Below are 121,896 nucleotides of genomic sequence, written 5' to 3'. Positions count from 1 at the left end.
AGAAGGCTCGGCCTCAGACTCCGACTCGCTTGTTAAGCTTGGCACATCTAGCCACTGGGATTTTTGCACAGTCTAACAAGGCAAAACTGCTCCAGCTCCTTCAAGTTGGATGGGTTCCGCTGGTGTACAGCAATCTTTAAGTCATACTACAGATTCTCAATTGGATTGAGGTCTGGGATTCCAAGAGATGTAAATGTTTCCCCTTAAACCACTCGAGTGTTGCTTCAGCGGTATCCTTAGGGTCATTGTCCTGCTGGAAGGTGAACCTCTGTCCCAGTCTCAAATCTCCGGAAGACTGAAACAGGTTTCCCTCAAAAATCTCCCTGCATTTAACGCCATCCATCACTCCTTCAATTCTAACCAGTTTCCCAGTCCCTGCCGATGTCGGCCAGCGAGACATAATCTCAATTTAATCAATGTTAAATTCAGTCTGTAACAACAAAATGTGGAAAAAGTAAAGGGGTGTGAATACTCTCTGAAAGCATTGTAAGTATGATTATGAAATATGAAGCACTACAGAGTCATCTAACCACAGACGACAGTCAACTAACTGGTGTGTGAGTGTTTATTGATGCGGGCAGACTACAGTACAATGATATGTAAATTCAAATCCTGATTAACAAGCCAATCAAACCTACTTTTTGAGTTCTGACATGCCATGGCAGGTTCTAATGATTCAATGTCAACTTGCTGACAAATATCAATATAGCATAAATAGGAGGGGGGAGAAAAATAACCTGAATTGACTGTCTAACTGTAATGACAATATAGACACAAATACATTATCAATGTTTTAAGGGGTATTCCAGCATTGAAACATTCTTACAACATGCTGTGTTGTTATAATTACAAATATAGATTTGCACTCATTGAACAATTTCCTGGATGGGCGGTTTTACAGTGCCTTCGGAAAGTATTCAGACCCCTTGACTTTTTCACATTTTGTTGGTACGTTTTTTTAAATACAAAGCATTCTACACACAATAACCGAAAATGACAATACGAAATACAGATTATTTGAATTCTTGCCAAATGCATAACAAATAAAAAACAGAAATACCTTATTTACATTAGTATTTTTTGCTGGGAGGCTCGAAATTGAGCTGAGGTCACCCTTGAAATTGATCACCATTCCATTGATCACCCTTGAAATGTTCCTACAACTTGATTGGAGTCCACCTGTGGGAAATTCAATTGATTGGACATGATTTGGGGCTGCAGGTAGCCTAGTGCTTAGAGCGTTGGGCCAGTAACCGAAAGTTAGCTGGATCGAATCCCTGAGCTGACAAGGTAAAAATCTGTCAGCTCAGAACAAGGCAGCTAACCCACTGTTCCACAGTAGGCCGTTATTGTAAATAAGAATTTGTTCTTAAATGACTTGCCTAGTTAAATAAAGGTAAAACATGTGGAAAGGCTCACACCTGTCTATATAAGGTTCCACAGTTGACAATGCATGTCAGAACAAAAACCAAGCCTTGAGGTTGAAGGAAATGTCCGTACAGCCCTGTGACAAGATTGTGTCGAGGCACAGATCTGGGGAAGGGTACCAAAAAATTGTCTGCAGCATTGAAGGTCCCCAAGAACAGTGACCAAGAACCCGATGGTCACTCTGACAGATCTCTACAGTTTCTCTGTGGAGATGGGAGAACCTTCCAGAAGGACAACCATCTCCACCAATCAGGCCATTATGGTAGAGTGGCCAGAAGAAGCCACTCCTCAGTAAAAGGAACATGATAGCCCGCTTGGAGTTTGCCCAAAGGCACCTAAAGACTCAAGATTCTTGAGAAACAAAATTCTTTGGTTTGATGAAACCAATATTGAACACTTTGGCCTAAATGCCAAGCGTCACATCTGGAGGACACCTGGCACCATCCCTACGGTGAAGTATGGTGGTGGCAGTATCATGCTGTGGGGATGTTTTTCTGCGGCAGGGACTGGGAGACTACTCCGGATCGAGGGAAGATGAACATAGCAAAGTATATAGAACCTTGGTGAAAACATGCACCAGAGCGCTCAGAACATCAGACTGGGGCGAAGGTTCACCTTCCAACAGGACAACGACCCTAAGCACAAGAAAACACAGGAGTGTCTTCAGGACAAGTCTCTGAATGTCCTTGAGCCAGAGCCCAGAATTAACATCAAATAAAAAAACGAATACAGTGAAATGCTTACTTACAATGCAGTTTTAAGAAGAGAAAAATAAGTGTTAAAGTATTTACTTAAATAAATTGAAGTAAAATAAATAAATATATATATAAATAAATAAATAAGAAAAATAACAAATAATTTAGGAGCAACATAAAAATTGTGGTGCCCTGCGGTCAAAGGCTGAGCAGTTGCCATAACAGGAGGTGATGCAACCAGTCAGGATGCTCTTGATGGTGCAGCTGTAGAACGTCTTGAGGATCTGAGGACCCATGACAAATCTTTTCAGTCTCCTGAGGGGGAAAAGGCATTATCGTACTCTCTTCACAAGTCTTGGTGTGTTTGGACCATGATAGTTTGTTGGTGATGTGGACACCAAGGAACTTGAAGCTTTCAACCTGCTCCAATAAAGCCCTGTCGATGAGAATGATGGCGTGCTCGGTCCTCCTTTCCCTGTAGTCCACAATCATCTCCTTTATCTTGATCATGTTGAGGGAGAGGTTGTTATCCTGGCACCACACTGCCAGGTCTCTGAACTCCTCCCTATAGGCTTTCTCATCCTTGTCGGTGATCAGGCCTACCACTGTTGTGTCGTCAACAAACTTAATGATGGTGTTGGAGTCGTGCTTGGCCATGCAGTCATGGGTGAACAGTGAGTACCGGATGGGACTGAGAACGCACCCCTGAGGGGACCCTGTGTTGAGGATCAACGTGGCAGGTGTTTTGTTACCTACCCTTACCACCTGTGGAGCGGCCCGTCAGGAAGTCCAAGATCCAGTTGCAGCGGGAGGTGTTTAGTCCCAGGGTCCTTAGCTTAGTGATGAGTTTTGAGGACACTATGTTGTTGAACGCTGAGCTGTAGTCAATGAATCACATTCTCACATAGGTGATCCTTTTGTCCAGGTGTGAAAGGGCAGTGTGGAGTGCAATAGAGATTGCATCATCTGTGATCTGTTGGGGCGGGATGCAAATTAGAGTGGGTCTAGGGTTTCTGGGAAAATGGTGTTGATGTGATACATGACCAGCCTTCCGAAGCACTTCATGGCTAAAGATATGAGTGCTATGGGTCGGTAGTCATTTATGCGGGTTACATTGGTGTTCTTAGGCACAGGGACTATGGTGGTCTGCTTGAAACATGTTGGTATTACAGACTCGGTCAGGGACAGGTTGAAAATGTCAGTGAAGACACTTGCCAGTTGGTCAGTACATGCTCAGAGTACAAGTCCTGGTAATTAGTCTGGCCCTGCGGCCTTGTGAATGTTGACCTGTTTAAAGGTCTTACTCACATCGGCTGCGGAGAGATTGATCACACAGTCGTCCGGAACAGCTGATGCTCTCATGCATGCTTCAGTTTTGCATGCCTCGAAGCGAGCATAGAAGTTATTTAGCTCGTCTCATAGGCTTGTGTCACTGGGCAGCTCGTGGCTTTGTTTTCCTTGGTAGTCTGTAACAGTTAGCAATCAACGCCACATCCAACGAGCTTCGGAGCTGGTTTAGTATGATTCTATATTAGTCCTGTATTGATGCTTTGCCTGTTTGATGGTTCGTAGGAGGGCATTGCAGGATTTCTTATAAGCATCCAGGTTAGAGTTGAGCTCCTTGAATGCCGTAGCTCTTCCCTTTAGCTCAGTGCGGATGTTGCCTGTAATCCATAGCTTCTGGTTGGGGTATGTACGTACGGTTACTGTAGGGACGACATCATCGATGCACTTATTGATAATGCCAGTGACTGATGTGGTGTAGTCCTCAATGCCATCGGAAGGATCCCAGAACATTTTCCAGTCTGTGCTAGCAAAACAGTCCTGTAGTTTTGCATCTGCGTCATCTGACCACTTCCTTATTGAGCGAGTCACTGGTACTCCTTGCTTTAGTTTTTGCTTGTAAGCAGGAATCAGGAGCATAGAGTTATAGTCAGATTTGCCAAATGGAGGACGAAGGGAGAGCTTTGTATGCATCTTTGTGTGTGGAGTAAAGGTGGTCTAGAGTTGTTTCCTCTGGTTGCACATTTAACATGCTGGTAGAAATTAGGTAAAACAGATTTAAGTTTCCCTGCATTAAAGTCGCCGGCCACTAGGAGCGCCTTCTCTGGATGAGCATTTTCCAGTGCCAGCATTGGTTTGTGGTGGTAAATAGACAGCTACGAAAAATATAGATGAAAACTCTCTTGGTAAATAGTGTGGTCTACAGCTTATCATGAGATACTCTACCTCAGATGAGCAAAACCTTAACACTTCCTTAATATTAGATTTAGTGCACCAGCTGTTATTTACAATTAGACACAGACCGCCACCCCTTGTCTTACCGGAGGCAGGTATTCTATCTTGCCGATGGACTGAAAACCCAGCCAGCTGTATGTTATCCATGTCGTCGTGCAGCCATGACTCTGTGAAGCTTGAGATATTACAGTTTTTATTGTCCCATTAGTAGAATAGTCTTGATTGGAGCTCATCCATTTTGTTATCCAATGATTACACATTGGCTAATAGGACTGATGGTAGAGAGGGATTCCTCACTCGCCGTCAGATCCTATACGGGGCACCCCAACCTACCTCTCCGATATCTTCGTCTCTTCTTCATGCGAATGACGGGGATTTGGGCCTTGACTGTTCTGCCTTATTATTATTCGACCATGCTGGTCATTTATGAACATTTGAACATCTTGGCCATGTTCTGTTATAATCTCCACCCGGCACAGCCAGAAGAGGACTGGCCATCCCACATATGCTCTCTCTAATTCTCTCTTTCTTTCTCTCTCTTGGAGGACCTGAGCCCTAGGACCATGCCCCAGGAATACCTGACATGATGACTCCTTGCTGTCCCCAGTCCACCTGACTGTGCTGCTGCTCCAGTTTCAACTGTTTTGCCTTATTATTATTCGACCATGCTGGTCATTTATGAACATTTGAACATCTTGACCATGTTCTGTTATAATCTCCACCCGGCACAGCCAGAAGAGGACTGGCCACCCCACATAGCCTGGTTCCTCTCTAGGTTTCTTCCTAGGTTTTGGCCTTTCTAGGGAGTTTTTCCTAGCCACCGTGCTTCTACACCTGCATTGCTTGCTGTTTGGGGTTTTAGGCTGGGTTTCTGTACAGCACTTTGAGATATCAGCTGATGTACGAAGGGCTCTATAAATCAATTTGATTTGATTTGACGGGTGTCTGACGTAAATCCTCCGTGTCAGACTTGTTAAAGAAGAAATCTTCGTCCAGTATGAGGTGAGTAATCGCTGTCCTCATATCCAGAAGCTCTTTTCAGTCATAAGTGACGGTGGCAGAAACATTATGTACAAATTAAGTTACAAATAAAATAAAAGAAACAAACAAAATAACAACATTTGGTTAGGAGCCCATAAAACGTCAGCCATGTCCTCTGGCCATCTCCTCTGGCGCCATTATGTCTAGAGATTTGAAAATAGCTGTGCAGCAACGCTCCCCATCCAACCTGACAGGAGCTTGAGAGGATCTGCAGAGAAGAATGAGAGAAAATCCCCAAATACAGGTGTGCCAAGAAGACTCGATGCTGTAATGGCTGCCAAAGGTGCTTCAACAAAGTATAAGTAAAGGGTCTGGATACTTTTGTAAATGTGATATTTCCCTTTTTATTTATTTTTTAAATTAACTAGCAAAAATTTCAGTATGGGGTATTGTGTTTAGATTGATGAGGATTTTTTTTGTGTGTGTAATCAATTTTAGAATAAACCTGTGACGTAACAAAATGTGAAGGAAGTCAAGGGGTCTGAATACTTTCCAAAGGCAATGTATGTAGTACTCTTGTATAATAACTACACTTGAAGAGTAAACTGATATAATAGGCTACTGTAAACAATAGGTTGTCTGTCATTGGGTGGAAGGTTTTGGCCTATTATTTATTACATTCCCAACCCAACACCATTTGATTAAAATCAGTATAGTATGTTTTGGTGTATTTTGTTACAATACTTTAATCATGGACATGTGACTGTTACAGCTTCAACATATCACCATCAAAGTGAAATTGCACAACACAATGCTCCTTGTTAGAAGATAGATAGACTTTAACGAAGACATATGCATGCCTAATGTGAAATGTGGCCAGTTAAATTATCCAAATAATGTTTTATTGGTGTTTCTTCCAAACAACAAATGGTTGTAAGAAAACAAATGCAAATTAACCACAAAACGGACAACCGGACATCCTGCTAGTTATTGCTTTCCAAGACTGGAAAACTTTTGCGACTTTTCTACATTTTCGCTTCAGTGCACTATAAGATGAACGATCATGATTGAAAATTAAATCAATGTGGACGATAAAAGCATGCAGTGCTTCCCTGAAGCAGATCAACATCATTAACTTTTAATCACCTGCTTTCAGACCACAAATGGTTTATTACCGTTCAGTCAATGATGATGTGGCTTATATAATTAACATGACTAGAGTTGATTTGATATCAAAGGAAATAGAAAGTCAAATGGTTATCAAGTGCCCAGTAAAACATTGAGCGTTTGAGTGATGGGACCCACCACATTTGGGGTCGAAACCACTAAAAAGCCCTTAGATAAGTAGCCTAAGTCATTCACTACCTTTTTCTTAGCCTCCCTTTGCTATTTCATTTATCCTTTTCTCTATCGCTCTCTCACTCTCTATCCCTCTCTCTCACTCTTTCTCTCTCTCTCGCTCTTGCTCTCTCTCGCTCTCTTTCCGTAGCTTTTACTTTAATCAGACCATATGGCACAGGAGGACAGAGGAATGGAGGGAAGAGAGGGGGAGAGAAAGAAAGGAAGGGAATCAGAGAGACAGAAAGAGAAGGGTTTTTTACTACGGATGTAAATGAGAGAGCGAGAAGCAGACAGCCAGAGATAGCTTCTCCAAAAGGGAGGAAGAGAGGAGGGAGGGACAGATAGACAGACATGGAGGGAGGGAGGGAGTGGAGGAGAGAGGTGACAAATGGCCTTATTATCGGGCCTAATAGAATTTCCCCTGATCCCAGAGGGAAGTAGAATGGACTCTCCCCTCCTCCTCCTCCCTCCATCTGTTAGGGTTGGAGATATAATTTCATCACTCTGCAGATAATTGTGTGCATCACTCCCAGAGCCTCTGTCTGTCTGCCTCTCTGCCACAGAACAACAGCAGCAAAGCATGATGGGGGCGGCAGCAGGTGGCGGTATGGATGTAGAGCAGGAGTAGAGCTGTTCCTGACAACCACATAATTTCATTGACCTTAAGTGACAGCTTTCAAAAACCTTCCCAGCCCGAGGTCAAACATTATGGTAATTGTGTGTAAGAAGGAGTTCATGAAAATGGTTTGAATTAACAGTACTATTATCCTGCTAATTCAAATCTCACATTGAAGGTTACCATGAACAGGATAATTGATAAGCAAATACATCAACGTTAATTCATCAATATCCATTTAGTAGTTGTATATAATATATCACTAGAGATCCAATCAATCAAATGTATTTATTAAACCCTTTCAACATCAACAGTTGTCACAAACTGAAACCAGAGAAACAGAAACACAATAGTCTTGGTATCATAAACCTTCATTTCAACATGCAACCAGATTCCCACCAGCGGAGAGTGTAAAAGGTGAACAAACACTTTTCTCTGTGTGCGCTTGTGTGTGTGCCTGTGTGTGTGTGTGTGTGTGAGAGGAGGACAGAAAGACCAGAGGAGCACATTTTAAATGATGGGGTTTTCCAACATCTACTTTGATTTGACCAATACATAATCTAAGTTATGCTATCATAATGAGTATGATATCATCATTGTTATATTAAAGCAATAGAAATGGTCATTTCTATAAAAAATACCTTCTCCTTTCCCCTTTCTTCCTTTCCCCCCCTCACACTAATAACTCCTTTTCTTCTTCCCAAAGCTGCTGTTGCCGTTTGATCTGTTGTTACAGTCAACCATGACAAAGCAGAATACGTGTGGAATTATCTGGCAAGGTACACACAGGGTGCGTCCCAACTGGGGCTCCGGTCAAAAGTAACACATTATATAGGGAATAGGATGCCTTTTGGGATACAGACACAATGTCATACATCATCATAAGAGTCAGGTCTGTTCTGTTTCATAGAGGGATGTCATCTCGTTGCAGTAAATCTGGATCGACTTTTGACCTCTGACTCATTTGGAATCTATATTCTGTTGGATGGGGCACTCACTGTTGTAACATTTACAGTATGTGGTACAGTCAATATTTATAGTACCAGTCAAAAGTTTGGACACACCTAAAGGGTTTTTCTTTATTTTTTTTACAATTTTTGACGTTGTAGAATAATAATAATAATAAGTAATAATAGACATCAAAAATATTAGATAACACATATGGAATCATGTAGTAACCAAAAATAGTGTTAAACAAATCCAAATATATTTTATATTTGAGATTCTTCAAAGTTTGCCTTGATGACAGCTTTGCACACTCTTGGTATTCTCTAAACCAGCTTCATGGAACGCATTTAAATTAACAGGTGTGCCTTGTCAAAAGTTCATTTGTGGAATTCGTTACTTCTTAATGCATTTGAGCCAATCAGTTGTGTTGTGACAAGGCAGGGATGGTATACAGAAGATAGCCATATTTGGTAAAAAACCAAGTCCATATTATGGCAAGAAAAGCTTGTGATAGAAAAAGTATGTATTTACCTGATCTATTTAATATTAATGGTTAACAATTAATATTGAACTAATAGTAAGACATTTCTGTCCTACCAGTGTCTGTGTTTTTTATCATCTCCACTCTAGTTCCTTGCAGCTAATCTGAGTTTAAAAAATGCATTACATACACAAGTTTTACTAGCTTAGAAGTAGAACAATCCCTCATTGTCTCAAAATCATCCTTGGAACTGGGAAACTCATTTTTAGTGTCAGCTATATGTAGTACTCTGCATTTGTGTAAAGGTTAGGTTATTCGGTCCAACATTCAAGGGTGTGGTGTCGACCAGCCTCATTATTGCAATAATTAATCAATATTAAATAAAGATGATTGTTTGAATAAATGACAAAGTCTCTCTCAGTATGAATTTCCACGACAAGCTCAAATAACCAAAGAGAAATGACAGTCCATCATTACTTGAAGACATGAAAGTCAATCAATCTGGAAAATGTCAAGAACTTTGAAGGTTTCTTCAAGTGCAGTTGCAAAAACCATCAAGCGCTTTGATGAAACTGGCTCTCATGAAGACCGTGTCGTAGAAATGCTAATTCATTAATGAGGAGAGACAAGGGCAGCAATTAAGTTGTTTCTTTATTCAAAACATATTAGTAAGGGAGCAGGTCACACACACACACACACACACACACACACACACACACACACACACACACACACACACACACACACACACACACACACACACACACACAGGTGAAAAGAGTGAGAACTCAGCGATTCTGTGTCACGTTCTGACCTTTATTCCTTTGTCTTGTCTTTATTTAGTATGGTCAAGGCGGGAGTTGGGGTGGGCAGTCTATGTTAGTTTTTCTATATTTTCAGTCTTTGTGTGTCTGCACCAGATAGAACTGTTTCGGTTGTCAATTTGTTGTTTTGTATTTTTGAAGTGTTCAGTTTCTTATTAAAAAGATGAACACTAATCACGCTGCGCTTTGGTCCTCTCATTCTTCCACCGACGACAACCCTTACATTCTGAGTTGGGGCTTGCCTTATACAGCCCAACCTTGTTACATTTCCTTAATCCACCACAACTGTCTCAATGTGTCAAACTAACTGATATCTACTGGATGAGGGGGCCAAATATTCTGAGTCCTCTGTGTTCTCCTGCGAGTACTAAGAACTTCGTTCGGAACAGAGATACCTCATTCTGAACGCGCAAGTTTCAGAGTACAGAGGGTGGGGGTAAGAACACGAGATGTGCACAGCCGTTGTAGATTAGGTACAGCCGTTGTAGTTAGGTGGAAACAGCAACTTACACAACCAGAGTAACAGGATTGTACATACCTATCATTTAAAACCTGTTTGGGAAAGGCATGCCACTAGCGGGACACCTCGACAACATCCGGTGAAATTGCAGGGCGCGAAATTCAAAATACAGGAAGATAAATACTTAACATTCATAAAATAACAAGTGGTATACAACAAAATAAAGCTTATTTCTTGTTAATCCAGCCTCCGTGTCAGATTTCAAAAAGGCTTTACGGCGAATGCATACCATGCGTTTATCTGAGGACAGCGCCCCACATAGAAAAGCATAATACAAATTTTCCATCCAAGAACAGGAGTCACGAAAGTCAGAAATAGCAATAAAATAATCACTTACTTTTGAAGATCTTCTTTTGGTAATACAAAAGGTCCAATCTAGCCTAATACGAAACATTTTGTAAACGGCTTATGTCATGAATTTCGTCTCCTTCAACTTTCGACGAAACATTCGATGTCATTACTCACACTAAACTTATGTTTTTCCACTCATGGTTGGTTTCATTGTAATCCTCTGTTTGTTAGTAACACCCACCAGACTTCATGGTTATTCTCGCAGGACGTATTGACGGAAAGGAACTGATTTGAACACAACAAACAATAACCTCATTGCGCACCAATGATATGACCATTGCTTCGTTGATTGACTGTATTTCGGCCCAATGACCACTGATCGCCATGGTAGATAGCCAATGAGCTGAGGTAAACGGCAATGTGTAACGGTTATATTCGGAAAGACTAGCCCTCGCTTGAAACTCGAGCGTAAAGACACTAATTTGCCATTGAAAATTTTACCTGAAGCAGCCACGCTGGTTACGCATAGCAGTATTGTTTCGAGAGCATTTTCCCCAGTTTTATCTGAAGAATTATGTAGACTAAATCTGGAAAATCAAAGGCAAACTCTAGGTATACAGATTTACATGATATTATCGATGAAATTGATAGGGAAAGTGAGACGGAGTTACTACAAGATGAGTCAGATAGTGAACAGTTTTGACTCGCAAACCGAGGAGATGTTTTTGTACGGAGAAGATGCGGTGTTGGACTGGTAAGTACTTCTGATGCCGTTTTTGAAACGAGAGGAAGAGGGTCGTTGGCACTCTGTGCTGGAGGAGGATGTCGAACTTCCTCCAACATTCAGACAGAAAAGGCCACCAGGACCTCATCTGGACATGACCTCGAAGTACAGCCCCATTCAACTTTGTCAGCTGTTGATTCCCTGGTGTTGAACACTAATAAGTATGGTGCTAAGAAGAAGGCAGGCAAGAAAGAGGCATGGAATTCCATTTCCATGTCAGATCATTTTTGTTACCTGTCAATGGTAATTTACATGGGTCATGTGAAGCTAAAGACTACTGGAAAACTGCTCCCCTCTATCAACTGCCTTTCCTCTCCACTGTCATGTCATGCAAAAGGTTTCTGACAATCTCATGGGCGCTTCATATCAGTGTCCCAGAAGTTGATGAGGACAACGAAAAGAAGCGAGGCACAGCAAGGTTTGATAGGCTCTGCAAAATCAAACCTCTCTACCAGTGTGGTTGAGGCCTGCAAGACCTATTTTCATCCCGCCCAGAACTTTTCCATCGATGAGAGGATGGTGGCCTCATAGGCCAGAACTGGCCTAAAACAATACATGCGTAACAAACCAACTAAATGGGGTTACAAACTGTTTGTTTTGGTTGATTCTGCGTGTGCATACACGTGCAATTGTTTTGTTTATGAGGGGACGAGCAGTTGTGCGACCGGTGAGGGACTTAGCTATGATTCCGTCATGGAGTCATTCGATTTTCAACGAATTGGGAAGGGCAACAAACTTCTACACAAGCCCTACCCTGTTCACAGACCTGAGGAAGCAGGATGTGTGGGCTTGTGGCACCATTCGGACCAACAGTGGGCTTTCCGAAAACCAAGGTGAATGACATGCCTAAGCGGGCTGATCGGAGTACCATGAGATGGATTTGCCAAGATAGCCTGCTCTTTGTGAAGTGGATGGATACAAGAGAGGTGGTCATGTGCACCACTATCCACAAGTCCTTCAGTGGCGATCACGTCATCAGGCGTGTGAAGGACGCTACTGGGGCATGGACCACCAAAAATTTCCCCATTCCTGCAGCTATAAAGGATTACAACAAGGGCATGGGAGGTGTGGACCTGTCAGACACGCTGATAGGTCACTACAATGTTCTCCACAAGACAATGAAATGGTACAGGACATTGTTTTATCATTTCATCGACAATGCTGTGGTGAATGCCTTCATCCTCCAGAAGGAAATGGCTAAGAGCTGTGGACAGCCCCCCATCTCACAGCTAGCCTTCAGGGAGCTGCTCATCCAGGAGCTTGCTAGCTACAGCAAGTCCGCTGCACCTCTGTCCCCTCTGTCCCCTTCTGCTGCTTCAACCAGTGGTGCTCACATGCCAAAGTTCATCTCTGCAGACATGAATATGCCTCAGGGCAAAAAGGGCACAGTAGGGAGGCGTCGTTGTGCTCTTTGCCACATGAAATTTCCCGTCACCTGCACCACTTGTTCGGTGACCCTCTGTTTTACACCAGAAAGAGACTGCTATGGGCTATGGCATCAGCAGTCTTCACAATATTGTACATTATAATATTATACATTGAATGTGTGTAAATTGTTACCCTTGTAATTTTCATTTTTTTCAAATTTTCAATAATTAATTTTTATTTTTAAAAAAATGGGGGGGGGGGGTGTTATTTCGCAGATAGTTATTTGCATCAAAATGTATCACTGTACCAATTTGGCCACTTGGGTACATTTGGGCAACTTGTGTGGGACACCTGGGTGACTACATGCTCAATGTCATGTAGCTTGCTCATTCATGAAGATATCTGTCTGAAACTTTGCTCAAATACTGTCGCCCTGTTATGTTCTGCATCAAAATTATCCCCAGCATCCTATCTGAATGTTTGGCTGTTCTTGTTCAGTTGAAAGATGATGCAACAACAATAAAAACAGAAAATGTATATTTATTTCCTTGTATTGTCTTCTACCAGATCTATTGTGTTAAATTCTCCTACATTCAATTCACAGAGTGTTTCCTTTCAAATGATATCAAGAATATGCATATCCTTGCTTCTGGGCCTGAGCTACAGGCAATTCGATTAGGGTATGTCTTCAGGCAGAAATTGAGTCCCAAACAGCTTTCCACCAGCACCGTACCATTCTCCAGTCCAACCAGCTGTGGGATGTTGACCCCTGTCACAGTGCTGTCCATCACAACACCAGCAATCTTAGACAAAGTGTTCACTCTGGTCTTTCTGAAGTGCTGCCTGATGAGGCTGAAGCACTAGTCAGGGGCAAACTTGGTGTGGACTGTGACCAGGAAGTCCAAGGTCCAGACTGTGGTGGAGCTTGTGCATGGTCTGCCAGGCACAATACCAGAGCACAAACTTGTTCTTGGTTGGCCACTGCAATTTTCAGAATTCAGGTATACACGTGTTTCCCCAACTCCGTAGTTGGTGAATAAATGATGCATGTCGTTGATGACTGTGCTGCTGCCTTTGCCGGATGACATGCCTTCATCAATTAAGTGATGACATGCCTTCACCAATCAAGTAATTGACTTGTTGTGGTATTCCTTCACAGCAGACACCAAACAAGCCCCACTTGCGAGGAGTTAAAAAGTAGATGGGACCTGGCTGCATAGGGTCAGAATGATAGTGCACCTGCAAACAACAAAATGTAAATTAATTACACAGCTCAGTGAAATGCTCTCTCTCTCTCACTCTCTGTTTCTCTCTGTCCTTAATCAGTATAAAGGAGGAAATGTTGCTTACTTGTTGAGAAAAAATCAAAGCTGTAATGCATCCCGATGTCTTTGCTTGCTGGTTCAGTAGGGGCCCCCAGAGACAACTGCATGTCTTGACAGGTGGTCTTGCAGTCAGCAAATATCTTCCGGTAGACAGACCGCACACTCTGAACAAGCAGGAGATGCAGATCTTAATTCTTCAGCTTGGCTGACTTAACAAATTCTGGCAGATCTGAAGACCTGATAGTTGCTCCTCTGGCACTGCCAGCACAGGTCTGTCCTGGGCTTAGTGCTTGAGATGTGGGGCAACAATTTTCTCTACAGATTCCTGAAGGAAGACAGCCCTCTGGAAAATACAAAAATAATGTGAGAGTAATAAAGGTAGTGCCAATCATGTTGGTCAATTAAATAATCAAAACGTGTTGCTTATGCTTTATATACCGAGTGCTGTCATCGATTCCTTGTAGAGACGCCACACTGCTGCTTTTGTCACATGGAATGGCAGCAGCTTTCCCCCAAAGTGTTTGTGTCCTGGGTGGTCCTGGTAATACTATTGCATTATCCTCTGCGTCATTGTTGATGAAGTTCACCACTCGCTGCAAGTCCTTATGCTTCAGGTGTAACCTGTGCTTGCTTGTACCAGCTCTCTTTTGGATGTGGGGCGTTAGATTAGACCATTCTCGTTGTATGACTGGTGGAGGAGAGTCATGCTTGTTCTACTGATGCTGAAAGACAAATTCCAATAGATAGCCATAATCACCCTCAGACATGCCTGGCTAACTTGATGGGTCATCAGCTAGCTAGCTAACAGTCAGCTTTCACTTGGGTTCTTTAGTTTAGATTGTAGCTAGCTAGCTAAACAATGAAGCATAATCTAAAGTGTTTTAGTACTATATCTCTTGACACAATGATGAAAATAATCATGGCCTCTAAACCTTCAAGCTGCATACTGGACCCTATTCCAACTAAACTACTGAAAGAGCTGCTTCCTGTGCTTGGCCCTCCTATGTTGAACATAATAAACGGCTCTCTATCCACCGGATGTGTACCAAACTCACTAAAAGTGGCAGTAATAAAGCCTCTCTTGAAATAGCCAAACCTTGACCCAGAAAATATAAAAAACTATTGGCCTAAATTGAATCTTCCATTCCTCTCAAACATTTTTAGGAAAGGCTGTTGCGCAGCAACTCACTGCCTTCCTGAAGACAAACAATGTATACGAAATGCTTCAGTCTGGTTTTAGACCCCATCATAGCACTGAGACTGCACTTGTGAAGGTGGTAAATTACATTTAATGGCATCAGACCGAGGCTCTGCATTTGTCCTCGTGCTCCTAGACCTTAGTGCTGCTTTTGATACCATCGATCACCACATTCTTTTGGAGAGATTGGAAACCCAAATTGGTCTACACGGACAAGTTCTGGCCTGGTTTAGATCTTATCTGTCAGAAAGATATCAGTTTGTCTCTGTGAATGGTTTGTCCTCTGACAAATCAACTGTAAATTTCGGTGTTCCTCAAGGTTCCATTTTAGGACCACTATTGTTTTCACTATATATTTTACCTCTTGGGGATGTCATTCGAAAACATAATGTTAACTTTCACTGCTATGCGGATGACACACAGCTGTACATTTCAATGAAACATCAATGAAAATTGCCCTCGCTAGAAGCATGTGTTTCAGACATAAGGAAGTGGATGGCTGCAAACGTTCTACTTTTAAACTCGGACAAAATAGAGATGCTTGTTTTAGGTCCCAAGAAACAAAGAGATCTTCTGTTGAATCTGACAATTAATCTTAATGGTTGTACAGTCGTCTCAAATAAAACTGTGAAGGACCTCGGCGTTACTCTGGACCCTGATCTCTCTTTTGAAGAACATATCAAGACCATTTCAAGTGCAGCTTTTTTCCATCTACGTAACATTGCAAAAGCAGAAACTTTCTGTCCAAAAATGATGCAGAAAAATGTATCCATGCTTTTGTCACTTCTAGGTTAGACTACTGCAATGCTCTACTTTCCGGCTACCCGGATAAAGCACTAAATAAACTTCAGTTAGTGCTAAATACGGCTGCTAGACTCCTGACTAGAACCAAATAATTTGATCATATTACTCCAGTGCTAGCCTCTCTACACTGGCTTCCTGTCAAAGCAATGGCTGATTTCAAGGTTTTACTGCTAACCTACAAAGCATTACATGGGCTTGCTCCTACCTATCGCTCTTATTTGGTCCTGCCGTACATACCTACACGTACGCTACGGTCACAAGACGCAGGCCTCCTAATTGTCCCTAGAATTTCTAAGCAAACAGCTGGAGGCAGGGCTTTCTCCTATAGAGCTCCATTTTTATGGAACGGTCTGCCTACCCATGTCAGAGACGCAAACTCGGTCTCAACCTTTAAGTCTTTACTGAAGACTCATCTCTTCAGTGGGTCATATGATTGAGTGTAGTCTGGCCCAGGAGTGGGAAGGTGAACGGAAAGGCTCTGGAGCAACGAACCGCCCTTGCTGTCTCTGCTTGGCCGGTTCCCCTCTTTCCACTGGGATTCTCTGCCTCTAACCCTATTACAGTGGCTGAGTCACTGGCTTACTGGGGCTCTCTCATACCGTCCCTGGAAGTGGTCGTCCTTTCTGGGTTGGCGCCCCCTGGTCATTTATGAACATTTGAACATCTTAGCCATGTTCTGTTATAATCTCCACCCGGCACAGCCAGAAGATTACTGGCCACCCCACATAGCCTGGTTCCTCTCTAGGTTTCTTCCTAGGTTTTGGCCTTTCTAGGGAGTTTTTCCTAGCCACCGTGCTTCTACACCTGCATTGCTTGCTGTTTGGGGTTTTAGGCTGGGTTTCTGTACAGCACTTTGAGATATCAGCTGATGTATGAAGGGCTATATAAATACATTTGATTTGATTAGAGTACCAGCAATACAAAATGATTGTCATAGCTATCTAAAGTTAATCAAACCTGGTTAACGTTAGCTAGTTAGCTAGTTAACATTAGGCTATAACTAGCAATGCGAAATGGCATTCTGAGATCTCACCACACACAGATCATAAACGTAATGTTAGCTATCAAGTCAGCCATTTAACGTCAGCTAACTAGCGAACAGTAAGCTTTAACTTGGGGTCTTTTGTTTAGACATGTAGCTAGCTAAACAATTAACCATAATCCCAATCCATAGAGTACTAGCAATACAAACCAATTGTCATAGCTAGCTAAAGTTAACCAAATAGGTTCGATGTTAGCTAGTTAACATTAAGCAATAACTAGCCATGTGAAATGGCATTCTGAGATAACATTACTACACATAGATCATACAGGTAATGTTAGCTAGAGAGCAAGTCATCTAACATCAGCTAGCTAGCTAACAGTAAGCTTTAACTTGCAATGAAATCAACTTTCTGAAAAAAATCGAAACATATAATATCTGAAACTGTAGCTAGATTCTTACCCGTACACATGGTTGAACGCTTCACGGCAGACTGCAACCCCAAGACGTCCTGTGTCGTTTCCGTTTTGTTTGTACAGCGTGCTTGGCCCGTTGCATCAAGTCACTCTGGTTCACACTACTGACCGTGTGCAATACCACAAGAATCATCGTAAACTTCAGCCCCCACCCAAACTCTGACAATTTTTCTCAACAGAGCTGGTTAGGCTGTTTTCATGTTATCCAGAGTGTTGGTGACTTTAACTGTGACCCTGGCAACAATTTAATAACAATTTTTTTGCTGACGTTTACTAACACTGGCCATATTCAACAGGTGTTGAGCGTTCGTAAATTCAACATTTACTCTGTGCTCTGAAACAGTTGTTGCAGTGTCATTCTATTGAAATGGATACTTGGGAGTCAATTCCAAAATTCTGAATTGAGCCAAACCCTGGTTTGAGCAGGTCCCTGAACAGAGCAACATCAGGAGACCCAACCTCGGTCACCTCGAAAAATACCTTTTCACATGGTCCCAAAATAGCCCATAACATTGGGACAGAGCAACATCAGTCACCCCTTTGAAGAATAAAATACCTTTCCTCAGGTTCCAGAACAGTGAAATAGAAAGGGATTTCCTTCAATAATAATAAAATAAAAAACTTGAAAGTGAAAAAAAATACATATGGTTTTCAAACACACATATGAGCACACGTTTCAAAACTTCATGTGAAAGAATAGAAGAAAAATGTCATACAAATTCCAAATTCCACGAGTCAGACACGTGGTTTTCAGACGTGTAAAGTTTCACATGGATTTTCACATGTTGATTTTTCACACACCTCAATATCAATTTATTTTGACATCACATTTTGTTCGTATAGATTATGTATTTGGACTTTTTTCAGTGTATTTTGAACGCTTTCAGACAACTAAATAAAAAAAAGTTTGGCCTAAAATGACTTACCCAAATCTAACTGTCTGTAGCTCATGACATGAAGCAAGGATATGCATATTCTTGGTACCATTTGAAAGGAAACACTTTGAAGTTTGTGGAAATGTGAAAGGAATATAGGAGAATAAAACACATTCGATTTGGTAAAAGATAATACAAAGAAAAAACCAAACGTTTTTTGTATTTTTTTGTACCATCATTTTTTAAATGCAAGAGAAAGGCCATGATGTATTATTCCAGCACAGGCACAATTTAGATTTTGTCCACTAGCAGTGTATGTGCACATTTTTAGACTGATCCAATGAATCATTGCATTTCTGTTCAAAATTTTGTGTCAAGACTTCCCAAATGTGCCTTAATGGTTTATTAATAAATTTTCAAGTTCAAAACTGTGCACTCTCCTCAAACAATAGCATGGTATTATTTCACTCTAATAGCTACTGTAAATTGGACAGTGCAGTTAGATTACCAATAATATAAGCTTTCTGCCAATATCAAATATGTCTATGTCCTGGAAAATGTTCTTGTTACTTACAACCTCATGCTAATCACATTAGCGGACCGATCCCGTAGAGGTTAAGTAGTGATTTCTTTGCAGCAATTCGACCATGAAGTCCTGATTCTCGTCTGAACAGTTGATGTTGAGATGTGTCTGTTAATTGATCTCTGTGAAGCATTTATTTGGGCTGAAATTTCTGAGGCTGGTAACTCTAATGAACTTATCCTTTGCAGCAGAGGTACCGACTGCACTTGAAGAAACTTTCAAAGTTCTTTAAAGTTTCTAAATTTTCTTGTCAATCAAAACAGAATACCACATAATGAAAATGCAAATACAGGTTTTTAGAAATGTTTGCTAGTTTAATAAAAAAAAATAAAAAATGAAATATCTCATTTACATAAACCCTTTTACTCAGTACTTTGTACCTTTGGAAGTGATTACAGCCTTGATTCTTCTTGGGTATGACGCTACAAGCTTGGCACACCTGTATTTGGGGAGTTTGTCCCATTCTTCTCTACAGATCCTCTCAAGCTCTGTCAAATTGGATGGGAGTATCGCAGGACAGCTATTTTCAGGTCTCTCCAGAGATGTTAGATCGGGTTCAAGTCCATACTCCGCCTGGGCCACTCAAGGACTTTCAGAGACTTGTCCCAAAACCACTCTGTGTCGTCTTGGCTGTTTGCTTAGGGCCGTTGTCCTGTTGGAAGGGGAACCTTCACCCCAGTCTGAGGTCCTGTGTGCTCTGGAGCAGGTTTTCATAAAGGATCTCTGTGTATTTTTTTCTGTTCAACTTTCCCTCAAGCCTAACTAGTCTCCCAGTCCCTGCCGCAGAAAAACATCCCCACAGCATGATACTGCCACCACCATGCTTCAACGTAGGGATGGTGCAAGGTTTCCTCCAGATGTGACGCTTGGCATTCAGGCAAATGAGTTCAATCCCTATTCTTGGAATCTTGTTTCTCATGGTCTGAGAGTCTTAGGTGCCCTTTGGCAAGCTCCAAGCGGGCTGTCATGTGCCTTTTACTGAAGAGTGGCTTCCATCTGGCCACTCTACCATATAGGCCTGAGTGGTGGAGTGCTGCAGAGATGGTTGTCCTTCTGAATGGTTCTCCAATCTCCACAAAGGAACTCTGGAGCTCTGTCAGAGTGACCATTGGGTTCTTGGTCTCCTTAATGACCAAGGCCCTTTTACCTCGATTGCTCAGTCTGGCCGGGCGGCCAGCTCTAGGAATAGTCTTGGTGGTTCCAGTTTTTCGTACCCTTCCCCAGATATGTGCCTTGACACAAACCTGTCTCGGAGCTCTACGGATAATTCCTTTGACCTCATGGCATGGTTTTTGTTCTGACATACACTCTCAACTGTGAGACCTTTTATAGAAAGGTGTGTGACTTTCCATATCATGTCTAATCAATTGAATTTACCAAAGATGGACTCCAATCAGGTTGTAGAAACATCTTAAGGATTATCAACTACTTCATGACTGTTGGAAAAGCATTCCAGGTGAAGCTGGTTGAGAGAATGCCAAAAGTATGCAAAGCTTTCGTCAAGGCAAAGGGTGGCTACTTTGAAGAATCTCAAATATAAATATATTTGGATTTGTTTATCACTTTTTTGGTTACTACATGTGTTATTTCATAGTTTTAATGTCTTCACTATTATTCTACAGTGTAGAAAATAGTACAAATAAAGAAAAACCCTGGAATGAGTAGGTGTGTCCAAACTTTTGACTGGTACTGTATATATATATAAATATATATATATATATATATATATTTTAACAAAATAAATATATTGGGTATCGGAAATGATGCAGACAATTACATTGATGGAAGCCACAGTCTATCTGCAATATTAAAGCTGATCTACCCCCTAAAAGTTCTGGTTTCACTTTTAAAATAAATGTATTGACTGCCAAAGCAAATGCATTAATTGCTCCTCTACCCCATAGTCAGTCTTCTATAATGATAAAACATCATTGACAGTTTAACAGAAGAATTACAGTTCTGGTAGTTAAGCGTGTACAGTATGTGACAGAAAATTGTCAGATAGTTCGTCGAATTGAATTGTTATACATATGCTGATGAAAAACGTAATTTATTCCATTAACAATGCTTACATTATTAGTAACTGCTATAAGAACTATATAACACTTGGGATAATAGTTCCTGACCGAATGTCAACAGTCATGATATCTACTACATCTAATATTAAGTGGCACAACTGTTGCGAAAGTGAAACAGCGAAATGTTCAAGCACGTGTCATTTTCCGCTTCATTACCGAGCTGTGTCACTCGCCAACTTGAGGTTAGTTGTTTTGACAAGCTATATGCCATTGTTATGATAGCATTATGTTACCCTCATGACAGCAACCCCCATGTCAAAGGCCAACAATAACTCATACAGCCATACAGCAGCCATACCACTCTGTCTGCATGCATCCCACTGATGGTTTGCCTCTGAAGCTATGCATGGCTTGGTCGACCTTTGGACAGGAGACCAGATGCTGCTGGAAGTGGTGTTTGAGGGCTAATAGGGGACACTCATCCCTCTAGTCTAAGGTGACCCTATGCCCCAGGGCAGTAGTGATTGGAGCCACTGCCCTATGTAGGGGTTGCTGTGGTTCAAATTGGACATTAAACGGTTGTGAACATATTTACGGTCATGTTATGGTCAATTGACACAGGCCTCAACATCATGTGGGTCTCACAGTAGCATGAGTTGCAATGCATGTTTTTTTTCACACAGCAAATGACCTACGGTTGCCGCTTCCCCAGCATGTTGATGTGAATGCGCTCTCAACCAACTTAGCTGGTGTTAAGGATTTCAGTATTTTACAACTTGATGCTTCTTCACCCTAAAAGTTGTCAGAAACTGTAATCCACAGTTGAGTTTTTTTAATAAACATCCACTAAAAACTTCAGCTAACTAAACAACCATGCAATGTTTTTTTTTTTAAATGGTCAAATGATTTTTAACTAAGGTCAAACTCATTTCAGTTGATTTGGCCATAACATTTAGAAAATTACACCATGTTTCCTTTACACTCATTGTAAAGCAGCCAATAAGGAGGGACAAGTAGTACACAACTCTTCCTCACCTCCTTCCTCCTCCTCTCTGTGTGTTCTTTATGTTTGAAGCCCCCGGTAATCAATCTGTCTCATTTGCCTCGAGTTACATGTCAGAAGGACGTTGAAGTGGCTTTGCGGGAAAATGCCCAGAGTCCTGCAGCCTAAGGAGATAATGTGTGAATCCATGGAAGTTACACAAGCTAGCCACATTGTTAATGGGGGTAGTGTGTGTGCATGAGTTTGTGTGTGAATGTTTGTGTGTGTGTGTGTGTGTGTGTGTGTGTGCGTGCGTGTGTGCGTGCGTGCGTGCGTGTGTGTGTGTGTGTGTGTGAATGACAGCGATAGAGACACAATAATTACTTTTATAACCATATTTGAAATCATTGCTTTTTGACAAGATGTTGATTGAAGGACTTTATTAGTTTGTGGATTGTACTGTTTATATAGCAAATTCACATTTGTATAATACAGTGTACATATTAGTAAATACAAGGAACATTCAGTATTTCTCACTTCTGTACATCTTGGCGCATTAAGAATCCGTCTTGTTTCACTATGGACCACATCATCAGGGCTTGGTGACACATCTCCATCAATTTATTTTCATATATTTTCAACAATCCCTTCACTGTCAAACTCCCACCTCTTCCTCTGACCGAACAGTATGCAGCCAAGTGCGAGGTTAAGTTGAATATAAGCCTTCATTGGTATTTTATTGTACTTACTAGGTGTGCTGCTTCACAACTATACAAAACGTATGGCCTGCAACTGTCCTCTAATAAAAATAAAGAAATTAAGTGAATACTGTTTGGGGGGGAAACAATTCTGTCCTCAGTTCAGTTTTCATATCATATTAGCACATTCCTCGTCAGTGTCTGTAGGGGAAACCAACTTTGTTGTTACAGTCATGGCTATACACTGGGTGTACAAAACATTAGACGCCTGACTCAACCTTGTCTGACACATGTTCTCCCCACACAAACTGGCCCGTCTCCTGAGAACCACTGCAGTGAGAGAGAGCGAGAGTAAAAATATGTCAGGAAATGACATAGACAGAGTTTAATTGGAGTTGAATAGCTTTTACATCGTAGTGTTGCATTCAAGGTAACAGTCCATTTAAAGACTGCTGCTGTATCAAAAGAGGCAACTATGGATAATAATTTAGCCAAATAAGTGATAACGTGGGACTGAGCCGAGCTGTACCAATCCACGCCACCCGTCAGTCAGTATGGCTCAGTATTGAACAGCCTGCTGTCATTTCATGCCCAACCCTCGTAGTGGAGAGCTATCATCCTATAGGTTTTCCTTTCATCCCTTACCTAACCTACTTATAACACATTCAGTACATACACTGAGAATACAAAACATAAAAAATACCTGCTCTTTCCATGACATAGACTGACCAGGTGAATCCAGGTGAAAGCTATGATCCCTTATTGATGTCACTTGTTATAGCCACTTCAATCAGTATAGATGAAGGGGAGGAGACAGGTTAAATCATTATTTTTAAGCCTTGAGACAACTGAGACATGGATTGTGTATGTGTGCCATTCAGAGGGTGAATGGGCAAGACAAAATATTTAAGTGTCTTTGAACGGGGTATGGTAGTAGGTGCCAGGCGGACCAGTTTGAGTGTGTCAAGAACTGCAAAGCTGCTGGGTTTTTCACGTTCAACAGTTTCCCGTGTGTATCAAGAATGGTCCACCACCCAAAGGACATCCAGCCAACTTGACAACTGTGGGAATCATTGAGAGTCAACATTGGCCAGCATCCCTGTGGAACGCTTTCGACACCTTGTAGAGTCCATACCCTCATGAATTGTGGCTGTTCTGAGGTCAAAAGGTGGTGCAACTCAATATTAGGAGGGTGTTCTTAATGTTCTGTTCCCTCAGTATATATATATATATATATATATATATATATATATATATACACACACACACACACACACACACACACACATACATACACTATACAGGGATATACCACATTTAGTCCCAGCAGTGTTTACCATGCAATACCGTTGATCCAGACATCTGGGGTTGGTTTCCTAGACAAAAAATGTATTATAGTCCTGGACTAAAAAGCATCAACAGAGGATCTTCTTTGAAATAGCTTTTTAGTTCAGGACTATGCTTAATTTGTGTCCTACTGACTGTGGCTAAGGCATACAGTGAAACCATTTGGGCCAAATATTCTATTTCTTTAGAGTCAGGTCATTGAGGTAAAGTGGGATTGAGTCACTGTCGATCGACTCTAGAGACTGCATCTGAGTCAGAAGTCCTGTCGGACCATGATATTTTACGATAAGCCTTGAGGGCTCAAAAACACAAACTTCAAATGAACACTTATCAAAATCAAATAAAAATACATACAAAACAAACACAACATCATCATCAGGGACCTGAAACATTTCCCAGGTCACTTGTGATGTCGAATACATACGGTGCTCTACAATCTAACCTATAATACCGTTTATTACTGCTAGTAACACATGAAAACCCTTGAGAATACCTTTGTTCGTAATTTAGCCACTGAACTAAGATCAGTAAACTATCGGTGAAACGTGCTGTACAGTACTTACAATAGGCACGTGTGCCTATAGACTCAGGCCAGACTCTTGCAGTAGCAAGCTAAACCAGGCGTGGATCAATTCTGTGACATAGACTGGTTCAAGTCCAGCAAAGCATGAATATTGTCTTCACTCTCTTTGAACCTACCTATATGTCAGTAATGCCAGAATTTAACACGACAGCCCTAACAGATCTCTTTGCATTAAATGATGGACAGAAAGCAAGCGACCACTGTTACTTCCTCCGGACTCCTGTCATTCAACCCCTGTCCCCCCCCCCCAAAAAAATTCCCAATGTGAAATTGAAAAAAAAAAATATATATAAAAAAAATCAAGTTGACAATGAGAATAAATGGGGATACGCTTCACTTTAGGCTGTATTATGCTGCAATTACATTTGTTATAAGCATGCATTGGCATTTTAACCCTCAAATAAGCTAAGAAATATATGACCCCACAAAGCACAACAAAAATAAGGGAACACCCCCCTCAGTTCTTAATTCATAGCTGCCTGTAATGGTTATGCATGCCTACGACACATTTTGAAGCATTTACGAAGGCTTTATGAATGCACCGATGTGCTAACATTTTGACTTTGAGCTAACACGTATAGTGCTTTATTACTTGTTATAAGCATACAATGAGGCTTATGAGGCTTATAATATGTAGGTACCATGGCATGACAATAAGACATTATAAGTGGGACATAAATGCCTATAGCAATTTTTACAATGCATTATAACCACATCTTAATGCATTATACCCGTCAGCTTTAAGTAACCTGTTACCAAAAGGTCTAATTGGCATGCTTCTTTTCATCTTTTCAACTCTCAGTGGTTGGAAGTCCTCCCGTATTGCTCGTCTCCGATCTCTAAGGACTAGCCTTTCATTCGAAGGTTGTTGTCGTGAACAATGGGGAAACTAGACACCCCTGTTTTTCCTCTGATCTGCATCCATCCCTATTCTTTTGTCTGAAGGATTGTCAGTCACAATGGCCACCGGGTCGTCTTTTTGGCAGTCCCCTACTAGATATCATATGAATATGGTCCCTGCTACCTTAAACATTTAAACACTTTTCCAGGCAATGTGAGATCTGATCCTCCGAGCAGCGCGACTGCATAGAAAGACAACCTGAAACGCCACTGATATCATTGCCTGAGTAAGTTCTACAAAGGGCCTTTCCTGAAACACTAGCTAGTGTTGGATCCCTCCACAAGGCCTCCCTCACCTTCCTCAACCTATACACAACTAATTCAGGTTGTCTGAGCGTTGATTAGGAAAAGGAAACAACATTAGACAAACATCCAGCTAATCACTAAAGACCCTGAGAAACTAAACAGAAATAGATAACCCTGGATTTGTATATCTTAGCCTGAAATAATGGCTAGTTGTTCAGTCGTAAGTTATTTTATGTACAGTACTTGTATGTGCATTTTGAATATGATGTGTATCGGTTATATGACTCGCTAGTGTGTACATGCTGTTCCTCTTGCTAACACAGCAGTGGATGACCTCACGGGAAAGGATTACATGATTTATACAGATTCCAGTTGTGGTGTGAATGACTGCAATATTTTTGACTGCAAGTTGGCCGACGTCCATCATGTCCGATAAGGTGTCCTGCATGTGGTCCCTGAAAGGGTGTATGTTCATGTCCAATGACCTTGGTCCTGTGGTCCCTTATCATTGACACAACACTTGATTGACACAGCACAGGCTTTTTTGTTTGTTTGTTCTCTTGTACAGTATGTGTATGCATACATGTGTGTGGATACTGGCATGCATGCATGCATCTGTGTGTTTGTGTACGTGTGTATGTAAGTGTGTGTAGATTTGTGTGTGTGCGTGTGCGTGTGTGTGTGTGTGTGTGTGTGTGCGTGCATTCATGGATGTTTGTGTGTGTAGATAGGCCTATATGTGTGAGTGAGTTTTAAATTCCTAGTCCTTTTCTATCTAGGTCAGAGTATAGGCCTAGTGTGAGAGCCCCAGTGTTATGCAGATGGGCCTGGCCAGATAGAAGCTGGAGTCAGGTTGCCTGCTCCACAGACTACCATGTTAGCCAGCCCAGGTCAGCCAGTCCACTACTCTGACTTTGTTCCAGTAGATATATACATACTGGGAACTGTTCCTATGTCAGGTCTAAAGAAATAATAATAATGCATACGATAACTTAAGTTTGAAAGGGGATATTTCTCCTTAATATTTCATTTCACAAAATATTATGGAGGAAACGGCTCAAATAATTGAGCTTCTCCATATCAATGTGTTGAAAATAATAGAGGCGACGATGCAGGTTGATATGTCATTAGCTTTTTTCACATAAGAATTGGTTTGGATTTAGTGCTAACCTTTTGTAGTCTAGCTCGTTATATCTTTCCAGTCCTTGATCTCTGCTGAAAATGACCACCATTCAGCTTTGACCGACAGTCATTGATTGACTAGCAAATGGTCACAAATAATGGAATATTTTGCCAATAAATTACAAACAATTTAATGTTCAGATATTATAATAGGTATAGGTATGGTTGATAAGCTAGGCTTTGGTAGTACAGAACAACAAAAATGAAATGAAAGAATAGTAGTACCTTGCTGTACGTGTTGAATGCCAAGGGATGTTCATCAAGGCACCACAAGCCAGAGTTCTGTGTTGCAAGTGAGGAATGGATGAAAACAATTAGTTCAGTCATAAGAGAAGCACAGCAAATGAAAATTAACCTCAATCCCCAGAGTCTTGTAGCCTTTTGCTACTTCCGGGTTAGTGAGAGGGCAGAGCAAAATGGTGCCTGACTGTTTTGGGCACACTGAAGACACAGTGGAACATCCAGTAGTATGGTTACAAGGCCACAGTTGACCATCATGGGTTTGTGTATCTTGAAAGTGCACCAGCCACAGAGTTTGACATAGGTTCACAAGTGGAATTGGAAGCGATAGGTTTCACACGATGCGGCACGCTTAGGAAGGACCATAAAGGCGGTAAGGGATGCAGTGGCTGCCGAAGTCTCGCAGAAATGTTTGATTTAGGTCTGGGCCGAGTCTTGGTGGATCGATAGCAGTAGTTTTGGCATCAGGTGTGGATGATCAGACTTTGGTTTGCCGATCTGCATGGTTTGGCATTGGTGTAATTGCTCAGATGGTTGGTGTAGTCGGTTAAATAGTCACAGTATGGATGGACTGTGGTGGGGGGGGGGGGGGGGGGGGGGGGGGGTTTGGCTGTGATGTTTTCGTAGCATTGGCGGTAATGGTCAAATGGTCACACTGCAGATGTGGCAGTGGGTTTGACGGTGTTGGGGCTGAGCACGAGGCTCTGTGCGATGTCTTCGCGGTTGATCTTGCACAGCGCCGTGCAGAGCGTGTCCAGGCTGGCGCAATCCTGGCTCGCCCAATCAGAGAGCAGTGCACGGATTGGATGTTCCTGCTGCCGGAATGTGGCGATGCGCTCTTCCTGGTATCCCAGCAGCCCTGCCAGGCTGCACCAATCTCTGTCCTCCGTGTGGTCGTAGCCCTCCCCTTCTCCACCCCTGTAGAGGAGTTTCTCAACCTCCTCTCGCGTGTGGAGGGGAAGGAGCAGACAAGGCTCCTCATCCACAGTGACCACTGCAGGGAGAAAGATGTTACATGAGCGTTAGTCTGAGGTTACATTTACGTTCATATCTGTTGAAGTAATGTTTAATCACACTGGTCAGTGAGCTCCAAATCCTTACTCAGGATCTGTGTGGACTTTTTGTCAATCATACATTAATGTCAATGGATCATCATTACATCATAGCTTTGACTTTGAATTTGGCTTTGTTTCCAGATGGAATCACTAAACAGAAATGCACATCAGCAAATAGTATTGATTCACTACACTTATAGACAGTATATTGTAGGACTTTGTTCAGGCCAGCTGGAGTGCTCTTTCTGACTATTTCCTCTGCTCCAGTTGCTTATAGTTCTTTGGAACTAGTTCTTGTTCTCTGAAGGTTTTCTAAGGAACCTGTTAATCACTAGAGAATCACGCGACTCCACAGACAAACCAGCCATCTAGTCTAGTTTCAGCCAAGTGTGTGTTTTGAAAGGTCTACATTCTTCCAAACGGGTTCTTCAGGGCTTGACTCCAAACCGCCAGGAGCGCATGCCACTGGTGAACTAACTGTGGCCCCTAACAGAGGTTTATTATTATTGTTGTTGATTTGCTACAGTAGGTTTGAGAGGTTGTGTTCAAAGTGGAGCTTACGAGGCCACCAGATGCCACTCTCCCCAAAGGGAAATTCCTATCCTCTTGTCTTACTGAGTGAAGGCCCTCAGGGTGTTAACAAACATGGCATCTAGAAAAGCTATTCCATACCAGCTTACTGTCCATCAAACCTATTTGTGGTAGTGTTCTGTTGAGTGGTATCACGGTTCAACCTAAATAGCCCAATTATGCATTTTGCTCCATTTTGAAAACTGCTCTCAAAGTGCAAGCAGCCATCAAACGCATGGTACCTCTATGGAGTTGCTTTGTTGCGTGGCACATGGTATAATTGACCTGAATGCTGACTTAAATGTGAATTCATGAATGGATCTTTTCATTATATTTTTTGGGGGGGGAGCTTGTCTAGGTGTGCTATAGTAGATGTGGTGCATTAATCTATATTTTGTGTTACAGTACATTAGGTGTCGGGTGCACAGACCTGTAGTAAAGTTCCCGTCTGTACCTGTCTGTCCCTGGGTTGACTTGTCTCTACATACAGGTGTGTGTGTGTTAAAGTATGTGTGTATGTGCATACTGTATGCCGTGCGTGAGCTTCAAGTAAGGGGAAGCTAAACAAATCTACAACAAAAATTGTTTTACCTTTATGATAAAGTATTGCATGCATCTATTATGGCATTTGCAGACAAATGTAAGCTAGCCTACTATTCCTAATGTGAGGAGTAGATTGGATAGTCACAAGGCTGACTATCCAATCAGTCACAAGACTGACTCACTGTTCGCAAAAAAATTGTCTTTTATAAACACATTTCGTGCAATTCTAAGACACTCTCTACTCTCTATGATTGGAGACAATAGCTACTCTGCTGACAAACTGAGCTAAATAAAAACAACCTTGTCTTGAATACAACCATCTAATCAAGGCCTATGAAAAGGGGAGACACATATTGTAGGCTATGATGTCCATCTAGCCTGGGGGAGGAAAATGTTATCCTAAAAAAACTCACCCAATGATAAAGACAGTGAATGTGCGCACTCACCGGGGATATGGCCGATGCGCTCCGCTATAGTACCAATTAGCCCAAAGGCTGGCAGATGGCGATATTGAGTCGTTTCATCTTACCGTCCATAGGGAATGTATACAGCCGGCTATACAATCGTATCCCCCGTGGACCGGTTCGTAAATAAAACAGCCTATTCAGGCTGCAAAATCATCAATTTCCACCCTAACTATTTAATCGCAAGAAGGCAGACAGAAAACTGGAAAAATATGCATACTTTCTCCATTTTCCACCGCCATGCTAGAGTAGCTAAAGCTAGTCCAGGATGTTGTTTATTGTGTTCAGCCAATCAGGTTGCAGCAGTCTTTTATTTTTGAATCAATTAGACCCTGGGTGAAAAAAACAGACTGCAGCAACCTGATTGGCTGAATACACAACATCTGGGAATAGCATGGTGGTGGAAAATGGTTTTTCATAAAGAAAGTATGTATATTTTCTGTTTTTTTCTGCCTTCTCGAGATTAAATAGAGTTAAAGAGGAAATTGGCGCCTTTGCAGCCTTTGATGGAGAATGTTTTATGTACCCACTGTTCCACGAGGGACACACGTTTGTAGCGGCTAAGTAAGACAATAAGATGAAATTAATATCGGCATATCGTCCACCTTTGGGCTAAGTGTTGTTTGCTCAATAGCCTATTGGGAGTTGAACATTTTGATATCTTAACTAAAGACAGGTTAGAGTTTTTTCTTTGTTTTTCCAACAATTGTATTTAGAAATATTGAGATATGCCTAGGCCTATTTTAGATGCTTTTCACTGACTGCCGCAAATCAACAATCAGCTATTTGAAATGCTGCACGCTGCCAAAATTGCACGCTTCCCGACTGTAGGTTATGCCCTGGCCTTGTGATTGAAAACAATCCACGCTTTAAAAAAAGAGAAGCTAGTGTTTTGAAGGATTTCATTTATTTTTGTATAGGCAGTGGTAATTATATAATTTGGGCAAGTTTAATTCAATTTACTTCAGAGGAAGCTTAGCTTTGCTTATTGGACGCGCCACCTGTGTGTGTGTGTGTGCGTGCGTGCGTGCTCATACATCTGTGCTCGCCTGTGTGTGAGTATCTCTGTGCAGGCCTACCTGTCTGTGCCTGAGTCTGCCCCTGGCCTTGCTGCTCCTGTAGGCTTTGGCTATCCACCGATATGCCACTGTCGCTGTGCAGCTTCTCCCCCTCCGGCGAAGGAGTCTGGTTCTGATTTGCTGTGCAGTTGTTGGCGCCCTGCTTGTTCTGCTTACAGCTGTTCCACCTGCACAGAGATGGGGGGAAAAAAGTACTCATTATATAAAAATGGATTAATAAATGCTTTAAATTGACTTCAAATCAAATCAAATCAAATCAAATCAAATGATGAAGGTTAGGGCCCGTACTCATAAAGCGTATCAAAGTATATATACCGTATCAGCACTCCTACTCTGAGGCACTTTATGAATACCGGCCATGACCCTTGCAGCTTCACAGAGCCGAAGGTCTAATGAAATTAAACGTTAGTCAAAGAAACATTTGTTAAATTCAAGAATACCCGTGTTCAGTTACCTTGTATGGTGTTGTAAAGTTCAGTTTATCCAGATACCCATGGGTCATCAGGACTAAGCATACAACTATGCAATAGTAATAACACTTTTTTTTTTACAAAAGTAATAGTGGGTTATTTTAAAACATGCAGACGCAATTTGGAGAGCCAAGAGTGACTCTATTGGGTTAAATTACTAATTGATCATGATAATCCCACCCACCATTAGTGCCCGCCTGGAGACAAGCTCACCCCATCCCCATCACTATCAATTAACAACATACATGATGAGCAGGTAGAATGTTGAATCCTTTGGCAGAGGATAGAACCCTACCCCCAATTTTCTCTTGCTGGCACTAACTCTCAATAGTCACCTCATATTCTACACAGTCCACTGCCATTCCCACATGCTCCCTTAGCTATGGAACGCCGTTTGGGTCTTGGCGGTCAAAAAAAGATGCGCGTCAAATAATACAATTCTATTGTAGAATGTTGTGTGTGCTGAATTTGCATGTGCCATCCAAGTGCCACCACTACTATCAGTAAGCACTGTCAAAGCTGTACAAAAAAAAGTCTGCAAACAAGCATACACTGGCCACGAACTATGTGTTTATAATACCACGTTGGTAATAAGGCATAATTTGTTTGACCGGTACTTCTGCGGTAGCTAGCTAGCTTTAGCTCGGTACCTAAAAACAATGACCAGTAGGAAATGAAGTCCTTTTCATTATTCTTCGCAATGATTCAGCAATCCTAGTGAGTAATGTGACGGATGAATCAGAATTAGTTGGGTAATTTGGATAATTAAGATGTCTTATCTGCATAATATGCTTATGTGATATACTTGTTATTAGAATGTATCCCTTTGGACTCTGGTGTTGGCAGTTGCACTTCCTCCCTCAGCTGGGGCTCAGTCACTTGGGACCCAGAGAGGGGAGAGGTCAGGCTTGTCTTTCACATGTCCCTGGTGCTATGCAGAATATCAGAAAGGGAAGAGGACAGGAGGGAACATTATCTTCATATGTGAATGTGTCTTTACCCATTCTAAACCATGTGAAAGGATGGCGTAATTAATGGGGAACCAATTACAGATTTCCACAATGTTTGTGTGCCAGTCACTCCCTCGTTTGGCCTTGAGGGATGTGTGTGGTAGTTTCTGGAGTTGACAATTGATTTATGCCATTGGTCGAGTTGGTGTTTTGTGCTAGGAGTAACAGGAACAAGATAGCAACCTCGTCTTAGGGGCCAAACAGAACGATAATTCTTGGCGAATGCTATCTGGCTACGGGATCTCATTTATAAAGTCTCACTTTGTGAACTGTTCCTAATATCTGTGGTTTGTTAACGGATCATTAGAAATGGTGAATCATTGACAAGTCATTGCTATTGCAAAGCTCTCACTATTAAAGATTTAGTTAACGTATAACTGACTTGTGTGATAAGTTTGTCTCTCCTCATTTGATAATACAGAAATTAACCACCACAGTAAGTATTAGCTAGATAGTCACTTGTTGTTTGCCTATTGACATTGAACTTCAGTTCATGAAAATAAATAGCTTGCCAACTACTTAACCCTGTTGCACAAAGCTAACGTTATAAGCAGCCAACTAGCTTCATCTGGCTAGTGAAGCTCGACCGGACCGGGTTATGTGTTGTGAAGTTAGCCACAATAAGGATGAGGCACAATAGTGGAATTTGCAGTTTGCCTTCAAAATAAAAGTACTTATTTGAAAGCAATGCAGAAGGTTAAAATTGGTGGAATCATGCCATATTTAAACTATATAATGTTAAACAAGGTTGGAATGTGAAGCAATGAAATGGGGTATCAGTCTACTCGGTGACACCCACAGAACACAACTGTGAAGAGTTTACGCAAATATTAGCATTGTAGCTCTTATCGCAGGACTGCGACTGTGTGAAATCACCTCCCCAGTCAGACTACTGTACAGCTTTACCTAAGGATTAGGGATCAATGAAATGGGGTATCAGTCTACTGAATACCCAAGATATTTCTTCCCAATGCCCTCCTCAGAGTTATCAGACTCCAAAACATCCACGCAGTATTGTTTTTCCTCTGGGATAATGTTCAATACACATAGTAGGTTGACAATAAATGTGGCTCAATTAGGTTGTTTCAGAGTCCCACAATAAGAGCTACGACGCTAATTTTCTCTGGGTGTCACTGAGTAGACTGATACCCCATGTCATTGATCCACAATCCATAGATAAGGCTGTACAGTGAAATAAGTATGCGCCCAATGCAATTCTAAAGTATAATACATCCAGTGTGATTTCAACCGAAATTAACAAATGATTGTCTTTTGTTGATTTTATATGACAACATTTCAACCTCGTTTATTATGATGTATTCAATTATGGCAAAATTCTACTATTTGTTTTAGTTTGCATCACTGTCAATGGCATACTTTTATTTTGAAGGCTAACCTCAAAGTCCAATATTGTGGCTAATCCTTATTGTGGCTAGCTTCACATAGAATGGTTTGACCACCATTAATCAAATAAGAACTGTCTTATAAATTAGGGTTATTTTATATATTATATAATATAATTATCTAGCTAACTATAGCTCCTGAAACAGATTATGTCGTTTTGCTATGTTTTTGAGGAAGAACATTGTTTGCATCCATCAGCTAGCTTTTTTATATCCAGCACTGTAGGTGCGCAAGACAACTTCACCAGCATCATAGCATACATATCGATGAATCGCTGTGACATATGAAATACGAGTGATAGTGTAATCAATGTGTAATAACTACGTAAAAAATGTATGAACGCGTGAAATTATTATGCGACGTGCAGTCATATTCAGGTCCTGATTGGTAAATAATCTTGTTTGACAGGTCAAATACTGTTATTTGACGTGTATCTTTTTTGACACGCAAAGACGCAAATGGCGTTCCATACTATGCACCCTTATCTGATTAAACTACATTCAATCTAATCCTGTCATCTTCCATACCAATGCGTCTCCTGTTGTTCTGATTAGTTAACACCTGTCAGTTACTTGAATGAGTAAACAAAACACATTTGAACAAAACACATTTCATCCTAGACTCAACAAGCTTTGAAGTGGATCAAAATAAAAATAAAACACCTTCGAACTTTTGACCCTTTAGTTGCTGACACTTCAGACCCCATTCGAACATAATTTCTGTCTGCTATTTTAACCAGGTCTCTCTTGCCAACAAGATGTTGGGCTCCTGAGTGGCGCAGTGGTCTAAGGCACTGCATCTCAGTGCTAGAGGAGTCACTACAGACCCTGGTTCGATTCCAGGCTGTATCACAACTGGCCGTGATTGGGAGTCCCATAGGGTGGCGCACAATTGGCCAAGCGTCGTCCGGGTTAGGGTTTGACCGGGGTAGACCGTCATTGTAAATAAGAATTTGTTCTTAACTGACTTGCCTTGTTAAATAAAACATTTAAAAATCAATAATGTAATGTGCAATTTGTTCGGTCGACATGGTGGGATCTTTTTGTGTGGGGGAAACTATTTATTGTGCAATAAGATATCCATCCTGTCGAGGTATTTTGTGTGGTCCTCACTATGACTTGAAAACGCATGCGCAGTTTATTAGGCTACAGATGAAATAAGTTATAATGAACTTCCCAGGGTGGTGAAAGTCCATGGGGATGAGCTTGATACTCCTTTCCTGTAAATATTGAGGGTCTTCATTTGTAAAGTGACATGATGATCAGGGCTTAGCTGCCAATTACAAATAAAAATGCTCCTGTCCACTTTATCAGCGAACTGTTGTTTAGAGAGCATGTGTGAAAACCAGATCTGGCAAGTTATATAATACTCACATGAAAATATGTTGTAAATTGGATGGAAACCTAGCTATTGAGACTAATCTAGATAAATACATTTTAAAAAACCATTAAAGAAATGTCAATTTCACAGATAAGTCAATAGTAACTGACCTATTGTGCGACCTGTCTATGTCCTCAGTCTGCTTTTCATGCTCATGGGGCGGAAGTGGGTCAAAGTGACACCATTTGATGGGGTATCTGAATATTTCATAGCCCCCCTTCTGTCCCCGGTGCTGACTGCCGCCAGCATCGATGCTAGCCCAACCGTGTTCTGGTCTGTTTGTTTTGAAGCCCCTGTCTTGAGCTGAAAGTGCGTCGGATTATCACACTAAAGCTAGCAGTGCCGTGTCGAGAGTGTAGAGTTGGGAAAATAAGCAATCAATATTACGCGGGGATCAGTGGGGAGTGGGTGTAAAAGGTTTAAAAGGATAGCAACTCAAATGTAGCACAAAATAGGCCGTTTTCTCTGAACAGACGTTGGGGATCCCCAGGCTGAATGTCAGGGGCTTGTGCCCTCACCCAGAAAAAGTGGCAGATTACTTCATGAAATATGAAATAGATGAACTCTATTATCAGATCAGATTCCTTGACTCTTATGTATACCTCATGTCTTGAAAATCTCATCTATCGAACATTGCGTTCCTGTAGATTGGTTCCCTTAAATATTACAATGCAACACCATTCCTCATTGAAGTCCCATCCCATCTGCCCTTCTTCCTCACCTCTTAAAGACGATGAAGGCTACGAGGCCCACCACAACGGCTGCCAAGATGGAGCAGTAAATGGGGATGAGGTTCTTGTTCAGCTCGTCGCCTATGAACTTGATTGTACTGGTAGTGGTGGTGGTGGTGGCGGTCTCCGTGGGGCCGTAGGGGAAAAGGGCGTCATCGTCAGTGAACGAGGGCAGGGACGAGCCCCCAGAGGGAGGGGGCGAGATGGAGGAGAAGAGCGGCGGGTTCAGATCTGCAGGAGAAGAGAAGAACAAGATGGTGGTGAGAATAAAAAGTGGGAGAGAAATGGAGTGAATATAATTGACCGTTGTCTATTCATGTATGAGTAAATATATGTGAACTGTGAACATATCTGATGTGAATCTAGATAGAGGCATACAAATCCGTTAAGGAATTTCATGAGAGATGGCGCCGGAGGAGATCAAATCAAATCAAAATGTATTTGTCACATGAGCCGAATACAACAGGTGTAATGCTTACTTATAAGCCCATAACCAACGATGCAGTTTTATGAAAATACCTAAAAAAGTAAGAGATTAAAATAACAAATCATTAAAGAGCAGCAGAAAAATAACAATATATACAGGCTATATACAGGGGGTACCGGTACAGAGACAATGTGTGGGGGCACCGGTGTCGAGGTAATTGAGGTAACATGTACAAGTAGGTAGAGTTATTAAAGTGACTATGCAATAATAACAGAGAGTAGAAGGGGAGGGGGGCAATGCAAATAGTCTGGGGAGCCATTTGATTAGATGTACAGGAGGCATATGGCTTGGTGGTAGCAGCTGTTTAGAAGCCTCTTAGACCTAGACTTGGTGCTCCGTTACCGCTTGCCGTGCGGTAGCAGAGAGAACAGTCTATGACTAGGTTGGCTGGGGACTGACAATTTTAGGGCATTCCTCTGACACCGTCTGGTATAGAGGTCCTGGTATGCAGGAAGCTTGGCCCTGGAGATGTACTGGGCCATACGCACTACCCTCTACCATTCCAGGCAGTGATGCAACCAGCCTCCTTTTCCTGTAGTCCACAATCATCTCCTTTGTCTTGATCACGTTGAGGGAGAGGTTGTTGTCCTTGCACCACACGGGGTCAGTTCTCTGACCTCCTCCCTATAGGCTGTCTCTTCATTGTCGGAGATCAGGCCTACCACTCTTGTGTCGTCAGCAAACTTAATGATGGTGTTGTAGTTCAGTCATGAGTGAACAGGGAGTACAGGAGGGGACTGAGCATGCACCCCTGAGGGGCCCTCGTGTTGAGAATCAGCATGGCGGATGTGTTGTTACCTACACTTTCCACCTGGAGGCGTCAGGAAGTCCAGGATCCGGTTGCAGAGGGAGATGTTAAGTCCCAGGGTCCTTAGCTTAGTGATGAGCTTTGAGGGAACTATGGTGTTGAACGCTGAGCTGTGGTCAATGAATATCATTTTCACATAAGTGTTCCTTTTTTCCAGGTGTGAAAGGGCAGTGTGGAGTGCAATAGAGATTGCATCATCTGTGGATCTGTTGGAGCGGGATGCAAATTGGTTTCTGGGATAATGGTGTTGATGTAAGCCATGATCAGCCTTTCAAAGCATTTCATGGCTACAGACGTGAGTGCTACCGGTCAGTAGTCATTTAGGCAGGTTACCTTAGTGTTCTTGGGCACAGGGACTATGGTGGTCTGCTTGAAACATGTTGGTATTACAGACTCAGACAGGGAGAGGTTTGAAAATGTCAGTGAAGACACTTGCCAGTTGGTTAGCGCATGGTCGGCGTTCAAGTCCTGGTAATCCGTCTAGCCCTGCGGCCTTGTGAATGTTGACCTGTTTAAAGGTCTTACTCACATCGGCTGCGGAGAGCGAGATCACACAGTCGTCAGGAACAGCTGATGCTCTCATCCATGTTTCAGTGTTACTTGCCTCGAAGAGAGCATAAAAGTTATTTAGCTCGTCTGGTAGGCTTGTGTCACTGGGCAGCTCTCGACTGTGCTTCCCTTTGTAGTCTGTAATAGTTTGTAAGCCCTTCCACATCTGACGAGTGTTAGAGCCGGTGTCGTACGATTTGATCTTAGTCCCGTATTGACGCTAGGGAATTTTTCTTGAAATTTCCCATGTGAAATTAAGCCCGGGAATTTGGGGAATTTTGCTTAAATTCCTCCAAAAAGTTCGCTCATAACAGTGAACCTTTTTTTGTGGTATACACATAAGGCAATTCTAGGTCTTGTAGTATATTTCGGTTAAACTATCCCCAATTCAATGGAATTGCAAGCATCTGCATGCACAGTGCATTCTTCCATCACATGCACATCTGATTCTCAAGATCTCGCACACTAATGAGATGCTATTGAGCCCACACTACTACACTGTCTGAGCCAAGGACTACATGCTTTCTGGTAAGCTTTGATTACAATATTGGGTAGGGTGAATATGTTTTATATGACATACATTATTTATTGTTAACTAGTAAATAGTAGCATTCAGTAAAGTGTGTTTAAATCATTTCTAACTTGTTCACAATTTCTGCTAGTTAGTATTTACTACCATGTGGGTTTCCATAAATGTTTCATTTTAAAACATGTATCTTACAAAGGACTTGTTTAATCTAACTGCTTAACTATTGATCTGTACATGGAATTGTATTTGTTGTTTTTTTACTCATTTTTTTCTCATCGTTACAGGAAAATGCCACGGGCACTCTGATGTGTGGAGACATTTCAATGCAGCTAATGTAGAAGGAAAAGCGATGTACATTTGCAAATGCTGTTTTAAATCATATGTGAATAATGCAACAAAGATGCAGAATCATCAGGCAAAGTGCATTAATTTCCCTCAGCGCTCACAACTAGCATCTGACAAAAGTCCCTCTACTTCTATTCGAGGTGAAAATGATGAATAAGACACCTTATCTATAGCAACAGTTCACCCCTCCTCCTGGAATCAGAATATTTTTTGACTCAATGGAGGAACGTAGTCAGAGAAATGCTGATGCTCAAGCTGTGCATGCAACTGGTTCACCTCTGATGCTCACTGGCAATGTGTATTGGAAGAGATTTCTGAATGTTCTTCGCCCAGAATACACCCCTCCAACCAGACATGCTTTATTATATTAATTTGCTGGATGCAGAGTTCAACAGAGTTCAAGTGAAGGTCAAGCAAATCAGAGAAAGCAGACTATTGCAATCATCTCTGATAGGTGGTTGAATGTTTGTGGGCAAGGAATAATAAACTACATCCTCTCCACCCCTCAACCAGTATTCTACAAGAGCACAGACACAAGGGACAACAGACACACCGGTTCTACATTGCAGATGAGCTGAAGGCAGTCTGCAAACATGAAGGCTGCTTGGTCTAAAGTGGAGAAGTCCTACCCTCACATCACACCCATTGACTGTGCTGCTCATGCATTGAATCTGCTCCTCAAGGACATTATGGAACTGAAAACAATGGATACACTCTACAAGAGAGTCAAGCAAATGGTTAGGTATGTGAAGGGTCAGTTAGTTATTGCAGCAATCTACCTAACCAAGCAGAGTGAGAAGAATAAGAGCACCACATTGCAGCTGCCCAGCAACACCCGTTGGGCTGGTGTTGTCATCATGTTTGACAGTCTGCCGATATGGACAGCCCCATCAAGAGGATCCACCTGGATGATGTATTTTGGGAGAGAGTGGCATGCAGCCTGAAACTCCTGAAACCTATAGCAGTAGCCATTGCACAGATTGAGGGAGACAATGCCATCCTGTCTGATGTTCAGACGCTGCTTGCAGATGTAAGAGAAGAAATCCGTACTGCCCTGCCCACTTCACTGTTGCTCCAAGCAGAGTTCTAAATACATCAAAAAGCGTGAAGACTTCTGCCTGAAGCCCATACACGCCGCAGCATACATGTTGGACCCCAAGTATGCTGGCAAGAGCATCCTGTCTGGTGCAGAGATCAACAAGGCCTATGGTGCCATCACTACCTTGTCTTGCCACCTTGGCCTGGATAAGGACTAGGTACATAGGCTGTCTGGCGAAGTACACTTCCAAGCAAGGGCTTTGGGATGGAGATGCAATATGGCAGTTGTGCCAACATATCTCATCAGCCACCTGGTGGAAGGGACTTTGTTGATCTGAAGCTCTTTCTCTTGTTGCCTCCATCATCCTCCAAATCCCACCAACATCAGCCACCTCAGAGCGCAACTTGTCCTTGTTTGGGAACACACACACCAAAGCATGTAACAGGCTGACCAATACAAGGGTTGAAAAATCGGTGGCCATCTGGGCAAATTTGAGGCTTTTTGAGCCTGACAACGAGCCAACCTCAACAAGGTTGGAAAGTGGCAGTGAAGAGGAGGCCTCAGAGTCTGATGTTCAAAAGGTGGACATTGAGGAGGTCTAGGGAGAAGATATGGAAGCCTGAGAGGAAGACAACCAAAGTTTTAGTTTCTAGACTATCATTTTACAGATGTATGTTGACAACGTTTTTGGGAGATGTGATGGATCATTGGGGAATGTTCAATATTCCCTTTCTTTTGTTGTTCAGTGAAATCATCCCATGTGAAGAGTCAACTCATTTAATTTAAGTAACTAAATAGTTTTTTAAATTTCTATTGGAAGGATTTCATAATTTGCAATTATGTCTACTTATGATAAGGTAAAAGGTTTATGTTTCTGTCTCCATATGATATGGTAAATATATCCAATGCAAAAAACATCTACATTTAAATGGCATTAATATGTCTTTGCATATATTTCCTTTAATCCAAATATATTCCCATTAATTCCCATATATTCCTGTTAATTCCCACCTTTGAATATTCCCCAAAAGGTGCAACCCTAATTGCCGGTTTGATGGTTTGTCGGAAGGCATAGCGGGATTTCTGGGTTAGAGTCCTGTTCCGTGAAAGCGGCAGGTACACCCTTTAGCTCAGTGTGAATGTTGCCTGTAATCTATGGCTTCTGGTTGGGGTATGTACGTACAGTCACTGTGGGGACGACGTCATCGATGCACTTATTGATGAAGCCAGTGACTGATGTGGTGTACTCTTCAATGCCATCGGAAGAATCCCGGAACATATTTCAGTCTGTGCTAGCAAAACATTCCTGTAGTTTAGCATCTGCTTAATCAGACCACTTTTTTATAGACTGAGTCACTTGTGCTTCCTGCTTTAATTTTTCTTGTAAGCAGGAATCAGGAGGATAGAATTATGGTCAGTGTCACGTTCTGACCTCTATTTCTGTTGTTTTGTATTTATTTAGTATGGTCAGGGCGTGAGTTGGGTGGGCAGTCTATGTTTGTTTTTCTATGTTTTGGGGCATTTCTATGTTTTCGGCCTAGTATGGTTCTCAATCAGAGGCAGGTGTCATTAGTTGTCTCTGATTGAGAATCATACTTAGGTAGCCTGGGTTTCACTGTGTGTTTGTGGGTGATTGTTCCTGTCACTGTGTTTGTTGTCACAGGATAGGACTGTTTTGCGTTTTCACATTTCTTGTTTTTGTTAGTTTGTTCATGTGTAGTGATTTATTAAAACATGAATAACCACCACGCTGCGCTTTGGTCCGCTTCTCTTCCTCCTACAGACGAACGTCGTTACAGAATCACCCACCGCAACAGGACCCATCCTTGCAGGGGCTCTCTCCTCTCCAGCGCTGCCGGAGTCTCCCGCCTCTCCGGCGCTACCAGAGCCTTCCTCCTCTCCAGCGCTGCCGGAGTCTCCCGCCTGTTCGGCGCTACGAGAGCTACTCAGTCCGGCGCTTCCAGAGCCTTCCTCCTCTCCAGCGCCGCCAGTGCCGCTCGTCAGCCCAGCGCCGCCAACGCCGCCCGTCTGCCCAGCGCAGCCAGTGCCGCCCGTCAGTCCGGCGGTTCCAGAGCCTTCCTCCTCTCCAGCGCCGCCAGTGCCGCCCGTCTGCCCAGCGCCGCCAGTGCCGCCCGTCTGCCCAGCGCCGCCCGTCTGCCCAGCGCCGCCCGTCTGCCCAGCGCCGCCAGTGCCGCCCGTCTGCCCAGCGCCGCCAGTGCCGCCCGTCTGCCCAGCGCCGCCAGTGCTGCCCGTCTGCCCAGCGCCGCCAGTGCTGCCCGTCTGCCCAGCGCCGCCAGTGCTGCCCGTCTGCCCAGCGCCGCCCGTCTGCCAGGAGCCGCCAGTGCCGCCCGTCTGCCAGGAGCCGCCAGTGCCGCCCGTCTGCCAGGAGCCGCCAGTGCCGCCCGTCTGCCAGGAGCCGCCAGTGCCGCCCGTCTGCCAGGAGCCGCCAGTGCCGCCCGTCTGCCAGGAGCCGCCAGTGCCGCCCGTCTGCCAGGAGCCGCCAGTGCCGCCCGTCTGCCAGGAGCCGCCAGTGCCGCCCGTCTGCCAGGAGCCGCCAGTGCCGCCAGTCAGCCAGGGGCCGCCAGTGCCGCCAGTCAGCCAGGGGCCGCCAGTGCCGTCAGCCAGGGGCCGCCAGTAAGCCAGGGGCCGCCAGTGCCGCCAGTCAGCCAGGGGCCGCCAGTGCCGTCAGTCAGCCAGGGGCCGCTCTGTCCAGAGCAGCTGTCGCCCCTCTGTCCCGAGCTGCTGCCGCCCCTCTGTCCCGAGCTGCTGCCGCCCCTCTGTCCCGAGCTGCTATCGCCCCTCTGTCCCGAGCAGCTGCCGCCCCTCTGTCCCGAGCAGCTGCCGCCCCTCTGTCCCGAGCTGCTATCGCCCCTCTGTCCCGAGCTGCTATCGCCCCTCTGTCCCGAGCTGCTATCGCCCCTCTGTCCCGAGCAGTTGTCCCTCTGTCCCGAGCAGCTGCTTCACCTCTGTCCCGAGCTGCCCCTCTGTCCCGAGCAGCCCCTCTGTCCAGTGGGGTCATTGAGAGGGGTGGCCATGGTGAGTAAGCCAGGGAGGCGGACAATAAGGCGGACTAAGACAATGGTGAAGTGGGGTCCGCGTCCCGCGCCAGAGCCGCCACCGCGGACAGACGCCCACCCAGACCCTCCCCTATAGGTCAAGGTTTTGCGGCCGGAGTCCGCACCTTTGGGGGGGGGTACTGTCACGTTCTGACCTCTATTTCTGTTGTTTTGTATTTATTTAGTATGGTCAGGGCGTGAGTTGGGTGGGCAGTCTATGTTTGTTTTTCTGTTTTGGGGCATTTCTATGTTTTCGGCCTAGTATGGTTCTCAATCAGAGGCAGGTGTCATTAGTTGTCTCTGATTGAGAATCATACTTAGGTAGCCTGGGTTTCACTGTGTGTTTGTGGGTGATTGTTCCTGTCACTGTGTTTGTTGTCACAGGATAGGACTGTTTTGCGTTTTCACATTTCTTGTTTTTGTTAGTTTGTTCATGTGTAGTGATTTATTAAAACATGAATAACCACCACGCTGCGCTTTGGTCCGCTTCTCTTCCTCCTACAGACGAACGTCGTTACAGTCAGATATGACAAATGGAGGGTGAGGGAGAGCTTTGTACGTGTCTCTGTGTGTGGAGTAAAGGTGGTCTAGAGTTTTTATTTACATTTAACATGCTGATAGAAATTAGATAAAACTGATTTGTTTCCCTGCATTAAAGTCCCGGTCACTAGGAGCGCCGACCTGTGGATGAGAGTTTTCCTGTTTGCTTATGGAGGTATACAACTCATTGAGTGCGGTTTTAGTGCCAGCATCAGTCTGTGGTGGTATGTAGACAGCTACGTAAAATACAGATGAAAACTCTCTAGGTAGATAGTGTGGTCTACAGCTTATCATGGTGAGCAAAACTTCAATACCTCCTTTGACACCATGTGTGCACCAGCAGTTATTTACAAATATACATAGGCCACCGCCCCGTGTCTTACCAGAGGCTGCTGTTCTATCCTACCGATAGAGAATATAGCCTGCCAGCTGTTATTAATGTCATCGTTCAGGCACGACTCGGTGAAACATAAGATATTACAGTTTTGAATGTCCTGTTGGTAGGATATACGTGCTTTCAGTTCGGCCCAATTATTTTCCAGAGATTGAACGTTGGCTAACAGTACGAATGGCAAAGGCAGATTAGCCACTCGTCGCCTGATCCTCACAATCCACCCCGATCTCTTTCCACGAAACATCTGTTTCTTTCTCCTGCGAATGACGGCGATGAGGGCCTGTTCGGGTGTTTGGAGTATATCCTTCCTGTCCGACTCATTAAAGAAAAATTATTTGTCCAACTCGAGGTGAGTAATCACTGTCCAGAAGCTCTTTTCGGTCATAAAAGACGGTAGCAGCAACATTATGTACAAAATAAGTTACAAGCAATGCGAAAAAAAATTTGTTTAAGAGCTAATAAAATGGCAGCCATCCTCTCCGGCGCCATCATGTCATCATGGCTGCCCTTTTACGGGCTCCTAACCAATAGTGCTATTGTGTGTTTTTTCGCGTTATTTGTAACTCATTTTGTACATAATGTTTCTGCCACCATCTCTTATAACTGAAAAGAGCTTCTGGATATCAGAACAGCGATTTCTCTCCTCGTACTGGACCCTGTCCTTTGCACGAAGAAGAGACAGATATCTGGGACTTAGGTCGGGGTGCCTTGTGAGGACTCCTGAACAGCTAATCAAATGGCTACCCGGACTATTTGCATTGCCCCCAATTTTTATGCTTCTGCTACTCTTATCTAAGTATAGTCACTTTACCTCTTTCTTCAGTTTATTTTAGTAAATACTTTCTTCACACTTTTCTTAAAGCTGCATTGTTGGTTAAAGGGGTTGTTAGTAAGCATTTCACTGTAAGGTCTACACCTGCGCATGTGACAAATAACACTTGATTTGATTTGATGTATCAGTCAACATGTATTGTACGACGATTTACTGCTAAACTCAAATATTATATATCAAATATTAAGTCCTTTCCCACACTATCTTAACCCACCATACAATCAACATCTACTTCAGTTTTCTTCCGAATCCTGTCTTGAAATACACATTTGCCACTTGAACTTTCAGGCAGATAATGCATTGAGAACAGGATTTAGCCCTCTGTATCTATCTCCATATTTGAAGTATTGTTATCAGTTTGAGTTTCATACAAACACCCGTAGATACTCAGGGAGAGGCCTGATAAGGGGGTCACCCCCCACCCCCCCCACCCCCACCCCTCCACCTCTACAAGCCCAGCCTGGAGCCTCAATATGGAGACTGTTCCCTCTGTCACAGGTGGTGGCAGATGGAGAAACATATTGTGAGTCCTGATACCCTGCCCATATGGAGGTTTTAGGGACCTAAGATGTGGGGTGGGTATAGGCCCCAAGGATGGAAACAGGGGTGAGCCTACAGGAGTTGAATACGGCACAAGTAGCCCTGGGCCTGACAGTGTAGACAATCCACCCTTAAGCTTAACCTCATGCACGCACCCACACACACACACACACACACACCATGCTGCATCTCTCTCTTGTCCTGTAACTGTCAGTAATTGACTCCATTTTGAGGAGTAGCTCGAAAACCCAGGAGAAGGTGGGTATACTTAACAGAGAACATCTCCCTACACACACACACACACACGCACGCACGCACGCACGCACGCACGCACACACACACACACACACACACACACTTGACTTCCTCCTCCTATCCCATCCCACATCACTTGGCCATTTCCCATACCCCCAAGGAGTCATTACCAGAGTAAGAGCCCGTGGTTCCATCCATCCGGCCCACTTTCCCTCTCTCTCCACCATTAACACCTAGCGGGCATGTTCACTCCTCAGCGCTGGCTGCTGATGTGGAAAACTCTCCACGTCTGTCGTTTACTTACAGTTACTCACATCAACAGGAACTCATCCGACAGCACTAAATGACTCAGGAGAGTTGCTTTGCATTGGGGAAGGAGATGGTAGTCGTTTTTTTTTACGCTAATGTGGTGAAATAATTAGTGAGACCTTGTTGTGATTGCGACTCAAGGGGAGCAGGTCAAGGGGAGGGGTCAGTAGTGTGGAAGGAGAGGATACATTTTTAGTATGCTGTCTTAGGTGTGACCAATGTCAATGACCGGAAGTGGTCAATTAGTTTGACATGTAACTGGGTTTTTGCTTCATGAGCCGCTGCGTTTGAACTGTACAGAATTCTAAAATTAGAAATACATTGAACGTCACATTTGCGCATACATTTTATTTACATCTTTGACTGCTTTCCCATATTTCATTTATTTCATATATCTCATCTCATGTTATTAAGGGTCCTAAGGGTCATAACTTCATAGCAGCTCTGACCATGAATACAACAACAAACAGATCCTTTCTTTTATTTTGTTGTGCAATTTACAGGCTTGTGTGACTGCGTGACTGACTAGCCAGCCTACTGATTTACTTGAGGCCGAGTTTGTTCAACCTTATTTATCCTGTCTGACTGCAGATCAGTTCTAGTGGTGCATGTTCGATTGCAGGTGTTGTTAATAACAGACAGTTAGTCTGATTGTTTTGTCTGGCCGCTAGTTTACTGGTAGATTGCAGGTGTGTTAAAGTTTATTTTTCTGGCTGATGCTTGTTTCTCTGACTGCTAGGTGGTCTGACTATGGCCTCCTGTGACTGCCAGGTCAGTGAATGGTCCACCTGCTGTGTTCAATGAGCCTTGTGCTCCAGTCAAGTGGCCTCTCCGTGGGTTCAGCCTACTCAGCAGAACACAGCTTAGACGCAGGTGGCTGACGCCAGCTCTTTTTTTCCTCTCTCTTTCCGGTTACCCTTTCTTTACCCCTTTCTACTGATGTGCATTACTCTAACCTGGCTTCTGTAGCTTAACCCCGTAGCATTTGAGGATGTTCATTGTTTTTTTTAAATAATTCATGCGTTCAAAATCAATTGCTAGCAACCGACCACCACTACACAGAAAAATGAACATTTCCAGAACAATGATAGGTTAACGCTAATACGCAACACAGGAAAAAAACGCAAATGTTTCGATTGGATTTCTAATCAAATAGACTATCAATAAAGGGAACTAAGCTGATTGACTGCCTAATTGACAACTTTTTTTCACTTCTTTTGATAATGGCTATTTCCCTTCAACCCTTACACTTGGACACATCAACAGATTTTTTACCAAGTCAGCTTGGGGATTTGAAACAGAGACCTTTCTGTTACTGGCCCAACACTTATAACCACTAGGCTACCTGCTGCCTGTCTCTACTACTAGTTCATGACATTTCCTCCTCTCTCATCATCATGACTTCTCCCTCTTTTACTACCCCCTCCCCCACCGCGCCCACCACTCTCTTCATTACACCCCTCCACCCACCCAACAAGAAAGGACACCAGACACCCTACACTGACAGAGATCCCCTTTGTCGGGCACAAATGTGCCCTCTCTTTCTCTCCCTCACTCCCTCTTTCTCTTTCTATCAGAATATGCCATCTCTCTTACTTGCCCCCTTGTCCATTCCTTATCTCCCTCTCTATCAAGCCATATGCAGTTTCCTTTGTCTCCATCCCCAACTCACTTGGACCTCACAGTCTCTCTCTCTCTCTCTCTCTCTCTCTCACACACACACAGACACACACACACACACACACACACACACACACACACACACACACACACACACACACACACACACACACAAACACCCTCTTTGGCTCTCTCTCTCTTTTACTGTATTTCTGTCTCTCTCTCGCTGTCTGTCTGTTTCTGCATCTCTCTCTCTCTCTCTCTCTCTCTCTCGATTTCTCTCTTCATCTCTGTATGATGGAGAGAGGAAGCCGTACACTCTAAAGTGCCCTTTACCAGCGTGACTGAGTGCTGCCCACAGTGCAATGAATGGCCACACTGGGAGTGACCTTATCCTCCTCCTCTTCCACAGCATTCTGCTGAGCTCAGCACATACAGTATCCCTAGAGCAGGAGAAGTGGCCCTTGGTTTGTACTTATAAGAGCTTGTGTGTGTAACCTCAAGTTAGGATTGAGCCCTATTATTGTATCACTCAGTACAGACAGTACGGCAGCAGAAGCTCCGACCCCCTTTCATTTTCAACAAGGGCATGAAGAGAAATGTGAATGGATTGTGTGAAGGTGAGCGAAGAGAACCCTGCTTGCGGCGCGGCAGAAAAAGTTGAGCGCTTCACTCCTTTATTCAAATTTCACACGGCCACCGCTGCTGTTAACCAATCAGGTGAGGAGCAGATGTTTGCTTGAAAATCTTCAGTTCATAAAACATATAGTAGTTCCGCCAGTCATTTGTTCCGAGCAAGCGACATTTTAAAAAGGATGGAAGAAAGCTAATCATCGGTTCTGTTTTTCAACTATATATATGATGTTGGCTTTGCTAGAATACATAGACTAAATCAAAAGGTCAACGTCATGAAGGAGGATTTTAGAGATCGTTGGTGTTGATGGTGAATGAAGAGAAATTTGCACAGCATTGTTTGCTTGTGCTGCTAGCTAGTTATGAACCTCAATCAACCTAGACCTAAACTTCAAAATTGTGATCAAAGCCACCATTTGTGAATGTGTTAACTAAATTACATTCTGAAATTTGCCCACCAAATGATAGAAATTTACAGTAACACAAATTATAACATTGTAAATATAGCTCTAAGCCTGCAATATGCTACCAATTGGATTATGGTATCGTAACATTATGATTCTTATAAGTTATGGCTCATGGCTCTTATACCTGTGTAATGACATAGATGATTAGAGCTCACTTCCTATAAATTACAGTCCATGGGCCTGCATGTAAAATACACATGAATGGGTACTTTGGGTAGAAGTAAATTGTGAGAAAATCTCTAATGACCCACCATCAACACCAACAATCTCTGCAAACCTCCTCCATGCAATTGACCTTCTGATTTTCTTTCAGCGTTATAAAAACATTCTCAACAAATAAACAAGGTAGAATTACAAGACTCCCCACGTCCCCACTATTTTCCTTTAATTATATATTTTTTGTATAATTAGCCTACACATTTCAGATCCTTATTTTCACATACAGCGCTGTACCCAGAATACAAGGGTTGGATTTGCATTGAACAATTCAATTATGTCAGAAGAATCACATCGAAAAATCTGGCTTTTTGTTAGCCTCATATCTACTGGTATCATTCTAAATTGAAAATATTTCGCTAGATCAAACAAACAAAGTGCGAGTTTTTAGTAATTCTTTGCTTCAGATGTACAATAACAAGGGACGCATTGCACATGTCCATAAGGCGAGTAATGCCATCATACTGAAGGCATGTGGCTGCATTGGTGATGCATGCCATTATGATACGTTCACATGCCTGATATCCTGAGAGAGTAAACAATCAGGAAAAAAAACAGATTGGAGAGCACATAACAGGACCCAAAGAAGTCGTGTTCGTCGGAGAGTTCAACATAGAAACACAACAACAACAAATTGGAGACAGATCCTCTTCATCCCATTTTTATTGCAGAATTCTGATCTGTGAACGTTGACACTAGTTAATCTTGAATAATAGATTTAAGTTAACAATTCAGATAAATTTAAACCCTTCACGTCAATGAATCCACATTGAATGAATCAACATATAATTTCAAAATGTACAAATAAGCGAACTTGTTTGTAAATTATAGACGTTTTAGTAAGTAGGCTATTATTACTAAAGCATCATTTCAAAGGTGACCAACCCTGGTCCACTCCCTGATCTACTGGGTGAGCAGACACCTATTCCAACCCAGCAATAACACCACATTATTATCAACTCATTAGGTTTGATAAGTTGAATCAGGTGTGTTAGTGCTGTGCTGGAATAGAAGCCTGCACACCCAGCATAGCTCTAGGAGCAGGATTGGCCTGTTCCACTTGCAATACGTTTATAGCCTACATTGTGTGTGATTTTTAACTGTATTACACATACAACCCATGGCATATAAGTATTTGCCAGCAGTCTCTTACGCCAATCATTGGGACCTCTTCATCTGCAGACAGGCTTTCACAGCTCTCCATATCTGAGGACAGACAACATCACAAAGAGACAGGCTTCATTATATTACAATTAAACAGTCCCTAATATGTTGCTATAGTTTTCCATTTCCTCCCACAAAACATACACTGCATTTTTTCACATTTTGTTACGTTACAGCCCTGTTCTAAAAGTGATTCAATAAAAATGTTCCTCATCAATCTACACACAATACCCCATGACAAAGCAAAAACATTTTTTTTTAAATTTGTGTATTAAATGTATAAAAAATATTTGTGTGAGTATTCAGAACCTGCTATGAAACTCGAAAATGAGCTCAGGGTCATCCTATTTCCGTTGATCATCCTTGAGATGTTTCTACAACTTGATTGGAGTCCACCTGTGGTAAATTCAATTGATTGGACATGATTTGGAAAGGCACACACCTGTGTATATAAGGTCCCACAGTTGACAGTGCATGTCAGTGCAAAAACCAAGCCATGAGGACAAAGGAATTGTCCGTAGAGCTCCGAGACAGGATTGTGTCGAGGCACAGATCTGGGGATGGGTACCAAAAAAATTCTGCAGCATTGAAGGTCCCCAAGAACACAGTGGCCTCCATCATTGTTAAATGGAAAACGTTTGGAACCACCAAGACTCTTCCTAGAGCTGGCCGCACGGACAAACTGAGCAATCGGGGGAGAAGGGCCTCGGTAAGGGAGGTGACCAAGAATCATATGGTCACTCTGACAGAGTTCCAGAGTTCATCTGTGGAGATGGGAGAACCTTCCAGAAGGAAAACGATCTCTGCAGCGCTCCACCAATCAGACCTTTATGGTAGTGGCCAGACAGAAGTCACTCCTCAGTAAAAGGCACATGACTGCCTGCTTGGAGTTTGCCAAAAGGCAATTAAAGGACTCTCAGACCATAAGAAAAAATATTCTTTGAATGATGAAACCAGAATTGAACGCATTGGCCTGAATGCCAAGCATCACATCTGGAGTAAATCTGGCACTATCCCTACGGTGAAACATGGTGGTGGCAGCATTATGCTGTGGGGATGTTTTTCAGAGGCAGGGACTGGGAGCCTAGTCAGGATCGAGGGAAAGATGAACGGAGCAAAGTACAGAGAGTTCTTTGATGAAAACCTGCTCCAGAGCGCTCAGGACTGGGGTGAAGGTTCAGCTTCCAATAGGACAATGACCCTAAGCAGACAGCCAAGACAACACACGAGTGGCTTAAGAACAAGTCTCTGAATGTCAATGAGTGGCCCAGTCAGAGCCCGAACTTGAACCCGATCGAACATCCCTGGGGAGACCAGAAAATAGCTGTGCAGCAACGCTCCCCATCCAACCTGACAGAGCTTGAGAGGACCTGCAGAGAAGAATGGGCAAAACTCCCCAAATACAGGCGTGCCAAGCTTGTAGCGTCATACCCAAGAAGACTTGAGGCTGTAATCGCTGCCAAAGGTGCTTCAACAGTAGACTGTTTTTGCTTTGTCATTATGGGGCATTGTGTGTAGTGTGATGAGGGGAAAAAACAATTTAATCCATTTTGGAACAAGGCTGTAACATATCAAAATGTGGGAAAAGTCAAGGGGTCTGAATAAGTTCCAAATGCACTATACCTGCACTATCTAACGAGTAGCCTACTTTCTCCCTTTGACCAGTTTTCATTGCTGTTATCTACAAATATATTTGGAGCATGTGTTTTTAATTTACAATGATAAATAGGCCTACATCAAGATAACAAGCTAATATGAAGTTAGCTCGTTGATGATATTTCACTTAACTTATGTACTGTAAAGTTCTGAAGTTGGCTAGCCAGCTCATTAGCCTACACACAGTGGCCAGCTGTAGTCAGCTAGCTAAACAACTAGCTAATAATACATTGTTTTTTATACTTTTCAAAATGTATTTACTTACTTGAATAGGTTCACGCCTACGCCCACGAAGCAGCCAATCCTTTTGATGCGAAGCGTTGTCAAGCGGAGGCAATGCTTCTGGTTTATTGTAAGTGGTCACTTTAAAGCTCAAACTGTTTTTTAGACTGTGCACACCCAAGGGCACATGTAACTTTCTCTCAAGCACTTAAATGGATATAAAACATCTAAGACACATCAAAATCTCTTCTTTACTTAATAGTTGTTGATTATCTTGTCTTGGAGAAGGTGAATAGCTTCAAGTTCCTTGGCGTAATCATCACGAACAATCTGAAATGGTCCACTCACACAGACAGTACAGGGAAGAAGGCACAACAGTGCCTCTTCAACCTCAGGAGGCTGAATACATTTGGCTTGGCCCCTATGACCCTCACAAACATTTACAGATGCACCAATGAGAGCATCCTGTCGGGCTGTATTAGCGCCTGGTACGGCAACTGCACCGTCCACAACCGCAGGGCTCTCCAGAGGGTAGTGCGGTCTGCCCAACACATCACCGGGGGCACACTGCCTACCCTCCAGGAGATCTACAGCACCAAGAAGATCATCAAGGACCTCAGCCATCCCCGCCACCAGAGGTACAGCCTGTTCACCCTGTTATCATCCAGAAGGCGAGGCCAGTACAGGTGCATCAAAAACGGCTTCTATCTCAAGGCCATCAGACTGTTAAATAGCCATCACAAGCCAGCCTCCACCCAGTACCCTACCCTGAAATTAGTCACTGTCACTAGCCGGCTGCCACCCGGCTCCTCAACCCTGCACCTTAGAGGCTGCTGGCCTATGTACATAGACATGGAACACAGGTCATTTTAATAATGTTTACCTACTGTTTTACCCATTTCATGTGTATGTACTGTGTTCCAGTCATGGCCATCCTATTCAACTATTGCTGTACATATACTATTCAATCCAACATTTTCTTGAGATATACTACATATTCTATCCACATACTGTCTATATATTTCTATTCCGGACTCCAAAATTGCTCGTCCTAAAATGTATATGTGTCTTAATTCCATTATTTTACTTTTAGATGTTGTGTGTATTGTTGTGTATTGTTAGATACTACTGCACTGTTGGAACACAAGCATTTCGCTACACCCGCAATAACATCTGCTAAATTTGTGTGTACGACCAATACAATTTGATTTGATTTGAGTTATTCTATTACGTTTTAACCCCAAGGACAGGTGTGAACATGTTCATGTTGTAACTCAGAGCCTGTCTTGATAAAGCTCAAGTTATAAGGTACATACATGCACACAAAAACACACCCTGGCCTGAACACACCAAAACCCCAACAAAAACACACATGACATACCCAAAACACATCCAAGCCACTCTGAAAACCACCCAAGAAACATACTCAAAACACACCCCAAAACACACAGAACATACCCAAAACACACAGAAAAATGCACAAAAACACAGATATTCCATTACAAATACAGAAAGTCAAGTCACAGGTCATGGGTGCTAAGTAGTTTTTACAGTGCGAGTACTATACCAACAGTATAGCCTCTGTAGCCAAAGATGATTACACAGTGAATGTCAACATCATACATTTAAATGTGTTGCCAGTTGTTATTGGAATGATTGAAAAAAATCCTGTCTGGTTTTGTCTGTTTGTGAAAGACTTTAATAGCCATAACTCATAAGCAGCTACTGTAATTACACTTGTAAAGAGCCAAGTGTTCTTTCTGAAGTGTGTCCATAAAGATATGGGCAATGTTTATAATGTATGACCGCCAATATTTACCACGTTCTTGCCTGCATACTCCTTGTATAGCTCCCGTGCACATACCGGCATAAGTGGTAGTAGTGGTGTGCAGTTGTGGGTGTGTGTCTATTGGAATAAATCCATTGAATAAACACCATGAAAATCCATTATTAAAATGTTTATGCAGATCCTACGAAACATTATAAGACTAATACAATTGATTTTCAAAACAATAGAATGGCATATTTTGAGTTGAATTATGTTACATCCAAATGAATGAAATCAATAGTTCATTATTTTTGTTCATGAAAACAGACGAGACACACCCCGATCACAGTCAACACACATATATTTTGTAGTAAGGATATAATTAAATATAACAGAATAAAATACAAATAATATTATTCCCGTACAACTTGCCTCACGGCAACATGTGGAAGCACAATCCTAAACAAAAAGTAATAATTTGAAACAGAGCCAGAGGCAAGCCCATGCTTTTTTGATCAACATTTAATCTCTTTCCTACCCTCACTCCGCTTTGTGAGGGAGTAGGCGTAGGGTTTGACATTTAGAGTATCTTCATCATGATAGCGATAGAAAATACTAGCTATCCGTATTTTCAAAAGCATGTGAGTCTCGTGTTCATATTTCACAACCTCCGTGGGCTTTCGAAGTTGCCTTCAATCGATCAAACAAAATAATAGGCCTACACTTGATTTAGGGTACATTATTGCATGCTAAATGTCTCTGATCAGTGATAGATGAGCAAACAAATAGATGAGCTATACCACCTCCACTTACTTCCCCAGCCAGAGAATTAACCAAATATACAGATGGAAATTCAGTGAAACAAAAAACACATTGATTGATTAAGACGAGTCACCGGGTTTTGGTTGGGAGTAGGCCTAGGCTACTAAACGACTGGGAGTGAAGAGCAAAATAATCAAATTGTTAAGCTACACAACAGAACAACAATGTTCTGATAATAAATGAGCTTACTAGACAAGATGATCATGAGCAGCACCCACCTCAACTTAGCTAACATTTCTACAGCCTAATTGTAGCCTAACCAATATCCAAACGGTGATTCAGTAAAAAGAAAAATCGGACATTGATTTAATTATCAAGACGCGTCCCCACGCTTGTCTCAAACCAGCATAAAACGGTGCCAAAATACTTGAACACACGCGGATAGGCTATTGCTAAAAATGTATTACAACAATTTAATGACGTTTGGAGTTTTAGCAAGCAACAAGTTGATGCCTTCAATTGCATTGGCCTACTTTATTCCAATATTTTCATAATTCAATTATATTTATGCCCACAGTAATTCTTTATGGATCCATCCAGTCGTGGTTAAGAAAACAATGCATGCCCAGCTAGCACAGTGGATCTGTGGATCTGGACCGATTCCGGCTGAGAGTCAGACAAGGCCGACGCTCGGGCCGATTCCGGTGCGAGCTATCTGGCCCAAATGTATTACTTGGGGCTTGGGCCGATTCCGGTGAGAGTTATCTGGCCCAGATGCTGGTTCGAGATCTGTGCCAGCAGTGACCAGTGAGCCGACGCATATTTGGCCCAGCGGCGTCTGAGTTAGGGGAGGGTTTGGACGGCCGGGATGTCATTGTCCCTTCGCGCTGTAGCGACTCCTGTGGCGGGCCAGGCGCATGCACGCTGACACGTCACCAGGTGTATGGTGTTTCCTCTGACACTGAATGTTTTTTTGTTGATTGGGCATAATTTCTATGTATAAAATGTATAATAGTAATATTTCAAATGACTAAATCAAGTACAATTTGCATCGGGCCGCTTCTGGGGGGATTCTGGTAAGATGCCGGCAAAGTCAGCTGAATTCCGGTAGATGGAAATGGCCCAATGTACTTGGGTTCATTCATTTTGATTCCGGGCCGAGTCCAACACCCAATTGGCCGCTTCTGGGCCAATTCCTCATTGCTAGCTGGGTGTGGTGGGCTATGTGAAAAGATGGGTGAAGTGACATGCCTCGCAAAGTTTAGAGCTGCCAGGAGGACAGTAGTATAACGGGCACTGCCTGGCAACCATCAAGAGCTTAAGAGCGTAGTGCGTGCTAATGCCGCCTCAGCATTACAGCTACATTTCATACTAAGCCGTAGGCAGAACTTAACCATATTTAAATAGTTCACAAAAGGTTGGCAGGATGCTAAAATTGCCGGAAAAACATATTGGTTTGAAAGGTGTATAAGCTAAGCAACAAGCTAAGCAATATTTCTATGCATATCTCTGTGATAGTGTATATTTCTGTAGAGTACACTATACTACTTTATATCATGGAATTGTTGAATACTAATTTCTGATTAGCATGAAGGAAATTCTAGAGTGTGCATTATTTAAGTGATAATGCCAGAAATCCTGTGTTTGGAGGATATATTCACAGGGGTGTTGTTTCGTCTCGGGCCAGCAAACCGTGCATTCAGAAAGTATTTATATTTTTTACTTATCTATTTTTTACTTAACACTTCTTAAAGCGCGTTTGGTTAAGGGCTTGTAGTAAGCATTTCACTGTAAGGTCTACCTACACCTGTTCGGCACATGTGACAAACACAATTTGATTTGATTTGAAAAAATGTAGTATTGAATGTCCCCACAAACACAGTGGCCTCCATCATTCTTAAATGGAAGAAGTTTGGAACCACCAAGACTCTTTGGCCGACCGACCAAACTGAGCAATCGGGGCAGAAGGGCCTTGGTAAGTGAGGTGACCAAGAATCATATGGTCACTCTGACAGAGTTCCAGAGTTCATCTGTGGAGATGGGAGAACCTTCCAGAAGGACAACCATCTCTGCAGCGCTCCACCAATCAGGCCTTTATGGTAGTGGCCAGAAAGAAGTCACTCCTCAGTAAAAGGCACATGACAGCCCGCTTGGAGTTTGCCAAAAGGCAACTAAAGGACTCTTAGACCATGAGAAAAAAAGATACTTCGGTCTGATGAAACCAAAATTGAATGCATTGGCCTGAATGCCAAGCATCACATCTGGAGGAAATCTGTCACCATCCCTACGGTGAAGCATGGTGGTGGCAGCATTATGCTGTGGGGATGTTTATCAGAGGCAGGGACTGGGAGACTAGTGTCATGTCGTGACTATCATTAATGTGATGACATGCTATTATTAGAATAATTATAATTATTATTAATTATAATTAATGTTATTATTCCGTGATTAAATTAATTCTAAAACAATTAATTCAGTGACCTGTGGCACCACGGGAAAAGTTTGTTTAATGATTTACAGTTTCCAGAATTAACTCAAAGAATATCAGAATATATCGATTTCATAGCAGTCACTAATGAATTTTTATTACCTCATATCTTAGTCTCATTCTGAACGCGCCATAATATCCTATAAATCTGCACGAACCCTAGCATAAATGATGAATCAGCGATATACAAATTGGCTTTGTTATTTACTAACTAACTAAATAATCACACAGAATTACATAAACACACAAACAGGATAGCTTACACATTGATTACTACACAATGCAATGAAAAGTCCGTAGTGGACTAAACCGGCTTGTTACACAAAATGGTGGATTCAAAAGAGAGGGAAAGCGAGAGACAAAGGAATTCCACTATCGTACATACAGCTGATTACTATGCTCATGGAAATGTGAATACTTTGCACATGAATGGCCGCTCATTCGAAAACAATTGCAATGTACATATTTACGTGTGAATGTCTTTGCTGTCTCTCTGTTGAAAACACTCGATCTATCTACGGGGAGTAATTCGACAGAACATCTCTGGTTCTGTAAGTCTCTGGTTGTCCACCAGAGGTCACCATGTCCTTTGTAGTTGTAGTAGGTTGGTCTCGGAGTGTCCGTTAGAACGGATCTTCCAGACATTCCAATGGTCGACCGATAGGGAAATGTTCATCTTTTCTTGTCTTCGGTCAAGTTTCTTAGACTATTTTACATATACAGCTGCAGACTGTGAATGTGTAGTCTTTATCTTCTTCACTCATCGAGAGTTCCTGACCATTTGTGACGTATTCAGCTCGCCCTGCACGTATACCCCTTTGCGGGAGAGAGAGGGTGCTGTAGAGTGGACTCACTGTAACCTGATCCTTCGTATCCTCACAGGAGAGTCATGGCACTCATCAGGATCGAGGGAAAGATGAACGGAGCAACATACAGAGAGATCCTTGATGAAAACCTCAGACTGGGGTGAAGGTTCACCTTCCAACAGAACAACGACCCTAAGCAGACAGCCAAGACAACGCGGGACTGGCTTCGGAACAAGTCTCTGAATGTCCTTGCGTGGCCCAGTCAGAGCCCGGACTTGAACCCGATCGAACATCTCTGGAGAGACCTGAAAATAGCTGTGCAGCGACGCTCCCCATCCAACCTGACAGAGCCTGAGAGCATCTGCAGAGAAGAATGGGTGAAACTCAGATTGTAGCTTCATACCAAAGAAGACGCAAGGCTGTAATCGCTGCTAAAGGTGCTTCAACAAAGTACTGAGTAAAGGGTCTGAATACTTAGGTAAATGTGATATTTCAGTTTTTATTTGTAATATATTTGCAAAAAATAATGTTTTTGCTTTGTCATTACGGGTCATTGACGAGGAACATCCATTTTAGAATAAGGCTGTAACGTACCAAAATATGGAAAAAGTCAAGAGGTCTGAATTTCCAAATACACTGTATCCTCCAAACACCGGCTTCGAGGGCATTATCACTTTTATGGGTTACCAACATATTCAAATAATAATTTACATATTTTCATAAAAAATTGTTATTTTGATAAATGTATTCATACTATTTTATCTTTCCACAAGATATAGTCGCGACACAGTCCTTTTGTTCTGTATCTATGGACGCGACCCAGTCGTTCGTTCTAAATGGTGCATTGCCATACTGGCTGGCAACGTTCTTATCCCTTGCTTGCTAGCTAGCCAACTACGGCTAACTTACAGTCACGTCGAAAAGCCAAAATAACAGCAAAGTAGCTGCATTTCCATTTGTTTAAGCTGTTTTCTATTGACAGTTATTTGGATACATCCATTACAATGAGGCGCGGTTTCACCTGGCATAGAAAATGTGCTCACTCGTCAGGACACTTGTTCAGAGTAGCTAGGCAACAACACAGCTAACAGAATCACTTCAAACTGAAGCTGGAAAGACGGCAAACTACAGTAGCAGCGCTTTGTTTCATTTGACTTTTTTTCAAATGACATTTCTTTGTATCTATCCATATCATTGGTGCCAGCTGATTCATGATTTTCGACTGGCTGAGTAACGCTGCCTGCCTGTCTGTCTTGTCCTGACTCGTTCATTACTATGCTGGAGATAGAATTTGAATATTGAAACAATGTTGCAAATATCGGAGAGACGGACAGCAAGGTTCACACAAATCTCCTCTATTGAAAACTAAATTCAGTCTAAAAGAAATGTGAGATAATGTCTAGATGCTTTTTATAGTGGAGATCAAGTTTATAAATTGCATGGCTGGTCTGATGACCAGATTTAGATTTAGCCGGTAGTAACTTGTGGAATAGACACCGTCTGGATCGCGAATTTTAACCAATCAGCATTCAGGATTAGACCCACCCGTTGTATAATTAAGCAAAATCCTGAGGAGGTGTGGCATATGTCCAATATACCACAACTAAGGGCTGTTCTTGCATGACGCAATGCGGAGTGCCTGGACACAGCCTTTAGCCGTGGTATATTGGCCATATATCACAAACCCCCTGAGGTGCATTATTGCTGTCAGACAATCAGAATTCAGGGCTCGAACCACCCAGTTTATAATTCCCAATAGGTCATTATGAATAAAACATCACAATAAGTTTCAAAGCCTTCGATTTGCCTGCTGGGAGGCAAGGAGACCCCCCATCTCCGCTAAAACCTTTTATAACTGCATGCCATTTTCAAGGGATTGTTAAACAAATGTTAACTATTAGTTGTAATATCTTGTAGAGCGTAGTCAGAACTACACATTTCCGATTATTCTATGCAAACAATTGCGCACATTTGGCTCCATCATCAGAGTTATACAGCAAGTATAGTATACAGCAAATATACAGCAGCAACTGCCTGCGTATCATGATCAGTAAACATCAATTGATCATGTAATTTCAGATACATGAGGGTAGTCTTATGATATCTCTAAATATTGGCCACAATTAATTGGATATTTGAGTAAACTATACCTGACAAGTATGAGTGGCTTAGGTTAATTTCTCATCCTTTGTAGGCTCTGCCTGTCAAGCAGCAGGAGGTTTTGCCAATGCACTTTTAGCTGATAATGTTTACTTTGCAAGCTACAGGTAGAACCTTTGTACAGTTGGCTAAACATAGTGGTAGGTAGACCTAATGTTTTTTCCTCCAAACAGCATAGACCTATCCAGCGAAGTTAGCTATCCTCTTTTTAACCTTGTTTTAAAGAGTGTTTAATCACAATTGCTGCTGACAGACATGATTGGATACATTGATTGATGGACCACGTCAAATTGGCTAGCTAGCTAATAACAGATCACGTAAATATGGCTAGATAACAAGCTAACTTTCAGGGGATGAACTAGATGGCAATATATGACTGACCTGCTCGATTCGGTCCTACGTAGCTAAATTTGAAATTTGTGATTTTTTCCTTGGATAAAAGTAGAGACAGAGATAGAAAATGGTATATCATACACTGCAGTTGAGGAACAATGGGAAATTAATTTTGATTTGAAAGTTGATAAACTTGTGACCCCACTTTTAAGAAAATGTATCTTGAATATTCTGGTACACCTACTGGAGAGCTTTTCTTTGTCTACACACCCATTCAGAATCGTTCATACACTCTTAAGCCTTAGCCCCGCCCATCTCTTTTAGGATTCACATGTGAGTCCATGTGCTAAACAGAGTAAGGTGGTGTAGTAAACAACCAAAGATTTTAAGACTAAAGTGGTTAAAGTAGTAGCAAAAATACACTTTATCTGGTCCATTAGATTACCGTAATCACCTCCAGACACACCTGGCTAACTTGATGGGTCATACAATCATCTAGCAAAGTGGAGTCTTTTGTTCAGACATGAAGCAAGCTAGCTAAACAATGGACCTAATGATGCTTTCAAGGCAACTGGGAACTTGGAAAAATACAAAGTCAAATCTTGACGTCAGCGATCTTCAGGTCGGAAAGTCGGGGCTCTAGAAAGAGTTATCTTGAATGCACTGAAGTCTGAGGTTTCTGAGTTGCCCGTTCCGAGTTCCCAGTTGTTTTGAATGCAGCAATAATCCCAACCCATATACTACTAGCAATACAAACTGATTTTCATAACTAGCCACCATGCATGAATCTGCAGGTAGCTAAAGCTAACAAACTAGGTTCAATGTTTAGCTAGATAACATTAGGCTATAACTGGAAATACAATTGGCTTTCTGAAATACGATTAATATTACTACAAAGATCATACATGTAACGTTAGCTAGAAAGCCTGCCAGTTAATGTTAGCTAGCTAGCTAACAGTACGCTTTAACTTGCAATGAAAATGACTTTCAGACAAAATTAGAAACTTATAATATCTGAAAATGTAGCTAGCTAGACTCTTCTTACCCATGTACATGGATTAACATTTCTCCCTCTCTGTCATGGATACCATGGATGCCCTTATTTTTAAGATGTAATCCACAGACAGGTGTTTTATACAACTTCTCTTTTTGACTCCCTCCGCATATTTGCAATCAAATGCCAGAATTTTCTCCATCCCCTTAGCTATCCACCGAGCATTCCACTGATTAAAAAATTCAGTCTACTTCTTCCTTGACCCCCAGCAGCCAATTCTAACTGCCTTTTATCTTGATATCATATCATTTTATTCTGATAGTGATGGCACAGCACTATCATGGCACAGCATTCCCGGGGGGAAATTATGGTTGAACTTGCTCTGAAATACCGACACCCAGACACTAGTAAGAACTAGCTAGCTAAGTAGATCTGAGAACATAATTAATTAGCTAGCTAGCGAACATAGACTATCAATGCTGCCGGCTCCCACAAGAGGAGATCTGCAATTGATACTAACTGCCATAATCAACATCCATGTCTGCAGCGCATGGGGAACAGTTGGTTAACTGCTTTACTCAGGGGCAGATCGACAGATTTTTATCTTGTCAGTTTTCGGTTACTGGCTCAAAGATCTAACCACTTAAAAATTAAATGAAAATGAAAATTATTGACATGGTATGGCCCGATAGTATTGGAGAACATTTGAAAAAACAGACCCCTCTGTGTAGCGCATCACTCTCAAAAGCCTCGACAGCCGCTGTTTACTTCTGAAGATAACTTTAGCGCCGCCCTAAAAACCCGATTCAAATTCGACATAAACCTTCAAATATGTGTGTAATGACACATTATATAAACTCTTTTTAGTGTTTTTATTTACATTTTAGAGGTGATAAGTTGGACAGCTCGGATGAAAAAAGCAGTTTCACCACACGGCTTATCTCCCCTTTTTCCCTATCACAAAGGAAGTTTCGCTTCCCCACCCGTCATTTTTTTAAAGACCCGACGGAGCTCATTGCCTTCTTCAATCATTCAGAGACAGGCAGCATGAAGGGCTCGTCATTGATTTTGCTGGAAAGGGGAGAAATTGTGCTTTACAATGGTATTCAAATTAAAGTTGACCTGGAATGATTTCGTTATTGGGGTGCTAAAATAAGGTAAATTGTATGTTACAGCGTGATGTACAGAAGTGCGTTAGCTTACCTTAGCTAACTAGTAAACTTGCTAGCTACTTCAGTGGATGTTAAAAACATTTCCACTAGCAAATGGACATTTATTTTTTAGCCGTGGTATATTTAATATTTATTCTGTTCCTAACAAACTACCCAGTCTCTGCCTGTGACAAGCATACCCCATAACATAACATGACACTGCCACCACAATACTTGAAAAGCAAGGTGCTTCCACCTTCAACCAAGTAATAAAGAGATGTTCTGGAACTTCGGCAACTAGGTATGTATTTTTTTACCTTCCTGCTTTGGGCTGGATGTGTCTACGTGTAGTTCACACATGCATAATCCATTAGCAGAATTACTGTCTTACCTCAATTAGTCATGAAATCCCTAGTTTGAAAGCAACGGTTTTCTGGAAGCTGTGTGGCACCATTTTGAATACTGCAAGCGGGGCCCATGTAGCAAGCCTCCTATCAATAAGAGTTCCAACCAATGAGCTTCAGCACCTCGTCATTTGATTGACAGCTAGCAAGACACACATTGATGATTTCCACAGTGGGGAGAAGCTGTACGGATAAGCCTGGTGCCCAAATGTATGACGTATGTCACAGAGTTCAGAGTCGAGGGTGGAGACGGATGGATTCAGTTCAGTCAGTCATCCTGATAAACCCTTCTCAGCTAGTTTATCTTGGCTAGATGGCAACAACAGCAACATGGTGCTAGTTACAACTTGTAAAAGAAAGCAAAGAGTTTCTTTCCAAAACGCTATATACCCATTTTAAGACAAATAATCATGTTTTTTTAGCTAAATGCTACACTGAGTGTACAAAACATTAAGAACACATGCTCTTTCCATGACATAGACTGACCAGGTGAATCCAGGTGAAAGCTATGATCCCTTATTGATGTCACTTGCTAAATCCACTTCAATCAGTGTAAATGAAGGGGAAAAGACAGGTTAAATAAGTATTTTGAGACTATTGAGACATGGATTGTGTATGTGTACCATTCAGAGGGTGAATTGGCAAGACAAAATATTTAAGTGTCTTTGAACGGGGTATGGTAGTAGGTGTCAGGCACATCGGTTTGAGTCAAGAATGGTAACTCCGTTGGGTTGATCACACGCAACAGTTTCCTGTGTGTGTCAAGAATGGTCCACCACGCAAAGGGCATACAGCCAACTTGATAAAACTGTGGGAAGCATTGGAGTCATGGGCCATCATCCCTGTGGAATGCTTTCAACACCTTCTTGATAGTTATATGAGATAGGTAGGTAAAACATTTACATTTGACATTTTAGTCATTTAGCAGATGCTCTTATCCAGAGCGAATTACAGTCAATGCATTCATCTTAAGATAGCTAGGTGAGACAAACACATATCACCATCAAATATACAGTATACCAACATTCCATTACAGCTAAACAATCAATATATAGTGGTTTGTAAAAATTAAAAAAAAACATTTTAATACACAACTAAAATATATTAATAAAACATCTGAGAACAATAATATTTTACAGACACAATCATCTCGGTTGAAAAAAACATACATGTGAAAAAATTGGTGGATGTAGCGTTTTTGGAAATAAACTCTTCAAGTGATGTTTATTTCGATGGGCAAGGGAGAAATAACTTCACGTAACGTTATTGGTCACCATCTGGATTTGGTCACCATTTCCAAGTTATACCATCCCACTTGATTTTTTTTCTCGTAGGATAGCAGCATACACGAGAAATAACTTGTAATATTGGAGGTAACCATCTGGATGTCACAGTGATACAGTCTACACTGCTTAATAGGGATGGTTTGTGCTGCAGGCCGACAGCACAACAACACAGTGTCCTTTGCTCCCGCTCGCCTCAGTAAAGAAAGGGAAGTACACAATACAGTATATACAAAAGTATGTGGACACCACTTCAAATTATTGGATTTGACTATTTCAGCCACATCCGTTGCTGAAAGGTATATAAAATAGAGCACACCGCCATGCAATCTCCATAGACAAACACTGGCAGTAGAATGGCCTTACTGAAGAGCTCAGTTACTTTCCACGTGGCACTGTCATAGGATGCAACCGTTCCAACAAGTCAGTTCGTAAAATCCTGCCCTGCTAGCGCTGCCCCTGTCATCTATAAGTGCTGTTATTGTGAAGTGGAAATGTCTAGGAGCAACAATGGGTAAGCCTCGAAGTGGTAGGCCACACAAGCTCACAGAACGGGATCGCCGAGTGCTGTAACGTTTAGCGTGTAAAAATTGTCTGTCCTCGGTTGCAACACTCACTACCAAGTTCCAAACTGCCTCTGGAAGCAACGTCAGCACAAGAACTGTTCGTCGGGGCCTAGCATTTGCACAAAGGCCTAAGATCACCAAGCGCAATGCCAAGCGTCGGCTGGAGTGGTGTAAAGCTTGCCGCCATTGGACTCTGGAGCATTGAAAACGCGTTCTCTGGGGTGATGAATCACGTTTCACCCTCTGGCAGGCCGATGGGCGAATCTGGGTCTGACGGACGCCAGGAGAATGCTACCTGCCCCAATGCATAGTGCCAACCATAAAGTTTGGTGGAGGATGAATAACGGTCTAGGGCTGTTTTTCACGGTTCAGGCTAGGCCCCTTAGTTCCAGTGAAGGGAAATCTTAACGCTACAGCATACAATTACATTCTAGACGATTCAGTGCTTCCAAATATGTGGCAACAGTTTGGGGAAGGCACTTTCCTGTTTCAGCATGCACAAAGTGAGGTCCATACGGAAATGGTTTGTCGAGAATGGTGTGGAAGAACTTGACTGGCCTGCACAGAGCCCTGACCTTAACCCCATCGAACACCTTTGGGATGACTTGGAACACCGACTGCGAGCCAGATCTAATCACCCAACATCAGTTCCCAACCTCGTTAATGCTCTTGTAGCTGAATGGAAGCAAGTTCCTGCAGCAATGTTCCAACATCTAGTGGAAAGCCGTCCCAGAAGAGTATAAGCTGTTAAAGCAGCAAAGGGGGAACCAACTCCATATTAATGCCCATGATTTTGGAATGAGATGTTAGACGAGCAGGTGTCCACATACTTCTGGTCATGTAGTGCAGCTAGATACTGTAGCCAATATCCGGCCAGGGTAACAGCTAAAGCACATTTATTGTAGTGATTTCACCGAAAATGTACAATTACAGCATTAACGTCTAATGTTACATTTTTGTTAAAAAATATATATACAGGTCAAAAGTTTTAGAACACCTACTAATTCAAGGGTTTTTCTTTATTTTTACTATTTTCTACATTGTAGAATAATAGTGAAGACATCAAAACTATGAAATAACACATATGGAATCAGGTAGTCTGGCCCAGGAGTGTGAAGGTGAACGGAAAGGCTCTGGAGCAACGAACCGCCCTTGCTGTCGCTGCCTGGCCGGTTCCCCTCTTTCAACTGGGATTCTCTGGCTCTAACCCTATTACAGGGGCTGAGTCACTGACTTACTAGGGCTCTTTCATACCGTCCCTAGGAGGGGTGCATCACTTGAGTGGGTTGAGTCACTGATGTGATCTTCCTGTCTGGGTTGGCGCCCCCCCCTTGGGTTGTGCCATGGCGGAGATCTTTGTGGGCTATACTCGGCCTTGTCTCAGGATGGTAAGTTGGTGGTTGAAGATATCCCTCTAGTGGTGTGGTGGCTGTGCTTGGCAAAGTGGGTGGGGTTATATCCTTCCTGTTTGGCCCTGTCCGGGGGTGTCCTCGGATGGGGCCACAGTGTCTCCTGACCCCTCCTGTCTCAGCCTCCAGTATTTATGCTGCAGTAGTTTATGTGTCGGGGGGCTAGGGTCAGTTTGTTATATCTGGAGTACTTCTCCTGTCCTATCCGGTGTCCTGTGTGAATTTAAATATGCTCTCTCTAATTCTCTCTTTCTCTCTTTCTTTCTCTCTCTCGGAGGACCTGAGCCCAGGACCATGCCTCAGGACTACCTGACATGATGATTCCTTGCTGTCCCCAGTCCACCTGGCCGTGCTGCTGCTTCAGTTTCAACTATTCTGCCTTATTATTATTCGACCATGCTGGTCATTTATGAACATTTGAACATCTTGACCATGTTTTGTTATAATCTCCACCCGGCACAGCCAGAAGAGGACTGGCCACCCCACATAGCCTGGTTCCTCTCTAGGTTTCTTCCTAGGTTTTGGCCTTTCTAGGGAGTTTTTCCTAGCCACCGTGCTTCTACACCTGCATTGCTTGCTGTTTGGGGTTTTAGGCTGGGTTTCTGTACAGCACTTTGAGATATCAGCTGATGTACGAAGGGCTATATAAATAAATTTGATTTGATTTGATTTAGTAACCAAAAAAGTGTTAAACAAATGAAAATATATTTTATATTTGAGATTCTTCAATAAGCCACCCTTTGCTTTGATGACAGCTTTGCATACTTTTGGCATTCTCTCAACCAGCTTCATGAGGTAGTCACCTGGAATGTGTTTCAATTAAAAGGTATGCCTTCTTAAAAGTTAATATGTGGAATTAATTTTCTTCTTAATGCGTTTGAGCCAATCAGTTGTGTTGTGACAAGGTAGGACTGGTATATAGAAGATAGCCCTATTTGGTAAAAGACTAAGTCCATATTATGGCAAGAACAGCTCAAATAAGCAAAGAGAAATGACAGTCCATCATTACTTGAAGACATGAAGGTCAGTCAATCTGGAAAATGTCAAGAATTTTGAAAGTTTCTTCAAGTGCAGTCGCAAAAACCATCAAGCGCTATGATGAAACTGGCTCTCATGAAGACCGTGTCGTGGAAATGCTCATTCATTAATGAGGAGAGACAAGGGCAGCAATCAAGTTATTTCTTTATTCAAAATCTATTAATAAGAGAGCAGGTCACACCATACACACAAGTGAAAAGAGTGAGAACTCAGCCATTCGGAGTTGGGGTTTGCCTATATAGCCCAACCTTGTTACATTTCCTTAATCCACCACAACTGTCTCAATGTGTCAAACTAACTGATATCTACTGTATTAGGGGGCCAAATATTCTGAGTCCTCTGTGTTCTCCTGCGAGTACTAAGAACTGTTTGTTGTTAGAATAGAGGAGAGACTTTGTTCGGAACAGAGATACCTCATTCTGAACGTGCAAGTTTCAGGGTACAGAGGGTGGGGGTAAGAACACGAGATGTGCACAGCCGTTGTGGATTAGGTACAGAGTTAGGTGGAAACAGCAATTTACACAACCAGAGTAACAGGATTGTGCATACCTATAATTTAAAACCTGTTTCGGAAAGGCATGCCGCTAGCGGGACACCTCGACAACATAGGTGAAATTACAGGGCGCGAAATTCAAATTACAGGAAGATAAATACTTAACATTCATAAAATAACAAGTGTTATACAACAAAATAAAGCTTAATTTCTTGTGAATCCAGTCACCATGTCAGATTTCAAAAAGGCTTTACGGCGAAAGCATACCATGTGATTATCTGAGGACAGCGCCCCACGTAGAAATGCATAATATACATTTTCCATCCAAGGACAGGAATCATGAAAGTCAGAAATAGCAATAAAATAATCACTTATCTTTCAAGATCATCTTTTGGTAATACAAAAGGTCCAATCTAGCCTAATACGAAACATTTTGTAAACGGCTTGTGTCATGAATTTTGTCTCCTTCAACTTTTGACGAAACATTCGATGTAATTACTCACACTAAACTTACGTTTTTCCACTCATGGTTGGTTTCATTGCAATCCTCTGTTTGTTAGTAACGCAACCAGACTTCATGGTTATTTTCGCGGGACGTATTGACTGAAAGGAACCGATTTGAACACACCAAACAATGACCTCATTGCGCACCAATGATATGACCAGTGCTTCGTTGATTGACTGTATTTCGGCCCAATGACCACTGATCGTCATGGTAGACAGCCAATGACCTGAGGTAAACGGCAATGTGTAACGTTTATATTCAGAAAGACTAGCCCTTGCTTGAAACTCGAGCGTAAAGACACTAATTTGCCATTGAAAATTTTACCTGAACCAGCCACGCTGGTTACGCATAGCAGTATTGTTTCGAGAGCATTTCCCCCAGTTTTATCTGAATAATTATGGCAACTAAATCTGGAAAATCAAAGGCAAACTCTAGGTATACAGATCTACATGATATTATCGATGAAATTGATAGGGAAAGTGAGACGGAGTTACTACAAGATGAGTCCGATAGTGAACAGTTTTGACTCGCAAACCGAGGAGATGTTTTTGTACGGAGAAGATGCAGTGTTGGACTGGTAAATACTTCTCATGACGTTTTGAAATGAGAGGAAGAGGGTCGTTGGCACTCTGTGCTGGAGGAGGATGTCGAGCCACTTCCTCCAACATTCAGACAGAAAAGGCCACCAGGACCTCAGCTGGACATAACCTCGAAGTACAGCCCCATTCAACTTTTTCAGCTGTTTTTCACCTTGTCAGTTGTTGATGGTGTTGAACACTAATAAGTATGGCAGGCAAGAAAGAGGCATGGAAGCCCATTTCCACGTCAGATCTTTTTTGTTACCTGTCAATGGTCATTTACATGGGTCATGTGAAGCTAAAGACTACTGGAAAACTGCTCCCCTCTATCAACTGCCTTTCCTCTCCACTGTCATGTCATGCAAAATGTGTCTGACAATGTCATGGGCGCTTCATATCAGTGACCCAGAAGTTGATGAGGACAACGAGAAGAAGCGAGGCACAGCAAGGTTTGATAGGCTCGGCAAAATAAAACCTCTCTACCAGTGTGGTTGAGGCCTGCAAGACCTATTTTCAGCCCGCCCAGGACTTTCCATCAATGAGAGGATGGTAACCTCAAAGGCCAGAATTGGCCTAAAACAATACATGCCTAACAAACCAAATAAATGGGGTTACAAACTGTTTGTTTTGGTTGATTCTGCGTGTGCATACAAGTGGAATTTTTTTGTTTATGAGGGGACGAGCAGTTGTGCGACCGGTAAGGGACTTAGCTATGATTCCGTCATGGAGTTATTAGATTTTCAACGAATGGGGAAGGGCAACAAACTTTTTGTGGACAACTTCTACACAAGCCCTACCCTGTTCACAGACCTGAGGAAGCAGGATGTGTGGGCTTGTGGCACCATTCAGGCCAACAGTGGGCTTTCCGAAAACCAAGGTGAATGACATGCCTAAGCGGGCTGATTGGGGTACCATGGGATGGATTCGACAAGATGGCCTGCTCTTTTTGAAGTGGATGGATACAAGAGAGGTGGTCATGTGCGCCACTATCCAAGAACAATCAAGCGCTATGATGAAACTGGCTCTCATGAGGACCGCCACAGGAATGGAAGACCCAGAGTTACCTCTGCTGCAGAGGATAAGTTCATTAGAGTTACCAGCCTCAGAAATTGCAGACCAAATAAATGCTTCACAGAGTTCAAGTAACAGACACATCTCAACATCAACTGTTCAAATGAGACTGTGTGAATCCGGCCTTCATGGTCAAATTGCTGCAAAGAAACCACTACTAAAGGACACCAATAAGAAGAAGAGACTTGCTTGGACCATGAACATGAGCAATGGACATTAGACCGGTGGAAATTTGTCCTTTGGTCTGAAGTCCAAATTTGAGATTTTGGGTTCCAACCGCCATGTCTTTGTGAGATGCGGTGTGGGTGAACAGATGATCTCCGCATGTGTATTTATCACCGTGGAGGATGGAGGAGGAGGTGTCATGGTGTGGGGGTGCTGTGCTGGTGACACTGTCTGTGATTTATTTAGACAATGACACAACACACCTCCAGGCTGTGTAAGGGCTATTTTACCATGAAGGTGAGTGATGGAGTGCTGTATCAGATGACCTGGCCTCCACAATCCCCCGACCTCAACCAAATTGAGATGGTTTGGGATGAGTTGGACCGCAGAGTGAAGAAAAAGCAGCCAACAAGTGCTCAGCATATGTGGGAACTCCTTCAAGACTGTTGGAAAAGCATTCCAGGTGAATCTGGTTGAGAGAATGCCAAGAGTGTGCAATGCTGTCATCAAGGCAAAGGGTGGCTATTTGAAGAATCTCAAATATATTTTGATTTGTTTTCCACTTTTTTGGTTACTACATGATTCCATATGCGTTATTTCATTAGTTTCCATGTCTTCACTATTATTCTTCAATGTAAAAAAAAATTAAAATAAAGAAAAAGGCCATTGGATGAGTAGGTGTTCTAAAACTTTTGATTGGTAGTGTATAATAAAACATTACTCAGATAAAAACAGAATGATTCTGAACACTCCCAAAGTCCCAACTTCGGCAGACAAATTCTCGCTGATATTATCTAGCCACAAGCATAAACTAGCTAGATGGGAAGGGCTCTTCAGGATGACTGACTGAACTGAACTGACTGAACCAAATCTGTTCGTCTCCACGTGACTCTTGATGCGCGATAAACGTTATCAATTTGGGAATAAGGTGTGTCCTGATAATCTCTCCATGCACAGAGAAAGAAGAATGCTGGCTTTGAAAAAAAAGAAATACAAAAATCCAGTTGAATCAATTTTAAGATAACATTTTAAGGCAGCAACATGTCAAGACTGCAAGGGGTGGGTAGACTTTCACTAGGCACTCATAAATGTGTGTGTGTGTGGATATTTCAGTAGCTGGCCACACCTGAAAAAGCAATGACCATTCTGCATTCCAACCTCTTGAATACTGTAGTCAACAGTGTTCCTAGTCTTTTACAGACTCCACAGTGGAGGTTTATGGTTTCAGGGCTGGAGAAAGAGGGGTTTCCGACACAACCCTGTTTTTATTACATGTCATTACGCTTGAGTGGTGCCAAAACTGTAACCTTGCCCACCACAAGCCCAGTCCTGTCCTAGAATCCAGTTAAGTAACTTAACAGTTGCTTAAAAAAGTATTTCAGAAATTGTGATGTTCATTCATTGCTCAGACTCGGTGACAAAAATGTACTTCCGCATGTAATGACGTAATTTCTGCCAATACAAATACTATATGGCTTGCTTGCTCTCCTCACCTGATCTTTCTTTCTCTCTGGCTATATGGCTAGCTCTTACTTGGGTGCCTCTCTTTTTCTTTCTTTCTCTCTCTCTCTCTCTCTCGCTCCCCTTGACCTTTCTCATTTATCTGTGCACATACCCCTGTGTTTATTCATGTGCGGATGGACTTGTGCACAGTTGTTGCTGTGTGTGTGTGTGTGTGTGTGTGTGTGTGTGTGTGTGTGTGTGTGCGTGCTTGCACGTGCTTGCACGTGTACATATTTGCGCGCGTGTGTGAGTGTCTGCTCTGCGGCAGAATGTGATAGGCACTGCTAGAGGTCACCCGCCGAAACCTGAGAGTGCAGAGGAGTAACTCCATCGCTTTTATCGACCGGGACACTCTTCTCAGCATCTGTTCCCCTTTCTCCTATCCTCTCTTCCGTCTCTCCCCTTTTAGCCTCTCTCCTTCGCTCTGCTTCTGCACCACCCCCTCTTGTCTCTCTTCCTCTCTCTTCGCCGGCCCTCCCTCCTCTACCTGTCTTTCTCTTGTTGTGTTCATCTGCAACCTCTGCTCCTCCTTTCACCCAAATGGTCAAATTGAGGAATAAGGTCTAAAAAAGTCAGGCAGTGCTATAAAACAAAGATATTGATATACATCACTCATAAAATGTGTTCGTTAATAACCTGCTGGGGGAAAACTGAAGAGCCTTTTCTCCCCATTAGATTTGGACTGCTGGACAAGATTCAGAGTACCAAGGACCAACATTCATTTCTGATAAATAACTACAAATAAAGACAAGAGTTCATTTAACTTGAATATATAGCTTTGACAGAGGAGATGTGTCATGCTGCATGAGGCAAATGGTGGTCACAGAAGATACTGACTGGTTTTCTGATCCATGCCCCTTTCTTTTTTTGTAAGGTATCTGCATTCCCAGTCATGTGAAATCCATTGATTAGGACCTAATGAATTTATTTAAATTGACTGATTTCCTTATATTTAACTGTAAAATGATTTAAATTGTTGCATGTTGCGTTCATGCCATGATCAATGCAGATATCTGATAACTATGGCATATAGCTGATAAGAATTACCGTTGGGAAGGGTTGGCCATGCTACAAGCAAGCCTACATACAAGCTTCCAACACATCATCCATCTATCACAGGGACTTGGGCTACCAACTGGAAAATTGGCCATGAATGGAAGCGGCACGAGCCCCGCCACAAGTGTTGTGGTCATCCCTGGACCGGAACACAACGCTGCAATTAAAAAAGCAACTCCCAAGAATTCTTCTTGGAATGTCGAAGGGCTGAATTACACAACATTCCAGAAAATGGCCACACTGCGCCATTCGTTATTTGTTATGAGTCCTTAACACAAGGAGACAATTCTTTGCATCTACATGCGTGGAATTTGGAGACTTAAAACTCCCTTCGTCGGCACAAGGCTTGTATTGTGTTGAGCAGAGAGCAATGGGGTTCAGGAGATAAGGTCAACTGTGGCCATATAGCCCAAGTCAATAGAACTGATGCAAGGCCATAGAAGTCAAAAGTGGACTCAAAGAGGGTAGCCCGCGCTATGGCCTTACAATGGCACACTTTACAAAGACAGACAGACGGATGGACGGACAGACAGATGTAGGGGCAGACAGACAAAATAGTCTCAAGTTATTAGGCCCGGGTGAGGGTCTCACCAGTCGCCTCAGCTAATGATGTGGTAATTCTATGGAACATAAAATCTCTCCCTCGTTCTCTCTCTTTCTTTCTCTCTCTCTCATTCGAATAAATCTGGCTTTTCACAAAATAATATGTTGGTCAAAACACAAAGGCTAGCCTACTCAAGTAGCATCTTGATCTGAGCCCGTCTGCTTCAAGCAATTTGAATTATTATATGGATTATAATTCATTGGCATTTTTTTAGGGATTGATATATTTTTTTGTTAAGGCAATTCAAGTCTGACATTTTTACGTCGAAATTACAAACTTCACAAGCCTTTTAAAACCTCCAAAACACTACAAGTCTGCATTTCCTGCAGGAAAATTCTGAGCAACAAAATAATAATTGAGATCCAAATATAGCCACAGCAAAAAATAAATGAAACGTGAGCCTTTTGGCTCCACAAAGTTTGTGTTGATGCTGAAGAAGATGGATAGTACAGTATGAGGTGAGAGGGGAGCTGCGGAGCACATTGGAGAAAGTGAGGAAGATGGTGTGTGGCACAATGCTGTTTGCAATGGCATGGTAGGAGAATCCGTCGCTCGCAGCCATTTCTGCTAGAATTTCATTCAGTGCTTGCGTCAGCTTGAGGTAAGACTGCATCACTCTAGGACGTTTGGCTGCTACAGCGCCCTCTGCACTTGCTGAAGCCCCCTCTGCACTTGCTGAAGCCCCCTCTGCACTTGCTGAAGCCCCCTCTGCACTTGCCTCACAATTGTTGGGGGATGTAGGCCTGCATGTCGGATCAATCCACTTGTCGAACTGCCTGTAGGCTACATTTTATTCTGCGCTTGCATATTTGCATTCTGCCTCAGTGGCATTACTTTACCCTAGGCCTACTAACTGTACTTCAAGGTTGTGTATACAGTTTCAGCATAAACAATATGCATAAACAATATAGTAAATGCGATAGGCTATTACAACAGCATACACTGAGCCATGATTATCGATCATTATTGATCAGATAGCAGAGCAAAGAAGGCTATAGAGAAGCCAGAATTAGACATTGAATATAATTTAACAGTTCAATTTCACGTCATGCTGTTCATATAAATAATGGATTATAATTGACCAGTTTCTCGCAGTTATTTCTCCTGGAAAACGGGAGTGGGTTTGGGCAGGGAGTCTCTGTAAATCTCTGTAACCCGGTTTCCACTAAAAAACCCTAGTTGGTATATGGTGCTGGTTAGTTGATCACTCCTTTTCCCGATTTGTTGAGGGCAGTCTGTCAATCGTTAATGTCAACCAAACACAGGAAGGAAACAGCCTTAGCCCACCCCCCTACTCCCCCACCTACCCAACTAATAACAGAATGCACTTGGCCCGATGCTTCCTCCATCCCCTCTCCTCTGATCCCCACCTGACCTTGTGTACAATGCTCTGTCATGTCCAATAAGTCAGCCCATGAACCTCAACGTCTGTCTGTGAGTGAGTGAGTGAGTGAGTGTGTGTGTGTGTGTGTGTGTGTGTGTGTGTGTGTGTGTGTGTGTGTGTGTGTGTGTGTGTGTGTGTGTGTGTGTGTGTGCGTGTAGTAGTGGTAAAAAATATATGTGGGTAAAAAATATCCGCTGTTCACAGTAAGTAACGTATTGTATCACTCCCTAAACTTTCAAAACATTTTTGCGCAAAAGGTGGGTAAACGCTTGCGCCCCACCAAAAAAGGTGGGTATGTGCGTTTAGCCTCCACTACACCACTGTTTGTGAACCTATGTTAATATACGTGTGCGTGTGTTTGTCGTCAGCCTCTCCACTACCCTTGGCCCTGAGGCCATACATCCAGGGGCCCCAGCCTTGGGTTAGGGGCCAGCCCAGAACATGTGCAGCGTGTCTGGGGTATAATCCTAAGGAGGGAGGGAGGCCATGGATGGTGTCCTCCTCTTCCCCCACTAACCTTGAGGTACTCAGCCAGTGCTTCGCATTGATAAGAACTGGACATGAGGACCTTTAGGACTGCTTACCCAGTCATGGTCCAAGAGAAAGCTGTTACAATAAGGCTAGCTTTACCAACCTGTTTTAGCTATTGTATAGAACACACACACATATTCGCACATGTACAGTATGTGAGCACACGTGTATGCATGTAACAGTAACCCCCAGGGCTCAACAGACAAACACATCTGTCACCCTGTAAACCGATCCTGTTATTAGCCATATTACACAGCAATTTCATGGCCCCATCTTCCTTTGTACACGGTGTACAGTGAAGTTGCCTCTAGACGCTGATCAGTTTTGCATTTTCCCCAATAATGGTTAAGATTAAGATTGGGGGAGGAGAATCTGATTCTAGATCTGTACCTAGGGGAAACTTCGCCCCGGAGCATTGTACAGCACCAGCATTCCATTGAGGATTAATCACATACACTCCACAGTAACATCACTTTGTCCAAGTTGATTTACGATCACACCGAAGATGTCGCTCTGACTGAGGCTTGGTTATGGTTAACTAGACTGTTTTCATTCATCAACTTCAACGTTGGAGCAATTTGAACCCAGCAGGAATTTGGGGGGATTAACCCTTTGTTGTTTTCTCCATCTCAGTCATGTCCCTTGGGGAGGTTCTGAACCACTCTAACCTCCCAAACAGACCTCTGTCACACGATATGATAGCCTCCCATGGCCTACGAATCTTGACCTCTACACGGTGGCCTCACTGGCATGGATCAGAGTCGAAGGCATGTTGCACTTTCCTTTAGATAACCATCATCATTTCACTTGAGACGCTACTGGCCGTCAACTCCACTTACAAGGGACTAGCATCAAGGAGGGTGCGTCTCAAACGGGAGACACTTCAGAACAAACTTACTTTTGGATGCCTTCTTCCACCCCCCACCCCTCGAAGAAAGCATGCCTCCCACCTCTAAAGAAATTCAGCAGTGGCAATATATTCCTTTTGATAATAGACATTCTGCTGGTTAAAAGTAACCATCTACCGAGGTTGGATTTAATTGATCTGAGCGTTCCGTTAAAGTTTCTGGCAAGGGTTTTACCTAGGGAAGGAAATATATCTACTCCCATATATTTAAAAAGGGAAACTATTGGGATTCCATAAGTAGCAATGGAGTCATCCATCGGGGTCTTGAGCAGCAGTACTGTAGGGCTTTAGGTTAAAGCTAAATGTATCTATGAATCTTCAATGCGTTAGGGAGCGATAGAGATACAATGTCTAGATGTAAGGTAGTAAAATATTGTCTGCATATAATGAGATGAAGTGATCAGTAGATGTTATGGAAATGTATGTTATTTCCTTTCGATTGACAAATCGCCTGGGCCAGGGGTTCCGTGGAGAATAAGAATAGCAATAGCGAAATTGGATTGCCTTGTCTGCTGCTTCTAGTCATTTTCAATGGAGCAGAGCAGACATTGCCTGTTATAACTATGGACGAGGGATTGGAATATAGTATTTTAACCATATTAATGAAAATGGAGGCAATTCCCATCTGTTCCAAGACAGACCAATTTGGGTACGTACGTCTCGAGACGGGATGACAGCATTTTAGAAAACAGTTGAATATCTGTGTTAATCAAAAGGTAGGGGACGATAGTGAGAACACTGGGTGGCATCTTGTCTTTTGGGGGGGGGGGGGGATTAGTGCTGTATTCACATCTCTCCCAAATGAACCTTGTGAACGGCTGTATTAATTGTTTAAAGCAATAGTGGACCTAATTGATTCCAGCATTTCAAATACACATCAGGAGGAAAGCCGTTCCATCCAGGTGATTTGCCTTTATTCATGATATCCAATGCTCTATTGAGTTAATTGAGAGAGATTTGAGGTGATATCTTCTCTAATAGTGATTTATTCAACCCAGATGCAAATGCAGTTGCATTCTTTTTTTGTAAAAACTTTTGTGGCATCCCATAGAATCCAGGGGTCCGACTGAATTTGTATTGATCATTATGAATTAATTTAGTTCAATTTCGAATTTATCGCAGAAATCCATATTGTGGATCGTTTAGCAGATTCTGAAATTTGAAGTTTGGCGGTATTAAGCATGGTGGTCGACAAGCTCTTCTGTCTAATTTCTATTTTCTTAATTAAAGACAATAGCGGAGTAGATAATAGTGTGAAATCGATTTGTGAGAATGATTTACACCCTGCTTGAATACCTGTACTCTTTAGCTTCAGGATTATGTGCTCGTCCAGGCATCAATGAGGTTGTAACCAGAGAGTATATGCTGGAGAGCCTTGGTTGCGTGTGGATTGTAGTTAGTCTTACTATGTCCAAAATGGCATTCACGACTGTCCCAAGAACCAGATGGAATTCAGTTAATCCTAACAAGATGCTGTTCAGAGAATACAAAAAAAACATAGAACCATGTGAATTTGTAGCATGCACATGAATAAAGGCAATTTTTCTTTCCATTTAAAGAAAGTGACTTTGCATTCTTGGTCTTCACCTTTACCCAACAGGTGCATTTTGAGTTTATTTATGTATCATTATGACCCTTTTTTCACCCCTTTTAGTTTTGTACAAATATATATTTTTTCTTTCTGTGTGAATCCTTTTGGAAGCAGCTGTGGTTCTTGGAGCATTGCTATATCAACATGGTTTCTTGCTAGGATACCAACGCAGCTGGAACGTTTAATAGGACAGTTTCGGCCTCTCAAATTCCAAGATAGAATAGCTAGTGTTGCCATTGTTAAAAAAAAAAAAGAATATATTACTAATAATGTCATTGTCATCTTTAGTGTTTAATAAGCCCATGGATGTGAAACAAAAAGCTGGACCCACAGGAAAAGCCACCCATTGGGCCCTGGCCAAAAGAAGTGCACGGTACAGTATAGGGAATATGATGCCATTTGTGACACACTCAGAGTATGTTCTATATTATCATCATTGTGTTCTAAGGAGAGGACTGGTGAGAGTATTCCTTCTCAAATCTCCAATATAACACTAACAGTAATCCCTTTGGTAATGAGAGGGAAAATTGGATTTTCACAGCAGCTATTGGCGGCACTAAGGTAAACACAACCATTTCTCAACCATCGCAGATCTTTTTTCAACTCCCTCCACTTTCATGAGCTGCTAGAATGCCGAATCATCCCAATGGCCGACAAAAATATACTTCGCAAGACATACAGAATAATGAATTGGATACAGTGTAAATGTCAATGGACGGACATAACGGCTTTCCTGACGCCTCTCTCACCGCTAGAGTTACAACAAGAAGCAGTGTCTCCTGTTCCTACTCTCTCTCTCTCTCTCTCTCTGGCTCTCTCTCTCTTCTCTCTCTCTCTTTTTCGCTCTCTCGGGTCTCTCTTTCTTTCACTCACTCTACGTCTCTCTCTCTCTCCACCCTGCTAACTAGGTTCTGGCAGTATATAGCCTTAAGGCTGCATCAACTCTATAGCCTTAAGGCTGCATCAACTCACTCCACGTCCTTAATGGATGAGGACATCTGGCAGGGATACAGATTGAGAAGTAATGATGAATCACGTGCTCCTTAAAACGATTAGATCAGATAGTAAGAGTACATGATTAGGTTAGATTCAAGAGTAATATATGATGATGAGGACGAAACACAAAACAGTGGTCTGTGAAACTTCATGCCTGGAATGAAAATCTAGATTAAGATGTTACTGGTAAGTGCACTACTGTATAAGCCGTCTGCAGACTGCAAAATTACATCAGACTCTGAATCATGTTCATATAGGAAGTGGGTTCACAGAGTATTTATTTTCTTTCAAATATTGAGTGTTTGTTTGAGCCCACCTCGCCACTCGCCTCCATCCTTTGGCTGTCCCGAGGCAGATCCTGAACCAATGGAGATATGGTTTCCACCAAACCGTTCCTGGTTTCCATTTCACTGGTTGGCTGTTACTCATGTGTTGTTTTTACCTCTATAGGGGATTCTAGTGCTGCGGGGAATTTCATCGACCAGGCCCTCGTCTCCTCCATGAATATCTCCTCATACCCGCTCTCCTCTTCCAGTCCATTCCCTGGATAATCGACCTGTGGGATCAGGCATTATCACACACGTCACAGCACCACTCACCTTCACCTTGGGATCCATACACCAGGAGAGCCTTCCCTTCCTCATCATCACCGCACGAGTGCACAGCGTTATCCTCGGCCTCCCGCGGCTCCAACGTCATGACCCCACCATCTCCTGGTTAAGGATGGACATTACAGATTGGGCACCCGGATGTCGGAGGACCTGCTTTCCCTTGCCCTGATGTTTCACGTCGGTTGAGAGTCCTGTGGTTGCCCTCGAGCCCGACATCCCGGAGGTTTACCAGGATCTCTGGGAGGTGTTCTCCAAGACCCAAGCCACCTGTCTCCCTCCTCATTGCCTCTGGGACTGTGCCATCGACCTGCTAGAATGCTCTGCGCCATCGCACAGCCGCGTCTAGCCTCTGTTGGTGGCTGAGATCGAGGCCATGGAGGAGTACATCCAGGAGGCTCTCCAACAGGGTTTTGACCACTCATCCACATTTCCTGCGTCGGCAGGCTTCTTCTTCATGACCAAGAATGATGGGGGTCAATTCTATCACCACTAAGTACCGCTACCCTCTCCCGTTGGTACCGGCTGCCATCGAATAGTTTTTTTTACGAAGCTGGACCTGCGGAGTGCCTACAATCTGATCCACATCCGGGAGGGGGGTGAGTGGAACACGGCCTTCAGCACGACGTCTGGGCACTACGTGTACTTGGTGATGCCTTATGGATTAGCCAATGCTCTGTCAGTGTTTCAGGCATTCGTGAACGAGGTGGTCCGGGACATGATCGGGCCCCAGGTGGTCATGTATATTGACGACATCCTGGTCTACTCGGCCACCTTGGAGGATCACGTCGCCCACGTCTGAGTAGTCCTGAGACGCCTCCTGGATAACCGCCTTTATGATAAAGCGGAGAAGTGTTTCACCTCCGCCCGTTGCCCAAAAACCCCAGATCCCGTGATGCCCTTCGTGATGGAAGTGGATGCCTCAGAAGTGGGCATGGGAGCCATCCTGTCCCAACGCCAAGGTAACCTACAGAAATTGTAACCATGTGCATACTTCTTAAAGAAACTGTCTCCTGCAGAGAGGAACATGACGTCGGCTACCAGGAGCTCCTTGGAGGGTGACAAGGAGCCATTCCTCAATCTCACCGACCACCTGGAGTACATATGGACGGCAAGGCGGCTGAACCCGCACCAAGCAAGGTGGGCCCTTTTCTTCACTGGATTCAACTTCACACTGTCATATCGCCCAGGTTCTAAGAACATCAAAGCCGATGCCCTGTTCCGTCTCCATGACTCGGGAGAGGTACCGATCCTGAGTGCGCCCATCATTCCACCCTCTTGGATCGTTGCTCACGTGCTTTGGAACGTAGATGTGGACATCTGCCAGGCTCTGCAGTGGGAACATGCGCCTGCTACCTGCCCTCCGGAGCGCACCTACATCCCTACGGGGGTAAGGAATTGGCTGTTGTCCTGGGCACACACAACCCTCGCCTCTGGACACCCAGATATTACCCGTACCATTCAATCTCTCTTCACTAAGTACTGGTGGCCCACCTTGACGTGGGAGGTCACCCGCTACGCGCCCGCTACTCCTGCTCCATATGTGCTCAAACCAAATCTCCCCGGCACGCTCCAGAAGGTAAACTCCTTCCCCTTCCCGTGCCTCAGCGGCCTTGGGCCCATCTGTCCATAGACTTTGTCACTGATCTCCCCCTTTCTGATGGTTTTACTACTATTATGGTTGTTGTTGACAGATTCTCTAAATTCTGCCATTTACTGTCACGCCTACTCCTGCTCAACGTCGCCGATCTACTAACCACCTGCCCTGGTAACCATCATTACGCACACCTGCTCCCCATTATTACGCACACTTGGACATCATTATTTTCTTGATTTCTCTCCCTTTATTTAGCCCTCAGTAGAAATCAGTCACTAGGTGGTATTGCTTTCATTCACATTCTGTACGCTTCTAATGTTTTCTTCATTTGTAATTATCATTATTAAACTTACATTCGGCACCTGCTTCCTGACTCCCGAGGTTAATGTAACATTATTCAACTGTACATGCTGATATAGCTTCCTCTTACGCAAACTCAAGCATAACTATATATCAATTTCAAAGGAATACATTTTTTTTTTAAATAGCAGATTTAGGCATTGATAAGCATGGAGGTTGGAACGGCGTGGCTGTGCAGTGTCATGCTATAAATGACGTCAGAGCTCAGACCATGCGTTTCACAGCGCTGTATGGGTTTTGACCGACAGACGTTCTGAAGTTAAGCACCGCACAGTACAAGAAGTTGCCCCCATCTCTCCAGCAAATCGGGAAGCTTTTGCAAATGTTCTGCTGTCTGAGTGAGGAAACTGCTGTAAATCAGGACAAATCTATGTATTTTGAAAGGTGAGACGTTGAGGATTATAATAAACACAGCTTTGATGTTCTGCAAGCAAGGCAAACACCCGAGAGTCTAAATGAGCACTTCACATTTTCATATAATAAAACGCATGTCGTATACACTGCCAACGTTTATGATCACTATGTTTGAGGTATGATGACAAGATGACATGGCTCCATACCCTGGTTTGTTCTGAACAGAATGAGCCTGTGGTTGTCTATTGTGAAAATTAAATCTGTTTCTCTGAATTGGCCTGTGAAAGCCTAACACTAAGATCATATTTTATAATTTAGCTATTCATGTTGGCAATAGAACACGCTTTCAAATGATGCCCACCTGACCCAGATTTCGATTTGTAATGGGCCGTTTTTGGATAAACAACAAAAGTAATTGTGTGATTGCGGGGATGCAGGGCTGTGTTCCAAACAAAACAAGTGTGCTTGCCCTAGTTCCTCAATGACACGGCTAGGAGAGCTCAAAAAAGCACCTTGTAGTTAGAGCCATAAAAGTGCATTGCAATAGCTTAAGAAGTGCGCACACTTTGGTGTGGCCACTTGGAGACAGCAGTTAGTCCTCTCACTTAAACCCTTTGTTGCACCTACTCCACATTTTCCAGGAATATTCTTATCATGTTACTGAATTTATCCAGAGTATTTCCAGATTTCAAATGTGGCGAAAAGTACAGTCAATATAAAATGCACATGTAATCAAATGTCTAATGTTTGGATTAAGTCTTGTGTCAGGTGAACTGTTGTGTCCTCACCTTTAGTCTAATCATTTTCCCATAATCCCCTTTCAATTGCTACCATGCTTATGCATATGCTTTCGTATTTCTTCTGTAAGACACATTTTAATCTAGCACTATACATACAGGCCAATTCCCACGAGTGTAAAGGGTTCACTCATCTTCTGTAGGTCCCTGAAATAGCCCAGCATGCCTCTTGGGCCATCAAACAGCCTGTCGCACCAAAAGGGATCATGGGAGAGCACAAAAGACTCCCTTTAGTCCTGGTCTCCTTCCGTCTGCAGTACGCTACCGAAATTACGCCATCACATCCACCAGCCTCCCTAAAGGCCTTTCCATGACTGTTCAATAGACTCCCTTTATAATAAACTCACATAAAGCATCGATTTAATCCAGGGAGGAAGCACGAAGACATTGAAATCTGCGGTGATGCTGATCATGGGGAATTCCAGGTTCGGAGGACTGCGATGGCCACGGGGCGAAATTATATAAAAGTAATTCAGAGCCAATAGTGATCATGACCTTTCAAGTGGCCCCAGGAGACACAGAGGGTGGTCTTTGTTTGGGATGAGTCTATCTGGACATTGAGACGAGTATGGAGTGGTAGTTACATCTCTGGCCCAACAATGTCCATATTGTGGTGAGGGAGATAGAGATATTATCTGATAGAGTCATATAGGGCTGATATAGTGCAGGGTTAGGGTTGGCACTGTGGTGGTGGTTCTTTATACAATATGTATCATTGATTGACAACACAATACAATGGCTCCAACTCATCTCTGAATGTCAAGAAAAGTATGTGCTGGATGGGAACCGATGTACGGTCTGTGTGTGTGTGTGTGTGTGTGTGTGTGTGTGTGTGTGTGTGTGTGTGTGTGTGTGTGTGTGTGTGTGTGTGTGTGTGTGTGTGTGTGTGCGCCTGCACCTGCCTGCGTGTGGCCTCTGTTTTGATCTCTCGCTCCGTGTGTGAGCTAACTCTAATTGCTTCCCGATCTCCCCATATTACAATACATCCCGGTAACATTAGGTAGCTGACGTACAGTAGTGTTAGCTCTCCGTCTCTCCTACCTTGACATTGCAAGCTACTCGATATGTGGGCCGCTGATTTGTGCTTTATTTATTTAGTCCACATGTGTGGTTTGTTTTACAGTTATCACTATTTAAATAGGCCTAAACTATTTATTCATATTTTGAATAGTTTGAAATTGATAAGCCTTTTTGTTGTGTTTGTCTGGTTAAGTGAATGAGGGAATGAGCGAGTCAAGTAGTTGCCCAACACACATGATGAGCATAGCATTAACAAGCTGCCACTGGCATAAAGGTAGCTCTTCAGTCAGTGTTGGGGATTCGACACTGCAGCAAACCAGCTACAGAGCAGATGACAGGGCTCAATCAAGCCATCAACACTACCTGGGGAGAGGGGAGCTGCTACTGAAGCGAATGAGACCCTGCTTGGAAAGAGCCAAACGATTGAACGACGTCAACCGCAGCTCTTGTGTGACTGAAGTACCTGCTACCTTTTCATTGCGACTATGCTACTGATTTCAGCTCTCCCCTCTCTCCAGCGGAACCAAGATGCAACGACTGAGACAACCGCGACTGCCGAACGGACCCAAAGCGGGCTACGAAGAATAAATTAAAATGTTTTCATTTATTGTAATCCCCTTCAAAACGAAAAGAGAAAATACATATTAAAGAACTGTAACTCTGACTGTCTGCCTCCTGCATGTGTTCGAGGTTTATGGATCCTAAATAACCTTGTTTTTTTTTACATTAGCTCTATTTGCTTCCAGAGTTCCGCATGCTATATTACATTGGCTTTCAGTCTCCCTGTAGCATTAGCTCTGTCTCTCCTACCTTGGCAAACGGTGTCACTGATGGAGTTGCAGGCCTTGATCTCCAGCTCGTCGTCCTCGTCGCAGATGGTGCAGGGCAGGCAGGGCTCCCGCGAACTCTCTTGGTCAGAGTACGTATCTCTGGTGCACTCCTCGCACACGGTGTCGCGGTCGTGTTCACAGCTGTACAGCATGCCCTGGCCCTCAGGGCACTTGGTGCAGCTCTGACACTGGCTGGACAGCTCGTTGAGGTAGTAGCCGTAGTCGCAAACACAGATAGCATCGTTGGAGTCGGTGCAGGGCGTCTGCATGCGGAGGAGGCCCACGCAGCGGGTGCACGGCTGGCACGTCTCGTTGTGGCTTAAGTTCTCCGCAAACGTCTCGCCTTGGAGAAAATGGAGAAAATAATATAATTAAATAGGGTTGCAATATTCTGGCAAATTTCCCAGGTTTTCCAAAAATCCTTGTCGGTGGATTCCAGTTTTCTTACTTATTCCGGGAATCTTCCAACTGGGATTTCTGGAAAACCTGGGAATGTTGGGAAAGCTAGTGATGCTCCAGAGGTTTTGTATAGTAATTTCAGCCAGTAGTTTTGAAAGTAGTGCTCATGAGCCAAAACCGGTCCCTGAAAATTGCACAATTGTGTACTACGTCATCCATTTGATATGTCACGTCCTACTACCACCCCCCCCCCCCCCCCATTTTGTCATGTGAATACAATCAATAAGAAAAACACATTCAACCCCAAGACCTTCTTTGAACATGAATCCTTCCCGAGATGTCTTGTAGTCTGACAGAGGTGACTATTATGCATGTTCTTAGAAATCCATCTTACTGGTGACCCAAAGGTCAATAGTTCAATTCCCAGGTGCTATGCCCTTGAGGCAATTCCTCCTATGTTACTCAAGTGGGTAGATATTCAGCTGCATGAATGGGGATAAGTGTTAGCAAAGGCGATGTAAGCCACTTGGGGAAAGGATCTGCTCAACAAAAATGTCTGATTTTTTTTTTTTAATAAAAATTTTTACCGGTGATATTAAGAATGTTTTATTTTGGACATGTGTGAGATCTATTCAGAAAGTTGTATGAATCTATATTATTTCAAAGGTATCCATCAACATTGCGTGTTTAGCTGTAGTTGGACTGGAGAGAAAACTCGGAAACACACTCAATTATGCAACGGACCTATTTGTCAGAGCCGCCGTGATGTTCTTCTTGAGTGTGTGTGTCTGTCTGTGTTCGCCTAAATGGCTAAGTTTTGAGCATGTTGAAAACGAATGAGGATGTACGGCACAGTTGTGTGTTGGGGTGTAGTGTAGTGTAGTGCAAGGACAGTTGTGCTGTGGTCTGTATGCTCAATGTCCCATTGGCATATCAAGTGTTTTCTTCCTGCGCCATTGGCACACCAACCAGGACATACTGTGTACTGCAGAAGCCCAAATGGAAAAGAGTCGGGAGGTGACACTGGACATACTAACTTTGTTATTTTGCATAAAGATAAAAAATACATCATTTTTGGAGGACGAGAACCTATCCTGATAAAGCGTTAAGGTCATAAAGTGTGTGCCAGCTACAGTAGCCGAAATGCCACCCTGTCTCTTCATTGCTCTGCAAGTTACAATGCTGGTGACCATCATCCATAGACCATTGCTTTATGGTTCAATAGATAGTGCAATTGCAAAAGTATTCAGACCCTTTGGATTTCCTCACACTTGATTGTGTTACAAAGTGGGATTAAAATTGATTTAATGTTAATTTTCTTGTCATTATCTACCCCAAATAGTTTAATGTCAAAATGGAAGAAATGTGTACTTTTTATTTATATATATAGTTGTTGCATAAGTATTCGGCTCCCCGAGTCTATACATGTTAGAAACACCTTTGGCAGCAATTACAGCTGTGAGTATTCTTGGGTAAATCTCTAAAAGATTTGCACACCTTGATTGTGTAATATTTGCCTATTACTATTTTCTAAATTCTTCAAGCTCTGTTAGGATGTTGGTGAGCAAGTCCATAGTATTTCAAGCAGATTTAAGTCAAAATTGTAACTTGGCCACTTAAGAACATTCACCATCTTCTTGGTAAGCAACTCCAGTGTAGACGTGGCCTTGTGTTGTAGATTATTGTCCTGCTGAAAGGTGAATTCATCTCCTAGTGTCTGGTGTAAAGAAGTCTGAAACAGGTTTTGCTCTAGGATTTTGCCTTAGCTTATGTATTTGTATCCTTAAAAATACCCATGCCATGAAGCAGCCACCACCATGCTTGAAAATAAGGAGGCAGTTACTCAGTGTTGTGTCGTGTTCGATTTGCCCCAAACATAGACCAAAAAGTGTATTCCTTTGCCATGTTTTGTATATTTGTGTTCTTCTTTTTACTCTGTAATTGAAGTCATTCTTGTGGAGTCACTACAATGTTGTTGATCCATTCTCAGTTCTCTCCCATCACAGCCATTGAACTCTGTAGCTGCTTTAAAATCACCAATGACCTTATGGTAACATCCCTGAGCAGTTTCATTCCTGTGCTGCATCTCAATTCAGAAAGGCAACTGTGTCTTTGAGGTGTCTGGATGGTTTAATACAGAATGCAAGGCATAATTATTAACTAAACCATGCCTAAAGAGATATTTAATGCCTGATTTGCTATTGTCACCCATCTACTAATCACTTCCCTTTTTACGAGGCTCTCGAAAAGCTCCCTAGTCTTTTTAGTCGATTTTGGGGACAGAGTGAAGATTAGTCAATTAAACACGTCAACCCCTATTATTTCACACAGAGTCCATGTAACTGTTTATGTGATTTGTGAAGCCAAATTTTACCCCTGAACTCATTTAGGCTTGCCTAAACAAATGGGCTGAATACTTCTACTATATTTTAAGTTCTAGGATTTTTTTTGATCAATCTTTTAAAAAATCCACATTGACATTACAGAGTATTGTGTGTATTGTTGACAAAACAAGATAATTCAATCCATTTGAATCCCACTTTTCAACAAAGGAAAAAAAGAAATCCAAGGGGTCAGAATACGTTTGCACGGCACTGTACCTAATGGACTGTTAAGATAATGCTTGGGTATATGGGAATGGAGGCCAAATTTGGCATCTATTTGGATTGTGTTGGTGCATGCCAGTGTGTGTGTATATGTGTGCCTGCCTGTGTGTCAGATATGTGTCCACTCAGCCCCTCTGCCACCCCCCCCCCCCCTGCCCCATCAGTGCTCTCAAATGCATTATCATAATGCCACACATCAATAATTCAAGTAGTCAATACATTAATAAAGCTAGCCTGCAGCTGAGGTGGAGTGGAGGGAGTATAGGCTGTCTTTGCCTGGCTCAGCATTATGATAATATAAAAGCGGTACATTAGCCTGAAGCTAGCATTCAATGCATTCTTTTGTTTTGAACTCCCATGAAAGGACTCCGACTTTGGCCAGCCGGCAATAGATGAGCATGTGTGTTAGGATGGAGTGTTTTTCACTGGATGAGATCTGTATTTTTCTCATACAGCTGACAAGAGATTGAATAGGTTGAATACTCTGGGCACTTCTTACACTTCCTAAACTAAACCCAATGTTTAGTTGTGTGTGTGTGTGTGTGTGTGTGTGTGTGTGTGTGTGTGTGTATGTGTGTGTGTGTGTGTGTGTGTGTATGTGTGTGTGTGTGTGTGTGTGTGTGTGTGTGTGTGTGTGTGTGTGTGTGTGTGTGTGTGTGTGTGTGTGTGTGTGTGTGTGTGTGTGTGTGTGTGTGTGTGTGTGTGTGCGTGCGTGCGTGCGTGCCTGTGTATCTGCGTGCATACTTGTGTGAGTCTGACATGTTTTTCGCTTGGCGAGATGTCTCTTCTTGAAGTTCTCACACAGCTGGGTTAGCTTTGTTTTATCTTGTGTTGTCTATCTATCCACTCCCAAGAACTCATGTTTCAGTTGGCCCGGATCAGCCCTGATCAGTTCCACGTTCCAAGACAAAATGGTGTGTGGCTGTTGTTAAGTTTTTCTTCTCAAGTAACCACTGAGTCTGTCTTGCACTGTAAACTGACACAGCAGTCTGGTGGCCTAAAGCAGGGGAGAACGACTGCCCCCTTGCATTGAGGAGTTCAAGTTGAAAGCCGATCGTGGTACTGCAGGCATTGCTTCCAGAAAACAGGATCCCCTATTATAGTGAATGGGAAAATGGTGATCTTCGTTGTCAATATTTGTTGATATAAAAAAAAAATTGTAACCCAATTATGGTACCAATTATTACTTATATTTCACCAGATGTATGTCCTGGAACCGATGACTTTAAAATCACACACAGACAAAATTACAAGGCTAATGGAAGCCTGCAGTAGCTCGGTTGGCCTTCAACTTGAGATACTCCATGAGAGGGGGCAGCACTGAGCTAGCCTGCAACATCACTTCCTAGAGTAGCTCAAACTGCGCATGCAATGTTTCCAAAAACTCCTCCATGTAGCAAGATGGCGACACGTTGAAATGACACTTCCTGATTATCAAATGCGCCACTGAGCATTCTCATAAGAAACAATGGGGTGACGTCATGGATAGCTTCGTCCATATTTTTTTGTCTATGGCCAAAAGAGCACAACATTGTCATGTGTATATGCGATCATTAACATGGATGAGACAGGCCTTTTAAACCTCTTAAGGATCGTACCCTTTTTTGTCCAATTTTCACCTAAAATGACAAACCCAAATCCTGAAATAAGGATATGCAGATTCTTGATACCATTTGAAAAGAAACACTTTGAAGTTTGTGGAAATGTGAAGTTAATGTAGAAGAATATAACACATTAGATCTGGTAAAAGATAATACAAAGAAAAAAACATGATTTTTCTAAATCATTTTTGAAATGCAAGAAAAAAGCCACAAAGTATTAATCAATTTTAGGCACAATTTAGATTTTGGCCCGCTAGATGGCAGAAGTGTATGTGCAAAGTTTTATGCTGATCCAATGAACCATTGTATTTCTGTTCAAAATGTTGCATCAAGTCTGCCCAAACGTGCCTAAATGACTTATTAATACATTTTCAAGTTCATAACTGTGCACTCTCCTCAAACAATAGCATGTTATTATTTCACTGTAATAGCTACTGTAAATTGGCAATTGCAGTTAGATTAACAAGAATTTAAGCTTCATGCCCATATCAGATATGTCTATGTCCTGGGAAATGTTCTTGTTACTTACAACCTCATGCTAATTACATTAGCGCACGTTAGCTCTACCGATCCTGTAGAGGTTAAATAACCAACCTGCATAGGAGTTGAACTACTGTTTAAAGGTTAAGGTGATGGTGGTAAGAAAGACAAAGAGGGCAAGAGCAAGGCAGGGGTCAAGAAAAGGGAGGAAAACAACTTACAGGGTGTGGTATATTGGGCCTGTCAGTTTGATTAACAGCTGGAAGCTGTTAATCAGGTTAGCTGTTCAGCATCTCTGGACCAGAGGAATGGTGAGGTCAGGTTCGTTTTTTTCAAGGAAAGCACACCTGTTCTGGGGCCAGTTTGCTTTCTCTGGGCTGATTATGGTGAAGGTTAAGCTTGGGGGTCAGGAAAACAGATCCTAGATCAGTACATGCCTTTGGGGGTGAGTTCCTCCCTAGAGATGGGGCAAGAAAATGTGTTCCAGGAAATGGAATGCTTTGAGTTGGCTGTGATTGACAAGGGGAGGAACAAATGGCTTTAAAGTGATGAATGAAGTGCTGCTTCAGAGCACACAATCAGTAGTATTTCCCAATCATGGTCCTGAGGACCTAAAGTGGTGCACATTTTGGTTGAAGCCCAGCAATATATATTATTCAACTTGATAATTAAGTTGATTAAGTTGGATGAGGTGTCTTAGGGCTTAGATAGAACAATGTGCTCCATTCCCCTTGCATAAAGTTTTGGCCATATGAAATAGTAGTTTAATACTCATATGTATCTATACATACATTACTGTATGTCTACCGGTACCGGTACTCCTTGTATATAGTCTATATAAATATATATTATTTGTGTTACTATTACCTTTTAAATGTTTAACACATTTTTCTTACTTTTTAACTCTGCATTGTTTGGAAAAGGCTCGTAAGTAAGCATTTCACGGTAAAGTCTGAAACCTGTTGTATTTGATTTGATTTGATGTCTGATTCAAGTTCAATATTATGTGAATATCAACAAATATGGTTTGAATTGAGTTTTAAATTGAAGCAAAATGTACTAATGCGATAAGCTTCAATCAGTCATGTGATTTAATCAGTCATCTGACAGGCATCACATTATTTATCTTCTTTTTACGTTTTCTGTATGAGTCACTAAACTTGTGTAGTCCCGTGATGAATTTGGGTCATTGCGACTCAATGCCTTTCAAGTCCAGACAAGACAGGCACAACACACTTAAACAAAATAAATGTTGTACTTCGTATGCAACCAGACCAGAAAGCAACAAACCCCCCAAAATTAAGATATTTTCCTTAACGAAATACCTTGTTCTTGGAATCAAAAACAAATGTGTGGAAAGCCCGGAAATCCTTTAAAGTCTATAGCATGTGTTTATATTACCAAAAAAAGGATTTTGAAAAGTAGAACCAGAGAAGCACTCACTTCTGCATCCCAAATGGCACCCTATTCCCTATATAGAGAACTACTTTTGACCAGGGCCCATTTGGGACGCAACCCTGATATTATTTCTCTGAGAAGCAACATGACCACTTAAAGTAACCTAACTCATGTCATGAGTTGCATTATGGTCTTACAGAAATAGATGTACATAATTTCCCAGAAACTACCCATGAATAAATTACAAAGTGCAGACCAATCCTGTCCTCCTCATCCTTAAAACCTAAAAACACTCTTATGACCCTGTCTGTGTGTCTGTCTGCCCTGTGGATTCTACAGTATATCTCTATGGCTCACACACAGACAGAGATACAGACAGAGACACAGACAGAGACACGCACACACCCACACACACTGGAAAGAGTAGTGCTGACTTGACAGGGTGGCCCAGACCAGCCTTGGGATTCACACACAAATACGGCCAGAGAGGACTCTGGGAACCCGACAGGAACTGGCCCATAACCAGGGCATTTGAAACGCAGCCCCAAACTCAACTAGGACCTCCTGACCTCGAACAAGTCTGACACGCAATAAGTCAGGGGAAAAAGTTAAATATGGGCTCATCCTACATGGGAGACGGTTCCGTCGTTTTAGTAAATGTAGAACATTCTCATTTTGGAGCTTCTGATCCAAGAAACTAGTCTGGTCCCAGTTCTGCTGGCATGTTTGGCAAGACAATGAGTGATAAGCATGATAGCACAAACAGATCTGGGACCAGGCTCAAACTAAGTAACAGTCTCAAACTCTTTTTTCTTTTATTGGCCTATTATTTTCCTATCATGCCAACCTGGTCTCAGGGCAATTCGTAGGATTTGGTATTTAAATTGACACCCTCCATTACATTACGTTATGAATTGAATAGTGATCGTACATTATCATATGAATTAGATAACTTATAGTATCATACATCTTACCTGTTCATACAATAGCATACGAATTGGATGAGGTAATTTATTATACATTTTGGAGGACATATATTATTATATGTATTACTCAGTGATGGGTTAGAAGCGGAGTGTTGGCCTCCCGAGTGGCATACCCGGGTTCCACTTTGCCAGATGATTACATGGCCCATCAACTTGTTAAGCATAAACAGCACGTCTTATTATCTAAACTTAAGAGGTACATTGATGTTATGCAAGGTTATAATGTCTTGTCTATTTTTTGCCTATTTTCATGTTTTACAGCCTCAAAGCCCTGGAGCTTGGTGTTGTCGTTGCCAATGAGCGTTCTGACTCAGTAGGGAGCAGGTTTCAGCTGCGGCGCAATGCTGACACCCTTCCTCACAGAGATGGTCTGCCTGTACAAGCACCCACCAAAATGTATATATTTTATTTGAAGATCTGAGAGTTTTGCGATGAAGAGGCCATGGACATCATATGCCCTGTGCCAAAGTCAAGGGCAAGAAACAGGCTTTCCCGAATATATAGATTCCCTGGTTCATGCGGGGTGTAGACGTCGCAGTTCGTCACTGGGGGTGAGTTTCCAGTTACCCGGACTATCTGCACTGCCTCTATGTGCATTCACATGACTCACACACACCACTGCTATCGTTAATGACATTGTTCTTTGACATACTGTACATGATTTTGTTCTGTCTCTACTGGCATTGACACTTTTTGTTCTTGTTTTTTTATTTTTATTGACACGGTTGGATTAAAGATTAAAGCTAGCTTAAAATTGACCTATTCATGTTGCCATACTAAAACGTATTGATATATTTACATGTATAAGGAATGTAGAGTTGTAGTTGGAAGTTTACACTTAGGTTGGAGTCATTAAAACTCATTTTTCAAACACTCCACAAATGTCTTGTTAACAAACTATAGTTTTGGCAAGTCGGTTAGGACATCTACTTTGTGCATGACACACACAAAAAAATCCAACAATTGTTTACAGACAGATTATTTCACTTACTATTCACTGTTTCAAAATTCCAGTGGGTCAGAAGTTTACATACACTAACTTGACTGTGCCGTTAAACAGCTTGGAAAATTCCAGAAAATTATGTCATGGCTTTAGAAGCTTCTGATAGGCTAATTGACATAATTTGTGTCAATTGGAGGTGTACCTGTGGATGTATTTCAAGGACTATCTACGAACTCAGTGCCTCTTTGCTTGACATCAAGGGAAAATCAAAAGAAATCAGCCAAGACCTCCACAAGTCTGGTTCATCCAGCATTTTCCAAATGACTGAAGGTACCACGTTCATCTGTACAAACAATAGTATGCAAGAATAAACACCATGGGAACACCCTGACATCATACCGCTCAGGAAGGAGACGAGTTCTGTCTCCTAGAGATTAACGTACTTTGGTGAAAAAAAAAAAAAAGTGCAAATCAATCCCAGAACAACAGCAAAGGACCGTTTGAAGATGCTGGAGGAAACAGGTACAAAAGTATCTATATCCACAGTAAAACCAGTCTTATATCGACATAACCTGAAAGGCAGCTCAGCAAGGAAGAAGACACTGCTCCATAACTGCCATAAAAAAAAGCCAGACTACGGTTTGCAACTGCACATGGGGACAAAGATCGTACTTTTTGGAGAAATGTCCTCTGGTCTAATGATACAAAAATAGAACTGTTTGGCCATAATGACCATCTTTATGTTTGGAGGAAAAAGGGGGAGGCTTGCAAGCCAAAGAGCACCATCCCATCCGTGAAGCACGAGGGTGGCAGCATCATGTTGTGGGGGTGCTTTGCTGCAGGAGGGATTGGTGCACTTCACAAAATAGATGGCTTCATGAGGAGGAAATTATGTGGATATATTGAAGCAACATCTCAAGACATCAGTCAGGAAGTTAAAGCTTGGTCGCAAATGGGTCTTCCAAATGAACAATGACCCCAAGCAAACTTCCAAAGTTGTGGCAAAATGGCTTAAGGACAGCAAAGTCAAAGTATTGGAGTGGCCATCACAAAGCCCTGACTTCAATCCCATAAAAAATTTGAGGGCAGAACTAAAAAAGCGTGTGCGAGCAAGGAGGCCTACAAACCTGACTCAGTTACACCAGCTCTGTCAGGACACTTATTGTGTGAAGCTTGTGAAAGGCTACCCGAAATGTTTGACCCAAGTTAAACAATTTAAAGGCAATGCTACCAAATACTAATTGAATGTATGTAAACTTCTGGCCCACTAGGAATGTGATGAAAGAAATGAAAGCTGAAATAAATCATTCTCTCTGCTATTATTCTGACATTTCACATTCTTAAAATAAAGTGGTGATCCTAACTGACCTAAGACAGGGAATCTTTTACAAGGATTAAATGTCAGGAATTGTGAAAAACTGAGTTTATATGCATTTGGCTAAGGTGTATGTAAACCTACGACTTCAACTGTATATGTTTGGGGTCAATAAATGGTGTGTAGGAACTCTGGGTATTGAAAGTTACTGAGAGGAAGTGCAGAAAGTTCATATTCTGTTGAAATATATTAATGATCCTAAGGAGAGAGGCAAAGGGCAACAGTTTAGTTACAATTCCTGATAAGGAAGGCCAGTTTCTGAGGAACTCGGACCATGAGAGATGTGGACCTCAACTCGGGATAAGATCAGCAGTTGAAGATAGAAGACACTGCGGGGAGGTGGGCCATAGGGGCTCACCCCGATGACCATCTGATTATAGTCCTATCTCACACACACATTTCCACACCCATAAGGGTCCTGGGACTTAGGCAGGGCCATGATAATACCAGTAAGAGGAACCTACTGTGTCTCTGCCTAACACCAGAGAAGGATTAGTTATCTTAGACATGCAAGGAGATGACTCCGCCTAGTTGTAAGCTATAAATATGTGCTTGAGTGACTTGTATGTTGTGTTTGCAGCTCAAGCACCCATTGAGTTGAATCAACTTGGTTTGAGCTTTTCCCAGATGTCCGTTCGAGTTTGTTCAGAACCTAACACTTTTATATTGACACTTTCTATTTTGGATTTTGCTACTATGCAAGTAACTATTTCACTGTACCGTTTACACCTTCTGCATCCTGTGCATCTGACAAATATACTTTGATTTGATATAGTGTGTGTTTCCCAGAGACAGTAATGTGAAGAACAACATGACCTACACCAAAGTCCGATTAGGATATAGGCCAATAACTAGATAAAGTGTACTTTTACCTTGAGTTTTTCTTACGGAAGGCTACTACTTTCACGACTTTCAGCCTTGAAATCTTTGGTTGTTTACTACACCACCTTACTCACTTTGTTTAGCACATGGCCTCAGGCCTTAAAGAGATGGGCGGGGCTATGCATAAGAGGGTGTGAACGATGCTGAATGAGTAGGAACAAACAGGTGTAAAAACCAAACCACAACTTTTCAAGGGCCATTTCTCAAATGTGGGGTTACAAGTTGATCAACTTTCAAAGTCACTTAGCTTTTTTTATTGCAGTGTACGATATACCATTTTGAAGCTCTGACTCTGTACTTTTATCCAACGTCAAAAAACACCATTTAAAATGTTGGAACATAAGACCGAAAAAGGGGTCTTATTTGTTAGGGGAGGACACATTTGTTATTGTTATTGTTTTGAGAAAATGAGCATCCAGCATCGGGGTAAAGAAAATATAGTACATACTCTTCTGTCATAGCTGTGGGAAGTAGGGGTGCAGAGCGTGTTGCACCCCCTGAATTAAAAAATATATATAATAAATATTGATGAATAAAAAAGTAGTGCATAAGAGGAGTGCACTTGGGACTTCACTATTCCTGTATTAGCGGACCAACATAGCCACCTGTAGCACGGGCAAACAAGGGCGCGTGGAGAGGGCACTTGCTTTGGCACTCATAAGTACAGTATGTATTCACTCAAAAGTATGTCTTGACTAGAAAAAGAGTTTACTCGGTCTAGTGTACAGCATAATTACTGTTGGGAAGTTGAGAAACCGTGATAACAGAACTCACTGTTCATCTGGGCCCATATTCATAAAACATCTCAGAGGAGTGCTGATCTAGGATCAGGCCCTCCCTGTCCATATAATTGTATTCATTATGATCTAAAAGGCTAAACTGATCCTAGATCAGCACTACTTAGCTTCTTCTCTTCGCTTTATGAATACCGGCCAAGACTTACTTCATGTCCAATACAGCAGTACTGTGTGTACTGAACTGAACTGTACTGTACTGTACTGTACTATGGACAATAAGTACAGTGGGGTAATGCTATGAGGAGGTCATAACCCTTAGGTGACCACATCACAATGTAATGAATGTCCAGACATTTATGGCTGAAGGGGGTGTAATCTGTAAATCACTATCAAGGCATGTGTGTGTGTGTGTGTGTGTGTGTGTGTGTGTGTGTGTGTGTGTGTGTGTGTGTGTGTGTGTGTGTGTGTGTGTGTGTGCATGTGCGTGCGCGTGTGCGTGTGTGTACTCACTGTCGACGCATGCGGCACAGACAGTCTGTGTTGCTCCACATGGCTTGATGACTCCCTCCCCGGGCTGGCACTGCTTGCAGCACTCCCCAGTGGTGGTGAACTTACCTGAGCTACAGGCCTCCTTATTGGCTAGAGCTCCGACCTGTCAATCAACAGAAAGACACAGATGAGGATGTTTGATCAAACAACTAGGTACGAACAACAACAACAACAGACACATGGAAAGGCCAAACACACGCACACACACACAAAGGAAGGGAGAACACATGAAAGCTCACTGTAGACTCTAGAGCCATGAATGTGTACTTATAACACTCATAGAATACACACAAAGGCAAGGGAATGCACTGGTGGTTAATGTGATGTGTGTGTGTGTGTGTGTGTGTGTGTGTGTGTGTGTGTGTGTGTGTGTGTGTGTGTGTGTGTGTGTGTGTGTGTGTGTGTGTGTGTGTGTGTGTGTGTGTGTGTGTCTGTGTGTCTGTGTGTCTGTGTGTCTGTGTGGCGGAGTTGTTTGTGTGTGTGTTAGTTAGGTTGAATACTCTGGGCACTTCTTACACTTCTTAAACTAAACCCAATGTTCCTAAAATTGGTCCCTTAAATGCTACACACTCCATACGACCCTTAATCTCCAAAGTAAATCTTCAAAAAGAGAAGCAAAATGCGTTTTGACAGTGATGCTAATGAGAGCTGACAAGAGAGCTCTCTCTTTAGCCCTTATGAAGGTAGCCTGTTATGGTTCCGTACTTCCTCTTTCGATACAAGGAATTAGCCGAAATGCTAACTTTTTGAAGAAATCTTTTTAGCTTGCTTCACTGTCCGTGCACCTTGTTTTGAAAGCAAGGTAGCCTGTAGATATAGCATTTTTTTCATTTGCATGGTTCCTAGGAATTAGCTTTTCCCTCAAAGAAATTGGTTTCAAACCACGGACCACAATATGAGGGAGAGTACTGTCTCCATTTGTTTGAGCTGATTCTATGAATGCTGTATACTGGTGTCAGAAGTGGGATCCTGTATGGAAAATATTATAGGCTATTTAAAATTATTATTATTGCTAAAATAGAATGAACAAACTCATGTGTGAGCAACTTTATGCAATGTTAAAACAGGATAGAGAGGATTCTGGGTCCTCTGGAGTGAAGTTTCCCTTTCTCCTCCCCCAATACGAACTTTCAGCATTAGTGGGACAATGTAAAACTGACGCAGGATCAGTGTATATGGGAAACTTCACCCTAAACTATACTGGGGTATGCATGGTACGCAGAGTGATGTTGTCGACGGAACTCCAAAGTACTCAGGTGTGGAATGTCACTGACAAGAGAGCTGCTCTAAAAAGACAGCAAATGTCCCCTCAGGCTTTTTGAGTTACTTACATTGATAACTGGTTTCATTTTTTTCATGATATGCTATTTGAACCAGTTTGTGTGTGGACACACACACACACACACACACACACACACACACACACACACACCACGACTGAGGGGACATTTGCTGTCTTTTTAGAGCAGCTCTCTTGTCAGTGACATTGTGTGTGTGTATCCACACCAATTTGCATACCCAATGCATTCCCCCTTCAGGAAAAAGGTTGTCCGTTTCACACTCTTCCCCTCTCCCTTGCTCCTCCTCCTCTCCTCATACCCCTCACCTCCAGTCCCTTGACCATTCCATTCCGTGCCCCATCCACCTCTAAGTCCCTGCTAGTCCCATTTAAACCCTCAGAGCTCAAGACCACTGTGATGTGGTAACACTTGAGTTGACGGACAGATTACTTTGGAACAATTGACAGTTTCTTGAGTTTTGCTCAACATTCTATAGCGTGGTATTGAAAAATATATTACTTACATTGATAACATGTTTTATTTTTGCGTGATATGCTATCTGAGCAAGTTTTGCAATGCAAATGTTTTAGTTTACTTGTTAACCTTTAGTTGAAGGTAGTCATATTACAGGTATGTATAAAAACCACAATTGGACTTGCCAAAAATGTTCAAAGTTCACGTTTATTGTCACTGAGCAATTTCCCCTTAGATAGGCCAGCTGCAAGGCCAAAATTGGCTATATTGTAAACATTTATGAAATAAAAAATGTGCTTCATGTGCTAAATGTAAGGTTAGGGTTAAGGCATTATTGTTAGCAGTGTGGTTAGTTCGGGTTCGGGTTTGGGTTTGGGTTAGGTTTAAAATCAGATTTTGTGGCTGTGCCAGCTAGTGACCACTCTGTAAAACTGCCTCCAGAACAAGATTTAAGATGAAAAATGTTAACCTGCTCAATCTACTTGGCTGTGTCTCATATGGCACGTGCTACTTTTGACCACTATAGGGTATAGGGTGTCATTTGGGAAGCATCCCTTGCTTCTTCTGATTCAAGATTTCTTATAGCCTCAGGAATGGGTGTAGTACAACATGTTTCAATGGCCAAAAAGTACAGAAAGTCACACAAAGTAATTGTGCGCTCAGTTGGATTGGTGGAAAATTAGCTGTTAGCAATTAGAAAATGCCAAAGGATACCTGGTTCATGACACAAGTGAGTCATTGCTTGACTTAGCATATAGTTCCATTAGTTTATCGTTTATCGTTGTGTTTTTTTATCAAGTCAGTTATCCCTGGAGAGTCAAGAGCACAGGTTGATCACAAGGCTTGGAACGGAAAGTGTGGAACTCGAGGCTGTTCTCTATCCCTCTCTCTCTCACACACACGCACAAACGAACGCACGCATACAGTATGCACACACACGTACACTGATGCCCACACAAGTCTGACAACCACACACAAACACACACACACACATCAAATTATTTTTTAGGGAACAAAACTTGAACGTTCCACCAAGCTACTATTTGAGTACATTTTCACTTGGATGCACTTAACCTTTCAACCTCAGCCTGTCAACAGCTGTTAAGCCGTTAGACATTGACTACATCTACTACTAGGACAACAGTAGCTATTCCGGTAAAGCTGGCTTTAATTTAAAGGTAGCTACTCTCTGAGCCTTTATCAAATAACGACAACAAAGACAAGTGCTTTTAACTGTCAGGTAAATCATTTCTTCGTTTTGGGAGCGGTTTGGGCATGTCAGTGTCGGTAATATGACAAATGTATGGGCTGTGTCCCAAATGGCACCCTATTCCCTATATGGTGCACTACATTTGGCCAGACACTTAGGGGGTTCTGATCAAAAGTATTGCACAATGTAAGGAATAGGGTGCCATTTGGGATAACCGATGCTGAATCATCCTCTCTAAATGAGAAAGGGAACAAAAGAGAGAGGGAAAGAGGAGTGAAGGGGACTTAAACTCATATCAGTATTGCATGCGCCGAGGCAGCAGTGGAGGCAGCCTGGTCTCATAGACTAAACGTAACATCCAGGACACTCAAATGAGTTTGATGTTAATTTTGGTATGGTTATTAAGGCACAAACTAAAAGAGGGTGGTTGGTCGGGCGGTCGTATAAGGCAAACAATCCAACTGTTGTATTTGAATCTCATCACGGACTACTTTAGCATTTTAGCTATTTAGCAACTTTGCAACTACTTACTACATTTAAGCTAATTTGCAACTACTTGGCATGTTAGCTAACACTTCCCTAATCCTAACCTTAACCCCTAACTCCTAAACCCAACCTTAACCCTAACCCCTAACCTAGCTCACGTTAGCCAGCTAGCTAATGTTAGCCACAACAAATTTGAATTATTTGTAACATATAATACGTATTGCAAATTCGTAACATATTGTACGAATTGCAATTCGTAACATATCATACGAATTGTATACTGAACAAAAATCTAAACGCAACATGCAACAATTTCAAACACTTTACTGAGTTACAGTTCATATAAGGAAATCAGTCAATTGAAATAAATAAATAAGGCCCTAATCTATGGATTTCACATGACTGGGCTGGGATGCAGCTATGGGTGGGCCTGGGAGAGCATAGGCCGACTCACTTGGCAGCCAGGCTCACCCTATTGGGAGCCAGGCCCAGCCAATCAGAATTTGTTATTTTCCCCACATAAGGGCTATATTACAGACAGAAAACTGCACATTTTAAAGTGGCCTTTTATTGTCCCCAGCCCAAGATGCACATATGTAATGATCATGCTGTTCAATCAGCTTCTTGATATGCCATACCTGTCAGGTGGATGGAATATCTTGGCAAAGGAGAAATGCTCACTAACAGAAATGTAAACAAATTTGTGCACCAAATTTGCTAGAAATATTTGGGTGTACGGAAATGTCTGGGATTTTTTATTTCAGTTCATGAAACATGGGACCAACACTTCACATGTTGCATTTATATTTTTGTTCAGTGTAATTCATAACATATCATACGAATTGGATGATGGACAGCCACAAATGAATACAAACAATATGAAACAAATGTATCATACTAAATGAAGGGAGACAGCTTTACATTACTATGTTACGTTTACCCCTGAGTTCAGGTTGGTGAAGGATACACATGCACTGGCCTGCACGCACACACAATGCACAAACTGTGTGTACCAGTCGACACTGGACAGAAATTAGTGATGGAGTGCTTGTTCCAGGTTTAGTTTGGTCAAATAACATTTATTCACAAAATAACTGTAGCCGAAAGAGTAGAGAGTAAAACCTGGTCTCAGAGCATTTAGTATTATCCGAGACACTCCATTTAGTATGATAGTCACATGTGCCGAATACAACAGGTGTAGATCTTACAGTGAAATGCTTACTTACGAGCCCCTAACCGACAGTGTAGTTTAAAAAACATATGGATAAGAATAAGAGATAAATAAAAGTAACAAGTAATTAAAGAGCAGCAGTAAAAACTAACAATATATACGGGGGGTGCCAGTACAGTGTCAATGTGCGGGGGCACCGGTTAGTTGAGGTAGTATGTAAATGTAGAGAGTGACAGTGTGGTGGAGAGGGGGGGGGGGGGGCAATGCAAATGGGTATCCATTTGACTAGATGTTCAGGAGTCTTATGGCTTGGGGGTAGAAGCTGTTTAGAAGACTCTTGGACCTAGACTTGGCGCTCCAGTACTGCTTGTCGTGCGGTAGCAGAGAGAACAGTCTATGACTAGGGTGGCTGGAGTCTTTGACAATTTTTAGGGCCTTCCTCTGACACCGCCTGGTAAAGAGGTCCTGGATGGCAGGAAGCTTGGCCCTAGTGATGTACTGAGCCGTTCGCACTACCCTTTGTAGTGCCTTGCGGTCGGAGGCCAAGCAGTTGCCATACCAGGCAGTGATGCAACCAGTCAGGATGCTCTCGATGGTGCAGCTAGAGAACCTTTTGAGGATCTGAGGACCCATGCCAAATCATTTCAATCTCCTGAGGGGGAATAGGTTTTGTCGTGTTCACTTCACAAAGATATGTTACATTTCGTATGGTATGTATTAATTTGTGCATGTCCCTCACCCATTTCATATGATATGTGCAGCAGTTGACACTGGACAGAAATTAGTGATGGAGTGGCTGTTCCAGGTTTGGTTTGGTCAAATAACACTCATTCACAAAATAACTGTAGCCAAAAGAGTAGAGAGTAAAACCTGGTGTCAGTGCATTTAGTATTATTATCAGAATGATATGTTACATTTCGTATGTTATGTATCAGTTTGTGGATGTCCATCACCCATTTCGTATGATATGTTACAAATTACAATTAGTATTAAATGTTACAAATTTGAAAAACATACAATATGTTATGACTTTTCAAATGTAAAATATATTACGAATTTGCTAAATGTATGATATGTTACGAATTCTAGCTAGATTGGCTAGGTGCCAAAAAAATGGCTAGGTGGCTAACATTAGCTAGCTGGCTAACATTAGCTAGGCTTGGGGTTAGGTTTAAGTTTAGGAGTTAGTTAAAGGGTTAAGGTTTGGGTTAGGGGAAGGATTAGCTAAAAGAAAGGTTAAATTAGGGTTAGGGGAAAGGTTAGCTAATAGGGTTAAGGTTAGGGTTAAGAATAGGGGAAGGTTTAGCTAACATGCTAAGTAAACTCAGCAAAAAAATAAACATACCGTTTTCTGGACCCTGTCTTTCAAATATAATTTGTAAAAATCCAAATAACTTCACAGATCTTCATTGTAAAGAGTTTAAACATTTTTCCCCAGGCTTGTTCAATGAACCATAAACAATTAATGAACATGCACCTATGGAACGGTTGTTAATACACTAACAGCTTACAGATGGTAGGCAATTAAGGTCACAGTTATGAAAACTTAGGACACTAAAGAGGCCTTTCTACTGACTCTGAAAAACACCAAAATAAAGTTGCCCAGGGTCCCTGCTCATCTGCATGCACGTGCCTTATGCACGCTGCAAGGAGGCATGAGGACTACAGATCTGGCCAGGGCAAAAAATTACAATGTCCGTACTGTGAGACGCCTAAGACAGCGCTACAGGGAGACAGGATGGACAGCTGAACGTCCTCGCAGTGGCAGACCACGTATAACAAGACCTGCACAGGATCGGTACATCCAAACATCACACCTGCGGGATAGGTACAGGATGGCAACAACAACTGCCTGAGTTACACCAGGAACGCACAATCCCTTCATCAGTGCTCAGACTGTCCGCAATAGGCTGAGAGAGGCTGTACTGAGGGCTTGTAGGCCTGTTGTAAGGCAGGTCCTCACCAGACATCACCGGCAACAACGTCGCCTGGCCCAGACAGGACTGGCAAAAAGTGCTCTTCACTGACGAGTCGCAGCTTTGTCTCACCAGGGGTGATGGTCGGATTCGCGTTTATCATCGAAGGAATGAGCGTTACACCGAGGCCTGTACTCTGGAGCGGGATCGATTTGGAGGTGGAGGGTCCGTCATGGTCTGGGGCGGTGTGTCACAGCATCATCGGTCTGAGCTTGTTGTCATTGCAGTCAATCTCAACGCTGTACGTTACAGGGAAGACATCCTCCTCCCTCATGTCGTACCTTTCCTGCAGGCTCATCCTGACATGACACTCCAGCATGACAATGCCACCAGCCATACTGCTTGTTCTGTGTGTGATTTCCTACAAGACAGGAATGTCAGTGTTCTGCCATGACCAGCGAAGAGCATGGATCTCAATCCCAATGAGCACGTCTGGGACCTGTTGGATCGGAAGGTGAGGGCCAGGGCATTCCCCCCAGAAATTTCCGGGAACTTGCAGGTGCCTTGGTGGAAGAGTTGGGTAACATCTCACAGCAAGAACTGGCAAATCTGGTGCAGTCCATGAGGAGTTCCACTGCAGTACTTAATGCAGCTGGTGGCCACACCAGATACTGACTGTTACTTTGGATTTTGACCCCCCCCCCCCCCCCTTTGTTCAGGGAGACATTATTCCATTTCTGTTAGTCACATGTCTGTGGAACTTGTTCAGTTTATGTCTCAGTTGTTGAATCTTGTTATGTTCATACAAATATTTACACATGTTAAGTTTGCTGAAAATAAATGTAGTTGACAGTTAGAGGACGTTTCTTTTATTGCTGAGTTTAGTTGCAAAGTAAAAAATAAAAAAATAAAAAGTAGTAAGTAGATGAAAAGTTGCAAATTAGATAAAATGCTGAAGTTGTCCGTGAAGAGATTCAAACTCACAACCTTCGGGTTGCTAGACGTGTTGCGTTACATGCCCATCCGTCCACTCCATCATTAAGTAACCATCTGTCGTACGTAACCATACCAAATGTAACCTAACATACTTATTTGAGTGTCTATAATGTAATCGAGACGGATGTTGTTTCCAAGGTTCGCAGCTATACGTTGTGCATAAATGGAACGGGAAAATAACTATGCAGGATGAAACTGTGTATAGGCTATAATATATGCCATTTAGCAGACGCTTTAATCCAAAGCGAAAGTCATGCGTGCATACATTTTACATATGGTCAATTGATAGTCCCTGCTCAATATGGTCAATTGATAGACCCTGATCCGAATACACTTCATAATTACGTTGATATCATGTTAAATGGTTACTTTACGTGCGTGGTGGATCTGCGAAGAGGGTTGTCTCCAAATAGGCGAACAAGAGGACGATGGGGTGGGTTTGACAGAGTGAATGAGGTTATTTCCAGAGTATTGGATGAAAGAGTCTATGAATGAGATAGACTCACGTAGTGCATGTTAAAGTGTATGAATGAACAGAAACTTTAACATGTACTACAAGATGAAATTACTTCACCAAAGAAGCCTGTAGAAATCACGACTCGTAGCCTGGCACTCTAGCCTGGCACTCTAGCAGCCTGGCACTCTAGCCTAGGCTACACCGTCCTACCTGGATGTGCAAGTGACAGTGTTGTCGCTCATACAGCGGCGTGAATATGCACGAGGTAGTTCAAACAACTTAATAAAAAATTGACCATGCAAAAACAAGGTGAATGTTACAGAAGTATATTGACACCTACCGCTCCGAGTAGAACTGTTAAGAACAGAGTACGCATTCTGAATCCTCGTCACTTCTTCGAAATGTATGTGTTTTTCCAATAGGTCAACGGACTGACGAGAAAAGCACTAAAAAATAAGAACATCATTTATTTCGCGGGTAAAGTATAGATAATGCCCATGCATAAAAATATACGTCCCTATTTTATTATCTTATGTTTCCGAAGTCTCCAAAATAACTGAGTCAGTCCATGTATTGGAGTCACTGTATAATAATTATCCTCAGCAAGCAACCTGCAGAGATTTACTCATGCAGTAGCCTATGTTGCGGGGCAGTCCGGGCGCACTTGCGAGAGAACAGCCCACAGCGCGGAACAGAGAGATGTACAACTGATAGGAAGTATATTCTCGCTCCAGTGCAGCTTCTCATATGACAGCTGTGCTTGTTTTATGGACTAAGGGCACGCCCACCACTCCAACATTCATGTTCTGTTTTTTTTGCTTTTACAAAACAACAAACCTGGGACTTTTCACCGCCTTTTCCCTTCCAGCGGCCCCGCGGCATCTTTGCACATGCAGACCATTTACACTTTTATTGTCTGATTAGATTACCGCGCATAAGTAAATAATTACAGGCTTGTGACTCAAATTTCCCAAATAGTCTATGCCAAATCACTATTGCCAATTGCGTAACAAATTAAAGTTTAGGTCATTCAGTGCAGAGACAACTTTATCATAGGGGAATTGACGTAATACGGTTATAGACTACTGTAGTGTAGGCATACCAATTGTGACATTATTTATCGCCTTTGACAGGCTGTACATTTGTTATTGATGTTATAACAGGCACTTGTGTCTTGCCTAATGAAAGGAGACCTAATAAACGTGGTCTAGCCTCTTTTTTTTGACAGGTATAGTCTCCATTTAGCCTCCTGTAAATTACTGTCTGATAAAGACATCCACTAGAGGGCAACATAGGTTAAATACTCACGTGCCATGGTGCACGGGTCAATTATTGAAGTGATTTAAAACACGTTTCAAGGTATTAAATACACAAGTTCTTCGTGAGTAAGGCATTACCAACATCATCGTAGGCTTTACCAACAAGAAGACAGGTGCATACAGCACAGGTAAGAAGTATTTCAGCTCATGTGCTGGTCAGAGCATCAATAATGTATTTTGTGCATTATTTTACCACGTGACCTTACCATAGCCATGCCTTTGAGCACAGAAACCAGATGTGTCAGGTACAACATAAGACCTTCTATTACATATTTACCAACAATTGTTTCATTCAACATCATTCCAGCTCAGAATATTTGCCAGTGCGGTTTGTGTTAGCTAATGTGTATTACCTACGTGCTACTGAGAATTAACCACGAATTGGCCGATGGTCATTATACAAAAATAGGCGAGGCCTACTCAATCTTTAAAAATAAGGGCATTTTCATCTGAGAAGTCAAGTATCATAAGTTATCATCCCTTTATGCCCTACAAAAAGTATCTGCGTGCGATGTTGTTGATTGAAGAGGCTCGTTGAGGTTGGAGCTGAGTGAAGAATATAGATGCAGCTGTGCAGCTTCACAGAAAACCCTTGAAGGACAAGGAAGTATTTTGATGCTGAAGGAAGAGGTTCAGGTTTCCTCCATGGGCCAATGGATGCCCGAACAGACTCAGTATCGATCCTGTAGCCTTTCAGGCAGTGTATCATCAACATCCTATGTCCAGCAGAATGTTGGATATCCTCCATAACCCACTGATTAATAAGGTAAAAGAGAACGTGTGCGTCCAAAACAACACCCTATTCTCTATGTAGTCCACAACTTTTGACCAGGTTTCGCACGTGGTTTTGGTCAAAAGTAGTGCACTGCATAGGGAATAGGGTGCCATTTTAGACACAACCAATGATTGATTTGGAGTTCAGCCGGAAAGATAGTGTTTCCAATTCGTTTATCTTTTTTAGCAGGGTGCAAAGACCCTCGGAATAATAGGCTACATGCATCCTACAGCAAATCTTTCAATTGAAATTTGAATACGTCCAAAATTATTTTAGATGGGGGACCACAAAGCTTGGCAAGGGAGTCGGTGCAGCTATGAAGTCTATAGGCTAGTGATGGGTGCCTATTAGTGCCAAATTACTGATGCTTTATTGATTCAAATAATTATACACCTATTGACGATTGTCCGTACAGTACATCACTGATGCTCATGTGTTGACGACGCGTATAACTCAGGGGAGAATGACTGCCCCCTCTGATTGAAGCCAACAAGTTCAAGGCCGACCGTGGTACTGTAGGCATTGTTTGCAGAAAACAAGATACACCATTATAGTGAAGGGGAAAATGTAAATCTTCGTAGTCAATCTTTGTGTAAATAAAATAGAAATTCAAAGACAATCATGGTACCAATAATTGCTTTTATTCCACAAGATGTATGTACTTGAACAGATTTTAAAATCGCACACAGATAAGAATGATTTAGTAGCTGGGTGATTCTTCAACTAGGGGCACTACATATATTTGTATGTTAAGTTCACCCTGGAAACACCCCATACTTTTTTAAACACCTCTCTATCAAGTATTTTAGCTACTTTTCAGGTGCATTTTATACCTTCATTTCACTATTTTGCCCTTGTCCCTGACCCAGACTTTTAAGCTTCTACTATGTTTTTCTATGAGAAAACATGAATAATTACACATGATATAATGTTATGTACCACAGAAAGAGTCAATTAAATACAATCTGTATCAATATTTATTGTGAGTATGCCCTTTATATTGTTTTTCACACAAAATATACCTGTCCTTTAGGAGTGGTGTCATTTCCACCACTGAGGACACATTCCTCATTAATCAAGTTTTTTCAAGAGATTGTTAATTTAGTTACCATTGAAACATATTGTGACACTGAAGCACATGGATGCAGTGGACAGTTGTTCCAGATGTGATGTCCAGAAGTTTAAGAAAAATCAAGGTAAATGTTGCTTGTGTAGAGAATATTTTAATTGTCAGTCATTTCCAAACAGGCTATAATTTCTTTAGTTTGTGGTAGAACTTTTGAAATGTTTTTATATTTTATGTATTTAGTGTAAACAATATGCTAGCTGTAATACTAACCAAAGCATGCTTAGCAATCTGTCAATTTTCTCCAGACACTGTAGAAGTGTCATTTCCATCACAGTCATTTCCATCACAAACTTAAAGTGTGGTGGAAATGACAGAAAGTGGTGGAAATGACACAAATCCATTATCTTACTCGTTTTTACTTTTTTTCTATTTTTTAAACTTTTTTTTTTTTTTCTTATTTTTTAAACTTTAGGATTATTTAATCATGTTTTAAATGAATTTAATCTAGAAAATGCTCCAAGGTTTCACAAGTTGAAAACTAAGTAGTATTTGTGTTTATTCTTAGAATATGCCACATAAAACAGCACAGGGGTCACAGACATATAGAAACAAAATAGAAAATGATCCTATACGATACCAGGAACATCTGAAAAATGACAGGGAGAGATACTGGAAGAAAAAAAAGAGAAGGGAGAAGTGAAATCTATCTCTGAGCTTACAAAGAGAGAACAAAGAAACAAGAGAAGGCAATGGAAATGGAACCAACGGAATAGAAGACAGACTTTAAAGAGAACGGTTGCAATGGAGACCTACCTATCAGGCACCACACCACCTCAGTCACCAGATGACTTGCAGCCAGAACATGAGGCTAACATACCCGCCCCTAACTTACCTGCCCCTAACTTACCTGCCCCTGATGCACACCCTGACACCCTTTCCTCATCGTCTGCAACAGGAATGAGAAGTCGAATACTTGCTGGAAGGAAAAAGGTTGGAGGAGGTCGCTCAAAAGCATACAGAGATCTTAGTATGACAAACGTCAAAACTTGATAATGCTTTACGGAAAGCTGAGAAATACAAAAAAAAGGTATGATCGACTAATGAACAAAATGGAGAGACAAGATTCCCCAAAGACAACGACAAAACAGCAAATGGAGAGACCAGATTCCCCAAAGACAAAGACAAAACAGCAAATGGAGAGACCAGATTCCCCAAAGACAACGACAAAACAGCAAATGGAGAGACCAGATTCCCCAAAGACAACGACAAAACAGCAAATGGAGAGACCAGATTCCCCAAAGACAAAGACAAAACAGCAAATGAAGGGAACTCCGAAGAACTTGACAAGGATTTTATTGTTTCAAAATGCCATCATTGCAGAGTTAAAACAAAAGTATTAAAAAAATGTGTAGTGCCAAGGACAAACAAGTGGCTTCAAAAATGCTCAGAGGAAACATCCTGAGAAAGTATGGCCTGGTCAAAGCCACAAACAGAGAATTTTGATTTTCAGCAAAAGCAATGAGGGCAAATGAAAACAGGCCATCAAGTCTTCAATACTCAAGGATAAATCAGTGTAACAGAATTAGCACAGCCACAGAAGAGAATCTCTAGATTATATGAATGTGATGACAACAGCAGAGCAACAACAGGGGGAAAGGACACACTAACGAGGAGCAAGAAGAGAAAGCAGAAGTGCTTCTTGAATGGCACAATTCAGAACCTTTGTCAGAAGTTTGAGTTCAGAAATTCATATTTCCTACTGTGAATTCTGCAAAAGACGTCCTTTTTGGGTCGTCAAGCCAACAGTCCAGGATAGGGACACATGCCTCTGCAAAACCCACGCCCAACCTCCAGTTCATGGCAGACAAACTACAGCATCACAAAGTGATCAGCTGCAGCAACATTGAGAAATCCATTGAGTCTTTGTGCTGTGAGAACCTGGAGAAAGAGTGCATGTATAGAGAGTGCTGCCTTTGCCAAGCAAAAGAGCTTAAAACATCTGACGTTGATGCTGGTGTGCAGACATGGTGGTTTGAGTGGGAAAACAAAGCTGAAGAGAGAGAGAGGAGAAAAACAAAGAGGGAAACATGTAGAAGTTCACTGTTCATTTGACAGTAAAAGAAAAGGTGTGGCTCACTGCAGATTCGATTGGAGGACTTCTCCAAAGGATCGAAAGAGAAGTTGGGGAAACACTTGTACAACATTTGACGCCAATACTCCAAACGGAGAGAATTAAAAGAGAATCTGGGGAAAGAGGAGTTCATTGCGCATGTTGACTTTGCAGAGAACTACGTGTGTAAATGCCCAATGAGAGACGACATCATATGGTACAGACCACAGCATGTGCTTGGACTTGTCCCTGAGCCCCATCCAGTGACCAAAAAGCACATGGAGCTGGATGCCTTGGTCTGGGAGGAACTTAGCTCTCTTTCTAAGCCTTAGACACACTTGGAAACTCACTATACAGTACATACAAAGCAGGGCATAAAATCATCCATTAAATAAAACATGTGTAGCTCTCAATTAGCTCTTCCCTCTATATATGTGCTAGAATTTCTATTTGCAGCATCTCAGTGTACTCAAGGACAAGACATTGTTCTCATGTTGAAAAGGCGCTAGTTCCAGTTTTTTGGAATCTTACTTTGTCTTATAGTAATGAAATGTTTAACAATGGTTGTTGTTCAAAATGTTTGCAATAAAATATTGTTTTCATATGTGTTTTTTTTATTTTACATAGATGTCATATCAACCACACCTTGGGATTTCCATCACAACCCATATTTTTTAGTTAAATGAGTATATTATGTATAATTTACATTAATTTATTTGTTTAGACATGGAAATCATATGGTTGTTATCATAATCTCACAAAAAGGTTGGGTAATATCTTATTTTTCATTATAAATAAATGTTTTCAGCAGTCAACAAGGCAAGTTTATACATTCAGGCGTCGTGTTGAATTATTAATATTAGGAAAACCTTAAAAATCACTTAAAATAATATTCAATACAAGTTCATGTACAAATGTATTAGAAATCCGTTATAAATCAATTGTATGATATTTCATTTTCAACTAAAATGAATGTTTAATGACGTGATGGAAATGACATTTGTCTATGGCTGTCTGGGGAAAATGACAAAAATATATACATTCCTGAATAGTACGATCGCAGCAATTATCAGATATCGTTTCTAGACAAATCAAAGACAAGTACAATACTGGTAAAATGGTGTTTGAATCAGTTTTAATTTCTGAAAGTTCGCACAGCCAAAGTGCCCAAATTTGCAGAATCACCAAGCTAATGTCGCCTTCAACTTGAAATACTCAATGAGAGGGGGCCAGCACTGACCTAGCCTGCAACATCACTTCCTGGAGTAGCTCAAACTGCTCATGTTACTTATACATAAATCTCCTACATGACACACCATCTCAACCGGCTTCCCTGGCTTCAAATGCACTATTGAGTCTTCACAAGCGTGGTGGAAATGACACAAATCCATTATCTTACTCGTTTTTACTTTTTTTCTATTTTTTAAACTTTTTTTTTTTTTTCTTATTTTTTAAACTTTAGGATTATTTAATCATGTTTTAAATGAATTTAATCTAGAAAATGCTCCAAGGTTTCACAAGTTGAAAACTAAGTAGTATTTGTGTTTATTCTTAGAATATGCCACATAAAACAGCACAGGGGTCACAGACATATAGAAACAAAATAGAAAATGATCCTATACGATACCAGGAACATCTGAAAAATGACAGGGAGAGATACTGGAAGAAAAAAAAGAGAAGGGAGAAGTGAAATCTATCTCTGAGCTTACAAAGAGAGAACAAAGAAACAAGAGAAGGCAATGGAAATGGAACCAACGGAATAGAAGACAGACTTTAAAGAGAACGGTTGCAATGGAGACCTACCTATCAGGCACCACACCACCTCAGTCACCAGATGACTTGCAGCCAGAACATGAGGCTAACATACCCGCCCCTAACTTACCTGCCCCTAACTTACCTGCCCCTGATGCACACCCTGACACCCTTTCCTCATCGTCTGCAACAGGAATGAGAAGTCGAATACTTGCTGGAAGGAAAAAGGTTGGAGGAGGTCGCTCAAAAGCATACAGAGATCTTAGTATGACAAACGTCAAAACTTGATAATGCTTTACGGAAAGCTGAGAAATACAAAAAAAAGGTATGATCGACTAATGAACAAAATGGAGAGACAAGATTCCCCAAAGACAACGACAAAACAGCAAATGGAGAGACCAGATTCCCCAAAGACAAAGACAAAACAGCAAATGGAGAGACCAGATTCCCCAAAGACAACGACAAAACAGCAAATGGAGAGACCAGATTCCCCAAAGACAACGACAAAACAGCAAATGGAGAGACCAGATTCCCCAAAGACAAAGACAAAACAGCAAATGAAGGGAACTCCGAAGAACTTGACAAGGATTTTATTGTTTCAAAATGCCATCATTGCAGAGTTAAAACAAAAGTATTAAAAAAATGTGTAGTGCCAAGGACAAACAAGTGGCTTCAAAAATGCTCAGAGGAAACATCCTGAGAAAGTATGGCCTGGTCAAAGCCACAAACAGAGAATTTTGATTTTCAGCAAAAGCAATGAGGGCAAATGAAAACAGGCCATCAAGTCTTCAATACTCAAGGATAAATCAGTGTAACAGAATTAGCACAGCCACAGAAGAGAATCTCTAGATTATATGAATGTGATGACAACAGCAGAGCAACAACAGGGGGAAAGGACACACTAACGAGGAGCAAGAAGAGAAAGCAGAAGTGCTTCTTGAATGGCACAATTCAGAACCTTTATCAGAAGTTTGAGTTCAGAAATTCATATTTCCTACTGTGAATTCTGCAAAAGACGTCCTTTTTGGGTCGTCAAGCCAACAGTCCAGGATAGGGACACATGCCTCTGCAAAACCCACGCCCAACCTCCAGTTCATGGCAGACAAACTACAGCATCACAAAGTGATCAGCTGCAGCAACATTGAGAAATCCATTGAGTCTTTGTGCTGTGAGAACCTGGAGAAAGAGTGCATGTATAGAGAGTGCTGCCTTTGCCAAGCAAAAGAGCTTAAAACATCTGACGTTGATGCTGGTGTGCAGACATGGTGGTTTGAGTGGGAAAACAAAGCTGAAGAGAGAGAGAGGAGAAAAACAAAGAGGGAAACATGTAGAAGTTCACTGTTCATTTGACAGTAAAAGAAAAGGTGTGGCTCACTGCAGATTCGATTGGAGGACTTCTCCAAAGGATCGAAAGAGAAGTTGGGGAAACACTTGTACAACATTTGACGCCAATACTCCAAACGGAGAGAATTAAAAGAGAATCTGGGGAAAGAGGAGTTCATTGCGCATGTTGACTTTGCAGAGAACTACGTGTGTAAATGCCCAATGAGAGACGACATCATATGGTACAGACCACAGCATGTGCTTGGACTTGTCCCTGAGCCCCATCCAGTGACCAAAAAGCACATGGAGCTGGATGCCTTGGTCTGGGAGGAACTTAGCTCTCTTTCTAAGCCTTAGACACACTTGGAAACTCACTATACAGTACATACAAAGCAGGGCATAAAATCATCCATTAAATAAAACATGTGTAGCTCTCAATTAGCTCTTCCCTCTATATATGTGCTAGAATTTCTATTTGCAGCATCTCAGTGTACTCAAGGACAAGACATTGTTCTCATGTTGAAAAGGCGCTAGTTCCAGTTTTTTGGAATCTTACTTTGTCTTATAGTAATGAAATGTTTAACAATGGTTGTTGTTCAAAATGTTTGCAATAAAATATTGTTTTCATATGTGTTTTTTTTATTTTACATAGATGTCATATCAACCACACCTTGGGATTTCCATCACAACCCATATTTTTTAGTTAAATGAGTATATTATGTATAATTTACATTAATTTATTTGTTTAGACATGGAAATCATATGGTTGTTATCATAATCTCACAAAAAGGTTGGGTAATATCTTATTTTTCATTATAAATAAATGTTTTCAGCAGTCAACAAGGCAAGTTTATACATTCAGGCGTCGTGTTGAATTATTAATATTAGGAAAACCTTAAAAATCACTTAAAATAATATTCAATACAAGTTCATGTACAAATGTATTAGAAATCCGTTATAAATCAATTGTATGATATTTCATTTTCAACTAAAATGAATGTTTAATGACGTGATGGAAATGACATTTGTCTATGGCTGTCTGGGGAAAATGACAAAAATATATACATTCCTGAATAGTACGATCGCAGCAATTATCAGATATCGTTTCTAGACAAATCAAAGACAAGTACAATACTGGTAAAATGGTGTTTGAATCAGTTTTAATTTCTGAAAGTTCGCACAGCCAAAGTGCCCAAATTTGCAGAATCACCAAGCTAATGTCGCCTTCAACTTGAAATACTCAATGAGAGGGGGCCAGCACTGACCTAGCCTGCAACATCACTTCCTGGAGTAGCTCAAACTGCTCATGTTACTTCTACATAAATCTCCTACATGACACACCATCTCAACCGGCTTCCCTGGCTTCAAATGCACTATTGAGTCTTCACAAGCGTTTCGCTGCACCACAAGCATTTCGCTACACCCGCAATAATATCCGCTAAACATGTGTATGTGAACAATGCAATTTCATTTGATTTGATTTGACATATTCAATGAATGGTGTCACTTGATCGATGGCTTTGTCCATTAAGATATAGTCGTCCATGACCTATCTTCCTTGTATTTTAGACTGCTTCCAGCGTATGGAGAGAACACTCAGGAAGAAACGGCAGTTGGATGGACAGCATGACGAACAGACATGTTCAATACTGCATAGATGTGGTCCCTGGGATGGGAAGGGATTTGTGCCGTCTCAAATCAGATCAAAGTTTATGTTTTTGCCTATGTTACTAGCTCCTAACAAGGCAGTAAAATGTGAAACACAAATAATAATTTTTACAAATCTTGAAATGTTAGATCTAATCCAATTTAACAACCCAAATAGCACTGTAACAGTAATCCAAATGCAATCTATACATATATACACCAGATGAATTTACACAAAATATACTAGCAATGATATGTATAAGAGAAAGCTATCTCAAAAATCCAGTATATAAATAAATATGTGTTGTGTATAGACAGTGTAACTAAAATGCAATGTACAGCAGTAGAAAAACTTGTGATACAAAATCCCATGGCAAAATGTATAGAATTGCAGAAATGTAGCTTCCAGACCCGAGTTATCTGGCCACTGACCTCCTGAATGCCTGTTCCCTCCCCAATAAACAGATGTGCGGTGATTCTTTTGTCACAAAATGGCTGCCCTGTTTCACCCAGGTGGGAGCTACACATTGGTGAAAATGGTTAGGTACCTCAAATGGCTCTTAATTACCATACAAATGCTATTCATTATCATTCAAAAGTATTACAAGAACAACCGCTAGCCACAGAAAGCCATAGTCACCAAACCCACAGTGTCCATACTACATTTTATCAACCGGACCTGTCTGAAATACATACAGTATAATCTTATTTAGAGTGTATATACTTGTTATGTTTTCTCCCATATTGCAAAATAAGATATGAATCTAAAGAGACTTTATCTGAAATATTGGCTGTATATACTGTGAGGTATAAGATGTAAGCAAATAATCAAATTAAATGAAACTTTATTTGTCACGTGCCAAATACAACAAGTGTAGACCTTAACGTGAAATGCTTACTTACTACAAGCCCTTAACCAACAGTGCAGTTCAAGAAGAGTTGAGAAAATATTTACCAAATAAAAATATTAATTACATTTTTAAAATAATTAAAAGTAACACAATAACATAACAATAACTAGGCTATATACAGGGGGTACCGGTACCAAGTCAGTGTGCAGGGGGCACAGGTTAGTTGAGGTAATTTGTACATGTAGGTAGGGGTGAAGTGACTATGCATAGATAATTAACAGCGAATAGCAGTAGTGTACAAAACAAATGTAGGGGGGTCAATGTAATAGTCTGGTGGCCATTTTTCACATTTTATTTCAACTTAATTTAACTAGGCAAGTCAGTTAAAGAACAAATTATTATTTACAATGACAGCCTACCGGAGAACAGTGGGTTAACTGCCTTGTTCTTGGGCAGCACGGCAGAGCTTTACCTTGTCAGCTCAGGGATTTGATCCAGCAATCTTTCGGTTACTTGCCCAACATGCTAACCACTAGGCTACCTGCATTTTACATTTTCCATTTGATTAACTGTTCAGCAGTCTTATGGCTTGGGGTTAGAATCTGTTAAGGGGCCTTTTGGTCCTAGACGTGGCTCTCCGGTACTGCTTGCTGTGCGGTAGCAGAGAAAACAGTCTATGACTTGGGTGACTGGAGACTCTGACAATTGTATGGGCTTTCCTCTGACACCATCTATTATATAGGTCCTGGATGGCAGGACCTATATACGCACTACCCTCTGTAGCGCTTTACGGTCAGATGCCGAGCAATTGCCATACCAGGCGGTGATGCAACCGGTCAGGATGCTCTCAATGGTGCCGCTGTAGAACTTTAAGGATCTGGGGACCCATGCCAAATCTGAGAGGAGAAGCAGAGCTCTTTCTTTTTGGAAGTTATAAAACAAAGAGCACCATGCACCAGTGGCTCCTACTCCTGTGCAATGATGTAACATCAAATACTTCCTGTTCAATTCAACAGCCAACTGAACAGTAGCCTGGGTACCAGTCTGTTTAGCTATCATTCCACTCCTTTTCACTCCTTGTCATGCCAAACATGTTTGGCATGACACGGACTACAAGGAATGGAATGTTATGTCCGGGCCACTACTGCTGTGCTAGTAAGCACTTACGAAGACATGGGGGATGAAAACAAATGCAACATTCTTGACCCATGTTCTACACTGTCAGTGCACTGAAGGTCATTAGCATGTGTTGGGTGTGTGCCTATATGAATTGTGTGTGTTTGTGTGTGTGTTTGTGTGTGAGTGAGTGAATGTGCGTGCATGTGTGGCTGTGTGCGTGGCTGTGTGCTTGTGTTTGTGTGTGTCATACATGTTTGAGCGTACACACACGTGCATGTTGTACATGGTTACGAATGCGGTCATGAGCATATGTGTGTGTGTGTGTGTACTCTTGTGCACTCATATACTTGTGTGCCAGTGTGTGTGACTCTGCATGTGTATAAAGGGCTGCATTGACTCTCCCAGTCCGAGCCAGCCTTCTTCAGTGCCTGAGGGGTCAGTGTTGGGCAACGTGTTAAACTGCACTGTGTCTGATGATGATATCTGATCAATGCCTGTGGCTGTTCCCCCAAAATGCTACTCATTGACAAAGCTACAAGTCAGGAGCCCCACTAGCCTCTGATTATGCAGATTTTGCGTCCCAAATGGCACCCTATCCCCTATATCGTGCACCACCTTTAATGCACTATGTAGGGAGTAGGGTGTCATTCGGGACATAGCCAGAGACTGCAGAGACACCACAGGCCCAAAACAACACATTCCCTATTGTTTTCAACTGGGGAGAAAGAAAGAGGTCTCCTCTTGTCTAGTAAGTATACTTGGTCTATCTTCCTCCCCTGTCATCTCACCCCCTACGAGTATGACATAGTCACTATGGAAATAAAGTGAAGCGGACACTGAGACAGTTATGAGGTTCAGACGAGGTCAGCGCCTAAGAGGGTGTTTCATGAGTGGTCAAATTGAAAGGGCAAATTCATTCACCTCTGGAAAATTTGGGGACTTTTGTGGGAAGATACTGGCTGAAAATGCTTTATTGCACTCACTACCCTGCTGTACCCCACTGAACTTTACAAGATTAATATGTTCCATTTGCCATTCCAATGCGTTCACAACATCATTTCAATTTACACTCTTAGAAAATACATTTCAAAACAGCTTTGTGTTTGCAGTACAAAAAAAATTGTTTAAATTACATGAATACAATATGTATTGTATTTAGTACATTATTAATACGATATGCATTTTCAATATGTGTGATGTGTACTGTACATTTCCATTTCAGCTTGTAACGCCAGCGTAGTGGATTCAATTCCTTAAACCACCCATATGTAAAATGTATCCACGCATGACTAAGTTGCTTTGGAGAAAAACGTCTGCTATGTGGCATATACAGCGTATTCGGAAAGCATGCAGACCTCTTCCCTTTTTCCACATTTTATTACGTTACAGCCTTATTCTAAAATGATTATTCTAAATTCTTCATCAATATACACACAATACCCAATAATGACAAAGCGAAAACCTATTTTATGTAACATTTTGGAAATGTATTAATTAAAAACATAAATGCAGAAGTATTAAGACCCTTTGCTATGACACTCAAAATGGAGCTCAGGTGCATCCTGTTTCCATTGATAATTTGTTTCCAATAATTGATTGGAGTCCACCTGTGGTAAAGTCAATTAATTGGACATGATTTGGAAAGGCACACAACTGTCTATACAAGGTCCCACAGTTGACTGTGCATGTCAGAGCAGAAACCAAGCCATGAGGTCGAAGGAATTGTCTGGAGAGCTCCGAGACAGGATTGTGTCGAGGCACCGGTCTGGGGAAGGGTACAAAAAAATGTCTGCAGCATTGAAGGTCCCCAAGAACACAGTGGAGTGGTCTCCATCATTCTAAAATGGAAGAAGTTTGGAACCACCAAGACTCTTCCTAGAGCTGGCCACCTGGCCAAACTGAGCAATCAGGGGAGAAGGACCTTGGTAAGGGAGGTGACCAAGAAACCAATGGTCACTCTGACAGAGCTCTAGAGTTCCTCTGTGGAGATAGGAAAACTTTCCAGAAGGACATCCATCTCTGCAGTACTGCACCTATCAAGCCTTTATGGTAGAGTAGCCAGACGGAAGCCATTCCTCAGTAAAAAGCACATGACAGCCCACTTGGTGTTTGCCAAAAGGCACCTAAAGGACTCTCAGACCATGAGAAACAAGATTCTCTGGTCTGATGAAACCAAGATTGAACACTTTCCCCTGAATGCTAAGCGTCACATCTGGAGGAAACCTTGCACCATCCCTATGGTGAAGCATGGTGGTGGCAGCATCATGCTTTGGGGATGTATTTCAGAGGCAGAGACTGGGAGATTAGTCAGAATCGAGGGAAAGATGAACAGAGCAAAGTACAGAGAGATCCTTGATGAAAACCTGTTCCTGAGCGCTCAGGACCTCAGCCTGGGGCGAAGGTTTGCCTTCCAACAGGACAACAGCCCTAAGCACACAGCCAAGACAACACAGGGGTGGCTTTGGGACAAGTCTCTGAATATCCTCCAGTGGCCCAGCCAGAGTTTCAGACTTTAACCCGATCAAACATCTCCGGGGAGACCTGAAAATAGCTGTGCGGCGACTCTCCCCATCCAACCTGACAGAGCAAGTTAGGATCTGCAGAGAATGGGCAAACTCCTCAAATACAGGTGTGCCGAGCTTGTAGCGTCATACCCAAGAAGACTCGAGGCTGTAATCACTGCCAAAGGGGCTTCAACAAAGTACTTAGGAAAGGGCCTGAATACTTATGCAAATGTGATTTTAGTTTTTTTATTTTATGAATTTGCAAAAAAATCTTAAAATGCTTTGCTTTGTCATTATGGGGTACTGCATATAACCCCATTATGGCGGCATAGGTCAGCATCAGCTAGGGGACCAGGAACCCGAGAAGGGAAACATGAACAGAAGGTGAGATACGGTAGTCACTGGGAAGCTGTAACCTATACGTCACCTCGTTGATCCTCCGGAAAACCTTGAACGGCCACACAAACGATGGGCTCAGCTTTTTTTCCCTTCTTTTTTTTACTGAGGAGTGGCTTCCATCTGGCCACTCTACCATAAAGGCCTGATTGGTGGAGTGCTGCAGAGATGGTTGTCCTTCTGAAAGGTTCTCTCATCTCCTCAGAGGAACTCTAGAGCTCTGTCAGAGTGACCATCTTGGTGTAACGTGTGCGCTGGGAGTCGGGAAGCAAGTTCAGGGAGTGTATAATTAAATGAACGAAATAAGAAACACGAACAACGCACAGACAGGAAACTGGAACAGAAACAATAACGCCTGGGGAAGGAACCAAAGGGTGTCATATAAGGAAGGTAATCAGGGAGGTGATGGAGTCCAGGTGAGTCTGATGACGTGCAGGTGTGCGTAACAATGGTAACAGGTGTGCGCCATAACGAGCAGCTTGGTGGCCATGAGGCCGGAGAGGGAGCACACGTCACACTTGGTAATCTCCCTGACCAAGGCCATTCTCCCCCGATTGCTCAGTTTGGTTGAATTTACCACAGGTGGACTCCAATCAAGTTGTAGAAATATCTCAAGGATGATCAATGGAAACAGGATGCACCTGACCTCAATTTCATGTCTCATAACAAAGGGTCTGAATACTTATGTAAATAATGCATTTCTGTTATTTTTAATTTTTTTTATAAACGTGCAAAAATTTCGAAAAAACTCTTTTCGCTTTGTCATTATGGGGTATTGTGTGTAGATTGCTGAGGAATTTAAAAAAATCAATTTTAGAATGAGGCTGTAAAGTAACGAAATGTGTAAAAAGTCAAGGGGTCTGAATACTTTCCGAATGCAGCGTACTGTATACAGGTAGTTGCCAAGGAAAGGAAACACGAGTAAATGAGGGATACTAAGTATATTGAAAGCAGGAGCTTCAACACAGGTGTGGAATTAACCTCCCATCATGCTTAGGGTCATGTAAAAAATGCTAGGCAGGCCCAGTTACCCATTATTTTGGCTATCGTGGCTAGAAGAAGAGTCACTCAACTTTGAAAGAGGGGTGATTTTTGGGGCACGTTTGGCAGGAGCTTCAGTGACAAAGACTGCTCAACTTGCTTGTTTCACAATATGCCATGGCCATCTCAGTCACTAAATCTCAACCCAATTGAACACATACATGTGAGATTCTGGAGCAATGCTAGAGACAGCGTTTTCCACCACCATCAACAAAACACCAAATGATGGACTTTCTTGTGGAAGAATGGTGTCGCATCCCTCCAACAGCATTGAAGCTGTTTTGGCGGTCAATGCCCTATTATTAAGACACTATGTTGGTGTTTCCTTTATTTTGGCAGTTACCTTTATGTATACACACTGTTGTAGATTACATATGAAGAAAGTACAGTATATATTATACTCTTTATTGTTATATTTCACTGTATTTTTTGCCTTTCTCTTTGACCATGAGGTGATTGTTATACAGTAGACAGATGCACCAAAGACTAACTTCCTGTCCCCTCCCTTTTATTCCTCACCATTTTGACACGATACTTACAAGAAGCGCCTTTCCGCTTCAAGGCAGTGTTTCAACCCTCAGAATCAATACATGGAACAGTAGATTGAAGCCTGGCTGCAGCTATAAAAAAATGTATCAGCATTGATTACAGCTTCCTCTTCCTGTTCTGTTCCTCTGTTCATCTTGTACCTGGAGCTCCCCCAACACCCATTATTGTTCTCTCATTTTTCATCCCTTCTTCTCTTTTCATCCATCCTTCTTTCATTAGACAAGATTAATTTGTTTTTTTTTCCTTTTCATTTTTCAAAGTCCTATTCCTGTGATTGAATTTGTGTACCCATCCCACTGGGCACACACTGGTTGAATCAACGATGTTTCCACATCATTTCAACTAAATTACATTGAACCAACGTGGAATAGATGTTGAATTTACGTCTGTGCCCAGTGGGATGCATATGTTGTTGTATGTATGGCTAGGGACAATTTCAAGAGACTCTGTGTGCGGTAAGAAGAGCGCAGAAAGAGAGTTGGAGTGGGAGATGGATAAAGAGATAGAGGGACAACAGGATGAGACAAATGTCAAATGATGATGTGACGCTCATGCCATCCCCACGTTGACCCATCAGCCAGTGGCCTTTGGTATGGCCCACAATGCGTCATTGATTCCATCCTCTTACTGAGGTTGGGGTTCAAGGTTCAAAGTTAATCAGGGTTGCATTAGCGCATTGTGATCCAGGAGGATATCAGAGTTCACTATGACCTAGTGACCGAACCGCAAACTTTCTGTGTTCCAGGAAATGGGGTGGTTGGAGAGACAGGGGTAAAGAGAGAGCGAGAGAGAGAGAGAGAGAGAGAGAGAGAGAGAGAGAGAGAGAGAGAAAAGAGGGGAGAGAGATGCTGAACACCACATTCCCCTGTGTCAAATGAGTACATGCTGAAATCGAACAGACTCACAAATAATGTGTTTTTATTCCAAAAATATTACAAAGTAGTGACACTTCACTTCATATCATATCTGCAAAGCCTAATAATATTTGGGACAAAAGCTGCAACACTGAGCATTTATTTATAACAGTTTTCCGTCCATTTTCACTGGCTTGAATGTCTTTTGTGTCTGTGTCTGTTTTGTTTCAACAATCCAAAAAACGACCCCGAACGGCTAAATTGGGGCCCAAATCAAAATATTTTGACATGAATCCTTCTTGCCTTCCTTCCGTCAAGTAACTCTGCTGTGTTTTAATTGCTGAAAGGTACACAATTGAAATATTGCTCTATATAATTATAAATCAGTCAGAATGTTTGGAAATCCATCTTCTAAACTCGTAGCAACAAACTGTGTGTATTCACTTGCTTGAATTCTAGCTACGTCGGAGTGGTTGACGTACCTACGCAAACTAGCGGAGTCAACCATTAACGGAATGTACAGCTAATATGCTCTTGAACTAATTATAGTGTTCAATGATCATATAAATAGATTGCTTTTTTATAAATAACCTTTTGTTGTTGTATTTAACTGCTGAAAATGCTGTCGTCAAAGTAATTTCCTTAGTAGATGATGTCAGAGTTCAGCATGTCGGAGAAGTAATTATGAGTTGGTGGGCCGTTCAAATGGATTATTCCCCCTTGGAAGCTCGTATTTCCAGGTTTCCAACATGTTATGAACGCACCACTCTAACTGCCGTTTGTGTGTATCCCTCCAGTTGCTCGTGACAATGTCATGTTTTGGTATTAGTAATACGGTACTGCCCTCTGCTGTTTGGTCCCCTCTTTTTTTTAGGATGGAATCCATTACCCACTAGTAATCATGTATGTTTAAAGGGAAACGGGGATGCCTAGTCAGTTGTGCAACTCAATTCCTTCAACTGAAATGTATCTTCCGCATTTAACCCAACCCCTCTGAATCAGAGAGGTGCGGGGGGCTGCCTTAATCGACATCCACGTCTTCTGTGCCCGGGGAAAAGTTGACCTCCTATAGTCATGAAAGGAATCAGCAAATCAGAACTAGCATATCAAACTCAGTCAATATTTTACATTTGTATATAGATTATAAAAAGATTGTTGTACTGTAGTTCTGTAGTTTTAGAAATGATAAGTTACATTACACGTCGCTG

At 42.2% G+C, this 121,896-nt stretch overlaps 1 protein-coding gene across 1 annotated transcript; it reads right to left on the bottom strand.

Annotated features, from left to right (window-relative positions):
* Positions 1-22,180: 22,180 nt before the first annotated feature.
* Positions 22,181-104,151, bottom strand: ngfrb (nerve growth factor receptor b). Its single transcript, XM_036946621.2, has 6 exons — positions 103,720-104,151; positions 95,351-95,492; positions 83,414-83,776; positions 35,651-35,891; positions 30,666-30,832; positions 22,181-27,948 (listed from the first exon to the last, which is right to left on the bottom strand). The coding sequence occupies exons 1-6, from the start codon at positions 103,753-103,755 to the stop codon at positions 27,605-27,607; spliced, it is 1,293 nt and encodes a 430-aa protein (XP_036802516.1). The 5' UTR covers positions 103,756-104,151; the 3' UTR covers positions 22,181-27,604.
* Between the last annotated feature and the right edge of the window lie 17,745 nt (positions 104,152-121,896).

Source organism: Oncorhynchus mykiss, chromosome 16, assembly GCF_057628025.1.
Source record: "Oncorhynchus mykiss isolate SJ-2025 chromosome 16, ASM5762802v1, whole genome shotgun sequence".
Taxonomy (NCBI): Eukaryota; Metazoa; Chordata; class Actinopteri; order Salmoniformes; family Salmonidae; genus Oncorhynchus; species Oncorhynchus mykiss.
This window is presented reverse-complemented; position numbering and strand designations above follow the sequence as displayed.

Coding starts and splice junctions, on each gene's coding strand:
- ngfrb (XM_036946621.2), bottom strand. CDS start 103,755: ATGCGTACTCTGTTCTTAACAGTTCTACTCGGAGCG. Junction 95,493..103,719: donor TAACAGTTCTACTCGGAGCG/GTAGGTGTCAAT, acceptor GTTGATTGACAG/GTCGGAGCTCTAGCCAATAA. Junction 83,777..95,350: donor CTGTGCCGCATGCGTCGACA/GTGAGTACACAC, acceptor ATTTTCTCCAAG/GCGAGACGTTTGCGGAGAAC.